We start from the raw sequence: 144,179 nt of genomic DNA on the forward strand, positions 1-144,179 counted from the left end.
CGAGTTTGAAAATTTTGTGAAAAATTTAAAAATTGCTGCTGAACTTTGAAGCCCTCTGGTGTCTTCCAAAAGTAAAAACTCATACATTTTATGATGCAAACATAAAGTAGACATATTGTATATGTGAACCCAAAAAAAATTATTTTGAATATCCATTTTCTTTACAAGCAGAGAGCTTCAAAGTTAGAAAAATGCAAAATTTTCATTTTTTTCATCAAATTTGGGGATTTTTCACCAAGAAAGGATGCAAGTTACCATAAAATTTTACCACTAAGTTAAAGTAGAATATGTCACGAAAAAACAATCTCGGAATCAGAATAACTAAAAGCATTCCAGAGTTATAAATGTTTAAAGTGACAGTGGTCAGAATTGCAAAAAACGCTCCGGTCCTTAAGGTGAAAAAGGGCTCGGTCCTTAAGGGGTTAAAAAAAAAATCTTATTCTTTCCAGTACTTATCAGTTGCTGTATTCTCCACAGGAAGTTCTTTTCTTTTTGAATTCCTGTTCTGTCTGACCACAGTGCTCTCTGCTGACACCTCTGTCCATTTTAGGAACTGTCTAGAGTAGGAGCAGAATCCCCATAGCAAACCTATCCTGCTCTGGACAGTTCCTGACATGGACAGAGATGTCAGTAGAGAGCACTGTGGCCAGACAGAAAGGACATTCAAAAAGAAAATAACTTCCTGTGGATCATACAGCAGCTGATAAGTACTGGAAGGATTAATATTTTTTAATAGAAGTAATTTACAAATCTGTTTAAAATGTTGTGGCAACAGTTGATTAAATTTTTTTTTTCCAGTGGAGTACCCCTTTAAGTGATATAAACAACTGTATAGGGCTCCCTTTGTCTTCCCACATGTAGGTTCCTGTCCGTTGTCTCATGCTGTCCTAACCACAGGTAGTATGAAGAAGGCATGGGCACCCTTTTTTATAATGCACTACGATACTCTAAAACACTGCAGCATTTCATAGCTTTACAGAGAATCTCTAGCCAATCCCCCAAAAATTAGATGTTTCAATGGTGAAATAGCTATGGGGTCCATAATGACACTACTTTTTACAGTTTCTTGATACACCCTCCCATTCCCAAGGTTTAAAGTTTGTCTAACAATGTATGAACTTAAAGGGAATCTGTCACCAGTGTCACCTGCACCAACCAGTCGGTACCGACAGATTGTGCAGGTGACACTGATGACAACGGTACTGACCTTGTCCCCTTCTGTGGTGGCCATCTTCCGTAATTTCCTCCATTAGCTCCAGTCCTGGCAGCCGACTTGGGGCACGGGTGGAGCTTACTGACGTCACCACTGCAGCGAGACCCTGCAGAGAGCTGCTCCCTGCTGGGTCCCGCTGTGAGAGAAAAGCAGCGATGACGTCAGTGAGCTCCGCCAGGTGCCCCAAGCCGGCTGCCCGGAGCGGAGCTAAGGGAGGAGATTACCGAAGATCCCCGCCACGGAACGGGACAAGGTAAGTATCGTTGTCTTCAGTATCGCCTGCACTCTGTCGGTACACTGGTGACAGATTTCCTTTAATATCATGCAATAGGGGTGATCATACAGTCAGGGGGTATATACTTGGCACACATGCCCCCTCAGTGTAAGACATTCGTGCCACTTGACTATATAATCCGGCCCAACCTGATATTCACTCACATTTTTTCAATTTAAATTCAAGCTCATCTTTCTCTGATTTATCAGATTAACTATACACCCTCATATCTCAGGAATGGGAGGATGAAGGTGTATAAAGGTGTGTTATCAGGGCACCCTAAACTATTTAAATAATAGTAACATCACTATTTTTGGGGTTAGCTACAGGTCTTCTCTAACAGTGTTGTGGAATATATAAAACTCAACTCTCCCAGATCCCCCAGTTCCCGGACACTACTTCCTTCTTTATGATGTTGTGCTGTTTTTGACAGAAGTTCCTGCTCAGCCAATCATTGGCTAAGATGACATACCGATGAGGCCAGTGATTGGCTGAGTGAGACAACATGTCATCAGGAAGTAGTGGTGTGGTGGTAAGGATCAGGCACTAGAAGCGCAGCAGCTGCAGGAGACAGGACAGATGAGCATTGGTGGTTTTTTTTTTTTTTTTTCATTTTTAGCCCACTTCCAGCCATATATACATTTTTTTAAATGTCTTTACAACTCCTTTAAAGATAAACCAGGAACAGGGTATACAGACAAGAAGGCTAGCTTCTTTCTGCTGTTCTGCACCCCACTGGGTTTGACTGGCAGGTTTCTCCCTATGTGTATCCATGCTTAAAGGAGACCTCTATTAATCCAAATGTTTAAAAATCAAGTTAGGATAGTGAGAATGTCATATCAGTCAGCAATGCACCCAAACATTTTTATCTTCTCCTTGAAGTACCCACTGAGTTCTCCTAGAGCAGTGGTCTTCAACCTGCGGACCTCCAGATGTTTCAAAACTACAACTCCCAGCATGCCCGGACAGCCGATGGCTGTCCGGGCATGCTGGGAGTTGTAGCTTTGCAACATCTGGAGGTCCGCAGGTTGAAGACCACTGTCCTAGAGGTTCCAGGTTATCATCTTAAATAGATAAATCACAGTTTTTTATCCCAAATGAGCTACAATAAATGTACTCCATTTAAAAAGTGTTTTTCAGGGTTAAATGGCACAAGAACATGTAATGTTCGAATTCTGCAATTTAAATTATACTCACCACATTTCTACAATGTATGTTTTTGCTGGCTATCCTTTTTCCATACATGGAACAATAGTAAAGAAGAGAATCCCATTTAAAGGGGTACTCCGGTGAAAACCTTTTTTCTTTTAAATCAACTGGTGCCAGAAAGTTTAAAAGATTTGTAAATGACTTCTATTAAAATCTTAATCCTTCCTGTACTTATTAGCTGCTGAATACTACAGAGGAAATTCTTTTCTTTTTGGAATTCTCTCTGATGACATTACGAGCACAGTGCTCTTTGCTGACATCATTATAATAATAATAACAATCTCTTTATTTATTGTTGTCCTTAGTGGGATTTGAACCCAAGGCCCCAGCACTGCAAGGCAGCAGTGCTAACCACTGAGCCACCATACTGCCCTTAGCATACAGCCGCTATTCACGGTTGCTAAAATGGACAGAGATGTCAGCAGAGAGCACTGTGCTCGTGATGTCATCAGTGTTCCAAAAAGAAAGGAATTTCCTCTGTAGCATTCAGCAGCTAATAAGTACTGGAAGGATTAAGATTTTTTAATAGAAGTAATTTACAAATATGTTTAACTTTCTGTCACCAGTTGATTTAAAAGAAAAAAGGTTTTCACCGGAGTACCCCTTTAACAAAGCTCTGTATAACAAAAGCTGCTCATACTCTGTCCCCAATGGTGCATCAGGTGTAAGATCCAGTCAGTATAAACAGCAATAGAAAGAAGAACAGATCAGTCACCACACAGGCTTGATTGTAGCAACTTTTATTTGATATCAAACAGTAACATGTAGCAGAAACATGTAGGTGTGAGAGCAGAGAGGCAGGAGCGCTTCACCGGGCAGGCGACAGCAGCCGTTTCACGCACAGCGGCGTATCATCAGGCCCATCCGTGACCACTGATGGTCACTGATGGACCTTCTTCTATCCTGTTACACTCGTTTAATATATGTTTGACAGAAGTATGAAAGAAGTGTAAAGATTGGCCAACATGTCAGATCTGCCTGGCATATACATCAGACTGAGGTTGTTAACATGCTTCTTTTTTAACATGGCCTTTTTAGAGAAACACTATTCATATTATTAGAAGCTTCAACTCAACCTTTATACTTTCAAATACTCTATGAAAATTGATACCCAAAGTGCCAATTCACACCTACATTCTTGGATATGCCAGTACTGATTTCAGGTCAGGAGTTATTGAGACACAATAGTGTAAAGGTGTGATGTAATCTCAGCAGATCTCTAAAGGCTGTTTGGGAACATATCTATAGAGCGTACAGTGGGGATCAAAAGTTTGGGCACCCCAGGTAAAAATGTGTATTAATGTGCATAAAGAAGCCAAGGAAAAATGGAAAAATCTCAAAAAGGCATCAAATTACAGATTAGACATTCTTATAATATGTCAACAAAAGTTAGATTTTATTTCCATCATTTACACTTTCAAAATAACAGAACACAAAAAAATGGCGTCTGCAAAAGTTTGGTCACCCTGCAGAATTTATAGCATGCATTGCCCCCTTTGCAAAGCTGAGACCTGCCAGTGTCATGGATTGTTCTCAATCATCATCTGAGAAGACCAGGTGATGTCAATCTCAAAGGTTTTAAATGCTCAGACTCATCCGACCTTGCCCAAACAATCAGCACCATGGGTTCTTCTAAGCAGTTGTCTAGAAATCTGAAACTGAAAATAGTTGACACTCACAAAGCTGGAGAAGGCTATAAGAAGATAGCAAAATGTTTTCAGATGTCAATATCCTCTGTTCGGAATGTAATTAAGAAATGGCAGTCATCAGGAACAGTGGAAGTTAAAGCAAGATCTGGAAGACCAAGAAAAATATCAGACAGAACAGCTCGCAGGATTGTGAGAAAAACAATTCAAACCCCACGTTTGACTGCACAATCCCTCCAGAAAGATATGGCAGACACTGGAGTTGTAGTACACTATTCCACTATAAAGAGATACTTGTACAAATATGGTCTTCATGGAAGAGTCATCAGAAGAAAACCTCTTCTACGTCCTCACCACAAAAATCAGCATTTGAACTTTGCAAATGAACATATAGACAAGCCTGATGCATTTTGGAAACAAGTTCTGTGAACCGATGAGGTTAAAATTGAACTTTTTGGCCGGAATGAGCAAAGGTACGTTTGGAGAAGAAGGGGAACAGAATTTAATGAAAAGAACCTCTGTCCAACTGTTAAGCATGGGGGTGGATCACTCAAGCTTTGGGGTTGCATTGCAGCCAGTGGCACAGGGAACATCTCACGAGTAGAAGGAAAAATTGATTCAATAAAATTTCAACAAATTTTGGATGCTAACTTGATGCCATCTGTGAAAAAGCTGAAGTTAAAGAGAGGATGGCTTCTACAAATGGATAATGATCCTAAACACACCTCGAAATCCACGGGAGATTACATCAAGAGGCCTTCACAATCTCCTGACCTCCACATAATTGAAAATTATGACAGACAGCCCAGAAATCTCAAAGAACTGGAAGACTTTTGTAAGGAAGAATGGGCAAAGATACCTCAAACAAGAATTAAAAGACTCTTGGCTGGCTACAAAAAGTGTTTACAAGCTGTGATACTTGCCAAAGGGGGCAGTACAAAAAGCAGGGTGCCCAAACTTTTGCAGACGCCATTTTTTTGTTTTCTGTTATTTTGAAAGTGTAAATGATGGAAATAAAATCTAACTTTTGTTGACATATTATAAGAATGTCTGATCTGTAATTTGATGCCTTTTGGAGATTTTTCCATCTTTCCTTGGCTTCTTTAGGCACATTAATACAAATTTTTACCTGGGGTGTCCAAACTTTTCATCCCCACTGTATATATGCCAGGATGGTACAATGGAGGATATTTATCAAAGCTGTCTATGTCCCGCATCAATATAGACCAAACTACAGATGGTTAGTCTGGATTATTGTGCGCCTAATTTATCAAAAGGCGCACGGCTCTTGATAAATTCTGTGCACAGACTTCGAGATCTACGGTTTAGACTGTATTTAAACCTGCTCCAGCATGGTCTGACATTTCGACATACTTTCAGCCGATGCGACTTGCTGCTGAAAAGTCGCTTTTGATATATTCCGCACCAATGCATTTTCCAGTGCATTTCCGTCTAAAATAGACTAGCATGCATCATGTTCTAAAAGTCCTCTAGAGCAAAAGTCGCAGAAAAGTTGCACATATTTAGACTGCGACTTTCTGTGCAACAAATTTAGACAGGAAAAACCAGTCTAAATCCTTTGATAAATATCCCCCAATGAGTTTTACTGTTTAAGACAGCAGTTTTTACTTGCATATATATATATATATATATATATATATATATATATATATATATAGCACACATGTCATTGTTCTTTTCAAATAAGATTATCACTGTTTCTGAAATATAAGAATGGTTTTTTAAGGCATTGCAGTCATTCCTATAAACTTTTGACATGTTGTCCACAAATGTCAAAAGTTTAGATTGAACCGGGTCTCAGGAATTATGCAATTATGAGTTACAGTATAACACGGTAGTGTGCTTTAACCTCCAGCTGGCCGATCTGACTGATGAACTCCATAGTCTATAACGGAGTGCATCAGTCTAATCAGATGGCTGCCCTGGTTATAACTCACAGCAGGTCCAGGACTGAGATCTAGTATGATCTAAATATGTCAAAAGTGTATCTAAATGACAGTAACGCTTTAAAGGCTTTGTTATATTTCAGAAACCTACTTTATAATATAGGCAGGGTTGGCAGAGTTACATGCATAGGAAATTGCCTGGCGATTTGGCAGGAAATCAATCTGTGTTAGACATTTGATAGGACTTAGATAATAAAATTCAGGGAGCGGCTTTCAGCAAGTAAAAGCAGACTTCATGTTACCCTGAGTATTTCTGTGCCATGGCCAAATTAAGATTTCTTACTTAACCAATTTCCAAATCCCTTTTTAGACTTTTTTTTTTCTTTGGGGCATTTTTAGCCCTTTTGCTACATTCCTTTTGTCCATGTTTTTGTCAACTTTGCAGCTATTTTTTAAACAACAGAAAAGTAATAACTTAAAGATAATCTTTTTTGATTTGGGACATTAATAAGTACTCCGGTGGAAATTTTTTTTTTCTTTTTTTTTTTTTTATGAACTGGTGCCAGAAGCAAACAGATTTGTAAATTACTTCTATTAAAAAATCTTTACCCTTTCAGTACTTATTAGCAGCTGTATGCTACAGAGGAAATTCTATTATTTTTTGTCTTGTCCACAGTGCTCTCTGCTGACACCTCTGTCCGTGTCATGAACTGTCCAGAGCAGCATAGGTTTGCTATGAGGATTTTCTCCTGCTCTGGACAGTTCCTGATACGGGCATCAGGTGTCAGCAGAGAGCAAAAAAAGAAATACAAAAATAATAGAATTTCCTCTGTAGCATATAGCAGCTAATAAGTACTGGAATGGTAAAGATTTTTTAATCAAAGTAATTTTCAAATCTGTTTAACTTTCTGGCACCAGTTGATTTAAAAAAGGGAGTACCCCTTTAATGTTAAAAGTTTTGATTGGTTGGGGTCAGTGCCCCACTGATCTCTAGATATAGCCAGGAGAAGTGCACAGCGATGCAGATAATGGGGAAATAAATATAAAGTTGTGCTCAATTGTTTGCATATCCTTAGAGAATTAGTTGTATATGAACAACTCAAAGAAAACATGAGTGAACAAGCAAAACACATTTATTTTACTTCTTATGGGATTTATACTCAACTGTAGGTTGAATCATAAACAATCATAAAACAAAACATGGCAAGAAATAAAAAAAATGTATTGCCCCAGTTCATAAGGCTGCATACCCTTAGTTCTTATTACTGTGTATTGCCTCTTTTAGCATCAATGACAGTGTGCAGTCTATTTTTGTAGTCATCTATAAAGCCCTGAATTCTTGCAGATAGTATAGCTACCCATCCGTCTTGGGAGAATGCCTCCAGATCATGCAAAGTCTTTGGTCATTTGGACTCACTGCGTCATTTTCGTGCTGGAAAGTCTTATAGGCAGCTTTTGTGCAGAAAAATGCAAACTGTCTGCCAGTGGTCTATGTTACATTTTCACAAGATTTCCTGGTCTCACACCTGGTCTCACACCTCTAAAAAACTCAGCTGTCCCCTCTAAAAAACATAGCGAATATGGTTGTGACCACGTCTAGTCGCTCTACACTTTACATTACAGCATGCCAGAAGCTATGAGGCATGTCAAGGTGTTGTCAGGAATACTGTAACTAGAATTTTTATGGCATTGGCAGCACCACGGCTTCTTTTTGAAAACTTGATGATACAGCTCATTATTGTTCAAGTATTATCGTATTGTCCTCAAAACATCCGCACCATCATTTTCCAGAGCAGACTTTATTTCTCCTGAGATTAGCAGTGGGTTTTTCTTCGTATCCCAAACAATTTTGGCAGTTTTGGCTGAAATATTTCTGGTCTACTTGCCCTTGTCTTGGTATCAAGACATTCTCGAATCTTCTATCTTTCCATTTCTAAATAAGTCAACAGTACTGACTGGCATTTTCAATGCTCAGAACATATTTTTATATCCTTTTCCATCTCTTTTGTGTTCCATTACCTTGTTACGCAGGTGTTTTGACAGTTCTTTTCTGCTTCCCATGGCTCAGTGTCCAGCCTGCTCATTGCATCCATATAAGAGCTAACAAATTAATTGGGGAAATTTTATCAAAACCTGTGCAGAGGAAAAGTTAATCAGTTGCTCATAGCAACCAATCCGATTGCATAGGAAGCAATCTGATTGGTTGCTATTGGAAACTGGTTAACTTTTACTCTGCACAGGTTTTGATAAATCCCCTTCCCATTGACTATGTATACACTTAAGATAATTGTCATTTAAAAAGCTGCGCATGTGGTAAATTAACTTTTAATTGCCATTGCAACGTGTATGTCACCTTTTGTGCCTATAGCAAGGCTTAACATTTGGATGATTTCTGTTATCACTATACTTAAAAAATTTAACCTTTAACCCCTTAAGGACCAAGCCCATTTTGACCTTAAGGACCAGGCCAATTTTCGTTTTTGCACTTTCGTTTTTTCCTCCTCCCCTTCTAAAATTCATAACACTTTCAATTGTGCACCAACAGACCCATATGAGGGCTTGTTTTTTGTGCCACCAATTATACTTTGTAATGACATCAATCATTTAATAACAAAATCTACTGCAAAACCAAAATATATATGTTTGTGTAGTGAAATAAAAGAAAAATACCATTTTGTAATTTTGTGGGCTTACCTTTCTACACTTTAAATTATGTTTAAAATTGTCATCTGCTGACCCCTATAACTTTTTTATTTTTCTGCTTACGGGGTTATATGAGGGCTCAATTTTTGCCCCGTAGTCTGTAGTTTTTATTGGTACCATTTTTGTTTTCATGGGACTTTTTGATTGCTTTTAATATTTTTGTGGTATATACTCGAGTATAAGCCGAGTTTTTCAGCATGATTTTTCATGCTGAAAACACCCCCCTCGGCTTATACTCGAGTGAACTCTCCGCCTGTGAATCCCTTCATCAGTGCTCTTCAACCTGCGGACCTCCAGATGTTGCAAAACTACAACACCCAGCATGGGTTGAAGACCACTGCGTCCTTCGTCATCATCTAGCCCCACTTTTGTTTTGTACTCCCCCCGGCGGGAAGTTAGGGTGAGCTGGTCCGGGCCATCTATGCTGCAGGGACCATTCGGTGGGGAGGATTAGTCGTTGCGGGCTGTCCATTTTCACAGGGGGGCCTCTTCTTCGGGCCCGGCCCTGGACTAGTGACGTTGCCTTGACGACGACGCACAGAGACGTTCATGCGCAAAGTCCCTGTGCATCGTCGTCAAGGCAACGTCACTAGTCCGGGGCTGAGCCCGAAGTGCAGAGAAGAGGCCCCCCGGTGAAAATGGACAGCCCGGAACGACTAATCCTCCCCACCGGATGGTCCATGCAGCATAGATGGCCCGGACCAGCTCACCCTAACTTACCTCCGAAGGGAGGTGAGTACAAAACAAAAGGGGGGGGGGGCTGGATGATGACGAAGGCTGCAGTGGTCTTCAACCTGCGGACCTCCAGAGGTTTCAAAATTACAACTCCCAGCATGCTTGGACAGCCGATGGCTGTCCGAGCATGCTGGGAGTTGTAGTTTTGCAACATCTGGAGGTCCGCAGGTTGAAGACCACTGTTGAAGGGAATGACAGGCGGTGATGATGAAGGGAGGAGGTGATGACTGGGGTCTGAATGATTACATGGGGGATGATGTATTTCCCACCCTAGGCTTATGGTCGAGTCAATAACTTTTCCTGGGTTTTTGGGGTAAAATTAGGGGCCTCGGCTTATATTCGGGTTGGCTTATACTGGAATATATACGGTAATTGACTTTGGTTTTGTTTTACGTGTACGCCATCGACCGTGTGGTTTAGCTACCCTTATACAGTATTTTAATAGTTCGGACATTTACGGACGCGGCAGTGATTTTTTTTAAATTACATTATTTTATTTAAAAAAATAGGAAAGGTACAATTTTTTATGGGACTTTTTGATTGCTTTTTATTAGTTTTTTATGGTATATGAAGTGACCAAAATGCACAATTTTGGACTTTGGTATTTTTTTACGTGTACGCCATCAACCATCTGGTTTAGCTAACCTAGTATTTTAATAGTTCGGACATTTACGCACGTGGTGATACCATATATGATTATTTTTATATTTTATTACATTATTTTATTTAAAAAAAAATGTGAAAAGCGGGTTGATTTAAACTTTTTAATAGGGAAGGGGTTCATTCACTTTTATTAACTTTTTTTAACACTTCATCAGTGATCAGTGTTCTCGGTGCTCTGCTGCTCTAGCCTGCTCAGCAGGCTTGGAGCAGCAGATCACCAAATGGACGACGAGGAGGCAGATGAGGACCCTCAAGTCGTCCAGTAAGCTGATCAGGACATTGCGATTTTGTCCCAATGGTCCCGATCAGCTCCACTGAGCTGCCGGGATTGTTTCACTTGGATCGTGGCGTCTGAAGGGTTAATGCCGGGCATTGGCGCGATCAGCGGTGCGCAGCATTAGCTGTGGGTTCTGGCTACCCGTAGCGTAGGGTTTAACCTGTTCTCTGATGGTGATAACGGTTTAAACCCTGAAAACGGACATCAGGGTGTACCTGTACGCCCTTGGTCCTGGATAGATTAATAAAAAACTGTTTTTTGCATGTTCAGTCATTATTTCAAATTCAATACCAAAATCTTACAATTTCTGCCAGGGTATGCAAACTTTTTAACACAACTATAGGCTTATGAGGTTAACTGCCGTTCCCTTCCCTCTCATGCTACTAAACATGAGTAGAACTGTGTGCTGCACTACTTCGAGTAAGTACAGGGGGGGTCGGCCAAGGTACGTGGCAGGCAGCGATCAGCAGTAGAAGGGTAATTGTGAGTACAGGTTGAGTAACGGGAATAAGTGGTATGGGGGAAGAGGCAGTTCAATTCAAAAGATAGTGGCCCAGAGTTACTAAAACTGTCTAAGCCAAAACTCTTATTTGCCTTTAGAACCAATCACAGCTCAGTTTTCATTATACCTGAATAATGTTAGAAATGAAAGCTGAGCTGTGATTGGTTGCTATGGGCAGTTTTTTCTGACAATTTTATATTGTATATGTGGGCCTATATTTATTCCCCCATTGTCCGCACAGCTGGAGTGGGCCATGTTCTATATGAAATATATAGGACACATGTACACTGGACAGTGAGTGTGTCTGTGCTGCATTCACACTAATAAGACAGCTCCCCGGCTCTATAGGGTTTCCCTGTTTAGTGCACAGAGGAGAAGATTCATCAAGACCTGTGCTGTGGAAAAGTTGACCAGTTGCAACAAATCAAATTGCTTCTATAAATTTTCAGAGGTCTTTTCAAAAATGAAAGAAGTGATTTGATTGGTTGCTATGGACAACTGTCCGACTTATTCTCTGCACAGGTTTTAATAAATCTCCCCAAACATATTTCAGAAGTATGAGGACACATTCACTTTAAAGAGTACCTGTCATAAGCTTGGTGAATTTTTTAATCCTCCCAGCTCACTCTGCCCATCATGATAAACACCCACCTGCCTTTATTTGTATTATTTGTTAGCTTTTCACCTTGATAGTGTGCTGTATCTTCTACTAAGTCTCACTAAGCCAAAAAGACTGGAAAAGGGCATTCCAGAGCAAGTAGGGCATCATCTAAAGCCCTGCTGGGGAGAACTTCCACCCTCACTCTGTTACACATACCCCAGAGCAGTTCAGTGTAGGATTGGCTGTGGATGTCTGAGACCGCGCACACTTCCTTTAAAGACATCCGCAGCCCTTTAACACGTATCCCCTATCCACAGGATAGGGGATAAGTGTTTGATCGCCGGGGGTCCGATCACTGGGATGCCCCGTGATCTCCTGCACGGGGCCGCGGCTCTCCCATGCAGGAGGTATATCGGCCACTGTTTGACGATTTGTCTCTGCCAGGCTGTTGCAGGAGACAATCTGCAAGCAGGAACCAGTAGGACCCCTGGTCATGGTGGTGGGGTCTTAACACATAGGGGTTAATTAAACACATAAAGTTACAAAATTGTATTAATTTAAATAGGCTAATCTATAACATTAATTTTTATTACTAATGAAGGTATCATTCACAGTAAGGTCAAAGCATTTCCCGCTAATATAGGCCACTGCCATTAGGGAATACTGTTGTAAAAAAGGAGTGGTTTTTTATCTGCAACAATGTTTAGGTACATGGCATGTGTCTAAGTAACATCCATATGAATAGCAGGAACTAAGGTTTCTGCACTTGACAGCTTGCTTTCTTACCATAATGCATCCTGATGCAAACTTTTCCCCATATAATACCTTGCTGTCCACACAATATAAGAAGCCAGGATTCAATCAGACATACTAGCCTTGTTTTCCCATGGGCACCAGTGAACTTGGAGCACCCCATGACGCTGTTGCTGGTTCAGTTGCCCTTGCTTTGTATGTACTAATGCCTGATATTTTAGAGATCATTTAGCATCACAATTTACCCTTGTTAGATTTATTTAGATCCTTACACTTGCCTGTTGTTCCTGCTTCCAACACATCAGCTTGAACAACTCAACGTTCACTTGCTGCCCAATATATCCCATCGCTTCACAGGTGCCAATGTCTTTTGATAACTAAATGTATTTGCTTTTTGCTATCAGTGATTTTATTGTTATAGTTGATCTTTGTATGCACCCAAAATGGTGCATTGGTCTTCAATGGGTAATAACATCATCAGAAGAAAATCTGTAGCAAAATACACCAATGTGAATGTATCCTAAGGGTTTAATCACACTTGCCCTCAGTATCAAGGTACACTCAACAGTATGCCTCTCATATGTCCTTTTTTGCAGAGCTTCTCAAGCTTCTGGCCCTCAGTCATCTTGGTACACCCACACTTTATGTCTAACATTACTTCCTGTACCTAGCCATGTGCTCTGGAGATCCTGCCTTGCTCCCTCCTTCTTACACAGGCTGGTCACATGACAATGACGTCACACATCTTGGAACTCAGTCCTGGCAGCGTCATAGAGGAGAATAGAGCAGCCCTAAGACAGAATGCTGGTAAGAACCAGGGTGATGCATGTATCTGTGTGATATGCGGAGTGTGATCAGATAAATATGTAGGACTGGCTACCTCACTATGTGGCTCTGAATGTATAGTAGGGTACAGTAGTAACACTGTGGTTATGTGTGTAACCTGCTGTATCATGACAGTAGATAGTTGTATTAGTGTTATATAAAGGCTCATTACATGTTGTACTTTTATTACTATGAAGATGTTCAGTAGAATATAAGAAAGGAGTTAAGTAGTAGAAGTGTAATCATACAGCCCAGTAATCACAGGTCATAAGACCGCCATGAACAAGTTACTATTAAAACAGATTGATGTGGTTTTGGGACCCTGACATATCTAAAGAATGAGGTGGCCCTAATTCTTGGAGGTAAAAATGTCCAGTCAAGTTACTTAAAGGATATAGGGATAGGCGGTTGTGGCAACAAACTGTGCAGCTACTTTCTGCTCTTAATAAGTATCCAGACACCAACATTCTCAGTATTATGTTTAAGCATATAGCAGTAAATCATATGCTGTCTAATGTTGTATATTATAATTTGACACTGATGACAACGGTACTCACCTTGTCCCGTTCAGTGGTGGGGATCTTCGGTAATCTCCATTAGCTCTGCTCCGGGCACCCGGCTTGGGGCACGGGCAGAGCTTAATGACGTCACCACTGCTGTTCTCGCACAGCAGGACCCAGGAGGGAGCAGCAGCGGTGACATCACTAAGCTCTGCCCAAGCCGCTGCTGTAAGCTCCGGCTGTCCCCCAAGCCGGGTGCCTGGAGCGGAGCTAACGGAGGAGATTACCAGAGGTCCCCATCACGGGACAAGGTGAGTACCGTTGTCATCAATGTCACTTGCACTATCTGTCGGTATCGACAGGTTAGTGCTGGTGACGGATTTCCTTTAACATTATATTTTAATAGTTCGGACACTGACCTATCAGTAACTGAAGTTTTGGCACTTTTAGATGCCACAATCAACATTCATTGTGGCGTCATTAGGGTAAATGCCAGAAATCTTCCTGATCGGGTTCCAGTTGTTGATAGCAGCAAGGACCGGTTATGAAGTGCGTTCAACTTCTGAGTGCACTACATAGGCTGGGAGTAGCCCTGTACTCCCTGCGCCCTCTAAGGGTTAAAATGCACTTTACCTGAAAAAGTCACTTCAGCCATTACTGGGAAATCTGAATGCTTCTTATTTTTTCCGCAATGGAGGCGGTTTCCAGTCTTATAAGCAATAATCTAGCATTGCTCAAATGTGAGCAAAAAATTGCACCCCTGAACTTACTCAAATCCTCTGTATCTGCATTTTCAGGTGCCCACCCTTTTAATAGGGTGGCCCCAACCATGGTGCTGATCCCTAAGCTACCAAGGTGCTTGGTGTAGCGAAGTCAAAGTAACAAACAGCACATTATAGACGTCAGGGAAAGGGTCAGGGCACAAAGAGTTAAACAACGGAAAAGCAATAGGAGCACTAACAGGAAATGCACAAACAAACATATAATCAGGGTCAAACAAGCCAAGTTGGTAACAGAGAAAGTGGTGCAGTATAGAATCATAATTCAATAAAGTAGTCAGGAAAACAGGCCAATAATATACACAAGATACATAGGAGAATAGCAAATCAGAGACAAGAGAAAGATCCTTTATCGTGGGCACAAACATGGGGACACAGTGCAGTATAAATAGGCCAACTCAGGAGATCTATATGCTAAAGCTTGACACAATTGGCCAGTCAACTAAGACGGGCAAATGTGCAGCTGTACAAGAGAGGCTGGAGCTGCTGACATAACCAGAAACATTACAAGTAGGTGACTGAGGAGAGCTTTTTTTTTAATGATTACTGTGGTCTCTCCTGAGCTGTATTGTATGTTTAAAGGGGTTATCCAGCATAAGGTGATTTTTAGTACGTACCTGGCAGACAGTAATGGACATGCTTAGGAAGGATCTGCACTTGTCTTGGGCTAAATGGCTATGCTGTTAGATTACCATAACACTGTGGCTAGCTTTCTGTGAACTTGTATTTCCTGTTTTCACTTTTCTTGTTTGCCTACAAATCCCATGATACCATTTTCCTCCCTCCCACACATCAGCCACCCCACCCATTGAAACATAAATGAGCTGCAGACCTGTGGTTTTCAATCAGGGTGCCTCCAGCTGTTGCATTACTTGCAGATTGATCTCTCCACCAATTGAAGCAGACAGGCTCCCTGTCATCAGCTGACTAGTGAATCAGGTCTCGAACGCATTGCAAGCTGGGGAAAATACGAGACAGCAGTCATTTTGTATGCTGTTAAAAATAAATATTGTGAGTAAACCATCACATACAGGTACAGACACTATATTATGAACTATACTAACTTTACAGCCCCTGTAGCATGGCCAAATAAAAAAAATTCCCGGAATACCCCTTTAAGTAAATACTTGTATTTTAAAAAAAAATCTTTATTTTTATATAGTGTTCTGCTATTCAGTTATTCTTATTAGAAAATAGAACTGCCTGACACTGCCAGCTTTTATTGGATAGCCTCAGTGTAGTCACCCCCCCCCCCCCCCTTTCAAGTGGTAACACCCAATCGGCTATTTAGTCATACATTTATAAAGTAAGAATAGCAAAGGAAAGGAACAACACTATCAGAAAAAAAGTCCCAAAATTGTAATCTAATTGGGAATATGTGTGTTCACTCAAAGAGATAGGTTGAGGCCTTGAGTTCTCCTTAACCCCTTAAGGGGACACATTAGCTGCTATAAAAGTAAAGAAAAGGTTATGGGAAGGTTTTCCTAGAACAGTTTATATAGATAACTGCAACATAGGACCCTGATCACACCAAAAACTGACTAAACCTGACCAAAAGGTGTGAGGTTTACTTAATATTCTCTTGAATAAGAAGCAAAAGAAAAAAGCCAGTTCGCCACTGCGATTTCAGAACTGCTGGAGGTACATAGAATAGGGTATATAGTTGGTTCTTGCATTAAAGGGGTACTCCCGTGGAAAACTTTTTTTTTTTTTTTAATCAAATCGTGCCAGAAAGTTAAACAGATTTGTAAATCCTTCCAGTACTTTTTAGGGTCTGTATACTAAAGAGAAATCCAAAAAAGAAATGCATTTCCTCTGATGTCATGACCACAGTGCTCTCTGCTGACACCTCTGTCCATTTTAGGAACTGTCCAGAGCAGGAGAAAATCTCCATAGCAAACATATGCTGCTCTGGACAGTTCCTAAAATGGACAGCAGAGGTCAGCAGAGAGCACTGTGGTCATGATATCAGAGGAAATGCATTTCTTTTTTGGATTTCTCTTTAGTATACAGACCCTAAAAAGTACTGGAAGGATTAAGATTTTTTAATAAAAGTGATTTATAAATCTGTTTAACTTTCTGGCACCAGTTGATTTAAAAAAAAAAAAGTTTTCCACGGGAGTACCCCTTTAACGTAAAAGGACGTATATTTATGTCCTCCGGCGGCTCCCGCGATATGCTGCGGGGTTCACGCAGTGACCCCGCATCATATCGAGTCGGTCCCGGCGGCCATCAATGGCCGGGACCCGCGGCCAATACAGGACATCACCGACCGCAGTGATGCCCTGTATTAACCCCTGATCGCCCGCATCTGAAACGAAAGTGAAAGTATCCCAGCTGCTCAGTCCCAGCTGCTTACAGGACACCGGGAGGGACCTTACCTGCCTCCTCGGTGTCCGATCGGCGAATGACTGCTCTGTGACTGAGATCCAGGCAGGAGCAGTCAAGCACCGATAACACTGATCACAGGCGTGTTAATACATGCCAGTTATCAGCATAGGAGATCAGTGTGTGCAGTGTTATAGGCCCCTATGGGACCTATAACACTGCAAAAAAAAAATTTAAAAAAAGTGTTAATAAAGATCATTTAACCCCTTCCCTAAAAGTTTGAATCCCCCCTTTTCCCATAAAAAAATTAAACAGTGTAAATAAAATTAAACATATGTGGTATCGCCGCGTGCGTAAATGTCCAAACTATAAAAATATATCATTAATTAAACCGCACGGTCACTGGCGTACACGTATAAAAATTCCAAAGTCCAAAAAAGCTTATTTTTGGTCACTTTTTATACCATTAAAAATTTAATAAAAAGTGATAAAAAAGTCCGATCAAAACAAAAATGGTACCGATAAAAACTTCAGATCACGGCGCAAAATATGAGCCTTCATACCGCCCTGTACGGGGAAAAATAAAAAAGTTATAGGGGTCATGTAGTTATGATTTTTTCCAGAAGTACGACAAAATGAAACCTATATAAGTAGGGTATCATTTTAACCGTATGGACCTACAGAATAATAAGGTGTCATTTTTACCAAAATATGCACTGCGTAGAAACGGAAGCCCCCAAATGTTCCAAAATGGCGTTTTTTCTTCGATTTTGTCGCACAATGATTTTTTTTTCATTTCGCTGTGGATTTTTGGGTAAAATGACTAATGTCACTGCAAAGTAGAATTGGTGACGCAAAAAAAAAGCCATAATATGGATTTTTAGGTGCAAAATTGAAAGGGTTATGATTTTTTAAAAGGTAAGGAGGAAAAAACGAAAGTGCAAAAACTGAAAAACCCTGAGTCCTTAAGGGGTTAAAATGTAGGTGGTGCTCAGGCTGCTTGTTGTATTCAATAGATGCAATATTCATGTAGAGAGAGAAAAATGAAAATCCGGCCACTCACCGATATGTTCCTTCTTCAAGCTTTTATTTCAGCAATAAAATACTCACATATGTACAGGGGGGGTGTACAAAAAGGAAGAGCAGGGGGGTACAGAGGCGACAAGCTCCGTTTCGCACACACTTTCGTATGCCTCTGTACCTCCCCTGCTCTTCCTTTTTGTACACCCCCCCCCGTACATATGTATTATATTGCTGAAATAAAAGCTTGAAGAAGTAACATATCGGTGAGTGGCCGGCTTTTCTTTTTTCTATCTCTACATGAATATTTCTTAATATTCTTAGATCTGAAAAGAAGTTGTATTAAAGAAGCCACTAAAGCAGCAGAACCTCATCGAACTCTATTTTTTATAAGACCGATTCATTGATATTCTGCCGGAGCAGCGCCAATCAGGCAATCATAGTTGTTTACAGAAGACTTGTGCATGTTACGTATTTCATCTAGTTTTGTCTGATTGTCATGTGTTCTTATGGGGAGCTATATTTAGCTTTTATGAGAACACCTTGTTTCACCTATATAAACTGATGCTCTCCATTGAATATTTTAAAAAAAGTTAGTAAAGTTTATACAGTATGTTCTGTTAGCAACCATTGACAGATTAATGCTAAGAGGTGACTTTAAGGTTTACTTTAATCATTTTATTAAGCCAATTTTTTTTTTCCTCGCTTTTTAAAAGTCATAACTCCACCTACCAGTCCATATGAGGGCTTGTTGTAAGCGGGACCAATCGCAATGACATTTAATGTACCAAAATCTACAACACAACAAAAAAAAAATAATATACATTTGTGGGGTGAAATTAAAAGAAAACCAAAACACAATTTTTCAACTATTGGGGGTTACGTTTCTACGTAGTACACGGAAAAAAATGACATTTCTTTATTCTGTAGGTTAGTACAATTACTACGATACAATTTATATACCGTAAGTATAGTCTTATTTTCTTATTTTACTTTTAAAACAATCAAAGCTTAAAAAAAAAAAAAAAAAAAAAACAAAGAAAAGAAAAAGAAAATATGCTTAAAATCAATCTTCTAAGGCTGCTTTCACACTATAAAAATTCATCCGTTACAAACGTACGTCAGAAAACCCATGTTAAACGGCCGTTAAACAATCCCATTCAAATCTATGGGATTTTTTTATTACCCGTTATGAACCGTTATAGTCCGTCATGAATAACGGCAGTTAGTTGTGACGGGAGAAATAACGGCACACGCACCAATTTTTCGCCCGTCACAAGTAAAGGGTAAATTAACGGCCGTTATTTTTAACATTAAAGTCGATGGCAAACGGATGAGCTTTTATGTCATCCGTTTGCACCTGGTTTATAATATCCGTTATTACTTCTGAGCATGCTCAGAAGAGAAGACATCAGCAGACTCCTGCAGTGCTGAGGGACTACTACTACTCCCATCATAGAACAGACTTCTTTCCATGAAGGGAGTAGTAATTCCCTGGCTGCGGGAGTCTGCAGAAAGCTAGGGAAGGCTACATTAGTGTTTGTACTACTACCCCCATCATGGAACAGAGTCTGTTCCATGATGGGGGTTGTAGTACAGGGGCTGAGGGATTGATCACACCGGGTTTCACTTCTGAGCTGTCACGCCCCCTCCCGTAGGCTTGCATTGAGGGGCGGAGGCGTGACGTCACACGCCGCCAGCCCGGTAGTCGCCCGTAATCAGACCCGGAGCCAACACAGTCCGGGGACTGATTACAAACGGGGTGCCGCGTGCAAGATCCCGGGCGTCCCCAGCGGCGGGACTTCCGCAATCAGGCATCTTATCCCCTTTAAGAACCCCTTTAAGCAGGGGAGCGGGCGGCATGGTCCGCAACCCTGCGACCATATGGTGTGTTTTAACTTTCATTTTTAAATTCCCCGTGGGGAGCCCTGAATGGCCGGTACTGAGGAGCCATTCAGGGCTCCTGCCGGGGTATTTAAAAATAAACATTGTGAGTAGCAGGGGGCCATATGTATATTAAAAGCACTTTGGGGGCAAGATATATAGCGCTGCGGGGGGGAGCCGGGGACATATAGCCAATATATCTATCCCCCCAGCGCATTTATAATATTCCCCCTGCTGCGCATGTATATACATATATTTACCCCCGTAGGCACATTAATAAATATAAACCCCCCCGCAGCACATGTATAATGTGCCTTTGCAGCGCAGCCATCTATATGTCACCGCTGCGCTCTGAATGAAAAGCATTCTAGCAGCAGCATTGGCCAGCCTGATACTGCTGATAGAAATACCTTTCATACATAGTGCAGCGCCGGCATATGTATATAGAAGCGCTGTGGGGTGCAGATAACGCTATAAGTCTGCACCCACCAGCGCTTCTATATACATATACCCCTGCAGCGATATGAATGAAATGTATTTCTATTAGCAGCGCACAGCCGTCTGCTGCCACTATGTGCTGCTAATAGAAATACTTTTCATTCATAGCCCTGCAGGGGTATATGTATATAGAAGCGCTGGGGGGTGCAGACTTATAGCGTTATCTGCACCCCACAGCACTTCTATATACTGTACATATGCCGGCGCTGCACTATGAATGAAAAGTATTTCTAAAAGCAGCATCAGGCTGCCGGCTGCTGCTAGAATGCTTTTCATTCATAACACAGCCCGGCATATGTATATAGATGGCTGCGCTGTGAGGGCACATTATACATGCGTTGCGGGGGGTATATTTTTATTAATGCGCCTGCAGGGGGTATACATTTATGAATGCGTTGGAGGGGGGTATTTATTAATGCATTGGCGGGGGTATACATTTATTAATGCGCCGGTATATATTTATTAATGCGCAGGTGGGGTGTGTGTATATATATATATATATATATATATATATATATACACACATACATACATACATATATATATATATATATATATAAAAATGTGCTGCGGGGGCATATTATAAATGCGCTGGGGGGCTAGATATATAGGTTATACGTCTGCCCCCCCCTCCCCGCTCTATATCTTGCCCCCCACAGTGCTTTTAATATACACATGGCCCCCGCTGCTACTCACAATGTTCATTTTTAAATCTCCCTCTGAGAGCCCCGATTGTCTCCTCAGTACCAGCCATTCAGGGCTCCCTGCGGGGGATTTAAAAATGAAAGTTAAAACACACTGATACATCGCAGGGTTGCGGAGCTTGCCGCCCGCTCCCCTGCTTAATATCTTCTGATCGCATCGGGTCTCAGAAGTGAAACCCAGTGCGATCAATCCCTCAGTCCCTGTACTACAACCCCCATCATGGAACAGACTCTGTTCCATGATGGGGGTTGTAGTACAAACACTAATGTAGCCTCTCCAGCTGTCTGCAGACTCCCGCAGCCAGGGAATTACTACTCCCATCATGGAAAGATGTTTGTTCCATGATGGGAGTAGTAGTAGTCCCGGCTGTGGGAGTCTGTAGGCCATACATGAGGGATGTTATAACGGGTCTTAAGAGATTAATATTTATTCAGCTGTTAGCACCCGTTATTTCATCCGTTATTATACATCCATTTTCACACAAAAAAACGGACGTTTAATAATGGATGAATGCTCATAGTGTGAAAGCAGCCTAATGCCTATAACTTTTCTATAGGGATCTTTGGTTTTTAGCAGTACTTTTTTTTTGTACAGATGGGTCTTTATCACCTTTTGTTATTTTTTTTCCTGCCGCAGGGATCCAATCATCCAACATGGCGGCCAGAGGTCCGAGCGAACTTACAGTAAATTCGATTCGTCACGAACTTCTCGGCTCGGCAGTTGATGACTTTTCCAGCATAAATTAGTTCAGCCTTCAGGTGCTCCGGTGGGCTGGAAAAGGTGGATACATTCCTAGGAAAGAGTCTCCTAGGACTGTATCCACCTTTTCCAGCCCACCGGAGCACCTGAAAGCTGAACTAATTTATGCAGGAAAAGTCATCAACTGCCGAGCCGAGAAGTTTGTGATGAATCGAATTTACTGTAAGTTCGCTCATCTCTACTCTGGGCGACATCCCAGGGTCTTCTCCTCTGGTCTGACATTGAAAGTGTAAGAAAAGAAAATAAAATAAGAAAAGAAAATAAGAAAAGAAAATAAGAAAAAAAATGAGGAAAAGCCCCTCCCCAAATGAAAATTTAAATGGCCCCTTTTTACCATTTTATCCCAAAAAGCATAAAAATAATAATTAACCCCTTAAGGACACATCCCATTGTGGCCTTAAAGGGGTACTCCACTGGAAAACATTTTTTTTTTTTTTTTTTTTAAATCTCCAGAGCAGAAGACCCCAGGAGGTGGACGGAGGCAGGTTAGGGGACCTCCTCCACCATTTTAGATGATCCGATCCCTGCAGCAGCAGCACCACAGGCGATCCAATCATCTAATTTAACGGCCGCATTGCTGTGATCAATACAGATCACGGCATCTGAGGGGTTAATGGTGGACATCAGCATGATCGCTGATGTCTGCCATTACAGGTGGGTCCCTGACTGTTGATAGCAGCCGGGACCTGCCGAGCATGATCTGAGCACCAGCCCGGTGCTCGTGTCATCTACAGGACATAAATGTACGTCCTGGTGCATTAAGTACCAGGGCACAAAGACGTACATTTATGTCCTGTGTCGTTAAGGGGTTAAAGGGGTAACCCAGTGGAATTTTTTATTTTATTTTTTATCAACTGGTGCAAGAAAATTAAACAGATGTGTAAACTACCTTCTAGTACTTATCAGCTGCTGTATAGTACAGAGGAAGTTCTTTGTTTTTTTGAATTTCTTTCCAGTCTGACCACAGTGCTCTCTGCTGACACCTCTGTCCATGTCAGGATAAGCTTGCTATGGGGATTTGCTCCTACTCTGGACAATTCCTGACATGGACAGAGGTGTCAGCAGAGAGCACTGTGGTCAGACAGAAAGGAAATTCAAAAATAAATGAACTTCCTGTGGAGCATACAGCAGATAAGTACTGGAAGGGTTAAGATTTTTTAATAGAAGTAATTTACAAATCTGTTTAACTTTCTGGCACCAGTTGATTTAAAAAAAAAAAAAAGTTTTATAGCGGAGTACCCCTTTAACCCCTTACCTCAAATGGAAGTTCATGAACGTCCATCTGTTGCTCACGAGGTATTACGCGCGCTCATACCCGCTGGGTCCTGGTTGCTATAAGCAACCAGGACCCACGGCTAATGCCGGACATCGCTGCATCTAAAATGAAAACATTGCCGGTTAGCTCAGTGGCGCTATTTGGGACCAGCGTAGTGAAATTGTGGCGTCCTGAACAGCTTGTAGGACGCAAGGAGGATCCCTACCTGCCTCCTCGCTATCCGATCAATGTAATGAATGTTATGGTCCCCTATGGGAGCTATAACATTGCAATAAAAAAAGTGAGAAAATAAAGTAAATAAAGATCATTTAATAAAAGTCCTCTAATAAAAGTTTCAATCACCCCCCTTTTCCCATTTTAAAAAGGAAAAAAAACGGTTTAAATGTGGTATCGCTGCATACGTAAACGTCCGAACTATAAAAATACATAGTTAATTAAACCACATGGTCAATGGCGAGTCCAAAGTCCAAAATAGCGTATTTTTTGGTCACTTTTTATATCATGAAAAAATGTATAAAAAGCGATCAAAAAGTCCAACTAATATACCGATAAAAACTTCAGATCACACCGCAATAAATGAGCCCTAATACATCCCCGTACGCAGAAATTTAAAAAAAAAAAAAAGTTATAGGGGTCAGACTATGGCAATTTTAAACATATACATTTTCCTGCATGTAGTTATGATTTTTTCCAGAAGTAAAACAAAAATCAAACCTATATAAGTAGGGGATCATTTTAATCATATGGACCTATAGAAGATAAGGTGTAATTTTACCCAAAAAAATTTACTGTAGAAACGGAAACCACCAAAAGTTACAAAATGGCATTTTTTCTTAAGTTTTGTCGCACAATGATTTTTTTTTCCCGTTTCGTTGTAGATTTTTGGGTAACATGACTGATGTCATTAAAAAGTAGAATTGCTCTCGCAAAAAACAAGCCTTCATATGGATTTTTAAGTGCAAAATTTAAAGTGTTATAATTTTTTTAAATATAAGGAGAAAAAGTGGAAAAACACTTGATCCTGAAGGGGATAAAGCCCTATTGATAACAATGGAAGTTCTTGTTGAGGATTAGTATTAGTGAGAAAATACTCCCATCTGACCCCAACCTAAGGGGTTATCCAGAAAACTGCCCCACTCCTGTCCTCAGGTTGGTTGTGGTATAACAACTTGGATATAGTAACTTCAGTGGAATTGAGCTGCAATACCATACACAACCTGAGGACAGCTGAGGTGCAGTTTTCTGTAGAATTCAGTTTTGTGTAATTCTGGGTAACACTCTGGCCCTCCTCTGTACACGAGGTAATGTGCTGGTACTCCGGCCTGCAGTACATACTACACTGGCCGCTATCAGGATTATTTGAGGCTAGCCATGTCAGCTTTCTGGAGCTTCTCCCTGAGGCGCTGCCCACACCAGAGTCGCCATTGTTTGGTACGCAGTTGGCCCCGCAGGCTGCTTACACAAACAGTGCGTGCCGTCTCCATAGTGTCTAGCCGTCTGGCATGTCTGATTGGCATTTGTATTTCCGCCTGGTCACGCCCCGTGCTGACGTAACTAGGATTTCCACATAAGCCCGCCCCCCGTTTTCCGGGTCGTGTGAGTGACGTTGTTCTCTATCATGATTGGTGCTCGGCACAGGAAAAGCGGCCGGTGAGGCCGGAAGTGTTATATTCTCTTTTGTGGGCAATGATTGGCTGGATGTAGAATAGGGAGGGACTTCCGGCTGACAGTCCGGGCTCTCCCAGGGGTTTCTCTGCGCCTGCCGCCGAAAGACAGGTGAGGGATGCGGTGAACATGGCGGCGTACGGGGGTTAGGGGTCGGGGGCGGGATTTAGTGTGTTTGTAGCGGATGTATGAGGTGTAAGGAGCCGGCCTTTCTCCTTCAGTGTCTTCGGTGTTACGATGTGTTCACTAGATGGTGATGTCACACGATCCATTCCATGGACTGCCCTAGGCTGTGGGCTTCATGGGGCTATTGTCCTGTAATACATCTCCTCTGGGTGTAAGAGCTATCACCTAGGGGTGACGCACTATGGATGACTGTAGGGACGATCATGACATCTGTATACTGCAGGGGGTCTGTCACTATATACTTGCTACCTAGGGACTGGATACTATGGATGGTTGTAGGGCTATCATTACATCTGTATACTGCAGGGGGTCTGTCACTATATGCCTGCTACCTAGGGGCTGGGACACTATGGATGGTTGTAGGGCTATCATTATATTTATATACTGCAGGGGGTCTGTCACTATATACCTGCTACCTAGGGGCTGGGACACTATGGATGGTTGTAGGGCTATCATTACATCTGTATACAGCAGGGGGTCTGTCACTATATACCTGCTACCTAGGGGCTGGGACACTGGATGGTTGTAGGGCTATCATATCTGTATACAGCAGGGGGGGTGTCACTATATACCTGCTACCTAGGGGCTGGGACACTATGGATGGTTGTAGGGCTATCATTATATCTGTATACAGCAGGGGGTCTGTCACTATATACCTGCTACCTAGGGGCTGGGACACTATGGATGACTGTAGGGACGATCATGACATCTGTATACAGCCGGGGGTCTGTCACTATATACCTGCTACCTAGGGGCTGGGACACTATGGATGGTTGTAGGGCTATCATTACATCTGTATACAGCAGGGGGATCTGTCACTATATACCTGCTACCTAGGGGCTGGACACTATGGATGGTTGTAGGGCTATCATTACATCTGTATACAGCAGGGGTCTGTCACTATATACCTGCTACCTAGGGCCTGGGACACTATGGATGGTTGTAGGGCTATCATTATATCTGTATACAGCAGGGGGTCTGTCACTATATACCTGCTACCTAGGGGCTGGGACACTATGGATGGTTGTAGGGCTATCATTACATCTGTATACAGCAGGGGGTCTGTCACTATATACCTGCTACCTAGGGGCTGGGACACTATGGATGGTTGTAGGGCTATCATTACATCTGTATACAGCAGGGGTTCTGTCACTATATGCCTGCTACCTAGGGGCTGGGACACTGGATGGGATGACTGTAGGGACGATCATGACATCTGTATACAGCAGGGTTCTTAAACTATATACCTGCTACCTAGGGGCTGGACACTATGGATGGTTATAGGGACGATCATTACATCTGTATGCAGCAGGGGTTCTGATACTATATACCTGCTACCTAGGGGCTGGACACTATGGATGACTATAGGGACGATCATTACATCTGTATACAGCAGGGGGTCTGTCACTATATACCTGCTACCTAGGGGCTGGACACTATGGATGGTTATAGGGACGATCATTACATCTGTATGCAGCAGGGGGTCTGTCACTATATACCTGCTACCTAGGGGCTGGGACACTATGGATGACTGTAGGGACGATCATTACATCTGTATACAGCAGGGGGTCTGTCACTATATACCTGCTACCTAGGGGCTGGGACACTATGGATGACTGTAGGGACGATCATTACATCTGTATACAGCAGGGGGTCTGTCACTATATACCTGCTACCTAGGGGCTGGACACTATGGATGGTTATAGGGACGATCATTACATCTGTATGCAGCAGGGGTCTGTCACTATATACCTGCTACCTAGGGGCTGGGACACTATGGATGACTGTAGGGACGATCATTACATCTGTATACAGCAGGGGTTCTGACACTATATACTTGCTACCTAGGGGCTGGGACACTATGGATGGTTGTAGGGCTATCATTACATCTGTATACAGCAGGGGGTCTGTCACTATATACCTGCTACCTAGGGGCTGGACACTATGGATGGCTGTAGGGCTATCATTATATTTATATACAGCAGGGGTTCTGACACTATATACTTGCTACCTAGGGGCTGTGACACTATGGATGGTTGTAGGGCTATCATTATATCTGTATACTGCAGGGGGTCTGTCACTATATACCTGCTACCTAGGGGCTGGGACACTGGATGGTTGTAGGGCTATCATATCTGTATACAGCAGGGGGGGTGTCACTATATACCTGCTACCTAGGGGCTGGGACACTATGGATGGTTGTAGGGCTATCATTATATCTGTATACAGCAGGGGGTCTGTCACTATATACCTGCTACCTAGGGGCTGGGACACTATGGATGACTGTAGGGACGATCATGACATCTGTATACAGCCGGGGGTCTGTCACTATATACCTGCTACCTAGGGGCTGGGACACTATGGATGGTTGTAGGGCCATCATTATATCTGTATACAGCCGGGGGTCTGTCACTATATACCTGCTACCTAGGGGCTGGGACACTATGGATGGTTGTAGGGCTATCATTACATCTGTATACAGCAGGGGGATCTGTCACTATACCTGCTACCTAGGGGCTGGACACTATGGATGGTTGTAGGGCTATCATTACATCTGTATACAGCAGGGGGTCTGTTACTATATACCTGCTATTTAGGTGTTGGACACTATAGATGGTTGTAAGGCTATCATTACATCTGTATACAGCAGGGGGTCTGTCACTATATTCATGCTTATTCATGCTACCTAGGGGCTGGACACTGGATGGTTGTAGGGCTATCATTACATCTGTATACTGCAGGGGTTCTGTCACTATATACCTGCTACCTAGGGACTGGACACTATGGATGGTTGTAGGGCTATAATTATATTTATATACTGCAGAGGGATCTGTCACTATATACCTGCTACCTAGGGGCTGGATACTATGGATGGTTGTAGGGCTATCATTACATCTGTATACTGCAGGGGTTCTGTCACTATATACCTGCTACCTAGGGACTGGACACTGGATGGTTGTAGGGCTATCATTATATTTATATACTACAGGGGGATCTGTTACTATATACCTGCTACCTAGGGGCTGGGACACTATGGATGGTTGTAAGGCTATCATTACATCTGTATACTGCAGGGGTTCTGTCACTATATACCTGTTACCTAGGGGCTGGGACGCTATGGATGGTTGTAGGGCTATCATTACATCTGTATACAGCAGGGGGTCTGTCACTATATACCTGCTACCTAGGGACTGGACACTATGGATGGCTGTAGGGCTATCATTATATTTATATACAGCAAGGGTTCTGACACTATATACCTGCTACCTAGGGGCTGGACACTATGGATGGTTGTAGGACTATCATTATATCTGTATACAGCAGGGGGTCTGTTACTATATACCTGCTATTTAGGTGTTGGACACTATATAGATGGTTGTAAGGCTATCATTACGTCTGTATACAGTAGGGGGTCTGTCACAATATACCTGCTACCCAGGGGCTGGGACACTATGGATGGTTGTAGGACTATCATTACATCTGTATACAGCAGGGGGTCTGACACTATATACCTGCTACCTTGGGGCTGGGACACTATGGTCGTAGGCAGGGCTGTGGAGTCGGTAGATAAATGTTCCGACTCCGAAGTTTTTTTTTTTTTTACCTCCGACTGTCTCCCCGAATCCTCTGTATTAATATGCAAATGTATTTATAAACACTTAAAGTTGAATCCAAGAAGCTGTTCCACCAAGTTCTTCTAAGCTCTTCTAGCAGAGAGAGGTAGTTGGTCAGAAGCTGCTGCCTTCTCCTTTTTGTGTGCTGATCTGCGGCTGAAGATAGGGCAGTGGGAGGATCCGGGAAGGGGCATATATTATAAAACATGATTTCCCTAGTAGAATCCCATAGTTATAGTTAAAGTTTAAGCTAACAATCGGAGTCTACAAGTTGTTATAGCCTTAGCTGAATGGCAGCAGTTTTTCCAATGGTTTATAGCTTCAGTCTTGAACTGTTGACCCTCCATTCCCTTCACTTATACAAGTGTCTCTAGTCCTACAAAAAACATATTTATTTAATCCCTTATCAGTGAGAGGCTAGGTTACCCATGGGTTCCCTGTAACAGCAGAACACAACACTATGGAAAGTATAAGTATTGCCGCTCCTAATTGTGCGTTGCGTGCCATATAGTGAAGCACATGAAAAGCATGCTTCTTCACGGTGATGTAACGTGTTCGTTTTGCGGTTACGTGAGGCACTGCATGCATTGGTCTTTATTCTTACAGTAGAGAAGTCATTAATTATAACTTTTTGAGAATTGTGACGTATGAAAACTTAATTTTTTTTAAATTCCAATCTAAATTTAGTAGGAGTCGGTGCATTGTACTCCAGGTACCCAAAATTTCGTCAGACTCCACAGCACTGGTTGTAGGGCTATCATTTGATCTGTATACAGCAGGGAGTCTGTCACATTGTGAATGGTTGGGGATCTTTGTGACATCTGTATATAGCAGGGGGTCTGTCACACTGTGGCTGCTACATAGGGGCTGGGGCACTATGGATTGTTGTGAGGCTTTCCTGACATATGGATTGTTGTGAGGCTTTCCTGGCATATGTATACAGCAGGGGGGCTGTAACTGTGTGCCTGGTATCTCCACACTTTCTGCTATCACATTGCTGTGTCATATCCCTGTGTCTGTTACATTAGATTTGTTTTCAGGGACTAAGATTTAGATTTTTAAATAGAAGTAATTTACAAATCTGTTTAACTTTCTGGCACCAGTTAAAAAAAAAAATGTTTTCCCTTGGAGTTAATTATGACATGAAAGCTGAGCTGTGATTGGTTGCTGTGGGTGACAGTTTTACAGTTAGGCTGGGTTCACACCACGTTTTGTTAAATACGGTTCCCGTATACGGTTGGGAGGAGGGGGCGGAGCTTAATCGCGGTGCCCGCACTCAGCCGCTTTCGGCCGTATGCGGTTTCCCGACCGCAGGAAAAACGTGGTCGACCACGTTTTTGCCTGGGGTCGGGAAACCGCATACGGCCGAAAACGATAGACATACATTAAATACAGTTCCCGAATACGACTGAGGGCGGGCGCCGCAATTAAGCCCCGCCCCTCCTCCCAACCGTATACGGGAGCCGTATTTAACAACGTGGTGTGAACACAGCCTTAGACAGTTATTGTATGTCATTGTACAGTTTTCTGAGCTCTGCATTGTGACTGCGCACCAGTGTGGTCAACACCTGATCAGGACAGAGGTGACAATGGAGATTTCTATTCAGTAACTGCAAGCTGTGATCTTAAAAATGAAGGATTTTATACAGAAAGCTTAAAGGACAACTGTAGTGGAACACTTTTATATATGCCCGGGCCTCAAAAATAAGCAAAATAAACTCATACATACCTTCCTACGAGCCCCCGTTGGTCCGGCACAGGCCTCACGGTCCGGCAGTGCTGACCTCATTCCACTTCCTGGGGACGGGGATGCCGCAGAGCCGTCGGCGTATCACCGGCCGCAGCGATGTCCTGCCCCGGCCTGTGATAGGCTGAGCCCACAGTCATGTAAGAAGCCGGCCAGAGATGTTAAGTGTCCGGCGCTCATTTGCGGTTTCTCCTTCGTGAGAGTAAGGTTAATCCCATCAGGTGTGTGGAAATTTTATAAAAAAACTACTTGTCCACGAGACTAAAATGGAGCAAAATCTACTTGTCCCTCATGACGATCCACTTGTCCGGCCAATTTTCGCTTTTACGCTCAAATTTTTTCCTCCTCGACCTATAACAGCCATAACTACCTACTATAATGATACCTTTTAATTTTTCAATAACCTATTCTCTGAACCAAAACAAAAAAAAAAAAAAAAATATATATATATATATATATAAATAAATAAATATAATTTTTTTTTTTTTTTTTAAGGGAAGTGAAATTGAAATAGTAAAAGATAATTTTGCGGATTTGGTGGTTTTCTTTTCTACGCCATTTACCTTGTGGTTGAGGTAACATGTTAGTTTTATACTTTAGGTCGCCTGATTACAGCGATACCAGATTTGTATCGTTTACGTCATGCTTTACTAATTCTGAACTTTTTCAAATTTTTTTAATTTCCATTTTTTAACCCCTGTAGCCTTATTTTTTTTCCACATACCAGGCTGTATGAGGGCTCATTTTTTGCGCCATAATCTGTTTTTTGTATCGGTACCATTTTGGTATTGACCTGACTTTTTAATCGCTTTTTAACTTTTTTTTTCTGGGATAATATACAAAATTGCAAATCTGTGGTTTGGTATATTTTTACATTTACCGTACGGGATACATAATATTATATTTTAATAGGTTGTACAATTACGCATGAAGCGATACCAAATATGTTTATTTTTATTATGTTTGTATGTTTTTATATAGGAAAAGGGGGTGATTTGAACTTAATATGGAAGGGGTTAATGCAGCGGTCTTCAAACTGTGGCCCTCCAGATGTTGCAGAACTACAACTCCCAGCATGCCCGGACAGCCAACGGCTGTCCTGGCATGCTGGGAATTGTAGTTTTGTAACATATGGAGGGGCACAGTTTGAAGGCCACTGGGTTAATGTGTGTCTTTCAAACTTTTATTAAAACTTTTTTTTTTTTTTTTTTACACTTTATTAGACTTATGAGGAATCATTAGATTCCTCAGACAGATGAATAGATTCTATTGAACTCTATTAATCTGTGTGCTCTGTGATCCATTGATAGAGCCTAGTCCAGCCAGGATCTATCAATGACAGAGCGGGACAGCAGGGAACAGAGGTAAGCACTCCTGCTACCTCCATAGTGGATCGCCCCCCTGCGATCGCGCTGCGGGGGGGCGATCCACCCCACTAGCCCACCAGGGAGCATTCACATGTCCCTTTAGACGCCGCTGTCAGCTTTGACAGCGGCAATCTAAAGGGTTAATAGTCAGCCGCATGCTGGCTATTAGCGGTGGCCCCCAGCTACTGAGAACAGCCGGGGGCTGCAGAGTATGGAGCGGGCAGGAATCCCGAGCCCACTCCATACTCCCCTGTGAGCGCCGCAAACATCTCCCCGTGCAGACTCTCCTCCTCCCCTCAGCTCTCCGAAGCTACAGCTGGGGGGAGTGAAGGCAGAGGACGCAGGTCTGCACTGGGAGAAATAAGCCACGCCCCTCATCTCCCCCCGCACGTCTGCAGAGCAGGGGAGAGAAGACAAATACTGTACACAGCTTCTCATCTCCCCTGCTCTGCTTCGGAGGACATAGGCTGCAGAGTATGGAGCGGGCAGGAGTCGGCAGCCCGCTCCATACAGACTGCAGATCGCCGCCGCACTTGTCAGGTCCGGCCCTGCTTGCCCGAAGCCGGGCTAAGGGCCGGACAAATTCACCTGCCCGGTGCCCAAAACTGCTAGTCCCGGGCATCGGGCGATAGGAATTCCACATCCCTGACTCTGGTATGCCCGTGGAAGGGGTGAAATAAGATCCGGAGACCGAATGGACAATCGCGCAGTACTGTGAGCACTTGATTGAATTTACGTTTTTGTATGATGATCTAACATATGACCTAATGGTTAATACTACTAAACACAAGTTTCTTAAATGCAAATCGTGTGCAGCGTTATTTTCCTATATGTCTGAATTTGGCTTAAGCTCCCATTTTTTAAGTCGCACGAAAAACCCAAAGTGTATGTATATGGTACTATCTTCTATTGTATAATATTAATTGCCTCGAGACCCCCAAGGGGAACCTTTTTATGAGTGATCTTCAGAATAGACCATCAACTGTTTAAACTCTGAAAACTCGCTCCATAGGTTGTTTTTTTTGTTTTTTTTCTAAACCCTTAGTAACCTTACTAATTTTAGCTTTGAGTAGGTGAAAAACTTTCCAGCAGTCAGAACTTGAATATCTCTTGGTCATTTTTTAGGTGAGAATGAATTAAAAAAAAATAAATAAATAAAAAAGTTTTTCCGAAATGTATATATTACAGCATTTCTCCACCATAAAATGTATTTTTTTTTTTTAACTTTTTTTTTTAAATGTTTTTCCAAAGAGCTATAACTTTTTTTCTCCCACGCCCATGACAGAACCACTGGAGAGAACTGAGAGAACACTGGAGTCTTCCTTGGCTGCAGGTCCCCCTAACTTGATATGGCAATGTGGGGCTCACTGAAGGCATACTCCTATTCTGAAGCAACCTTGGGAACAGATGGTATGATCCCCACCTCAGCATCTCCATCTGCCGCTGTCTTGATCCCTGGCCTTGTGTGGCCATAGGTAATGGCAGGTGGTATAGCCGCAATGGGGAGCTGTAGAGGAGTGTGCTGGCCATGTTCTATCCTCAGGCCTCAGAGCCCAGCATGTGCTAGTTTGTGAGAACCCTCTATTAAACGCCATTGCTGAGGAAGTCTTTGTCAGGTTACATCACTTCTGGCAGGCTTATGGAGAAAAAAAAGAAACTTCTTTGAATCCACCATTTTGTTAAATGGGCTAAATCGACTTCTTTGATCTGGAAGACGCTACCATGTCCTAATCCATGTCGGTTTACATTCATACTTACTGGATTTCAGGCCCTGAGTGTTTTCACGAAGACATAGGAAAATTGGCACCATTCATCAGAACAAAAGACATTCTATACTTCTGTATTTTCTCATTGTAGCTCATTCAATATCTTCCACGTCTATCTGCAAACATTTTGTACAATTCGCAAATTCCTTAGCTGGAATGTAAACCTAACAGTCAAATCTAATCCCCTCCAGACAGTACCTTTTTCTCTAGAGGCTCTTCAAGATTCTTCCCTCCAAATGTCCTCCTCTCAGTAAAGCAGGATCTAGTAAGAAAGCGTATTAGCACTTTTCCACAGAACGATTTCCCAGAGAGCCATTCTTTCTGTACCTCCTGATGTCTTTCATCATGGCAGTGAAATGGGCCCAGTTCAGGTCTTAAAGGGGTTATCCAGGAAAAACTTTTTTTTATATATCAACTGGCTCCAGAAAGTTAAACAGATTTGTAAATTACTTCTATTAAAAAATCTTAATCCTTTCAGTACTTATGAGCTTCTGAAGTTAAGGTTGTTCTTCTCTGTCTAAATGCTCTCTGTTGACACGTGTCTCGGGAACTGCCCAGTTTAGAAGCAAATCCCCATAGCAAACCTCTTCTAAACTGGACAGTTCCCGAGACACGTGTCATCAGAGAGAACTTAGACAGAAAAGAACAACCTTAACTTAAGAAGCTCATAAGTACTGAAAGGATTAAGATTTTTTTAATAGAAGTAATTTACAAATCTGTTTAACTTTCTGGAGCCAGTTGAGATAGAGATAGATAGATAGATATATATCTATCTATCTATCTATCTCTAAGTTTTTTCCTGGGTAACCCCTTTTAAGAGCTCCAGTCAGACATCCTACAAAAAAATGGCAGTTTTCTCTGGTGGTTAAACAGTGAAAAAAAGGGGTGTCCCATAATCCCCTATTCCCCAAGGTCAGTGATCACAACAGATGCCAGCCCATACTACAAAGCTGGTGTCCTTTGCACCCAAACCTATCTTCCTTCAATCACAGGAAACTGTTTAGTCTTTAGGTCACTACAAGGGTTAATTTAGTAAACTTTGGGGGAAGATGTGAACATATAGTCACACAACACTACTACAATAGTGTATGTGAACAAGCAGGGGAGCACAAGATCCAGAGCTCTCATGAAATTATCTTTCCAAATATTTCTTCTGGCAGAGACTTATCTATCCTCCCTGTTGGCGGTTCACCTAAAGGGCAAAATGGTCTTTGAACCAAGCAGCGTTCTTCATGATCATATAGAGGTTCGGAACACCGACATATTCACATCCAGGAAAAACAGAAATTATTCTCTTAATCCTGTAGAATCCCCCTCAGCTGTAGACTACTCCTCTAAATTCTGGGGAACCTAGAGAGGTTACACCTTTTCACCATTCTGCCTAGTACAAAGGGTCATCAAGAAGATCAAACTGGATCGACCATCTTTAATGTCTTAGGCAGGAGAACCATGAACTTCTGGGCCAGATTGGGCCTCGGTCAGTAAGTCCGCCTTTGATCCTTCCAGAGAGAGAGAGAATCTCTTGTCCCAGGGACTAACTTTCCATACTCGATCATCTCATCTGCATGCTCATCTGTATGCTGAAAGGATAATCCTTAGAAGACTGGGGTTGTCAAATGACATAATCGATACCATAATGGCCAGCAGGGAATGTCACTTCTTCCATATGTCTAAGGAGCTGGAAAGCCTCCTTAAGGTTTGCTGGTGTTGGGCAGGACTCTCCTTACATGCCTTATATTTCTCTAATCCTCAAGCAGGTTTCATCCTAAATTTTCATTTCATCATCATGACAGCACCACCATGAGATTGTCCCCTGTAGCGCTAATAGGAACAGGAAACACAAGTTAAATAGGACCCTCCCCATCCACGCGGTCACGATGCGTCTCCCTCCCCCTGTACTGCACCTCGGGTTGTGCCTCCTTAGGGTTGCTGCCTCCTGGTCCCTTCCTCCTAGGCTGATCTCGGATCTCCCTGGAGCTCCCTGGCTGTTCCGGGCTCCGTGCTGACGGGGCACACGTCTGACGTTGCGGCGTGTGTGACTGAGGCGAGCGTGCTCTGGCATTGGCTTGGGAGCTGGAAGTCCCTCCCCCCAAGATGGCGGCGCCCACCGGAACGCCAGGGAAGTGTGGAGGGGCGCCATATTTGAACAGAGGGGTATAAATTGCTAGTCTGTTCCATCATGCATCCCTCTGAACCATGGAGGAGTCTGCTGTCCCCCACTCTGCTCATCTGGAGCACTCGGCATCGGTATTAAAGGGGTTATCCAGGAAAAAAAACTTTTTTTTATATATATCAACTGGCTCCATAAAGTTAAACAGATTTGTAAATTATGTCTATTAAAAAAAAATCTTAATCCTTTCAGTACTTATGAGCTTCTGAATTTAAGGTTGTTCTTTTCTGTCTAAGTGCTCTCTGATGACACGTGTCTCGGGAACTGCCCAGTTTAGTAGCAAATCCCCATAGCAAACCTCTTCTACTCTGTGCAGTTCCCGAGACAAGCAGAGATGTCAGCAGAGAGCACTGTTGCCAGATAGAAAACAACTTCAACTTCAGCTGCTGATAATTATTGAAAGGATTAAGATTTTTTTAATAGAAGTAATTCACAAATCTGTCTAACTTTCTGGAGCCAGTTGATATAAAAAAAAAAGTTTTTCCTTGAATACCCCTTTAACTTTAAGTAGCAGGCCCTTAGGGAGGTTCACTTACTTTTATACTGCTTCTTGTACAGCAGTGGATTCTTTGGGATTACCACCCTATTGCTTGCAGTATGCTGCTTTTTCCCTATATTCTACTCTCTGAAGTAGCATATAGCTTTTGATTCTTATGGGAATTTTTTTCCCACTTAGGGAGACAAGGAGGCCCCAAAGAAATCAAAGAATCCTTTAAAGAAACTTCTAAGGAATCTAAGAATGTGGAATTTGTCCAGTTGTACTCCAGGACACCCAAGCCAGCACTGACAACATTGTTTTCCAAGAATCTCCGTCCTTTATGGATGAGCTTTGTTTACTATAAATAAAAAAGTACAGTCTGCCATAGCTACTGCACTGCCTAGTTCTTCAGCTCCCGTTACTTCTGATACACCTGTGGCTGAACCTCTTCCACCAAAAAGTCAAACTGCTATGGTTTTGGACTCAGACTCTGATTCTAATGAAGATTTCAATTCCTGTCTTACTCTGAAGAGGGTGAAATTCAAGACACTCCTCCTAAGAGGGATGATAAAAAATAAAACATTTCTTCTGAAGAAACAGATATTTTACTTACCACTGAAAGAAGTGCTATGAATATAATAGAGACTCCAGAACCTCTGTCTGTTCAGGACAGAATGTTTGCTGGTCTGAAACCTCAAAAAACAAGTTTCATGATGGCATTAAAACGCTTATTACAGATGAGTGGCAGGCTCCGGAGAGGCGTTTGCAGACTCCTAAACAATTTCGTAACCGTTTCCACTTTGACCCCAATGATGTAAATCTGTGGAATGAGCCTCCAAAAATGGATATGCAACTTTCTAATGTTGTTAAAAGTACTGCGCTTCCATTTGAGGATGTGGCTCAGCTTAAAGACACCTTAGACCGCAAAAGGGATTGTCTTTTAAAAGATCCTGGGAAGCCTCATCGGCTTTAACCCCTTGGGGACGGAGCCCATTATAACCCTAAGGACGGGAGCATTTTCGACATATTCTACTTTATGTCATTGGTAAATTTTTGTCGATACTTGCATAATTTCTTGGTGAAATTCCAAAATTTTATGAAAATTTAGAAAATTTAGCATTTTTCTAATTTGAAGCTCTCTTTGGATAGGGGAGAAGATGCCAGGGGCGGAGTACCCCTTTAATAGGAACAAAGAGTATAAAGGTAAAGGAGGTAGCTGGAGCTATCCCAAAGGAGGGAAAAGCAGAGACTTTATCCTCAATCCCAATTCCGAAAACAAAAAACAATGACAGTCTTGTGGGGGGGAAGGCTGTTTCTATTCAGTCACCAGTGGTCCCAGATCACAAAAACTCTCTTCATTCTAAATTCCTCATTTCATGGATACAGAATAGTTTATCAGCCTTCCTCCTCCAAGATTTTATTTTACAAATCTCGGATCAGACACCTTAAACGAACGTCTTTTTTTTCAGGCATAAAGGCTCTTTTGTCTCTAGGATCTGTCGTTCCGGTCCCCATCTTGGCACAAGGTCTGGGTCACTATTCCCATCTCTTTTTGGTGCCCAAGCAAAAACTTTCAGAACAATTATAAATCTAAAAAAATCTAAACAAGTTTTTCTTACAAAAGGTTCAAGATGGAGACCATGAAGACAGCCATACCTCTGATACAAAGAGACTCCTGGATGTGTACAATTGATCTAAAAGATGCCTACTTTCACCTACCAATTCATCCCTCTCACCAAAAATATCTCAGGTTTGCAATTCAACACAATCTCTCTACCATTCGTTTTCAATTTCAGGCCCTTCCTTTCGGAATATCCTCCGCCCAGGGGATATTTACGAAAGTAATGGTAGACCTGAGACAAAATAATTTTAATAATTCCTTACTTGGACGACTTACTGATTATTGAACAGTCAAAAGGAATGTTTCATCAGCACCTTCTAACTTTGTCCTGTCTTCAAAACCTCTGCTGGATCATAAACTAGCAGAAGTCAGACTTAATTCTAGCAAGGAAGTTGTTGTTTCTGGGCATGATCTTAGACTCAGAGAAACAAAAGACCTTTCTCCCAGAAGACAAGATTCTCTCCTTTCAGCTGAAAATAAGATATAATACAGAGAAAATATTGCCCATAAGAACAGCCATGTCAGTCTTGGGTTCAATGCATCCTGTATACCAGCCGTACCTTTGGCTCAAAGCCATTCGAGACCTCTTCAATCCCTAATCTTTAAAGTGAGGGACAGGTCCCAACTGTCCCTAGAGAAGAGATTACAGATACCACATCAGGTAAAAGCCTCATTAGCATGGTGGATGAAGAAAAATAATATCTCTATGGGAATTCATTGGATTCTCTCTCCTGCTGTTACGGAGACAACAGACGCGAGTCTTTGGGGTTGGAGTGCTCACGTCGAGCAACTTTATCTTCAAGGTTCCTGGTCCCAGAAAACCAGGGGGGACGAGACATTCTCCTCTAAGGGATCTCTCCTCAAAAATGTTCATATGGGCAGAGAAAATTGTTCTTTCCCTTACAGCCATACACCTGAGGGGTGTAGAAAATCAGGAAGCAGACTTTCTTAGCCAGAACCAAGTGGATCCAGGAGAATGGGAACTAAATTCTCAAGTTTTTCAGTCCCTGTTGAGAGTTTGGGGGAATCCGGAAATAGATCTATTTGCCAGCAAGTAAAATTGCAAAGTCCAGAACTACTTCTCTCGCAATCTGAGAGAGAAACCTCTTGCAGTAGATGCCCTTTAACATGTTTGACTTCTCTCTTGCTTATGCATTTCCTCCTCTGCCTCTCATCCTGAAAGCGCTCCAAAAGATTAAATTGGAGAAAGTTCGTGTCCTCTTCATAGCCCCTTGGTGGCCCAAGAGAGGTTGGTTCAGTCTCCTAAATATTCTCTCCATAACAGATCCGATCTGGCTTCCTCAGGTGAAGAATCTTCTGACACAGGGACCTCTATGTTATCAAGACCTAGAAACCCTTCAGTTAAGAGCATGGCTCCAGATCCTACTAAAGAAAGGACTTTCTAGTAAAGTGGTTAGTACTTTGTTAAAAAGTAAAAAAAAAGTCCCTGTCCCCCCTCGGACATTCTGAACCCAGACATCCCTAGAATGCTAGACTTTCTGCAAGAGGGGTTTGAAAAAGGTCTTTCTATCAGTACCCTAAAAGTTCAGATGGCAGCTTTAGGATGCTACTTTGATAAGGCTGGGTTTAAATCACGTTTTTGCCATACTGTTTTCAATCAGTTTTTCTAAAGAAAACCATATGGCAAAAAAATGGATGGAATTGTATGGGGAAAAAAACAGTGTGCGTTTTTAAACCGTATACGGTTTTTAAAAGTGCATATGGTTCTGTCTGTTTTTATAAAAAAAAAAAAAAGTTTTTGAAAATGTTTTAATGGGAGGGGTGTTGGGTGGGGACTTTAGGATGCAAATGCACATGTGCAAAGTAGAAACCGTATACGGTTTCCCGTATGGAACCATATACATGTGCACTTCACCGGAGTCAAAACCGTGGTTGACTCGCAGCTCGTACTTTAGTCTGCATAAATTTGTTCAGCTTTCCAAGGCAACTGCGGCCCTTGGAAAGCTGAACTAATTTATGCAGACTAAAGTAATCAATAGCCGAGCTGCGAGGTTCTCTACGAGACAATTTACTGTAACTCTCGCTCAACTCTAGCCTAGATTCACTTGGTAAAATAGCTTTAGCTTTGTGTATGTCCTGATATGGTCATTGGACAAGCAAACTTTTAGTTGTTTAGTTGTATTTCTCATTGCAAAAAGGCATAACCTGTTGTCTGTTTCTAAGTTTTGGGCAACTATATCTAAATGCAGAAAATACAAGAAATATTAATACAGATAGATGGTGCTAAGTCATAATGCATGGGAAATAAACATCTGTTGCAACATCTATCATCTGACTGGTGGTAGTTGACACTTGTGGGTGCTGTGCGATCGCTTTACTAGACACGTCTGAATTGTTTTTGGTAGATCACATCTCATGCAAAGCCTGTGTTCTGGAAACTTCTGCCTTTCACTTCAGATTGTGTCAGTGGTTTTCTTCTTTACTATACAGGACTGTGATTTGACTATCAGCAGGGATGTAGAAATCTACATGCCCGGGACATGTAGTTCTGGGCGCCAGGCAGGTGAATGTTTCATAAATTTAACCCTGTATCGGGCAAGCAGGGCCAGTCCGACTTTTTTTTTAAATACAATACCAGCAGGAGCAGATGCAGACTTGCTTGGGACGCAAGTCTGCACCTCACACTGGTGCTCAGGGTGTATAGAGCAGGCTCCTGACTCAAGCCCGCTCCATACCCGGCGGCCCCCGGCTGATTTGAGTAGCCGGGGGCCGCCACTAATAGCCCAGTATACGACGATTGCGCGGCTGGCTATTAACCCTTTAGATCACCGCTGTCAACGGCATTTAAAGGGATCTTATAACCATCCCTGGGGGTTTAAAAAAATCTGCATGCCATAGATCTGCATTTGATTGAGCAGGCTCAACCAAATGAACACAGATCAAGTTCAGTAGAACTGCATTGATCTGTATAATGGAATCAAATGATTCCTCCTAATAAAATGTATTTAAAAAAGTAAAAAAAAAACCATTAACCCATTCCATTAAAAGTTCATAAAACTATGTAAACATAATAAAAATAAACTTATTTTGTATTGGCGCATGCGTAATTGTCCGAACTAGAGATGAGCGAACTTACAGTAAATTCGATTCGTCACGAACTTCTTGGCTCGGCAGTTGATGACTTTAGTCTGCATAAATTAGTTAAGCTTTCAGGTGCTCCCGTGGACTGGAAAAGGTGGATACAATCCTAGGAGACTCTTTTCCAGCCCACCTGAGCACCTGGAAAGCTGAACTAGTTTAACCCCTTAAGGACTCAGCCCATTTTGGCCTTAAGGACACTATTTTTGTGGGGAAATTAAAACGAAAAACGCAATTTTGCTAATTTTGGAAGGTTTCGTTTTCACGCCGTACAATTTATGGTAAAAATTACATGTGTTCTTTATTCTGAGGGTCAATACGATTAAAATGATACCCATTATTACATACTTTTATATTATTGTTGCGCTTAAAAAAAATCACAAACTTTTTAACCAAATTAGTACTTTTATAATCCCTTTATTTTGATGACCTCTAACTTTTTTATTTTTCCGTATAAGCGGCGGTATTGGGGCTCATTTTTTGCGCCATGATCTGTACTTTTTTTTTATACCACATTTGCATATAAAGAACTTTTAATACATTTTAAATAATTTTTTTTTTAATAAAATGTATTAAAAAAGTAGGAATTTTGGACTTTTTTTTTTTTTCGTTCACGCCGTTCACCGTACGGGATCATTAACATTTTATTTTAATAGTTCGGACATTTACGCACGCGGCGATACCAAATATGTCTATAAAAAAAAATGTTTACGCTTTTTGGGGTAAAATAGGAAAAAACGGACGTTTTTACTTTTTTATTGGGGGAGGGGATTTTTTCACTTTTTTTTTTTTTACACTTGAATAGCTCCCTTAGGGGACTATTCATAGCAATACCATGATTGCTAATATTAATCTGTTCTATGTATAGGACATCAGTGTTTTCGGTGATCTTCTGCTCTGGTCTGCTCGATCACAGACCAGAGCAGGAGACGCCGGGAGCCGGACGGAGGAAGGAGAGGGGACCTCCGTGCGGCGTTATGAATGATCGAATCCCCGTACCAGCGCTGGGGGCGATCCGATCATTCATTCAAATCGCGCACTGCCGCAGATGCCGGGATCTGTATTGATCCCGACACCTGAGGGGTTAATGGCGGTCTTCGGCCATTGCCGGCGGGTCCCTGGCTGTGATCAGCAGCCGGGATCAGCCGCGCATGACACGGGCATCGCTCCGATGCCCGCGGTTATGCACAGGACGTAAATGTACGTCCTTGTCAAGAACCACCTCACCAGGACGTACATTTACGTCCTGCGTCCTTAAGGGGTTAAGCAGGATAAGTCATCAACTGCCGAGCCAAGAAGTTTGCGACGAATCGAATTTACTGTAAGTTCGCTCATCTCTAGTCCGAACTATTAAAAAAACAAAACATCATATATCCTGTACGGTAAATCGCCCGCTTTAAATCATTGATCTTCAACTGCTTCTGCCCTGCTGGGGGGAGGTTGAAATAGCCGTTAACTTATACCGGAATATCGGTATAAATTATCGGCTATCGGACGGAAAGGTGACAGATTATCGGTTATCGGCCCTAAAAAAAATTGATATCGGTCGATCCCTAATAAAAAAATATATGTCCTAAAGGACACATGACGTACCGGTACGTCATGAGTCCGCTCCCGATATATAACGCAGTTCCATGGCCGGGACCCGTGGCTAATAGCGCGCAGCATTGATCGCGGTGCCGTGCGCTATTAACCCTTTAGACGCGGCGTTCAAAGTTGGACGCCGCGTCTAAAGTGAAAGCATGCCGGTTAGCTCAGGGAGCTGTTTGGGATAGCCGCGGCAAAATCGCGGCATCCCGAACAGCTTACAGGAAAGCTGGAGGGTCCCTACCTGCCTCCTTGCTGTCCGATCGCCAAATGACTGCTCAGTGCCTGAGATCCAGGCATGAGCAGTCAAGCGGCAGAATCATCGATCACTGGTTTCCTATGAGAAACCAGTGATCAATGTAAAAGATCAGTGTGTGCAGTGTTATAGGTCCCTATGGGAGCTATAACACTGCAAAAAAAAAAGTAAATAAAGATCATTTAACCCCTTCCCTATTAAAAACATTTCTTTTCTTTTTCTTTTCAGAACATAGGTTATGGAAAAAATGAAAGGTGTCATTACAAAATACAATTGGTGCCACAAAAAACAAGCCTCATATGAGTCTGTAGATGGAAAAATAAGTGTTATGGCTATTATAGGGCGTGGAGGAAAAAACGAAAGCGCCGAAACTAATAAAGACCTTATTTATGTACTATTTTGGTTGAAATTATTTTATCTACCAGGCCAAGTAGATTGTGTTCAGCTTTAGTCACTTGTAGAAGTATTTTTTATTTATTTTTATTTTTTTCCCTCCACACCCCTGTGTCCATATTCCAATGCATTATACAATGGACAGGTAGGATTATGGAAGTTTATTTCCTTTACCTGCTGCACTATATACAGATTGTCCTAATTCACTGTCTGTCTAGAGCGCACAATGTAGTTTTTCTAAGTTGCCCTTGTTAAAGTGGAGGTAAAAGTATCAGACATACATTTACTCCTTTTTTCACGTACAAGCTGAACAGTGTGATTCCATGTCCCATAACATTTGTGATAGCAGCAAATAAAGCTGACACATTTTCTTTTATCTACTTTGGTTCTCCAAGAGCTGCAGACAATAATGGATGGCTGTTAGGATATAAAAGTAAACTGTACCTCTCCTGGGGCTGATGGTGATTGCCAAACTTAAAATCTTATTATTATTTTAAGTGTCAAGGAGGCAGGCTCATCCTCGCTCGCCTTCACCTCAGAGACCCTCCTTAACCATCGTACAGAGTTGTGTATATCAGTCAAAGAAAGGCTGGGAGTTGAGGGCATGCAAAGACTTGTGCCGAATTGTGGCATTTTAGTAAGATATATATATTTTTATATATTTTATTTATTCTGTATTGTGAAAATTAATAATTTGGGGTAAAAACGAAAAATTTTTAAACCGCACAATGCTAACAACATCTATAAAGTCTCATGTGGGGGGTCAATATATTTACTGTACCCGTAGATAAATTCCATGAAGGTTTTATTTTACAAAATGGTGTATTTTAGGGGGAGTGGGGTTATGTTTTGACACCCCAAGGCCTCTTCGCACTTGCAGCTGTGGCTAAAAAATTACATAATAAAAAGGAAGGCCCCAGTTGGTACTTCTTCATGTCTGAGGCCTGTGGTTGAGTCAAGTAGTGCACAAGTGCCATGCATGGGATGTTAACAAGTGGCATGTTTCTTAAAATTATTCAAATGAAGTATCTCCAAAGTTTTATTCCAATAAAACACTAAATGGGTTAACAAGCCTTTTAAATGTCATTTTGAATACATTTGAGTGGGTGAAGTTTTTAGATTTGGGGTGATTTGTGAGGCATTTCCATCCAATTCACTACTGAACTGGTGTTGCTAAAATGAAATATTCTTGAAAATTTAGAAAATTGCTTTCTAAAACATTTGAATGTCCTAAAAAGTAACTTTTGTATAGTATCACTATCTCTTATAAGCAGAGAAATCCAAATTTAAATCATGTTTTTCGCAAATAAATATGCAATATATTAACCAGAATTTACCATGAACGTAAAGTACAATGCATCGTGAAAAAACACTCTCAGAATCACTTGAATAAGTAAAAACATTTAATATATTACAACATCGACACGTATCAGATTTGAGAAATTAAGTCCAAAATTTACATAAGTCGTTAAAGTGTTAAAGCCACTGTGTCACCTTATTTTTCTGAAATTGTTTTGTTGCTCTGTTCTCGCTTTGGGTTATTGGATAGAGGTCTAATTTTTCATTCTCTTCTCCATCCAACGTGCATTTCAGCGCAACATATGAGTAAGTTTGTTTCAACATATGTAGAATTGGGCCATAGCTCAATCTTCTTGCAAATGTCCCCGATACCCATCCTGGTACCAGCATATTGCTGTCACTCTCTATAAAATAAATAAAAATCCCTAATCTTTTCTCTGATGCTGAGGCCTCTTTATCATTCAATTATTTGGAGTAATGCAGGACCTGCTGTGTAATGTCATTTCATCACGCAGCAGGTACTGCACCACTGAGTGGAGAATGCTGAGGCCTCAGCAAGGGATTGGAGGGAAGAGGATTGGGATTTTTATGTTCTTATGGAGGGGAAACTACTTAATGGGGCTACCTGTATGAGATTCCCTACCTAACTGCTGCCTAAAAGAGGAGGGTTACCTACCTCCTGGGGGCTCCAAACTAAAAGGATTCCCTCCCTAATGAGGGCTCCTACTTAATAGAGGCAATTCCCTACCTACTGGAGGCTTCTACCTAATGGGGTTTGGGGGGGTCCATATCTAGTTGTGAATTTACTCAATCATTTCGGAATAACGAGAACTGCACAATGCATGGTTGTAAGAAAAGACTAGATGATGACTTTTGCTGAAATCTTTTACTTTTCCCAAAGCTTTCCTTGGTTTCTTGAGCCAGATAAAAATTGAGAGGATGTATGGAAATATTAGCAGAGGGTTTTCTCCATTTCCTTGCACTGATGGTGGATGTGTTGCTTTTACACATTCAAAGAACTGTGACACGTTGTATGACGTTTCTTGTTTCTGCTTTCGTAAACTGCATTCCTCTTTGATGGTATGTGGAATAAACAAGTCTTTCAGGGTAGAGGTTGTACATGCTAGCTTCATGCCAAATTTTTATGGGGAGGTGTGACTAATCGGTTCCTTATGAGCTACGACGTCATGAACCTAATATCAAGGCATAGCAAGTGTATCGTTTATGAAGCGGAGCTCTAACCTTTTTTTTGGCAGTGTGTTTCTACCCTGTTCTCACTTTGCTGACCGTCCCACATGGCAAAATACATGAAAGCTTCCTGGAAGTTCATGGTTTTTGAAGTGTGAATTAGAGCAAGGCTTGACAAACCTCTTACGTATCTACAAGTCAGCAAAAAAAAAAAAATTAAATTATAAGCCAGGATGCCACACATCACTGCCCCCAAATCTCCCCTCGTGTGTAATCATCACTGCCCCCCCCCCCCCTCCACATTCTGCCTCCCTCTGATGTTCAGCATTTGATGTCTTCAGTCGGCGATCTGGAGTCACGTGAGCAGCAGATGTCACGTGGTTGCCACAGCGTATTGTCTCGGTGGCGACCGTCCAGGCTGCTGATTTTTTATTTAATTTTCTTTTTTTGAAAGATTTACAGTCCTTATTGGAAAGGGCTGACAAAAAGAGGCTATGTTATGTACACTTCAGGTCTTCTGTGGAGTTTGCCTTCTAACATACCTAGAAACAATATTATATGTATTGTGTAAAACTTTCATTTAGGATCTTTTTAGGCTGGGATCAAACACTAAACTTAAGTCAGTATTTTTTGAAAAAAAGCAGAAGTGGAAATAATGGGGAAAAAAAACTATAATGGAATGTTATGGGGTTTTTTTTTCCCCTTTTATTTTGGACCTACTTCTGGTTTTGGCTATGCATGCTGAGAAATACAACACTTTAATGCAGTCTTAAAGTGTCACCTATTGTCACCCCTGAATGTTATCCTGTCTGTGAGGAGGACACTGCTGGAAAGTGATCTGTAAAGAACGGAAAGTCTTAGCCTGCATTCACACCTCGTTTTTACGTTACGAGTGCCAGATCCAGCTGGAGCAGGGGCAAACCAGACTCTCCCGTACCCCAGCCGGACCAGCGCTGAAATCCATTTACTTTAATGAGTTGACCAGAGTCAAACTGTGACTCCGGTCGGCTCATTTTTTACCCTTATGCGGTTTTGTGACCAGACCTAAAACCGTAGTATACTACAATTTTAGGTCCGGTCAGGAAACCGCATACGGGTCAAAAATGAGCCGACCTTAGTCACCGTTTGACTCGGGTCGGCTCATTAAAGTAAACGGATTTCAGTGCTGGTCCGGCAGGGGTACGGGAGAGCCCGGTTTGCCCCTACCTCAGGCGGATCCGGCACCCGTAATGTATAAACGAGGTGTGAATGCAGCCTTAGTGGTCAGAATGAATTGTCAAACTTTTTTAAAATATAGATGTAAAAAGATATAACAGAAAAAAAATCATAAAGAAATTTATAATTCATTTTTTTTTCTTTTTTTTTTTTTAAAGGTCATTCAAACAATAGGTTACTTTCTGAGGTCACAAATCTTCTAAAGAGGTTCCAAGGCCTCAAAATTGTTCCCTGTTTTTTTTTTTTTCTCCCTCTTACTATGTGCCCTAACCCCCTACCTTTCCCTAGGCATTCACTGTTTGGTTTGGTTGACTGTATTTTATCTACTGAGTAGGATGAGAAATTTTTTGCAAAATGGAATGTACGTCCTCATTAAATGCAACTGTCACCTCTGTACTAGATGCAGAGATGTAAGCACCACCAGTTAGGGCATAGGGGGGTAAAACAGAATATACCTTTGTATCCTTTGGCCGCAGCTTGTAAAGTTATTCACAAACAATCTGAGGGATGGGGCGGGTCACAACCAATCCAAGGCTTGGGTATGAGCTGATGGTTGTGATCATGAAAGGCCACAAGCTTATTTTATATTTGTCTTTGATGTCTAAGGTGTCAACGTGCAGCTCATTGCTATCATGATGACTTCTCTGCTTTTATTAACAGACCAATGTATTAGTAATAGAATATTTATTCTTCAGAAATATTTAGTAAAAATTGTTGCATGCCCCGATAAAAAAAGCTAATATTTCTGTGTCTTTTTAAAGGTTTGGATGTTTTCATAGCGCATTGCGCAACAAATTCTGGTGCAGACAGAATCTGCAGTCATAGAAAAAAAGGACCAATCACTCTCTAATGTAGAAACCACACTGTGTAGCCATCTTAAAAAAAAAAAAAAAAATCTACACAAAATCCATTGATAAATTTCCCCCTTGGTGACTGACAGCATCGATGTTGGATTTGTCATGCTGATCTAACCATGTAACAGTCTAAACCAAAGACTCCCAATCTTTTTAGTAAGGACCCCCTACAGCTATCCAGTATCTACAGCTTAAGTGACAGTAGATTGTAGTGCTTTTCTTTTGAGTCTTTGGAATGGTTGACCAAAGTCACTTCACATCTAGTGCCTTCAAAATGATGTTTATATATTGTTCATCTTCAGCCAAGGTGTAAGGAAGTTTTCGTGCCTGATAGAAGTCTATTGATCAATCCACTTTAGCTTGGATCTAGTTAAAGAAGACTTTTTTTCTTTAGCTTTTATAACGAAGCATAGGTTATGACGTAAGAAAAACAGATGTTTTTTCTTGACATGGCATTCATGGGTTGTCTGCTGTCCTGTTTTCAATATCCCTTAATGGTGTACTAATGCAGCCTTCGTTTCCCATGATGCTTTTCTGACTTTGCAGAGGGGACACTTGCAGCAAGTGATCTATCAATGACATCATTTTTAGTCCCTTAACTCAAATGAGAGGCAGCTTCAGTCTTTCTCATTTAAAGCATACCTGTCAGATCCTGCAAAAAATGTTACACAGTAACTAATCCTGGCCATGTCACCTATATGTATTATAAAAATCCCTATTTTCATTACGTCAGTGTTAGGAATCCTCTGGGGAAGGGGGCGTGTCCCTCCCTTGTGGTGGTGGGAGGCGATTGGTGTGTCTGCTCACGCAGCCTTATCCATGAGTTATCTCTTGTCCATGACTCATGGACAAGCCTGATGCTGCTGCAGGACTGGTTAGTGTCCCAGTAGGTATGGGGACCTGTAATGGTGGGAGCCGTTTTTAATCAACCATATTACAAAAGGTCTGTAAATGTTTATCAGTAACAACATATAAAAAGTTTTGGGATCTGACTGTGCCCATTTAATACAAATGAGTGGAAAAATTTTATTTGAGTCTTATTGGTATTTGGAAAGGATATTTGGATCAATTTGTTTTGTGCTGTGACATACATAGACATATGGGGCTTCTGTACGAATAACCAAAACTCTTGCTGCCCTGATTGCAAACAACTTGGGGCTTTGTGTAGGTTATGCTGACCGACGGTTACTCACTGTATTTATCAATGGCGAAAAATATTTGACACTTTCCGTATTTTCTCTACTTTCTTGAATGTAAGGGTCAGTGTTGGATGATGTCAGAATACACAAATAAATGTATTACTTTTGTCAAGCATTTCTACCACTCCAATGGTCTAATCTTTCCATATTGTGTATTTTCAGGTTTTCTGACAGAGACCTTTGGTTACCCCAAGGAATCTAAGAGTTTGGAATGTGCCATCCTTTGCCATCTTATGGAGGATTAATTCATTAATTCACTTTAAGTTTTTGCACTGACAGACTGTAAACGGGGGACGACTGAGAAAAAAACAGAAACGGGGAAGATGTCATCCAACAGAAGTCAGAATCCTCATGGACTTAAACAGATTGGCTTGGACCAGATCTGGGATGACCTGCGGGCCGGCATCCAACAAGTTTACACTCGACAGAGTATGGCAAAATCTAGATACATGGAACTCTACACGTATCCTTAATTCATCTTATATTTAACCGTAATGTATTGTTTTTTATAAGAAGAGATCAACTGAGAGCCAAACATTCCAGCTCTATGGAGGCTTATCATTTATTATACTGGGGATATTTATTTTCAAAGAAGATATTGTTTAAAACATGGAAAGGTAACCTTGCTTGAAAAATCTTACTCCATCTTTACAACAAACCATAAGTTGGTACAATGTAAAGAAATGTCCAAGTACAATGTAAATATACATGTGAGCCCGATGTTAATATATAGATGCTATTTTTTTGCCTGGTGCTCGAAGCTTTCCCTAAAGTTTCAGTTAAACAGTTGTGTAGGCTGGGTATTGGCCTTGAGAAATAGATAGATATATAGATATAGATAGATAGATAGATAGATAGAGATATATATATATATAATTATTTTTTTTTGCTTATTTTCTTTTTTAGTTCAGCTTTTTTTTTTTTTCTATTTTAGAAAAACTTATTCTTGAAGTCTCATGCATGACTATTACAGAAAAACATAACCAAAACTATAAATTTTTGAGAGCTGTTCGGCAATCTTCGGCTCTCCCATAGAGATAAATGGTGGGGGCGTGCCGCCCCGCTCTGTACAGACTATCGCCGGGGGCCACAGCACTCGGACCCCCCGCAATCTAAAACGTATCCACTATCATGCGGGCAGGGGATAAGTTAATGTCGGGCATGAGACTTCTTCAAGTTATCATTGGAGAAGGAACGTGTTACATGTAGCATTTGAAATGATTCAGAAAGTTTTGTTAGTTTATGCCTATAAGCCTTGAACAACAAGCAATAGCATCTGTGCCCCAACAATAATCCAGTAACACAAAGAGCTCCACCCATGCTGGGGCAATGTTTATTTTTGCTATATAGTTCTACCCTTTTTTTTTTTTCCTCTCCTGCTGTTTAGCTTTTCTCCTTCTTTGTCCATGAAATATGCTCAAAATGTGGAGCATCATGTGACCTCTTCACCCAAAGCCCTGCACAGGCATGAGGGGGGGTCACATGATCTCTGTGCAGTGCTTCGATGTATCTCTTCATGTAGTCTCTATTGAGACTTAGGACTCTGATCATGAGGTGTCAGCATGTCATGTGATCACTCTATCTGCTCCTCTTCATGTTTTTATATAGAAATGTCTGACTTTGGGGGTCCTTTGGCACGGTTCGGCATGGTTATGGGCATGGCAACAATATGACCAACTGCCTATTGTTGCAGGTGACAGATTGTTCTGCTGAATATGAGCGTTATGCCTTGGTTTACATTACATGACATCAGGTAACTGCTGTTATGTAAATGACGGGCTATTGGACCACAAACAATATGTACATTCTGTGCCTTTAGAAGTGCATTGGACTTCAGAATATAAATTCCAATTCTTCTGATCAATCTATCAATTTCTATACTCATGTTATCTGATGGCAGTGGGTCTGATAATCCAGCATTTATATGAATGCAGATGCATCTTCTGTCATGTAATGACTTGGAGATTATTTAAAATGTCAAATAAAAAAACATTAGCTTGTCCTGTCAATGTAGAGGTCATTTTATTGGTGGAAAGATTATTTTAGTTCTTTCTATATGGGGTGAAGTTGGTAAAGGTCTTGTAAGGTAATCTTGGTGTATTTGCAGGAAAGAACAATCTTGTTCATAAAGTGATTACAAAGTCACCATTCTAGTTCAGTGCACCTTTCCAGTTCATTACACTTTCTCTGAGCTTTAAAAAGCATAAAATAGCTTTGCCACTTCACTCCTTAAGTTCGCAGTTCCCTTAAGATTATTGTTATCCTAATCTAACGTATGTTGGGGCCTCCTGACTGTTCTGCGACAAGTAGACATTCTGGGTAGAGAAGGATCAGGGAGTTGGATTTCAACATGACCCCCCTCCTTTTTTTTTTTCTGTATTGAGAGAAGAATGAGCATTCCGATAGGTGTCCGAGTCCCCTCCAGTCTGCCTTTCCTATGTCCATGGGGCTGCTATGAAGCATATCTCTAAAAAGCTGTACAGAAAACATAATACTGTCCAAAATAATAAAATTACAATCATGTAATAGAAACAGAGACAATAAATGTTTCAGTATCTGGCTCTAATTGGTTAAGAAAACTAGGTGACACATTCCCTTTGGGAGTGCAGTATTACACAAGGCTTCACGTGGACAGGACACAGATGGGTGTGTTTTTAGAGGGTGTGCAGCTGTTTGTCTTGCCGTTGACTTCCACATCATAGTTGTTAAAATGTTTACCCAAAGCTTTTGTTTGCCCAAGTTTGTCCTTACTCGGTATCACTTACTTCTGTCTTCTGTTATTTTGGTGTAAGAGAGAGGGCTGCAACTAATGATTATTTTCTTATTATTCGATTATTTGCATAAAAAAGAACAATAGTGGAAAAGGTAATTTGTCAGTTAGATTGGGGGAATTAATGAGGGATCTGTAGGAGGAAGTTAGTGATTGGAGAAGATCGGACCAGACAGGAGGTCTTCTATGTTTTAATATGGGTAGGGTCACCCGGGCAAAATATTTCACGCTGCAGATGTGCTGACAGCAGCTATAAGAGCGAGCTCTCTGCTGCAGCCGCACAGTTCTGTGTGTCCAATTGTAGCTGTGGAATCCGCAGCTACGAACAGAGACACAGTTACCTGGCTACAGTCTTATGACTACTATTGGCAAATCTGCAGCATGAAATATTCTGTGGATACTCGGGGTGACTCTACCCTAAGCTGTGTTTATATTTCCCACGTCTGGCTTTGAATCCACGTCCGGCTTTGGCTCAAAAACTGCAGTCAGTCTTACAAAGAAAAATTGCCAAATGGAAACGCAACCTGAGGGTTGCAACATATGTCTAGAGAGTGAGTTTGTGGGGTAGGCTACAGACTAGGTTTTGTGGAGGCTGAGACAAGTAGTTTTATTTATTTATTTTTACTTATTTTTATTTAATATTTTGTTTTTCCTTTTAAAAGTCGGCACATTCCCTGGTTGTCCAGTGGTATCCTACATGCCTCCAGCTGCTTGAGGGCTCGCCGCTCATGATCTTCCACTTCATGCGTCTCCTCTCTGCAACAATTGCGAGTCCAGCCTGTTGCATGGAGCCTGACAGCCAGGGAATTTATGATAGTTGCAGAAAGATGCTACAAGGATCGGAAGATTGTGTGCTGGACCCCCTCTTCGCTACACAGGCTGGGGGACCACAGTTGCATTTATACATAGTGAACTTTTGAATTGTCTGGCCAACTAATCAAACAGCCAACTACTCCATTATGAAGATGGCGGACATCTAGATTCATTATTGACTTGTTGGTGAGTTGTTTCCGCTCCAGCCTGAGAGCTTGTGCTAGCTGGGAGGGGATGTTCTTATAGGTATAGGAACAGCTTTTCATTTAATAGAAAATGCATATTAATATATTGTTTTTAAAATTGTACAGTTTCTTAGGAAGCCTCCACCTTTTTCCTCTGGGTCAAATATCTCAGTGGTTTCTACATGAGGCATTATGTGATACTTTAGGAGTTATTGTAAAGGTTTAGAGCCATTCATCCTTAGAAAAACTTCTACCCAAATCTTGTTCCCATCTCCTACAGCAATTCGGAAGTGTCTCATCCAACAAAAGGGAATGATAGGCCCTAGAAAGGCCCCCAGCCGATAAGTGGGGGTTACAGAAACATTTTTTGTATATAGATCTTGTTCTAAAAGTAGGCAGCTGAAGAGATGAGGTGAAATGTCTCAATTGTAAGTATTTATAAAATTCTGTGTTAGGGAACGAAAATGTCTGCGAATATAGAAGCCCTTTCTCGTCCGCTATATCGGAGTATGTTACAGCCTTGCCTTATCAAATTAGAAAAATTAGTATTAGGAATATGGGCCCGAAGAGCATCTAAAGACATATCCCCAACCCTAAGGTTACCAGGGAATTCCAAACTTTTGGGTGAAGCCAAATTTGAAAGGCAGCCTTCATTGTTGGACAAAGATTGGGTGGTATTTTGTTTGAGATACGTGCTTCCCAGAGTGCTGTAGGGAGGGATCCTAGGATTTTTTTTTTTTTTTTAATCAACTGGTGCCAGAAAGTCAGAAAACAGATTAGTAAATTACTTCTATCAAAAAAAATCTTAATTCTTCCAGTACTTATCAACTGCTGTATATTACAGAGGAAGTTCTTTTCTTTTTGAATTTCTTTTCTGTCTGACCACAGTGCGCTCTGCTGACACCTCTATTTTAGGAACTGTCCAGAGCAGGAGTAAATCCTCATAGCACATACCTCCTGCTCCGGAAAGTTCCTGACATGGACAGAGGTGTCAGCAGAGAGCACTGTGGTCAGACAGAAAAGAAATTCACAAAGAAAAGAACTTCCTTTGGAGTATACAGCATCTGAGCAGTACTGAAAGGATTAAGGTTTTTAAATAGAAGTAATTTACAAATATGTTTAACTTTCTGGCATCAGTTGATTTAAATAAAAATGTTTTCCAGCGGAGTACCCCTTTAATGACGTTAAGCTGCTTGTAGCCAGCTTGTCATTCTGGCTCATAGTGGGGTGCTAAGCAGAGGACTTCTCCCTTTATAACAGTCATATGTTTTAATTGGGCATAGAGCAACCCTTTGGAATGAGTGGAACAATAACAAAACACCACTGATCACATACAATTCAGAAACATCCATGCGGATCATACCATGAATATTTGGGTGGAGGATGCCCTTACAATATGACAAGATGCAACTTCTGTGGAGTTAATTTTTGTCAGGCGTTTTCCTAGAAAGGAAAAATGGTCGTTAATATTTCCCCTATAAAATAAATATAATGGGATACACAGGTTCTTCAGAGAATGCTAGGAATTTGAATTGGACCCCTTTAAACCCTATGTCCATTTAGGTTACAGTGCTGGTCTCCTAATTTTAATATAGTATCCACTGTTAAAATACAATACATTCACTACAGTGTAGTGTCATACTTCCCTTTTTTATGTCACGTTTTAACTGGAGACATTTACTGATAAAGTATTTTTGAATGTGTTTTTTTCTGCTAGTTTATTGTTGGTGGTTTGTTGATATTGAGGGGACCCACTTGGCGGCATTTCATGGCCTGGTGTGTTTAGGCGTTTCATATTCTGTCTTACATGTTATACTCAGGCTCTCTGAAGATCTGAAACAATAGAATTGTCAAATGATCATAATTTTTTATTTTATTGACATTGGGCCGCATTCCCCATCCTAAACTTGATACTTGTCTGTGCCACCTTCTAAGTCTTTCTCAAATACTTCAGATAACCTGTGCGTAAGGTGTAACTCCTGTGATGATCCAGCAGCAGGATATCTACTAAAATCTCCAAACAACTTTGTAGCCAGACACTTGCCGAGTCCAAAGCGATCAGAATAAGCATTTGCCAGAAGTCTCATGCAAGTCTTTGGGATATGGATTTGTCTTCTGACAAATCTATTTCCTATTCCGTTCAGTCGCTGGCTATGAAGTTGCTGGGAGTTTTAGGGTATGTTGACCTAAGGTGCCAGCAAGTTACAGATTTGTAAATTACTTCTATTTAAAAATCTTAAAGGGGTACTCTGGTGGAAAACCTTTTTTTTTTTTTTTTTTGGTGCCAGAAAGTTAAACAGATTTGTAAATTACTTCTATTAAAAAAAATCTTTATCCTTCCAGTACTTTTGTAACAGCTGTATGCTACAGAGGAAACTCTTTGCTTTTTTAATTTCTTTTTTTGTCGTCCACATTGCTCTCTGCTGACACTTCTGTCCTTGTCAGGAACTGTCCAGAGCAGCCTAGGTTTGCTATGGGGATTTTCTCCTGCTATGGACAGTTCCTAATATGGGCATCAGGTGTCAGCAGAGAGCACTGTGGACAAGACAGAATCAAAGAATTTCCTCTGTAGCACACAGCTGCTAAAAAGTATTGGAAGGATAAAGATTTTTTAATAGAAGTAATTTACAAATCTGTTTAACTTTCTGGCACCAGTTGATTTAAAAAATAAAATGTTTCCCACCAGAGTACCTCTTTAACCCCTTAAGGACCCTTGACGTACGCGTACGTCATGACACCCTGGTACTTAAGGACCCATGATGTAGACGTACATCATGGAGAATTCCGGTCCCCGCCGGGCGGGGATCGGACCGGGATGCCTGCTGAAATCATAGCAAATAGCAAGTGAATTGACACTTCCGGGTCATTACGGGTCTGTGGTGACCCGGAATATAAGGGGGATCGCGGTTGTCTAAGACACCCATGATCCCCCTGAAGGCATAGGAGTGAGGTGGTCTTGACGCGACCACCAATATCAGATCGCGGGCGGGGGTTAACTTTCGTTTTCCCCATCCTGCCCACCCTCAATAGGCGGGGCAGAACGGGGAACCGAAGGAAGATCCACTTACCGATTCGGGCGCGGGGTCAGAGGCAGCGGGCGACTGAGATTGGCGGGCGGCGATGACGTGCGGCTGGATCCGATGGAAGCCGGTAAGTTGCCTAGCAACATCTGGAGGGTACAGTTTGAGACCATTATAAAGTGGTCTCTAACTGTAGCCCTCCAGATGTTGCAAAACTACAACTACCAGGATGCCCTGACAGCTGTTTGGGCATGCTGGAATATGTAGTTTTGCAACAGCTGGAGGTCTACAGTTTGGGACCACTATACAGTGATCTCTAAACTGTATTCCTCCAGATATTGCAAAACTACAACTCCTAGCATGCCCCAACAGCTGTTTGCTGTCTGGGCATGCGGGGATTTGTAGTTTTGCAACAGCTGGAGGACCACAGTTTGGAGATCACTTTGCAGCCCTCCAGATGTTGCAAAACTGCAAATCCCAGCATGCCCAAACAGCTGTCTCGGCATGCTGGGAGTTGTAATTGCGTACCTCCCAGCATGCCCTTCGGCGATCAGTACATGCTGGGAGTTGTAGTTTTGCAACAGCTGGAGGCACACTGGTAGGAAAATACTGAGTTAGGTAACAGAACCTAACTGAAGGTTTTCCAACCAGTGTGCCTCCAGCGTGCCTCCAGCTGTTGCAAAAGTGCAATTCCCAGCATGCACGGTCTGTCAGTACATGCTGGGAGTTGTAGTTTTGAAACAGCTGGAGGTTTGCCCCCCCCCCCCCCCCCCCATGTGAGCGTACAGGGTACATTCACACGGGCAGGTTTACAGTAAGTTTCCTGCTTCAAGTTTGGGCTGCGGCAAATTTTTGCGGCAAACTCCTAGCGGGAAACTCGCTGTAACACGCCAGTGCGAATGTACCCTAAAAACACTACACTACACTACCACATAATAAAGGGTAAAACACAACATATACACCCCCTTATACTGTCGTTGTCCCCCCCCCCCCCCCCAATAAAAATAAAAAATGTATTGTATGCCAGTGTTTCCAAAATGGAGCCTCCAGCTGTTGCAAAACAACAACTCCCAGCATTTTCGGACAGCCACTGAGTGTCCAGGCATGCTGGGAATTTAGCTTGTTTGGGAATCACTGGCGTAGAATACCCCTATGTCCACCCCTATGCAATCCCTAATTTAGTCCTCAAATGTGCATGGCGCTCTCTCACTTCAGAGCCCTGTCGTATTTCAAGGAAACAGTTTAGGGCCACATATGGGGTATTTCCGTACTCGGAAGAAATTGCACTACAAATTTTGGGGGGGCTTTTTCTCCTTTTACCCCTTATGAAAAGGAAAAGTTGGGGGCTACACCAGCTTATCGTAATTTATTTTTTTTTACACTAACATGCTGGTGTTGTCCTTAACTTTTTTATTTTCACAAGTGGTAAAAGGAGAAAAAGACCCCCAAAATTTGTAACACAATTTCTCCTGAGTACGGAAATACCCCATATGTGGGCGTAAAATGCTCTGCGGGCGCACAACAAGGCTCAGGAGTGAGAGCGCACTATGTACATTTGAGGTCTAAATTGGTGATTTGCACAGGGGTGGCTGATTTTATAGCGGTTCTGACATAAACGCAAAAAAAAATACCCACATGTGACCCCATTTTGGAAACTACACCCCTCATGTAATGTAATAAGGGGTGCAGTGAGTATTTACACCCCACTGGCGTTTGACAGATTTTTGGAACAGTGGTCCGTGAAAATGAAAAATGTAATTTTTCATTTGCACATCCCACTGTTCCAAAGATCTGTCAAACGCCAGTGGGGTGTAAATACTCACTGCACCCCTTATTACATTACATGAGGGGTGTAGTTTCCAAAATGGGGTCACATGTGGGGGGGGGGGGGGGTCCACTGTTCTGGCACCACGGGGGGCTTTGTAAACGCACATGGCCCCCGACTTCCATTCCAAACAATTTTTTCCCCCAAAAGCTCAATGGTGCTCCTTCTCTTCTGAGCATTGTAGTGCATCCGCAGTGCACTTGATGTCCACACATGGGGTATTTCCATACTCAGGAGAGATGGGGTTTCAAATTTTGGTGGGCATTTTGTCCTATTACCCCTTGTAAAAAAAAATTTTTTGAGGGAAAACTAGCATTTTAGTGAAAAAAAAATCATTTACACACCCAACTTTAACGAAAAGTCGTCTAACACCTGTGGGGTGTTAAGGCTCACTGGACACCTTGTTACGTGCCTTGAGGGGTGTAGTTTCCAAAATAGTGTGCCATGTGTTTTTTTTTTTTTTTCTTTGCTGTCTTGGCACCAAAGGGGCTTCCTAAATGGGACATGCCCCCCAAAAACCATTTCAGCAAAACTCACTCTCCAAAATCTCCTTGTCGCTCCTTCGCTTCTGAGCCCTCTACTGCGCCCGCCGAACACTTGACATACACATATGAGGTATTTCCTTACTCAAGAGAAATTGGGTTACACATTTTAGGAAGATTTCTCTCCTTTTACCCCTTGTAAAAATTCAATAACTGGGTCTACAAGAACATGCGAGTGTAAAAAATGAAGATTTTGAATTTTCTCCTTCAATTTGCTGCTATTGCTGTGAAACACCTAAAGGGTTAACAAACCTTTTGAATGTCATTTTGAATACTTTGAGGGGTGCAGTTTTTATAATGGGGTCATTTGTGGGGTATTTCTAATATGAAGGCCCCTCAAATCCACTTCAAAACAGAACTGGTCCCTGAATTATTTAGATTTTGTAAAATTGCTGCTGAACTTTGAAGCCCTCTGATGTCTACTAAAAGTAAAAACATGTCAACGTTATGATGCAAATATACCGTATATACTCGAATATAAGCCGACCCGAGTATAAGCCGAGACCCCTAATTTCAACCCAAAATCCCAGGAAAAGTTATTGACTCGAGTATAAGCCTAGGGTGGGAAATACATCATCCCCCCCTGTCATCATCCAGACCCGTCATTAACATCCTCATCATCATCACCGCCTGTCATCATCCAGACCCTCATCATCATCACCTGTCATCATCCCCTTGTCATCATCCCACACATCCCCCCCTTCATCATCCCCTTGTCATCATCCCCACCCCCCTTCATCATCCCACACCCCCCCTTCATCATCCTCTTGTCGTCATCCCACACCCCCCCTTCATCATCCTCTTCTCATCATCCGCCCTCAGTGGTCTTCAACCTGCGGACCTCCAGAGGTTTCAAAACTACAACTCCCAGCAAGCCCGGGCTTGCTTGGAGTTGTAGTTTTGAAACCTCCTGAAGTCCGCAGGTTGAAGACCACTGCAGCCTACGACATCATCCAGCCCCCTCACCCCCCTTTAGTTCTGTACAGTACTCACCTCCGCTCGGCGCTGGTCCGGTGCTGCAGGACTGTCCGGTGCTGCAGGGCTGTCCGGAGAGGAGGTGGTCCGGTGGGATAGTGGTTCCGGGCTGCTATCTTCACCGGGGGCGCCTCTTCTCCGCGCTTCGGGCCCAGAATAGAGGCGTTGCCTTGACAATGACGCAGAAGTACGTTGGCAATGAACGTACCTCTGTGTCGTTGTCAAGCCAACGTGACTATTCTGGGGCCGGGCCCGAAGCGCTTAGAAGAGGCCTCCCCGGTGAAGATAGCAGCCCGGAACCACTATCCCACCGGACCACCTCCTCTCCGGACAGTCCTGCAGCACCGGACCAGCGCCGAGCGGAGGTGAGTACTGTACAGAACTAAAGGGGGTGAGAGGGGGCTGGATGATGTCGAAGGCCGCAGTGGTCTTCAACCTGCGGACCTCCGGAGGTTTCAAATATACAACTCCCAGCAAGCCCGGACAGCCGATGGCCGACTCCCTTGCTGGGAGTTGTAGTTTTGAAACCTCTGGAGGTCCGCAGGTTGAAGACCACTGCGGGTGTAGAGTTCACTCGAATATAAGCCGAGGGGGGTGTTTTCAGCACGAAAAATTGTGCTGAAAAACTCAGCTTATACTCGAGTATATACGGTAGACATATTGTATATGTGAATCAATATATAATTTATTTGGAATATTCATTTTCCTTGTAAGCAGAGAGCTTAAAAGTAAAAAAAAAATGCAAAATTTTCAATTTTTTCATCAAATTTTGGAGTTTTTCACCAAGAAATGATGAAAGTATCGACAAAATTTTACCACTAACCTAAAGTAGAATATGTCACGAAAACAGTCTCTGAATCAGAATGATAGGTAAAAGCATCTCAGAGTTATTAATGCTCATAGTGAAAGTGGTCAGATGTGCAAAAAATGGCTGTGTCCTACAGTGGTTGGCTGGGTCCTAAAGGGGTTAATCCTTTCAGTACTTATTAGTGGCTGTATACTACAGATGAAATTCTTTTCTTTCGGGATTTCTTTTGTCAGGACCACAGTGCTCTCTGCTGACACCTCAATTTTAGGAACTGTCCAGAGCAGCATATGTTTGCTATGGGGATTTCATCCTGCTCTGAACAGTTCCTCACATGGACAGTTGTCAGCAGAGAGCACTGTGGTCAGACAGAAAAGAAATCCAAAAAGAAAAGTGTTTCTTCTATAGTATAAACCGCTAATAAGTACAGGGAGGATTAAGATTTTTTAATAGAAGTAATTTACAAATCTGTATCGAAGGGAGCTCGGCACCACTCTCTGTATATGAAAGGGACGGGAAAGGCTAGGACCCTTGATTGCTTCTCCCCTTGCAACTGCTGGAGGGACATACAGGTGCTGCTACGCTGATAGACAATGTGGAATTCCAGTAAAAAGAAGCGGAGCACTCACAAGACCTTGAATGCAGATGGATTTTATTGACCGGTTCAATCAAGGGCACATCAGGGGGGGAAGGTGGTACAGACAGGGGAGTGTGACTTAGAGACGCGGGGGTATCCTCTCGGTGACGGACCGTTGCGCGCCGAATCGCTTCTCCAGACCGGGAATGGAGAAGCACTTTGGCGCGCAACGGTCCGTCACCGAGAGGATACCCCCGCGTCTCTGTCACACTCCCCTGTCCCACCTTCCTCCCCTGTCTGTACCACCTTCTCCCCTGATGTGCCCTTGATCGAACCGGTCAATAAAATCCATCTGCATTCAAGGTCTGGTGAGTGCTCCGCTTCTTCTTTTTACTGTAATTTACAAATCTGTTTAACTTTCTGGCATCAGTTGATTTAAAAAAAGTTTTCCACCTGAGTACACCTTTAACCCCTTAACGACCAAGGACGTATATTTGTCCTTGGCCGGCTCGCACGATATAATGCGTGGACACGCAGTGATCCTGTGTCATATCAGGCCGGTCCCAGCATGTATCTGGAGCTGGGACCCGGAGCTAATAGCGCGCGCCAGCAATCGCGGTGCCGCGCGCTGTTAACCCTTTAGACGCGGCGTTCAAAGTTGAATGCCGCGTCTAAAACGAAAGTAAGAGCTTCCCGATTGCTCAGTGGGGCTGATCGGGACCACCGCAGTGAAAATACCGTGTCCCGATCAGCTGGGACACGAGCAGAGGTACTCTTACCTTCATCCGGCGCGTCCCTTCGGCGGTTTGATTGCTCCAAGCCTGAGATGCAGGCTTGAGCAATCAATTGCCGATAACACTGATCAATGCAAAGCTATGGCTTTGCAGTGAACAGTGTAAAAGATCAGTGTGTGCAGTGTTATAGCCACCTACGGGAGCTATAACACTGCAAAATAGAAAGTGTAAAAAAAAAAGTTAATAAATGTCATTTAACCCTTTCCCTAATAAAAGTCCAAATCACCCCCATTTTCCCATAAAAATGTAAAAAAAAAATATATATATATATATATATAAACATATGTGGTATTGCCGCGTGCGTAATTGTCCAAACTATAAAAATGTATAATTAATTAAACCGCACAGTCAATGGCGTACGTGCAAAAAAAATCCAAAGTCCAAAATTAAACATTTTTGGTCACTTTTTATATCATGAAAAAAGAAATTAAAAAGTCCAATCAATACAAAATGGTACCGCTAAAAACTTTAGATAACTGCGCAAAAATTTTGCCCTCATACCGCCCCATACATGGTAAAATAAAAATTATAGGGGTCAGAAGATGACAATTTGAAACATTTAAATTTTCCTGCATGTTATGATTTTTTTCCAGAAGTACGACAAAATCAAACCTATATAAGTAGGGTATCATTTTAACCGTATGGACCTACAGAATAAAGAGAAGGTGTCATTGTTACCGAAAAATTGGCGTTTTTTCTTAAATTTCGTCGCACAATGATTGTTTTCCTTCCGTTTCACCGTAGATTTTTGGGTAAAATGACTGATGTCACTGCAAAGTAGAATTGGTGGCGCAAAAAATAAGCCATCATATGGATTTTTAGGTGCAAAATTGAAAGGGTTATGATTTTTAAAAGTTGAGAAGGAAAAAGCGAAAGTGCCAAGACTGAAAAGCCCATGGTCCTTAAGGGGTTTAGGGCTAAGCCCATTTTGCACAACCAGTTGTCATTTGTAATGACATCACTCATTTTACCATAAAATCTATGGCACAACCAAAAAAATACTATTTGTGTGGGGAAATTGATAAGAAAACCACAATTTTGGAAGGTTCTGTTTTTATGCTGTACATTTCACGGTAAATAGACATGTTTTCTTTATTCTGTTGGCCAATACAATTAAAATGATCCCCATGAGTACATACTTTTCTATTATTGGACCGCTTTAAAAAAAAAAAAATCTAACTTTTTAACCAAATTAGCGCGTTTAAAATCCCTCTATTTTTCTGACCTATAACTTTTTCATTTTTCCATATAAGCTGTGTATGAGGGATAATTTTTTTGCGACATGATCTGTACTTTTTTTAATACCACATTTGCTTATATAAAACTTTTAACCTCCTAAGCGGTAATCCAGAGCGTGAATCGGGGTTAATTTTCCCTGCCAGGTTCAGTAACCCCAAGTCACGCACGGGGTAGAATTGCAGAGTTGCCGGCCGGGCTGCACGATATATCGCAAAAGCAATGCGATATAGCGATGCGGCCCCCGGGAAAACATGCGATTATCTGCTCGGGTCGGCTCCCGTTGCGGGGGCCGTCCAGAGCAGGTAAAGAAAAATACTAAAAGTCAGTGTTTGCCTACCAGGGGGCCTCCAGCTGTTGCAAAACTACAACTCTCAGCATGCCTGACCAGCCGAAGGCTGTCCGGGCATGCTGGGATTAGTAGTTTAACAACAGCTGGAGGCACCCTGTTAGAAAAACACTGACTTTTAGTAAAAGGAAAAAGTAGTAAAATAAAAAAAACTTTTGCTCACCTAGTTCCGGTCCCTGCAGCTGTCGTTCCCCTCCGTGCGGTCCGGGGTGTCCTCTCTTCACTATTCATCTTCTAGGACCTTTCCCTTTTCAGCCAATCACAGGCCGCAGTGGTGTAAAGCCAGTGATTGGCTGAAGGGGAAAGGACTTGTTCTGCAGCAAATACACTAGGTTTGAAATTTGCCCGGCAAACCTAGTGTATCCTGCTGCAGAACAAGACAAGGTGAGAAGGTGGGGGGGGGGGGGGGAAATGGGAGAGGGGGGGGGGAATGTGACGGGGGAGATGTGAAATTCAATGCAAAAAAATTGTACCGCTTTTGGTACAAATTTTCAGACTGAATCATACCGCCGGGGAGGTTAATATATTTATAATTTTTTTTATGAATAAAATGTTATAAAAAAAAAAGCAGCAAATTTGAATTGTTTTTTTATTTTACGTTCACGCCGTTCACCGTACGGGATAACTAACATTATATTTTAATAGTTTTGATATTTACGCAGGCGCCGATAACAAATATGTTTATAAAAAAAAAAATTTTACACTTTTTGGGGATAAAATGGGGAAAAGGGGACATACTACATTTTTATTGGGGGAGGAGATTTTTCACTTTTTTTTTACTTTTTTAGTTTTTACTTTTAGTTTTACACTTTAATAGTCCCCATAGGAGACTATTTATAGCAATCATTTGATTCCAAAACTGTTCAGTGCTATGCATAGGACATAGAACTGATCAGTGTTATCGGCTATCTTCTGCTTTGGTCTGCGCGATTTCAGAGCAGAGCAGAAGACGCTGGGAGACGGACGGAGGCAGGTGAGGGGACCTCCGTCCGCCATTACCGATGATTCGCCACGGCAGCGATGACGTCGATCTGATCATGCTTTTTCTGACCGCATTCCCGCAGAGGCATCTGAGAGGTTAATGGCGGCCATTACTGATGGGTCCCTGGCTGCTATCAGCTGCCGGAGAACTGACACACATGATCAGAGCATCACTCTGATGCTCGCAGTCATGTACAGGACATAAATGTACGTCCTGGTGCGTTAAGTACCACCGCACCAGGACATACATTAATGTCCTGCGTCGTTAACGGGTTAACTTCAATGTGTAGCAAAATCTACAAAAAACATGCAACAGATCCTGTACGTTCATGTGTATTGCCAAAATCAGTGGACTCAAAAGTAGCAGAAATGTGTAAACCAAATGGTGCAAAAAAGGCGCCTTTTTTGCGCCTTTTCTAGACAAAAAAAAGTCTAAAGACTATGATAAAGGTCAGCCTTAAAGGGGTATTCCAGGCAAAACCTTTTTTTATATATACCGTATATATCAACTGGCTCCGGAAAGTTAAAAAGATTTGTAAATTACTTCTATTAAAAAATCTTAATCCTTCCAATAGTTATTAGACAGAAAACTTCAGAAGCTAATTGCTCAATGATGATGTCACGTCCCGGGAGCTGTGCATGATGGGAGAATATCCATAGGACCTAGACAGCTCCCGGGACGTGAGTCATCAGAGAGCAGTTAGACAGAAAACAACAACTCCACTTCAGAAGCTAATAACTATTGGAAGGATTAAGATTTTTTAATAGAAGTAATTTACAAATATGTTTAACTTTCCGGAGCCAGTTGATATATATATATAAAAAAAAAAGTTTTGGCCTGGAATACCCCTTTAATGTACCCTCAAATAGATCCATCCACTGTTCCATCCTTTGAGTTGCCAAACACTTGGATTTTTCCTAATATGTTGTTTAATGTTGTTTGATGTTGAAATATGACCGACTTAGAAAGTCAATATTGATGATATGGTCATATACGCTCTGCTTCATTGTGAATTTGCCAACCACAACCAATAATCCAGCTAGAGCCTATGTCCTTGGATACTGTATCCCTTCAATGATACAAGTGAGGCATCTAATATACCCTATACATTTATTGCAATATTACCTCATTAGGTAGCTTTCTGTTTTGTGGTTGTTTTTTTGTTTTTGTTTTACCTTATCTGTTCCTTAACCTCTGCCGTCAGTCATGTTTATAACTACTGTACCAGTGTACACCAGTCTAACCAGGCACGAGGTGCTGGAGTACCACCATCAAAATCCAAAAAAGGCCAGACCCCTGGAGGAGCCCAGTTTGTGGGACTTGAACTGTACAAAAGGCTAAAAGAGTTTTTGAAAAGTTATTTGACAAACCTCCTAAAGGTAAGTCTTTTCATGTAATGTCCAAGTTACTCTGTAATATTCCTGAGCTTAAAAAAGTAATTAGGCCAAGATTTATCAAACTGTGTGAGAGAAAAAGTGGAGGGATTTTCCCACAGCAACCAATCACAGCTCAGATAACAGGCTGTGGAAAAGTGAAAGCTGAGCTGTGATTGGTTGTTGTGGGAAAATCCCTCCACTTTTTCTCTCACACAGTTTGATAAATCTGGGCCATATTATGATAATGTTTTGACAAGTTAGAAAATGTTAATCAAAAAAATTTAGTTTGAATAATTATTTTTTTTTTTATAAATCCCAATGTGGTCACCTGTACATACCTGCATTCCCTCCTAGGACGGTGAAGATTTAATGGATGAGAGTGTACTTAAGTTTTACACACAGCAGTGGGAAGATTATCGGTTTTCTAGCAAAGTTTTGAATGGGATCTGTGCATATCTCAACCGGCATTGGGTGCGACGTGAATGTGATGAGGGGCGTAAAGGAATATATGAAATTTACTCTGTAAGTGAATTGCTTTCATAAAACAGTATATTCTGATCTCAGTTCTTGTTTGTCTGTGTAGCATGGGCTGCTTGTTGTTACTTTGTAGTAATAAGATTCGCTTTCTTGTACTTCCAGCTTGCCTTAGTCACCTGGAGGGATTGCCTTTTCCGTCCTTTGAACAAACAGGTAATAAGGCTTGGTTATCTTAGCTTTTTCCAAAAGAGTCTCTGTTGTTTGTATCATTTAGCATCAGCATAGTTTGATGCCTATAATTCGCAGCCCTATTGAAGTAAACGGTGTGGAGCTGCTAAAGTAGACACACAGACAAGTGTGGTGCTGTTTTTGGGAAGGATTTAGGTTTTTCCAATTGTGTATTACACCTTTTTTCCTGAAAACCTTAAAGGGGTACTCCGGCCCTAGACTTCTTATACCCTATCCAAAGGATAGGGGATAAGATGTCAGATCGCTGCGGTCCCGCTGCTGAGGACCCACTGGATCTCCGCTGCGGCACTGCGCTATCATTACAGCACAGAGCGAGTTCGCTATGCACGTAATGACAAGCAATACAGGGTCCGGAGCATCGTTACGTCACGGCTCCGCCCCTTGTGACATCACGGCCCGCCCCTTTCAATACAAGTTTATGGGAGGGGGTGTGGCGGTCGTCACGCTCCCTGCCATAGACTTGCATTAAGGGGACGGGCCGTGATGTCACGAGGGGCGGAGCCATGACGTCACACTGCTCCGTCCCCTGTATCGCCCGTCATTATGCACAGAGCAAACTCGCTCTGTGCAGTAATGATACCGGGGATCCCCAGCAGCGGGACCGCGGCGATTTGACATCTTCTCCCCTATCCTTTTGGATAGGGGATAAGATGTCTAGGGGCAGAGTACCCCTTTAAAATCTAACTCCACTTTCTGGCTAAAATATCATCAATCTAAAATTTTAAGTGAGTTTTTTTTTTTTTTTACGTTAAACTTTTTTGGGCACAAAATAAAAATCACTTTAAATTTTCAATTGATCACACCATGCTTTTTCAGACAAAAATAAATGAATGTCATACAATCTACAAAAAAAAGTGTGGGTGATAACCCCCCTCCCTGCTCCTTCGCCCGTGTTAGTGTACAGCGCATGCGCCGCTTTCTGTGTACTCCCGGAAGTGCCGTTTCCTTGGCTTCTTACTTCAAAGATGGCTGGAAACGCCACTTCCGGGAGTACACATTATGCTGCGCATGCGCAGTACACGGACGAAGGAGGGGGGGGGGGGGTGTTGAATATTGATGAGCCCGGCGGAGCGGCCGCCCAGCAAAGATGACATCAGCGTGCCCCAAGCTGGGGTAGGAGCTCCGGCCGAGCCCCAAGCCCTTATTAGCATACATGGAAAAACTCTGTGCAGCGGAACGGCTGTGTGAATCTGGACAATGTGAGTACTGTTTTAATCAGCATCACCTGCACTATAAGCCTCTGTGGGTGATACTACTGACAGATTTCCTTTTAAGTACTATTATTCACTAGAAAAAGGTCGGAGAGCAAATAGCAACATGTCAAAAAATATCATTCCTGTGCAACAACATTAACATTATAACATATAAAATATCAGAGCAAAATATATTAAACAAGACTAAAGGCATCACAAAATCAGAGGAAGACAAACTCTATAAACATTCAGAAGGATTTTCAGAATAAATGGTGGGAACTAGTTTCAGGGCTTTAGCTGCACATATTATGAATACCTGAGGATATACATGAGATTAGAACCACCCCTATTCTTTACAATAGTCAGCTGTTAAGAGTATAAACTAGTTAATCTATAACCGAGGATTTACAAAATCTTGTTGCATCCAATCTCTCCTACTACCATTCTGTGCCCCTAATATAAATAATCATTTTAATATTCTGTGCCCATAATATTTTAACCTTTTTACCCTTATTCCTCTGATACAGAGACCAACCAGACCACAGTCTCCAGAGCGGTCACATAAAATGACACAAACCAATAGTACATATCAGTGTAAGGCCGGGGTTCACACTATGGAATTTCCAAGCAGAAATTCCGGTGCAGCAGTGTCCCATTGCTGGCAATGGGATTCCACTGCACAGGGCACACTTTAGAGTTTTCAAGGTGGATTTTCCACCTGGAAAATCCCATTGAAAAATTCCGTCAGAACATCAAACGTGTTCAATGTTCTGGCGAATCTCCGCTCCGCAGACATTGCTATCTATTGGGACGGCAATGTCTGCACAGTCCTAGCGCTGACTGATTTAGTTGGCACTGCCAGCACTCTGAATCTCTGGCTGGAGATTATGCAGTGTGAAATCGGCCTAAGGGTCCATTCACAGGAGCTGATTTCTTGTAGCAAATACGCTGCAGAAAATCCGCACTTAATTTTACTACCATTGATTTTAATGGGTCAGAGTGAAAAATCAGTGTCAGGTTAGTGGATTTTCTGTGTACCCATTGAAGTCAATGGCAGCAAACCTGCATAAAATCTACCCCCCCCCCCCCCCCCCCCCCCCCGTGTGAATGAACTCTAATGCTGAAATATATGGGATCAGGGCGAAAGTGGACTCTTCCTCGTTTTCATGCAGCCAAAACCCAAAATATCCAGATTGTAGATAATTGTAACTGTGCTACATTAAAGTCACAACTGCAGCTGCATAAGGAGTGATCTGTAAGTGCGGCCTTGTATCTGGCTGAAGCTGTTGTAGGGTAATAGAACATGGATCTGTAATTATATAGTGCCGTCTTCTGTGATTCAGCAACTTCACGTTAAAACCCTGTGCAAAGCCAGCAATTAGGTAATCAGATCAGTCCATTCCCGCAGTGTGTAACCAGGATACAAGGATCTGAAGCACTGCTGGTGAATGTGAATCTTCATGTTAGTGCCATTAGTCAGAGGACATATCTGCTTTTGTCACATCTCCACTTTTCTTATTGTAACTTATGATCAGATCTGTGTCCTGATAGTAACATTCTGTTTGCGTCTGACTATTTAGGTGACAAATGCAGTGCTGAAACTAATTGAGAAGGAGCGGAATGGAGAAACGATCAACACCAGGCTCATAAGTGGAGTTGTCCAGTCTTATGGTAAGCACATCTGTGTGCTCTTAGGGGATATGCAATTGCTGCGGATTTGTTTCTTGGTCTAAAAATCTGTTTTTAGTAATCTGAATAGGGATAATTTGGCAGCATGCAGCTGAACATTGAGGATTCAAGCAGGGTCACACTTTGTCAAGGCACCCTTCGAAGAGTATGGCCACACGCTGCATAAATTATGTTGATTTTCTGCAGCAGGAAATGTGCTTTTGTGAGACCAACCTAGATTCCAAAGGAAATATGCAATAAAAAGGGGAACACTTTCCTCAAATCTGGTCTTTCATAAGCTCACTAATAGGCGCATACAGCAATATTAAGATAATAATGCACACAGTCGGATATGCAAAAAATGTAACCCCTTCCCGCTATTGGACGTATGCATACGTCCAGGCGAACTACACGTTCGCGCAAATGGACGTATGCATACGTCCAAGCGATCTCCTGCTCTGCCGCGGGCAGCGCAGGAGATCGCCAGCGGGACTCAGCTGTCAATCACAGCCGGAGTCCCACCGCAGCTGCTGGGGCCGCGATCGCGCTGGTCCCGGCAGCATTAACCCCATAGATGATCAGTTCTGATCACGGCATCTATGGTGTTTGCAGGGGGAGCGCTGTCCCCCTGCCCACCAACGGCATCGCCGCGATAAAATATGGGGGATCGGGGTGTCCAAAACACCCTCGATCCCCCTGAAGAGATAGGAGTGAGGTGGCAGGGGTGCCACCCCCTCCTATTCCTGCTATTGATCGGCGGAGCGACCGACCAATAGTAGATTGGTGGCAGGGGGGCTTAAAGTTCGGTTCCCCCCCCTATGCCCACCCATCGGTGTCCGGGCACAGTGGGGGGAACCGTGTAGTAGCGGCGGCTGCGGTCACTTACCCGGCGGCGGAGCTCCAGATGACGGCGGCGGCTGTGATCATGGCGGCGGTGGAGGTGAGTATGGCGGCGGCGTGTCCGGGAGTCTGTTGCCTAGCAACATCTGCAGGGCGACAGTTTGGAGAGTGGTCTCTAAACTGTGGCCCTCCAGCTGTTGCAAAACTACAACTCCCAGCATGCACGTTCTGTCAGAGTTCCCCGCTTCAAGTTTGAGCTGCGGCAAATTTTCCGCCGCAGCTCAAACTCCTAGTGGGAGACTCGGTGTAATCTGCCGTCAGTGTGAATGTAGCCTAAAAACACTACACTACACTACACTAACATAAAATAAAGAGTAAAACACTACATATACACACATACACTGACCCCCCCCCCAATAAAAATGAAAAACGTATCCTACGGCATTGTTTCCAAAACTGAGCCTCCAGCTGTTGCAAAACAAATACTCCCAGCATTTCCGGACAGCCATTGACTGTCCAAGCATGCTGGGAGTTTTGCAACAGCTGGAGGCACCCTGTTTGGGAATCACTGGCTTAGAATACCCCTATGTCCACCCCTATGCAAATCCCTAATTTAGGCCTCAAATGCGTATGACGCTCACTTTGGAGCCCTGTCGTATTTCAAGGCAACAGTTTAGGTCCACATATGGGGTATCGCCGTACTCGGGAGAAATTGCCTTACAAATTTTGGGGGGCTTTTTCTCCTTTTACCCCTTATGAAAAGGTAAAGTTGGGGTCTACACCAGCATGTCACGGAATGTAACAAGGGGTATAGTGAGCATTTACACGCCACAGGTGTCTGACAGATCTTTGAAAGAGGGGTCTGTGAAAATGAAAAATTTACATTTTTAATTTGCACAGCCCACTGTTCCAAAGATCCGTCAAATGCCAGTGGGGTGTAAATTCTCACTGCACCCCTTATTACATTCCGTGAGGGGTGTAGTTTTAAAAATGGGGTCACATGTGGGGGGGGTCCACTGTTCTGGCACCACGGGGGGCTTTGGAAATGCACATGGCCAAATTCTCTCTCCAAAAGCTCAATGATGCTCCTTCTCTTCTGAGCATTGTAGTTCGCTCCCAGTGCACTTCACGTCCACTTATGGAGTATTTCCATACTCAGAAGAGATGGGGTTACAAATTTTGGGGGGTATTTTCTGCTATTATCCCTTGTAAAAATGTCAAATTTGGGGTAAAACAAGCATTTTAGTGTTATATATATATATATATATAAAATATTATATATATATATATATATATATATATATATATATATATATATAAAATATTATATATATATATATATATATAAAATATTATGTATTATAAAATATTATGTATTATAAAATATTATGTATTATAAAATATTATATAATATAAAACATTTTTTTTTTTTATTTTTTTTTTTTTTTTACATATGCAAGTCCTGAAACACCTGTGGTGTATTAAGGTTCACTTTAACCCTTGTTACGTTTCCCAAGGGGTCTAGTTTCCAAAATTGTATGCCCGGTGTTTTTTTTTTTTTTTTTTTTTTTTTTTTGCTGTTCTGGCACCATAGGGGCTTCCTAAATGCGGCATGCCCCCAGAGCAAAATTTGCTTCCAAAAAGCCAAATGTGACTTCTCTTCTGAGACCTGTAGTGCGCCAGCAGAGCACTTTTCATCCCCATATGGGGTGTTTTCTGAATCGGGAGAAATTGGGCTTCAAATTTTTGGAGGTATTTTCTGCTATTACCTTTTTTAAAAATGTAAAATGTTTGCTAAACCAAGCATTTTTGGTTAAAAAAAAATATATTTTTTTTATACATGCAAAAGTCGTGAAACACCTGTGGGGTATTAAGGTTCACTTTATCCCTTGTTACGTTCCTCAAGGGGTCTAGTTTCCAAAATGGTATGCCATGTGTATTTTTTTTTATTTTTTTTTCTGTCCTGGCACCATAGGGGCTTACGTAATGCGACAAAAATTGGGTCTACAAGAACATGCAAGTGTAAAAAATGAAGATTTTGAATTTTCTCCTTCACTTTGCTGCTTTTCCTGTGAAACACCTAAAGGGTTAAAACACTTACTGAATGTCATTTTGAAAACTTTGGGGGGTGCAGTTTTTTTAATGGGGGTCATTTATGGTGTTTTTCTAATATGAAGACCCTTCAAATCCACTTCAAACCTGAACTGGTCCATCAAAAATAGCGAGTTTGAAAATTTTGTGAAAAATTGTAAAATTGCTGCTGAACTCTGTTAGCCCTCTGGTGTCTTCCAAAAGTAAAAACACATCAATTTTATGATGCAAACATAAAGTAGACATATTGAATATGTGAATAAAAAAAAATTATTTGGAATATCCATTTTCCTTACAAGCTTCAAAGTTAAAAAAAAAATGCAAAATTTTCAAATTTTTCATCAAATTTGGGGATTTTTCACAAAGAAAGGATGCAAGTTACCACAAAATGTTACCACTATGTTAAAGTAGAATATGTCACGAAAAAACAATCTCGGAATCAGAATGATAAGTAAAAGCATTCCAGAGTTATTAATGTTTAAAGTGACAGTGGTCAGATGTGCAAAAAAGGGCTGCGTCCTTAAAGATGCAATATACATAAGAGAAAGGTATTATTTATAAATTATAAAATATATATGGCATTATCTGCAGGGCAGATGTAATGTATATTACTATAGATTGCGCAATATAGACTTTTACCTAAGTTTTATTCATTGGATTTTATCCTCCTTTATGATACCTGCATATCTGCAAGGGCCCTGCAGATAGTGCCATATATATTTTATATTAATAAATAATACCCTTTTCTTATCTCTATTGCATATTTAAATTTTTTTGATATCAGACTGTGTACACTATTATCTTAATATTGCTGTATGCTCCTATTAGTGAGCTTATGAAAGACCAGATTTGAGGAAAGTGTTCCCCTTCTTTTGCACAACTTTATACACTAGTACTTATCTGGCATTCTAACATCACCTTTTTCTTCTGTTTGAGCTACCTTCCTTCCATATTTCTCTTCGATTCAAAAGGAATCTGACATATGAAGGATGGTGTAAGGGCTGGTTCACACAAGGGGATTTCTTTTCAAACTCGCAGCGGATCTCCTGCTGCGTGTTTGAAAAAGGGCGGGTTCTCCACGCGCTACCCACCACAGATTTTCGCCAGCGGAATCTCCTATTGAAGTCAATAGGGTCTGCGGCGGATTTTCAAGTAGTCCGCTCATGTGAACAAACCCTTAAGCACATTTTCTGCTGCGTGTGGTGGAATCCTAGGGGCCCATGCACATTGAGGAAATTCGGGACCTCAAATTGTAGACTAAAACTTAGCATTTAATTAGTACCACTAAAAATGTCTTCACAAAACTGGACACAAGCCATAATACAGCAACAGCAAAAGAAAAATTAACAAAATACTATACACCAATGCAATGTAGATAAGGGACAAGATGTTGCCCACTAAATAGTGGCAACACCCAGATAATAGTCACTGACAAACAACAAAAATAAGCATCAGCCTGGCTCTCTCTTCCCCTAACCCAGTAACATAGGGGGGTGAAGGGGACTCGTGGTGAGACAACAGGGGGGATTGATGATAAATGTGCATATAGAATTAGGTGTTACACACACAGCTTCTGCAGAGAGATTTTACAGTAGGGCACATTCAGTTTTTGAGATCACAGTTTTGGTTTCTATACAGGTTAGCTGCTATGTATACTTGATCATATCCCACATAGATATATCCTATATGGGCCCATATCATATAATGAGCTACCACTCTGGATACCATATATTAAAAAATAAACAAGGTACAGACATAACCATTAATATAGTCTCCTCAATGTCCTTCTGAAATCTCAGTGTGACAAATATGCAAACATATATATGCAGTGATATAGTAACTGTACAGTATGTAACCTTGTTATACCTCAATGTGATTCATTTTTAAATACAGTCAGAGATATACTGAGATGCTAAAAGCGGCTGATACTTAATTTCCGATGGTGTGATGTTTGCAATCTCTACTAGTTTCCTGTAACCTCATCGTCAGGAGATATATATGGTATTCAGTAATGAGCGCTCCATCCTGGGTCTCGTGTTGTGACCGATGTACAGTAAGTCCTCAGTGGCTACTGATGACGGCATGTGGCCTCATTTTGTGCCGCCTGGTACACAAACGCCACCCACTGAATGTCCACTGCGGAACGCATCCCTTCTCAGCAGAGCCGCCCATTTCCGGATGTGACATTGCGCAACTAGAGCACTGCCTTTAAGCCGCATACCTGTCTCCAAGTTTAGCCGGCCTTACTGGAGGGGGGCATTGTTGCACGATTGTCCACCATTCTGTATGTGACAGTGGGCGGGTAAGTATCAAGAGAATACACTCGTGGGACCAGAATGAATGTCTAAAACGTTTGTAAGAAATGAATAGATGATAGATATCTATTACAAATAAAGTCCTCGGATAATAATAATTATAATACACTGGCACATGATTTTATTGTAAACAAAATGCTCATGACAATCAGTGCCATGTGTAGCAGTTCAAAATAATATTACCCCGATACCGGACATAATGGGCGACACTAATAAAAGGAATGTCCAAGTACTACAAATGCAAGTAATTATTCATAGTATATAGAGAAGGTACCTATGTGCTTGGGACTGACTGTAGAGTTACCGAGGATGAAAAAAATCTGAGGTACTATTACATACCAGACAAACAGGATTCTCATCTTATATCATCCACTGACATGACTCATGTTTAGTAGGTACCTGTCTCAGGCAAGGCTATAGAAGGGGAGACCACTTAGGCAGATCAGAGGGTCAGAAAGAGTGTATATATATATATATATATATATATATATATATATATATATATATGTATATATATATATATATATATCTATATCTATCCATAGGGGGAGGGATTTAGGGGTTGGGTGACGTGATTTTACAGGAAGCACCCAAAAGAGCATGCCTCATTTAGGCCTCATGGTGCGAAGGAGCGTAGCCTGTAAATCTATTTAAAGTTCTTTCTGTTATAGTGTTTTATTATAATCCCCCCCCCCCCCCCCCCCTTCTTGGCGATGGACGGACAGTCTCAATGACCATAAATTGTAATACTTCTACCTTCCCTTCATGTCTTTCATGTACATGTTTAGAAATGGCAGTGTTGAGATTATTCCTGACATCCCCCATGTGCTACCTTTTCTCTTTCGTATTTCCCTAAATGTCATAAATATATCAGGCCCTTGGTCTTGCGGTGAGATCCCTACTCCAAAAACCTTTCCCTTGGTGGATCTTTGTAACCATGTGTCTTTTGTAAAAGTCGATCATTTAGGCTTCTACCCTGTCTATAAGAAATCAGGGGGCGCTCAGAGAGGACGTCTTTGATGTGGGGATCTGCCTGAAGAATGTTCCAATCTTTTGACATAATGTTACAGACCATATGTGACTTGTCATCTGTACATGCCCACAATTCTCATCTTCTCATCTGTTTGTTTAATCTCAGAGGGGTTTAAAGGGGTACTCCACTGGAAAAAAAAAATTGAAATCAACTGGTGCCAGAAAGTGAAACAGATTTGTAAATTACTTCTATTTAAATATCTTTATCCTTCCAGTACTTATCAGCTGCTGTTATGGTCCACAGGAAATTCTTTTCTTTTTTAATTTATTTTCTACCTGACCACAGTGCTCTTTGCTGACATCTCTGTCCATTTTAGTAACTGTCCAGAGCAGGATAGGTTTTCTATGGAGATTTGCTCCTACTCTGGACAGTTCCTTAAATGGACAGATGTCGGCAGAGAGCACTGTGGTCAGGCAGAAGAGAAATTCAAAAAATAGAACTTCCTGTGGATCAGAACAGCAGCTGATAAGTACTGAAATGACTCGCATGATTAAAGGCAGAGTGGAGACAGTCCTTGGGGTAGCCCTTTGCTTTAAAACGTATGTAGGATTCTTGCTTGTCCATAGAACTCCTGGTTAGACAAGCAATTTCTGTGGACTCTGATGTATTGTCCCTTGGGGATACCCCTCTTTTGGGATGTTGGATGGTGACTCGTCCAATGTAATAGGGAATTGGTGGTGGTTGATTTCCTAAATAGTCATAGAAAGGCGTTCCTGGTCATCCTTCATCACCTTTACATCCAAGAAGGATAGCTCTTTCTTGGATCTCATAGGTAAAGAACAACCCAATATCATTCTGGTTTGAGGTATTAAGAAAATTCATGAATTTGTCACTGGTTCCACCCCATAGAACAAAGACCTAGTCTATGTATCTGATCCATAGACGGATCTTTGATGACCATACGGTTTTATCTGGAGGAAACACTATAGTGTCCTCCCACCAGCCCAAGAGGAGGTTTGCGTATGTGGGAGCACATTGCGGTTCCCATTCCGGTTCCCTTGAGCTGGTGATAGACATTGATCGAACAGGAAAAAATTATCAGTAAGAACAAACCGGAGAACCAACAGTACAAAATTATGTGCAGCATATTGATTCCTCCTCATACTCAAGAAATACTGTACGGCTTGAATGCATTTTTCATGAGGGATGGAGCTATATAAAGACTCCATATCGATACTGGCTAGGAATGTGGGGCTTTCTAGCGTTACTTTCTCTATCCTGCGTAAAAAATCAATCGTATCCCTCACATACGACAGGCGGGATGTAACAAAGTCATGCATTATCTGGTCGATGTAAAGGCTAATGCCCTGTGTAAGGGAGTTAATCCCTGACACTATAGGTCTGCCTTTCAAAGGATTTGTGCCTTTTGTGTATTTTAGGCAGACCATAAAATGTCGCTGTCATGGGATTTTAAGGGTATAGGACCATGAATTCTTGGTTACTAATTAGTCCATTCTCCTTAGCCTCTGATAATCAAAAAGGTGCCTCTGAAAGGTAGTGGTAGGATCACGCTCAAAGATCTTACAAAATGAAGCCAGTTACAAGATGTCATAACTCATCCAGCGATACGGGGTATGATCCATTACCACCAGATTACCGCCTTTATCTGATGGTTTAATCACTGTGCTGTCATCCTTCTCCAGTTTCCAAAGGGCCTCCATTTCTTAGGGGTGTAAGTTACCATGGACTGGACTCTCCGAGGCTAGTGCCTCAATATGCCTGACTGCTAGCTCCAGGAAGATATCAATACTTGTCACGTCAGAGACTGGTGGAATATTAGTACTTTTAGGTTTGTTTGGAAAAAGGTCCAGAACAAAGTGGCCTCTCACTTTTCTCCATCAGGTCCCTCAATACTTTGACAGTCCCCAGGTCCTCTTCAGGGATCCACATTTCCTGGCATTGTCGTTTGTTGTGTAACTTGAAGAACCGATGCCATTTGAGTTTTTGAAATAAAAAAATTAAGGTCCTTGACCCACTCAGATGCTTCGAATTGTGTTACTAGTACAAAAGACAGGCCTTTATTCAGAAGGGTCAATTTCCGTTCAGTAAGGGTTCTGGAGGATAAGTTGATCACCTCCAACCCTCTTAGTGTTATTTGCATGATTTCCTCTGGCCTCATCCACGTCCCAGATACCGTGTCTGGTATTAGGGTACTGACTGATCCCTAAAAGAGGAACAGATGATGAAGGCTGCCCAGAATATAAAAATGTGATATTTATTCCATCTACATTTGATGTACTCCCGTCCCTTTGTTGGGGGGGCACATGTTTGTTGTCCAGCCACACGTAGCCATCCTCTGCCTCGATTACCCCTACCTCTTCCAGATTCACGAGAGGTGTAGGTAGTCCGTTCGGTATCAGAGGTCTCTTATTAGGATGAAGATATATCAGTACTGGAGGCAACAAGGTTTTGGTGTTTATTGAAATGATATGCCAGTTTTGCTTGAACTCAGTAAAATCTCTTAGGAATTTTGTGCTTCCGGTCTCTTAGGGAATGTTGGCACTTCGCAACTGATGATGTCTGTAAGATAGATTCCTGTCTGTTGTAATCAGGATCACTTTTAAAGGTTTGGTCTATGTTAATCATGTCATCAAGGGCTTTTGTAGTGGTGTTCAAGGTGTTCAATTCTTCTTCCAAGAGGATTCTCATAAATTCCGAGGAGCTCTCTGTAGCTTTTTACTCCAACCGTAACAATAGCGTGGGAGTCCTGGATCTTGCTGCGGGCAAGATATTGATACGAAGCCCTGCTGGTACAATTTTTTTTTTTTTCGATGTAATTTTCCAGGGAGCGCACTTCCCACCAAGATTTAACTTTGGATTTATACGCCCGTTCTAAATCTTTAAATATGGATTTGAGTGAAGGTGTCAGAGTAAAGGTAGTCAAGTTTTCCCTTTCTGAAAAAACCTCCTTAGCCAGAACTGTCCAAGAGTCAGTGTCAATTTTATCAAGAAATCCTGCCATAGTATGACAAAACAGTTCAGAAATAGACTTTCTACTGACAATAATGGACCTCAAATTGAAGAATAAAACTTAGCATTTAATTAGTAGCACTAAAAAAATGTCCTCCCAAAACTGGACACAAACTAGAATACAAGAAGTAAGTTTGATATTGCATTTTACAGTTGTGTTAGCAACTTATGAATTGTTAAGTAGCATTAAACAAATATCACAGAAACTGAATAATCCTTGTAAAAGCTGATCACAACTACACGTTTTGGAACAACTTCCAACATGTCCTAGCGACATGTCAACATTTTTGATCGGAAAGGGCCGGAGTGTTTACACTTGCTGCTGCGCACTCCTGTCCCTGCTCTGTTACGTAATGAAGAGACTCTCATAGATTTACTTTGCCTCAATCACGTGACATGGAGACGAGAGAGAATGAGCTGTTGCCAGTTCCTATTCATTGTCTGTAAGCAGAGCTCTTAAATATTAATGCACAGTGGCCTAGTTTACTTTCTGTAACTTTTCTTTGCCCTAAGAATAACTTATTTGTTGAGGCCATAATGCCCCTTTGACTTTCAGGTGGCAGATATCATCCCTGATATCTGTATGTGGGTTCTTAATGATTTCTTAAAGGGGTACTCTGTTGGAAAATATATATATACTTTTTTTAATCAACTGGTGCCAGAAAGTTAGATTTGTTATTTACTTCTATTTAAAAATCTTAACCCTTCCAGTACATATCAGCTGCTGTATGCTCCACAGGAAGTTCTTTTCAGTCTGACCACAGTGTTCTCTGCTGACACCTCTGTCCATGTCAGGAACTGTCCAGAGTAGGATAGGTTTGCTATGGGGATTTGCTCCTACTCTGGACAGTTTCTGACATGGACAGAGGTGTCAGCAGAGAGCACTGTGGTCAGACAGACAGGAAGTTCTTTTCTTTTTGAATTTATTTTCTATTATACAGCAGCTGATAAGTACTGGAAGTAAAGGATTATGATTTTTTAATAGAAGTAATTTACAAATCTGTTCAACTTTCTGTCACCAGTTGATTAAACAAATAGTCTTCCACCGGAGTACCCTTTTAAGGTTTAGGAAAGCTTTAGTCTTTTTAGTGGTAGAAGTGTCTGATGTAATCTGCCTGGTATCAGTAGTTTACATTGCTAGTCTCAGTAGCACTAGTTTTAAAAAAATCTCCCTTAGGGTACGTTCACACGCTAGTAGCTAGCAGCGAGATTCCCGCTGCGGGAAACCCGCTGCGAGTTACGCTACCATTGATTTTAACCCCTTAAGGACGCAGCCCATTTTCACCTTTAGGACGAAGCCCTTTTTTGCAAATCTGACCACTGTCACTTTAAACATTAATAACTCTGGAATGCTTTTACTTATCATTCTGATTCCGAGATTGTTTTTTCGTGACATATTCTACTTTAACATAGTGGTCAATTTTGGTGGTAACTTGCATAATTTCTTGGTGAAAAATCCCAAAATTTGATGAAAAAATTGAAAATTTTGCATTTTTCTAACTTTGAAGCTCTCTGCTTGTAAGGAAAATGGATATTCAAAATAAAAAAAAATTCTGGTTCACATATACAATATGTCTACTTTATGTTTGCATCATAAAGTTGACGTGTTTTTACTTTTGGAAAACATCAGAGGGCTTCAAAGTTCAGCAGCAATTTTAAAATTTTTCACAAAATTTTCAAACTCGCTATTTTTCAGGGACCAGTTCAAGTTTGAAGTGGATTTGAAGGGTCTTCATATTAGAAATACCCCATAAATTACCCCATTATGAAAACTGCACCCCCCAAAGTATTCAAAATGACATTCAGTCAACGTTTTAACCCTTTAGGTGTTTCACAGGAATAGCAGCAAATTGAAGGAGAAAATTCAAAATCTTAATTTTTTTACACTCGCATGTTCTTGTAGGCCCAATTTTTGAGTTTTGAAAGCGGTAAAAGGATAAAATTTTTACTTGTATTTGTAACCCAATTTGTCTTGAGTAAGCACATACCTCATATGTCTATGTAGATTGTTCGGCGGGCGCAGTAGAGGGCTCAGAAGCGAAGGAGCGACAAGGAGGTTTTGGAGAGAACATTTTTCTGAAATGGTTTTTGGGGGGCATGTCACATTTAGGAAGCCCCTATGGTGCCAGGACAGCAAAAAACCCCACATGGCATACCATTTTGGAAACTAGACCCCTTGGGGAACGTAACGAGGGGTAAAGTGAACCTTAATACCCCACAGGGGTTTCACGACTTTTGCATATGTAAAAAAAATAATAATAATTTTACCTAAAATGCTTGGGTTCCCAAAAATTTAACATTTTTACAAAGGGTTAAAGCAGAAAATACCCCCCAAAATTTGAAGCCCAATTTCTCCCGATTCAGAAAACACCCCATATGGGGGTGAAAAGTGCTCTGCTGGCGCACTACAGGTCTCAGAAGAGAAGGAGTCACATTTTGCTTTTTGAGAGCAAATTTTGCTCTGGGGGCATGCCGCATTTAGGAAGCCCCTATGGTGCCAGGACAGCAAAAAAAAAACACATGGCATACCATTTTGGAAACTAGACCCCTCAGGGAACATAACAAGGGGTAAAGTGAACCTTAATACCCTACAGGGGTTTCACGACTTTTGCATATGTAAAAAAAATAATAATAATTTTACCTAAAATGCTTGGGTTCCCAAAAATTTGTAATTTTTACAAAGGGTTGAAGCAGAAAATACCCCCCAAAATTTGAAGCCCAATTTCTCCCGATTCAGAAAACACCCCATATGGGGGTGAAAAGTGCTCTGCTGGCGCACTACAGGTCTCAGAAGAGAAGGAGTCACATTTGGCTTTTTGAGAGCAAATTTTGCTCTGTGGGCATGCCGCATTTAGGAAGCCCCTATGGTGCCAGGACAGCAAAAAAACCCACATTGCATACCATTTTGGAAACTAGACCCCTTGGGGAACGTAACGAGGGGTAAAGTGAACCTTAATACCCCACAGGGGTTTCACGACTTTTGCATATGTAAAAAAAATTATAATAATTTTACCTAAAATGCTTGGGTTCCCAAAAATTTTACATTTTTACAAAGGGTTAAAGCAGAAAATACCCCCCAAAATTTGAAGCCCAATTTCTTCCGATTCAGAAAACACCCCATATGGGGGTGAAAAGTGCTCTGCTGGCGCACTACAGGTCTCAGGAGAGAAGGAGTAAAATTTCAGCAAAATTCTTGCTCCTTTCCTTCTGAGACATGTAGTGCGCCAGTAGAGCACTTATCATCCCCATATGGGGTGTTTTCTGAATCGGGAGAAATTGGGCTTTACATTTTGGGGTCTATTTCCTCCAATTACCCCATGTGAAAAATAAAAATTTGGGGTAACAGCACCATTTTAGTGTTAAAAATCCAATTTTCCTTTTTCACATCCCCCTTCAACGGAAAGTCGTCAAACACCTGTGAGGAGTTAGGGTTCACTATTCCCCTTGTTACGTTCCTTGAGGGGTGTAGTTTACAAAATGGGGTCACATGTGGGTGGTTTTTGTTTTAGGTTTATGTCTTAAATGCTGCAACTATTGGCCACCCCTGTGCAAATCACCAATTTAGGCCTCAGGTGCTCTCTAACTCCTGAGCCATGATGTGCACCCGCAGAACACTTTATGGCCACACATGGGGTATTTCTGTATTCAAGAGAAAATGCTTTACAAATTTTGAGGGTCTTTTTCTCCTTTTATCTCTTGTGAAACTTAAAAGTATGGGGGTACACCAACATGTTAGTGTAGAAAATTTCTTTTTTTTTACACTAACATGCATATGTAGCCCACATTCTTTTTTTTTTTTTAGAGGTAAAAGGAGAAAAAGCCCCCCAAAATTGTGAAGCAATTTCTCCCGAGTAGAGAAATACCCCTTATGTGGCCCTAAACTTTTGCCAGGCAAATGCAACAGGGCTCAGGAGTGAGAGAGCGCTATGCACATTTGAGGCCTAAATTAGTGATTTGCATATGGGTGGCTGATAGTTGCAGAGTTTTACTTACATGCGGTGTACCAAAACACTGCAGTTAGTAAACCTTCCCCTATTGAAGTGTTTCCCAACCTGGGTTCCTCCAGCTGTTGCCAAACTGTGACTGCCAGCATGTTGGTATTTGTAGTTTTGCAACAGCTGGAGGCAGCATGGTTGGGTAACACTGCCCTACTGTGTTGATCCAGAGGAAGGCAAAAAAAAACTTGAGGCGGATGCCAATTTGCCCCAGGGGGAAAAACTCCTTCCCGACTCCAAATATGGCAATCAGAATTAATCCCTGGATCAACGTTCTTGAGACTTTTTGGGGATTATTACAACCAGGGACTGAAAAGTCCCTGTGTTGCCAATGCATCGGAAAAGCGCTGTACATAGCCGTGGTCCCAGGCTCCTGTACAACGTCACCAATGCATTGGAAAAGAAAAAAAGCGCTGTACAATGCCGCATGGCTCATGTACAAAGCGCAGATAATTTCGGGAAAGATAAAAATGGGGAAAATTTTAAATTTAGTACTCCATAGACGTGTGATACGCCTTGAAGCATTCCTTGATGCAGAGGCCTGGTTTTTCAGGACAGGTGTCACACTGGAAAGTGGTGTCCTTTCTTCTCCCTTTTTTAGAACAGACTCGGCATCTTTTCTGGGACCGTGACGATTTTCCAGTTTGTGGGACCTGTCCTGGAAAATGTTGCCCTGGTACAATACGGGCGCCTTCAGTTCCAGAGGTACTTGGACCCGCTCTGTCCTGGTCGCCAAAGATCAGGGCCTTGATCACTACCTCCTGAAAATGAAGGAATGTTCCCCTATTGCCTGCGCTCCGGAATAGTACAAAAGCGTTGTACAATGCCGTCTGGACCATGTACACCGCTACTTTTTTGTACCACTTTTTGGTTTTGCGCATGGCGCTATATGGTTTGAGGACTTGATCTGAGAGATCAACTCCTCCCATATACTGATTGTACCCCAGGACACAATCCGGTTTGAGGACCGGTGTTGCGGTACCTCGAACAGTGACAGGGGTGCTGCCATTACTGTGAATGGTGGTCAGCATAAGGACATCCCTCTTGTCCTTATATCTGACCAGCAATATATTGTCACTAGTAAGGGCCCTACTTTCACCCCTAGGGATTGGCGTTTTTATAGGATGTTTTGGAAGGCCTCTCTGATTTTTCCGCACAGTGCCACAAGCAACAGTGGCTCTGGCGGAAAGAGACTTGAAGAGGGGGATGCTTGTATAAAAGTTATCCACGTATAAGTGGTAACCTTTATCAAGCAGTGGGTACATCAGTTCCCACACAATTTTCCCGCTAACTCCCAGGATGGGGGGGCATTCTGGGGGTTCAATGCGGGAATCCTTCCCTTCGTATACCCTAAATCTGTAAGTGTACCCTGAGGTACTCTCACAGAGCTTGTATAATTTCACGCCATACCTTGCCCTTTTACTGGGAATGTACTGGCGGAAATGGAGCCTACCATTCAAACTAATAAGGGACTGATCAATGGTGATATATTTTTGGGGGACACAGGCCTCTGCAAATTTAGTGGTAAAATGATCTATGACCGGCCGTATTTTGAACAGGCGGTCATAGGTGGGATCATCTCTAGGCGGACATGTTGCATTATCTGCATAATGCAAACATTTCTGGATAGCTTCAAAGCGATCCCTTTTCATGGCCATACCGTACAGTGGGGTGTTGTAAAGAACATCCCTACTCCAGTATTGGCGAATGCTAGGTTTTTTCACTAGGCCCATATGCAGAACAAGGCCCCAAAATGTCCGCATCTCATCTGCATTGACAGGGGTCCCTCTGTCTGGCCTAGCCAAAAAACTGTTAGGGTTCTGGGTCAAATATTGTTGGGCGTAAAGATTAGTTTGCGCCACCATCAAATTGACAAAGTCCTCACTGAAAAAGAACGTAAAAAGGTCTATTTCAGTGAGGCCTGTTGTGTCAAATTGGATTCCTGGGTCTCCCACAAACCCAGGAATCCGTGGCTCATAATTGTCCGGAACTGGGGTCCAGACGGGGTCATCTATAAGGGGGACAGGGTCAATAGTATGGGGGACATGGGAACTAGCACTAGGAAGAGGGACGCTAGTTTGGGTGGCTACTGGCATTGCCCTGCGTCGCTGCCTTCTAGGGGGCTCATCATCACTGGATGATGAGGGGGAAGACGAAGAAATAAGGAAAGAGGGGTCTTCGTCTTCTCCATCACTCGAGGATTCGGTGTCGGAGGCAACAATGGCGTATGCCTCCTCCACAGAATATACCCTCCTAGCCATGGGGGGACGGGCGGGGGTGTTAGGGGCGGTTGGGGGGGGGATATGTATAAGGGTGTGTGTGTTTTTTACTTTAACTTTATTTCAAAGTGTAGTGTAGTGTTGTGTTTTTTTACAGTAACAGTAAAAAACGCAAAAAAAAAAAAAAAAGCTGATTGCTGATCAGTAAAGTGCTTCACTGATCAATGCCGGCAAGATGCCGGAATAAAAAAATCCAAAAAAACGCTGAATAAAAAAAAAAAAAATACAAAAAAAGCTGATCAGTGAAAGATTACTGATGAGCAATCACGGTCGGCTGTGCAGCACCAAACAGTTGCTGGTGGCACGGACCACAAAAAAAAAAAACGCTAAAGAAAAAAATGGGGGAAAAAATAAATAAATAAAAAAGGGAAATAAGAAAAAAAAAGGGGGAAAAAATTGGGAAAAAAACCTACACCCCCAAAAAACAGGGGTGAGGCAGCAGCACCCTAAAGTACTGTCTGGGTCGGGCAGATGACCCAGACAGTACAGGGGGTGAAGCTGTTTTCCCTCCCTAAGCTCTCCCTGCCTCCTGCTGCAACCTGTCCCTCACCACTCACCAACGATCGCGGCGCACTGCAAGTCCCAGCAAGCCCGCAGCAGGTCGGGGTCCCGTCGCTCCGCTCAGCTCACTGACCCGAACTGAAGTGAGTGGGCAGAGCGGAGGGACAGAAATTCATATTCCCCCCCCGCTGCAGTGATTGGACGGCAGATCGCGCCGTCCAATCACATCGATCGGGAGGTGGCACCCATGCCACCTCCCTCCTTGACCGCAAGGGTGATTGGCGCTGTGTCATACAGCGTCATTCACCCTTATCTTCCGGGTCACCGGGTCTCCAGAGACCCGAATGGCCGGAAGATCGGTGATTCGCTGGTAAGAATTTACCAGCCAATCACGGCGATCGCCGATATGGGGTGGTCTTAGGACCCCCCTGGGCGATATGCCGGGATGGCTGCTGTTAGATAACAGCAGCCATCCCGGCCCGATCACCGCTACCGGTGACGCGGCGCTCCCGGAACCCCGCGACGTACATGTACGTCGCCGCGCGCCAAGTGACACTTCGCTGCGCCGTACATGTACGTCGCTCGTCGTGAAGGGGTTAAATACCGTATTTATCGGCGTATAACACGCACCTTTAAGCTAAAATTTTTAGCCTTTAGTGTTATACGCCGATAAGCCGCTGCAGTTCAATGATTTAAAGCGGGCGCTTTAAATCAATGAACTGCAGCGGCTTTGCAGGTGCAGAGACCGCCAGCGCTGCCGGCTTCTCTGCCCCTGCCTGTCCTGGGGTCTAGAGCCCTGCTGCCGGCCCTTCTCTCCCCCTGACTATCGGTGCCGGTGCCCCATTGCCGGCGCCGATAGCTAGGGGAATAGAAGCGGCGCCGACAGACAGGGGGAGAGAAGGGGCAGCGGCACCCATTGCCGGCGCCGCTGCCCTGTTGCCTCCCCCATCCTCGGTTGCATAATTACCTGTTGCCGGGGTCGGGTCCGCACTGCTTCAGGCCTCCGGTGTGCGCCCACTGCGTCGTTGCTATGCGCTGCACGGCGTGGCGCAATGACGTCACTCGTCATTGCGCCGTGCATAGCAACGACGCATGGGACGCACACTGGAGGCCTGAAGCAGCGCGGACCCCGGCAACAGGTAATTATACAAACGGGGATGGGGGAGGCAATGGGGCAGCAGCGCCGGCAATGGGTGCTGCTGCCCCTTCTCTCCCTCTGGCTGTCGGTGCCGCTGCCCCATTGCCGATAGCGAGGGGGAGAGAAGCGGCGGCAGCAGGGCTCTAGACCCCTGGAAAGGCAGGGGGAGAGAAGCGGGCAGCGACGGCCCCTCTCCCCCTGCCTTTCCTGGGGGTGTATCGGGGTATACGCATGCACAAACACGCACCCTCATTTTATCAAGGATATTTGGGTAAAACTATCCTTGGTAAAATGAGGGTGCGTGTTATAGGCCGGTGCGTGGTATACCCCGATAAATACGGTAGGTCCGCGGACAGTCCGCAAATCTGACACTAATGCAGACTGTCTGTGGACCCGTTCAAATCAATGGTAGTGTAACTCGCAGCAGGTTTCCTGCAGCATGAAACCCGCTGCTAGTAGTAGTGTGTGAACGCACCCTTATGCATTGAAATACTTGGATAGTGGTTTTGTTGTAAGGAACACTGGTGCTCCATGGACTCTGAGATTTAAATGTGGTTTGTGTACATAAAGTTTTACTTGTATAGAAGGTGATATAAAGAAAGTGTATGTGTACTCTGTAACTACTGGTGAATGTGGACATTGTGTTAACTTAGCACAAAGCTTACTTGGAACTATGGACTGACACTGTCCTTTTATATTTTCAGTTGAGCTGGGTTTGAATGAAGATGATGCGTTTGCCAAAGGCCCAACGTTGACTGTGTACAAAGAATCTTTTGAGTCTCAGTTTTTGGCCGACACTGAGAGGTTCTACACAAGAGAGAGCACAGAATTTTTACAGCAGAACCCAGTCACAGAATACATGAAGAAGGTGAGTTCAGTACTGGCAGTGTTTGGATGGCTGCTTTTCTCATCTGTTTAGTGTAGAGCTTTCTCAAGCAGACAGCTTCCATAACCCTCTTTACAGACCACTAGGAATTCTAAAGTGGTATTGCCTACTTTGCCCTTTCTTCCCTTCCTTAAATGTGTTGCTATACATAGTAGGCATTTTTTTGCAATTAATATTAAAGATTGTTGCTGCTGAAACTAAAGCCATATTAAAGTAGTAGTATTTTTTTTAATTATTTTTTTGCAGAATAGATTAAGAATAATGTAGAGACTCTAGTTTATGCTTTTTGCATACTTATTGTAGTTAATGTGCTATCTTGATTCATTCTTCCTCTCTTATATGGCTGTGCTATTGCACTTTACCTTTTTCCACAATGCACAATTACCACAGAGCTGACGGATTCTCATCACTCTTTGCTATGTTCTGTCTGAATGCAGCAGGAGATAGATCAGGGACATATCTACTATATCATTATAGTAATTATATAGTTCATATGAGTGTTGATAACGCAATCAATTTGCAATAATGGAATGTATGGACACAGCTGAGCTGGGAAGAAACAAATACTGCAGGAATAGTGGCGGTGAGCTACCAATATATGAGCAAAACAAAGTTCTGTTTAGTTCAAGTGCATTTTAAACTTGACTAAATGAAAGCTAATCTGTTGCAAAGTATCAGTACCACATAGATTTCTGAAATGAACAGTCAGCTTAAGAGGAATTTAGGGCTCAGTTTATTAATTTCATTGTTGAAGGGTCCCAGCACCTAGGCCCCCATTGGTAAGAAAACTGACCAGCCATGTCAGAACAGAATTATATATTTTTAAACGCTTTGTTCCTTTTAATCTAATAACCTGAATATGGCTGCTAGAATGATGGTTTTATTTACAATCTCATTTTTTCCCAACTCATAGGCAGAAGCCCGGCTTCTTGAGGAGCAGAGACGAGTACAGGTGTACCTCCATGAGAGCACACAGGATGAACTAGCACGAAAGTGTGAACAAGTTCTAATTGAAAAACACTTGGAAATTTTTCACACAGAGTTCCAGAATTTGTTAGATGCAGATAAAAATGAAGGTAATTGTCAGTTAATGGATTATAAAGTCATGTTGTGTATGATCAGACTTGTGGTTTTATTTTTTATTTTTTTTTATGAACTAAACTCCCCAGTAAAACTGCTCATGAATTTTATAGCGCACGTGGTGTTTCAGTGTAAGATTTGGTACTTTCTGTAAGTAGATACTTTAAGTTACAGTAACAAAAGAAAGCCTTTTGGAAGAGTAGAGCTGTGGGTTTGACTCTTAGTGCCAGTTTCTGTAGAAAGATACTTCCTTGTGCCATACAGCCTTCTCATCCCTCTCTGCCTGCAAGTCAATGTTGCTTCTATAGTCTCTCTCCTGAATGTTCAGTTCCTCCTTGAATTGGAACACAAGAGACTCTCCATTTCTTACCTAGGACACTTTGTCACTAGCTTTATCCTTGCCCTATCTGAAGGCACTATAACCTTGTGACACTCTTGTAATGCAGACATTCTGATGTACTCGTTGATATCAAGGACACTGAGCACTTGGTTAAATTCCTTCTCATTGTGTGTGTGCACTTTGTAGTCCTCAATATGAGGATCCACTCCTTACAGCCGCTGATACACAGCTTTCTGCATATACCGCTGTATTATAAAATGTACATCAGGTGAAATATGTGTTGAACACATCACAATTTTTCTCACTAAACACGGTTTTTCAACAAGTGGTCCTTGGATCTAGGACAGCTCCTCTGGTTATTCTGTTCAATCCCATCAGAGATCTTGTAAGGAGCACCTGTTCGGGGAAAATTCATGGTGAAATGGTTGTCCTTCCAATTCCTTATTCATTGGTCCAACTGTGCTCACCGAAACATTCAGAAGCTTAGAAATGGGCCTGTGACTAACACAATTATGTTTTGTCACAATTAGGAAGGTCTTATAGGGGTACTTTGCACCTAGACATCTCATCCCCTATCCAAAGAATAGGGCATAAGATGTCTGATCGCGGGCGTCCTGTCGCTGGGAACCCTCGTGATCTCTCCTGCAACACCCCTGCCATCTGGTGCATGAAGCAAGCTTCGCTCCGTGCCTGACTGGCTATGCAGGGGCTGGAGGATCGTGACGTCACGGCCCCGCCCCCTCGTGATGTCATAGCCCGCCACCTCAATGCAAGTCTATGGGAGGGGGCGTGACGGCCGCCACGAACCCTTCCATAGACTTGCATTGAGGGGGTGGAGCGTGACATCACGAGGGGTATAGCACTGATCAGGGTTATTGGCGATCTTCTGCTCTGGTCTGCTCGATCTTAGACCAGAGCAGAAGACACCGGGAGACAGACGGAGGCAGGTGAGGGGACCTCCGGCCACCATGCTCGATGATTAGATGCCCGCGGCAGCAGCCCGATTATCCATATAAACACGCGCATTGCTGCCGATGCTGTGATCTGTATTGATCACGGCATCTGAGGGGTTAATGGCCGATATCAGCGCGATCACCATTACCGGCGGGTCATCTAGTGAAAATTTCATGTAAATATCCCCTTTGGAAATATATTTTGTGCAAAAAAATGGTCATGTGTTCAATCCTTATTTTTAAATCAGCAACAATGTCCTTGCTCCTGTTAGTAATCCTCTGCAGGCAACAATACACCTCGTACTGGGAGTTCCATTACTCCCTGTTAGAACTCATGTATCACATGCAACACAAGGGAAGATCCGGGGAACTAGTTACGCGACCCCCGGATCTTCCCTTGTATTGCATGTGATAAATTAGTTCAATACTTATTTTGCCCTCTGTAAGTAATGCATTATTGTAATCAAATAGGGCAGCATAAACCTAGTGATAGACTCCATTTGATAGTCCACATTAAAGGGGTATTCCAAATGCTAGATATATGAAATTCCAGAGGATAAGTTATAAATGTCTGATGGATGCAGGTCTCTGGGACTAGCACCTATGCCAACATCTAGGGCACCCTGGTCAAATCTGGCCTCCTTGTGGCAACTGGAAATGGTTGGGAAGAAAAAAAAAAAAGCAGTTAAGCAGGTTGTTTTTACTCATTTTAGGCACATCCCATAGACTTTTAAGGGCGTTGCATAAATGGCATAGCACTGCAAGAAACCCTTTTTATGTAACTCCCGTTATTCAATTAGAAGGTAACTAATTGCATAAAACATCCAGATCGGGGGTGTTCGGCTTTCTGGCTTTCCTCGGAGGTAGGCAGGGGAGGTCCTTAGATCTCAGAAAAGGTGGGACCTGCATCTTTAACCCCTTAAATGTAAATGTACGTCCTGGTGAGCTGGTACTTAACACACCAGGACGCGGCAGGGCCCGGCTGCTGATAGCAGTCAGGGACCCACCGGTAATGGCGGACATCCGCGATCAGCATCGCGGTCACTAAAATGGATGATCTGATCACCGGCAGCACTGCCGCGATGATCCGATCATCCAGAACGGCAGACTGAGGTTCCCTCACCTGCCTGCGCTGCCTTCCAGGGGTCTTCTGCTCTGGTCTGCGATCGAGCAGACCAGAGCAGAAGATGACCGATTAACACTGATCAGTGCTATGCCCTATGCATAGCACTGAACAGTATTAGCAATTAAATGATTGCTATAAATAGTCCCCTATGGGGACTATTAAAGTGTAAAAAAGGTTAAAAAAAAAAAAAAAAAAAAAAAGAATGTGAAAACCCCCTCCCCCAATAAAAATGTAAATTGTCCCTATTTCACCCCCAAAAAGTGTGTAAAAAAAAAAAATATATATAATATATATATATATATTTTATATAAATATTTTGGTATCGCCGCGTGCGTAAATATCCGAATTATTAGAATAAAATGTTATTGATACTGTATGGTGAACGTTAAAAAAAAAAAAAAAAAAAAAAGTCCAAACTAGCTGCTTTTTTTATAACATTTTATTCCCAAAAAAATGTATCAAGTTTTATATAAACAAATATGGTATCAATAAAAAGTACAGATCACGGTGCAAAAAATGAGCCCTCATACCGCTGCTTATGCAAAATAGGGGGATTTTAAACGTACTAATTTGGTTAAAGTTTGCAAATTTTTTTTTTTTTTTTTGAGCAACAGTAATAGAAAAAGTATGTTATCATTTTAATCATATTGACCCAAAGAATAAGAAGAAACCTTCCAAAATGTGCAAAATTGTGGTTTTCTTTTTAATTTCCCCACACAAATAGTATTTTTTTGGTTGCGCCATACATTTTATGGTAAAGTGAGTGATGACATTACAAAGGACAACTGGTCACACATAAAACAAGCCCTCATACTAGTCTGTGGCTGAAAATATAAGAGTTATGATTTTTTTTGAAGGGGAGGAGGAAAAAACGAAAACATAAAAATAAAATTGTCTGAGTCCTTAAAGCGCAACTGTCATGAAAGTTTAGTGTAATAACCTGCACACAGCCTTTGTACTGTGTGCAGGTGTTGTGTACAGCAATTATTTTGCCTCATATTTGCAGGCTTTCGTGATGCTAAAAAGTGCTTTTAATCAAAGTCACTGACAGTCGGATAGGCATGGTGCGAGGTACACGATGCCCCGCCGCCGCCACGCCCACTTTGTATCTCCGTGCTGGGACCGCTGTGTGATTGACACACAGGTCCCAGTGCATGCGCCCTTCAACTAATGTAACGTGCGCTCTGCTGCATGTCATCCAGCAAGGGCTCTCTCCTCCAGCGAGCGCTTGCTCCCGCACTCTCTGCACTTAGCCCTGCGCAGGTGCACTGAGTAGGACGACGGCGGCGGGAGCGAGCGCTTGCTGGATGACACGCAGCAGAGCGCACGTTATTTTAGTTGAAGGGTCCCAGCACTGAGATACAAAGTGGGCTTGTGGGTGGGCAGGGCGGCGGGGCATCGCGTACCTCGCACCACGCCTATCCGACCGTCAGTGGCTTTGATTAAAAGCACTTTTTAGCGTCGCGAAAGCCTGCAAATATGAGGTAAAATAATTGCTGTACACAACACCTGCACACAGTACTAAGGCTGTGTGCAGGTTATTACCCTAACATTTCATGACAGTTGCGCTTTAAGGCCCAATTTTTTTTTTTAAATCAACTCATGCCAGAAAGTTATACAGATTTGTAAATTACCTCTATTAATAAATCTTAATCCTTCCAGTACTTATTAGCGGCTGTATACTACAGAGGAAATTTTCTTTTTGGATTTCTTCTGTCAACGACCACAGTGCTCTCTACTGACACCTCTGTCCATGTCAGGAACTGTCCAGAGCAGGATAAAATCCCCATAGCAAACATATGCTGCTCTGGACAGTTCCTAAAATGGACAGAGGTGTCAGCAGAGAGCACTGTGGTCATGACAGAAAAGAAATCCAAAAAGAAAAGAATTTCCTCTGTAGTATATAGCTGCTAACAAGTACTGGAAGGAATAAGAATTTTTTATAAAAGTAATATACAAATCTGTTTAACTTTCTGGCACCAGATGATTTAAAAAAAAAAAATTTTTTCCACAGGAGTACCTCTTTAAGACCTGTTAGAGGATATCCCTTTTAATAACCACCGTTTCCTGCAGTTATGCACCTCTTTTTAAAGGTTGCAATCCATATCAACACAGGGAAAAACCTTTTTAAACCTCTTAGATTTATTTATTTATTTCGATTTTATAAAGGTAAACCATTCTGATGATACAATAAAGTTTTCTTTGTTTACATCATGGTGTAAGGACCTGTATTAAATATTCGCAGTAGCAGATTACATACTTTAATGCTGTAGATCAGGGTTTCTGAACGTTCCTAAGCAAAGTACCCTCTACATTAAAGTACCTTCAAAGCTATACTGCTACACTGTACTGCCTGTTAAAAGCACACCATCAGTATAGGGTTAGTACTCCTTTAAAAGATAAGGTATCTACCCCTGGGATACACGTACCACACATTGAGTACCTAGGCCAGTGTTTCCCAACCAGGGCGCCTCCAGCTGTTGCAAAACTACAACTCCCAGCTTACCCGGACAGCCTTTGGCTGTCCGGGTATGCTGGGAGTTGTCGTTTTGCAACAGCTGGAGGCGCCCTGGTTGGGAAACACTGACCTAGGCTGTAGGCTTTTTACTTCTGAAGTGTAGTGCTATTGAAATTACTAATATTACTGAACAAAGCATTAAAGTACTTTTGAACTGTAAAGTGGAAATGTTGATATGATTTTCCTTTATGTGATTTTCTTCAAAAGTCTCTTTATGGGCAGTTATTGACGGTGACTTTACGCGTTGAAGATTTTTCCATGTAAACCATTGTACGGTAATGAAAGTGAAGCGCAGATGGTTTTCTCTATTGTTACATCCTATTATGTGTTTGAAAAGATACAGAGCTGCTAAATGTATACCTATTATCTGGTTCTGTTTCTAGTGGGGATAGATAGATATTTATTGATGAAGCTTCTATATTCCAGATTTGGGGAGAATGTACAATCTTGTATCAAGAATTCAAGATGGCTTGGGAGAACTGAAAAAGCTTTTAGAAACACATATCCACAATCAGGGACTTGCTGCTATAGAGAAGTGTGGCGAAGCAGCGCAAAATGTAAGTATTGTACCCCTTTAGTTATCATTTTATTGTAGTCTAATAAAAGCATGCTATGGAATCAGAATAGTCAACATGACCTAGTGTAGTGGTGGACAACTTCAGCAAGAAATGCCTGAGGAGGCCACTGAAGTCTGTACGCTGGGTTGTTGATGGGCACCATGTATATCTGAATATCCGAAGTTTCTTTTTCTTCCTTCATTTTCTGTTTGCATTTTTATTTAATTTTTTCATTTTTTATTTTTATTTTTTCTTCTTTTTCTCACCCCCTTGCATATTAGCTATACCTTTTTGTCTGCTTTTCTCATCTTATTTCCTTTTTAATCAAATGAAATATGGATAACATGCAATCTGCTTACACACTATAAAGAAGGCCCTGCCTTTATTCTTAATTTGTTTTTGGTCCTGTACAATATCTCAATGCCGCTGTCATTTCTATCATTTATACCTGGGGCATACAACCTTTTTCTAGATTAGAGTATCTCTTCCTGGTCAGTTATGGCAGATCGACCATATATACATTAACTTGACAACTACCGGATCCACTTTTGGGACTTCAACCTATCAGGACAAGGATACTGCTTAGTTTTATATATTTCCCTTAGACTTAAAGGGGTACTCCACTGGCCAGCGTTCGGAAGTAAATGTTCCGAACGCTGTTTTCGCGCTGCGGCAGTCAACCACTCCCCTCGTGACATCACGGCCATCCCCCCTCAATAGAAGTCTATGGGAGGGGCTGTGGCGGCCTTCATGCCCCCTCCCATAACCTTGCATTGAGAGGGTGTGGTTGCGATGTCACAAGGGGCGTGGCAGACCCCCCAGCGTGAAAACAGCGTTCGGAACATTTACTTCCGAATGCTGGCCGGTGGAGTACCCCTTTAAGTGGTTAGAACACTGTAAGAAATGTGAACAATCATTGTAAAACAGTTACTGTGTTAAAGTACGTGCTAAGGCCATGCTGTCTTGATGGTTAAGGGCCTAACGCTGTGTACTGTGCAACCAACATAAACTTATTTTTATTTCACTTTATTCAGGATCCCAAAATGTATGTACAGACAGTTTTGGATGTCCATAAGAAATATAATGCACTAGTTATGTCTGCTTTTAACAATGATGCTGGATTTGTGGCTGCACTAGATAAGGTAAGGATGTGTACACTAGATATGTCTTTATGATTTAAACTGGTGTGGAATTTCAGTTGTTACTAATGCAGTGGATTTATATTTCATTCAGGCTTGTGGTCGATTCATAAATAACAACGCTGTGACAAAAATGGCCCAGTCTTCTAGCAAATCACCAGAGCTGCTTGCACGTTACTGTGATTCACTACTGAAGAAGAGGTAAGGATAGGTGCCAGAATGTTGTGATCTCTTCCAAGCTTACTAAGCATAGTCTTACGATACTCCTTTCTTTTGTTATAGCTCCAAGAACCCAGAAGAGGCAGAATTGGAAGACACTCTCAATCAAGTTGTAAGAGTCCCTGACTTATGTTTACTCTGTATATGTATATACAGTATATGTGTGTATATTTTATATAATATACATAAGGGAAAAGGGAGAAATTGCGTTACAAATTTTGGGGGGCTTTTTCTCCTGAGTACGGAAATACCCCATATGTGGCCCTAAACTGTTTCCTTGAAATACGACAGGGCTCCAAAATGAGAGCGCGCCATGCGCATTTGAGGACTAAATTAGGGATTGCATAGGGGTGGACATAGGGGTATTCTACGGCAGTGATTCCCAAACAGGGTCCCTCCAGCAGTTGCTAAACTCCCAGCATGCCTGGACAGTCAGTGGCTTTCCGGAAATGCTGGGAGTTGTTGTTTTGCAACAGCTGGAGGCTCCGTTTTGGAAACACTGCCATACAATACATTTTTAATTTTTATTGGGGGGGGGGGGGGGACAGTGTAAGGGGGTGTATATGTTGTGTTTTACCCTTTATTTTGTTAGTGTAGTGTTTTTAGGGTACATTCACACTGGCGACGGTTTACAGTGAGCTTACCGCTAGGAATATGCACTGCGTGGAAAAATTTGCCGCAGCTCATACTTGAAGCAGGAAACTTACTGCAAACCTGCCTGTGTGAATGTACCCTGTACATTCACATGGGGGCAAACCTCCAGCTGTTTCAAAACTACAACTCCCAGCATGCACTGACAGTGCATGCTGGGAGTTGTACTTTTGCAACAGCTGCAGGCACATTGGTTGGAAAATCTTCAGTTAGGTTCTGTTACCTAACTCAGTATTTACCAACCAGTGTGCCTCCAGCTGTTGCAAAACTACAACTCCCAGCATGTACTGATCATTAAAGGGCATGCTGGGAGATTAGTTATGCAACAGCTGGAGGTACGCAACTACAACTCCCAGCATGCCGAGACAGCTGTTTGCTGTTAGGGCATGCAGGGATTTGCAGTTTTGCAACATCTGGAGGGCTACAATTTAGAGATCTCCAAACTGTGGACCTCCATCTGTTGCAAAACTACAAATCACGGCATGCCGTGACAGCAAACTGCTGTTTGGGCATGCTAGGAGTTGCAGTTTTGCAACATCTGGAGGGCCACAGTTAGAGATCACTGCCAGTGATCTCCAAACTGGGGCCCTCCAGCTGTTGCAAACCTACAAATCCCTGCATGCCCTAACAGCTGTCTGGGCATGCTGGAAGTTGTAGTTTTGCAACATCTGGAGGGTTACAGTTTAGAGACCACTGTATAGTAGTCTCAAACTGTACCCTCCAGATGTTTCTAGGCAACTTACCGGCTTCCGTCGGATCCAGGGAGCCAGCCGCACGACATCGCCGGACTCCGATCTCCTCCACCGATGGTCGCCCGCAGCCTCGCCCGCGGGGTAAGTGGACATCGGCGCTGGTCCTCTGTCGGTTCCCCGTTCTGCCCAGCCTATTGTGGGTGGGCAGAACGGGGGAAACCGAAAGTAAAGCCCTCTGCCCCCGATCTGCTATTGGTGGTCGCGACTAGACCAACAATAGCAGGGATAGGAGGGGTGGCACCACTGCCACCTCACTCCTATGCCTTCAGGGGGATCTTGGGTGTCTTGGACAACCGCGATCCCCGTTATATTCCGGGTCACCATAGACCCGTATGACCCGGAATAGCCGCAAATCTCAAGTGTGAATTCATTACCAGGGAGCAAAGGCGTACCTGTATGCCCTTGGTCCTTAAGGGGTTAAGGGGTTATTTGCCCTTTAAGTATTTTTGCCATTTTGAATCTAGAGTTGCATGGAAATTGAAAGTGTTTTCCTTCTGCAGATGGTTGTTTTTAAATATATTGAAGATAAGGATGTGTTTCAAAAATTCTATGCAAAAATGCTTGCAAAACGATTGGTTCATCAGAACAGCGCGAGCGATGATGCAGAAGCGAGCATGATCTCCAAACTTAAGGTAAGAGACAAGGTTGAGTTTTTAGCCTAGTGGCTCCATGACACTATCGATGTGATTTTGTCAGAAATGTGTGGTGCTATAAATCACGTTGACTTGGATAGTGTGACATATTATTTTGGGAGAAAAGAGTCCATTATTTGCATTAATGTTATAGTAAATAATTTATAAAACCTCACTAATTTGATGCATAAAAACAAACATTGAATCACATTTTTATAGTAGTCTTTACATTACAACTTGCCCCAAACAAGAGAGAGAGAAAGTGACTGTGTTGCAGTAACAGCACAGCTCCCGATGCTAAACATTGCCCCAGATAGGTATATCCCCAAAGGAAAAGTTACTGTAAAAGTTTTTTTTTTTTTTTCGTTCTGCTCAATACATCTCAACACTTGCAAAGTGCATAGGAATAGAGAAGTGGTTAATAAATTTAGCACATTTTATGATTTTTCTTCAAGAGGTTTCCTACAGGCATCCCTTGCCTCATCGATCCCCTTTTGCTGCTGTATGCTGATCCAATGCTTCCCGGATCCCCAGTGGTCTTCACTTTTTAAGTACCTGGTCTTGGCACACAGGAACCCATTAGCCACAGCAGTGACCCACCTGCTGTGTCGAGATCAGGTGCCAGAAGGTGGTGGGTAGCAGGGGCAGCAGCAAGGTTTGGCGGATGTGAGATGCTTTTTTTCATAATTTTACTGTATGTATGTAGTAAATCTCTCCTAATGATTAGTTTTTATTATTAAGAACCTTTTTAAAGAATCTGGATGTTTTCTTGTAGGAGCAGACTAAGGGCACTCCTGTTAAATGGCCTGATGCGCATTGTAATCCCGGTGCCAATGTTGTAAATTAAAGAGCCTATTATAATGGCTACTGTGCGAGGAGGGTGATTTAAAAAAAATTTTGGGATTTTTAGGCGGCCTTTTGCTTAATTCGTTTGACGCATATTTCTTTTCTCCTAAAGCGATCAGCCGATGATTGAACATTTGCTTGTTTGTCCTCAGATCTCTTCCACCAAGTACACAGAGTGTCATCTGCCTGTTCGTCCGATAATTGCTTTGTCTAATAGGAATTTAGAAATAACAAATCTGTAATTGTTTGTTCGGTTTTACTTAACATCATAGCCTAGTTTTCAGATCCCTTTTTTGTTGTCTCTACAGCAAGCATGTGGTTTTGAATATACCTCGAAACTGCAAAGAATGTTTCAAGACATCGGAGTCAGCAAAGACCTGAATGAGCAGTTTAAAAAGCACCTAACTAATTCCGAACCATTGGATTGTAAGTTCACCCTGCGTCCTCATCTATGTGGTAGCTTCTATTCCCTTCCTTGGTTACAGTATTCCTTGTAAAATTGTTGCTAGCAGTTCTTCTGTATAGCAATATATTTTTTTCTTTTTATACTTCTATCTATTAACCCATTAACGACAATTGACGTAAATGTATGTCATGGTGCGGTGATACTTAGTGCACCATGACGTACATTTTCTTCATGTAAATAACGCGAGCATCGGACTGGATGTCAGCAGCCAGGCAGCCACTGGTAATGGCGGACATCAGCGATCGCGCTGTCTGCCCTTAACCCCTCAGATGCCGTGATAAATTAACACCTCAGATGCTGTGATCAATGCAGATCTCAGCATCTGCAGCACTTAAAATTGATGATCTGATCGCTCGAAGCGCTGCCGCAGAAATCCGATCATCCAGCATGGTGGCCGGAGGTCCCCTCACCTGCCTCCGGCCATCTTCTGAGGGCTTCTGCTCTGGTCTGAGATCGAGCAGACCAGAGCAGAAGATTTCCAATAATACTGATCAGTGCTATGCCCTATACATGGCACTGAACAGTATTAGCAATCAAATTATTGCTATAAATAGTCCCCTATGGGGACATAAAAATAAAAAAAATTTAAAAAAAATTGTGAAAAATCCCCTTCCCCCCCCAATAAAAATTTAAATTGTCCCTTTTTCCCATTTTACTCCCAAACAGCATTAAGAAAGAATTAATAAACATATTTGCTATTACCGCGTGCATAAATGTCCGAACTATAGAAATATAATTATAATTTTACTGTATGGTGAACGGCATAAACATTTGAAAAAAATAAAAAAAATTGCTGCTTTTTTGTCACATTTTATTCCCCAAAAAATTAAAAAGTGATTTAAAAAGTAAAATGTATGCAAAAGTGGTACTGATAAAAACTACAGATCTCGGCGCAAAAAAATTGAGCCCCATACCGCCCCGTATATGGAAAAATGAGTTATAGGTGGCCAAAATAGGGCAATTTCAAACAGACTAATTTTGTTAAAACAGTTTGAGATTTTTTTTTTTTTAAGACTGTACAATTATAATCGAGCATAACATGGGTATCATTTTAATCGTACTGATCCACAGAATAAAGAAAACATGTCCTTTTCTACCATAAAGTGTATGCCGTGAAGACAAAACCTTCCAAAATTTCATAAATTGTGGTTTTCTTTTCAATTTCCCCACATAAATATATTTTTTGTTACACCATACATTTTATGGTAAAATAAGTGACCTCATTACAAAGTAAAACTGATGATGCAAAAAACAAGCCCCATATGGGTCTGTGGTCGGAAATATAAAAGAGTTATGATGGGGCCACGGCAGTCTGCAGGAAGTGTAGTTTTGTACACACACACACACAGTAAAGTCTAACTTGTTCATAATGTATGAAAATTCCCACACACTCATAGGTGTTTTGTAAACCTATGACAGTCTATGGAATTTACTGTGTAGGGCTGCCCTTGCAGATAAGAACAGGCACATCCAGTTCCATTACTATGATGTTGGAAGTTCTGTGAGAGGAGGCTGATCCCACCACTTCGTCTGACAGAAGCCTATAATGGATGCTATTAAGAAGCGTCCGTCACCCATATTGTCCCAATCATAAACAAATGTATGCTATGTGGTGGCCCCCTGTATATACAAGCACTTTCTAATACTGCTGGAAATATGGTATGCCATTGCCTCCAGCAGGTGAATGGAGGTCTATCAAAAAGTTTCATATATATATATATATATATATATATATATATGCGCTGAGAAGAGAGAAAAGGAGAAGGCACTCTCATGTGCAGGACTCCAGTAAACCCGCAGAGGGGGAGGGGAGGACAAAGACAGACGCTTACCTTTACATTGTTGTGTATGTTACACAACCAACTTATGAGTGTGTGTCAAATAAGTTTCATCTGCAGCCGTCCTGTAGAAGAATATATATAACAAGGAGGACTTTGAAGTTATACAGGATCACCTGGTGCTGATCGGAACAAGGGGAGCAGGACAATGGAGCCTTCAGGTTAGTAACGCGTTGCATGCTGGACCAATAAAGCTACTCACCTGAAAGCTCCTGCTCCCCTCGTTCCAATCAGCACTGGGTGATCCCGTATATATGCTGGGAATTTCTTATTATTGAAGAACTTGTAGATGTCTGTGTTCTCAATAAAGCATCTGCCTATATATAATAATTTGTCATCCAATGCATAACACCTCTGAAAGAAGCAATGAACCAGGTATAATATATGTTGCTGTTTTCTCTTCCTTCACAGTGGATTTCAGTATACAGGTTCTCAGCTCTGGATCGTGGCCTTTTCAGCAATTCTGCACGTTTGCTTTGCCTTCTGAGGTATGGTACTTCTCTAAGCAGTCTGCTTCATCATATGTGACTGGTAATATGATTTTCTACTGGGTCTGTTCAAGCCATGCTGTTTATTTTAACATGAAGGAACCTGTGAATTTGTGGCCAGTGATAACGTCCAGTCATTTCAGGTCAAAATTGGCACAGAATATTTGTATTCCTGCATAATTTACAAGGTTCTTTGTTTCATAGTAAGCTAAAAGCTTTTCTGAATATTTTATGGCTTAAGTCTCTTCACTTACTCAGCCCTGTGAAAATGTTTGCCATTTTTAAAACTGTTTAGTGTGAAGATTTGTTTGGTAATAGCCTTTACAGTTTCCTTACAGTGGTAACATGAATTGGTTAACTTTTTTTCTGTGAAATAATGCAATTTTTTTACATTTTACAGTTGGAAAGAAGTTATCAGAGGTTTACAGCTTTTTATGCAAGTCGGCACAGTGGAAGAAAACTGACTTGGTTATATCAGTTGTCCAAAGGAGAGTTGGTTACCAACTGTTTTAAAAATAGATATACCTTACAGGTAGGTATACACTGCATGAGACATTCTAAGTTCTGCAGTGGTTTACAGTACATGTAAAGTGAAAAAAAAAAAAACTCCACACGTACCTTAAAGACAGCATGACAAATAAGCTTACTGCAGAGCTTCCCTTTTTGGATTTTGTCCATTAAATGGGCACTGTCATTCATATGTAGATAGATATAAAAAATGTTGTACATCTTGGCAAAATAGTTTTTCTAATATACTTCTTTATACATTTTTCACATTTTATGAAAGAAAACTGCCTTTGAAAATACCACCACTAGGGGTCCCCATACCTCCTGGGACACTGAGTCCCACAGCAGCATGAGTGTGTCCAAGAGTCATGGACATGAGATGGCTGATTGACAAGGCTGCAGGAGGAACACAGCGTGCAGCATCACTGCTGTAACACAGAGTTTTACCAATCATGTGCCTCCAGCTTTTGCAAAACTACAACTCCAAGCATGCCTGGACAGTCAAAGGATGTCTGGGCATGCTGGTAGTTTTAGTTTTGCAAAAGCTGTAGGCACACTGCCTACCAACTATACCAAAACTACAAGTCCCAGCATTACACGACTGCCTAAGGATGACACAGGACTGCCTAAGCATGAATGACATAAGACGATGTAAGTTATTCACCTACCATATTGTCTTTGGTAGAGTACAGGCAATCCCCAATAATCATTGTGTGTGTACAGCATAAATCCAGAGAGGAAAGGGTTACAGAACAGGGCTGCCAGGCTCCCTATAGAACAATCAAACGAGCAGAGTGAGGGAGGGGGAGGAGTCATCACAGTGCAGGCAAGAGAAGGACACGCCCCCTCCCTTTGATGAGATGGAAAAGACAGTAGGCAGCTGTAATATGCTATTTTTTAGTGAAATATGGGTGACTGAGACATACAAATTATGTGTACAGTTTTTTTTTCTTCGGTGGAATCTGACCGGTATGCTATAAATGTATACTATGAAATCTGCATGTGACACATATACCTTGGATTTTTTTTATTTATTTTTTTTTTAACAAAATGTGGACTCTGCCTTTTGTGTTTTAGTGTCTGTTCTGTGTGATTTGTTAAAGTTTTACATCTTTTTGGGTTTTAGGCCTCCACGTTCCAGATGGCCATTCTCCTTCAGTATAATACAGAAGATGCCTACACAGTACAGCAGCTGACAGACAGCACACAGATTAAAATGGTAGACTTCACTTTAACTCTATAATTTTTAGGGTATATAGAAGGGTACATTTAAACTCATAACCCCTTTATCCCATGCAGGAAAGCTTTAAAAGCTACCTTGTTTTGTTCTGATGGGTGTTTCTTTGCTAGTGACCCTAAAGGATTACAGTCATTAGGCTTGTTGCCCACCCATGTCTAAAGTTTTGATTGCACTAGGTCTCACTCTTGAGACCCTGCTAGATTGCTAGTTAGAAGCCAGGGACATGTGTGGCAGCAAGCTGCTGGCTCCACGACTGTCGGTCAAATCCAACTTTTTCTCTGTCTAAGCAGACTTGTACGGAAAAAGGTGCGATCTACCAGCCAGCTGGGGAGTTGAGAACGCTGGCCCTATATGCAGTGCCTCACACAGAATATATCCCATCAGATCACCTCTTCTCCCTATTGGAGCTTCTAATAGATTTCCCTATCTTGAGCAGCAAGCATAGGGAGACCATGAATAAAGTTCTGCTGTACTTCAATACTTATTCATATTATTATCCATATTGGATAATAATATGAATAAGTAACACAGAGATACCTGCACATGGTGCGTCTTCACAACGTTCCAGTGAAGCTCTTGGCAGATAGTACATCATAAGATGATAAAAAGGTTCTCTGGTGTAAAACCTGAGGCAGCACTACTGATACATCTTGTTCGGATTTCTGGCAGAATTAGTGTTGTCATGGGGTCAAGGTTTCCCGGAGCTACAGACATTCTTCACTCTTCTTATTTGTCTCTTACAGCTTATGTACTACTGAAACTCTTGATAGTATTCTGCTGTATGTGTTGAATAAACAAATAGTGCTTTAAGTGTCTAGTCAGATGTCAGCAATCATGTTCTTTGGGTTTTTAGTTGCTAAAAGGCACATTTTCTATGTACTAGTCTGGCAGTATGTCCAAAATTCTGTGCTGAATAATTTCTTAATATATCTATATAGTGGTCAAAACCTCATATTTCTAATAGAGCGCTCCAAACACCCATATGTGCATAGATTTTATAGGTTAGCCTGCAGAAGATATGGTTTCTCATTGAACCCGGTAATTGAACAGTTATAGCTCCCACTAGTGGGGACTGTAGGCAACTAGCATATTTGCTCAGATTTATGAAACTGGAGCAATTGTCCCACACCAACCAATCACTGCTTAGCTTTCAAAATTTATCAAACTCTGGTAAAGTGAAAGCTTTGCTGTGATTGGTTGTTGGGGTCCAAGGGGGAGATTTATCCAAACCTGTTCAGATGAGAAGTTGCTGAGTTGCCCATAGCAACCAATCAGTTAGAGTCTTTCATTTTTGAAAAGCCTTGTTAAAAATGAAAGAAGCGATCTGATTAGTCACTATGGGCAACTCAGCAACTTTTCCTCTGGACAGGTTTGGATGAATCTCCCCCACAATCTCTCCAGTTTTTCTCATTTTGATTAAACCAGGGCCTATATCTTCCATATACAGGATATTGGAGCTCTGCAGCGGACTCATAGAGCATTGTTAATGTAAGAAATAAGTCTACACAGATTAGACAACCACAAATGTCATTTGGCTCGATTGACAGGTTTACTAGTTATATAACAATGAATGTTACTTTTACAGGACATTTTGGTGCAAGTTCTACAGATATTATTGAAGTCAAAGTTATTGGTGAGTCTTTATGTCAAATTAACATTATACAGTAAAGTGAATTAGGGATTAAAAGGGAATCCCCATCTCAACACTTTTGGCATATCTACAGATCATGCCATAAATGACTGACAGATCCAGTTCTGTAACTCTGTAGTCATGGAAACAGTATAGCTTTCAGTGCTATGTTGTTTAGCAACTCAAATTAACCTTTGTAGATGTTACGTAAAATATGTAAAATATCCTACTCGTTTTTAGCTTGCATCCAGCATCTTGGTCAGGGCCAGGAGGCCCTCTATCTCATTATAGGTGCAGGTCCCAGAGGTGGGACACACATCCAATATTTGTCATACCTGTGGATGTGTCATAAATGCTGAGATGAGGGTACCCTTTTTAACAGATTTAAAGAGCACACACTAAGTATTTAAAGGGGTTACCGTGGCAAAAACTACGTTTTCTTGTGGGCTGGGTGTTGTGTAAAAATTATAAACATACTATACACACCTTCTGCGGTTCCCCCGTAGCTTTTGTGCAGACGCTTCTGGTCCTCTGTGGGTCTCTGCATCTTTTGAGTTTTGTGCCATCCTGAACCCACAGCACCTGCCCACTAAACCAATCAGATTAGCTGAGCAGGGAGGCCCTGTGGCAGCAGTACAGAACATGGGAGGACTGGAAGCGCCAGCATAGCCACTGCATTGGATTGGTGTTGGTGAGTGTAGTGGGGGGTATCACACATGCCGGTCTTCAGATATAATCTGCTGGCATTATGTTCATCATTGCATTTATTTAGAGGTGTGCACCTCCTTAATAAGTCTGCCACTTTTAGCCATCAGCTAGTATAGTTTCAGCTACAACTTACACTAGATCACTAGAACTGCCCACTTGCACAAAAAAGGGGTACTCGGCCCCCTAGATATCTTATCCCCTAGCCAAAGGATAGGGGATAAGATATCTGATCGCAGTAGTTCAGCCACTGGGGCCCCCCGCGATCTCCCTGCTGCACCCGGCATTCGTTTAGCATGTCGGGTGCAGTGCCGGAGGCTTGTGAAGTCACAGCCACGCCCCCTCAATGCAAGTCTATGGGAGTTGGCGTGACGGCCGTAACGCCCCCTCCCTTAGACTTGCTTTTGAGAGGGGATGGCCGTGACGTCACTAGCCTCCGCATCGCCAGTCATCTGGCACGGAGCGAACTTCGCTCTGTGCACCTGATGTCTGTGGTGCTGCAGCCGACATCAGACCTCTTATTCCCTATCCTTATTCCCTATCCCCTTTAAAAGTGATGAGGGCAGCGTAGAGTGTCAAAAAGTCACAATTGTTTGCCCGAAATGTTTACCTTTTCAAGCCTGAAGGCAGATATACTGGCTCCATAAATTCCTCCCAATATGTTTCATGTTTTTATACCACCCCAGCCAGGGAGCATATTTTACTTTTGCCTCGACAGGCTGTATATACACATTTGTGAATATATCTTGATTATTTTTATTATTTTCATATAATTTTTATATATATATATATATATATATATATATATATATATATATATATATATATATATATATATATATAAATATAAATAAATACTTTTTTGTTTTGTTTAATTGGATCCTCCAATGCTGCTTTTTCATGGATGTACTTCACACTGAAAACTATGGGAAAATAGGGAACAAGTTAATGAAGATAAATTACGGTATAAAAACTAGATTTTACATTTGCTGACTATATATAGGTAACAACGTTGGAGCTTTTTACCCACAATGGATCAGCCTCCATGTTGGCATTCAGCATTTACGTTTACAAAGAGACAGCATATGTATTTTGTATCATCTTCGATATGTTTATTGTATGTTTTTGCCCTTTTCAGAAAATGTGATGAATTTTTGCATTAAACTATAGGTGTTAGAAGATGAAAACGCAAATGTGGATGAAGTGGAATTGAGGCCGGACATATTAATAAAGCTGTACCTGGGCTATAAAAAGTATGTTCCTAGACGTAACCACAATAACATTTTGGGAGGCTCCTGAATTCCTGGCAGGATTAAGTTACTGTTTACCATCCTATTACAAGTATATAGTTAGGACACATGTAGAATTGTTTGATGCAGATTTATTGTGCTTTTGTAAAAAAAAAACGTTTTACTTTATATCCAAGTGGGGTTCCTATCTGATGTATTTTCATTTAAAAAAAATTTTTTTTATGTGTCTCTGCAGTAAAAAGCTTCGAGTGAATATTAATGTCCCAATGAAGACAGAGCAAAAACAGGAGCAGGAAACAACGCACAAAAACATTGAGGAAGATCGCAAACTGCTCATCCAGGTAATGTCCTATTCTCCCAGGGACTGGTAAAGTCCAGTCTAGGTATTGATCCAGTTTCACCAGCCTGTATTTATGGATAAATAGATTTTTGACTGGGCACAAACTAGGACATTATAAGAGATGCTTTAACTCTCTAAAGATAATCTGCATCACTTTCACTAAGCTATTGGTACAGGCTTGTAGTGCATGGTTATTCTCGTTTTGTGATTATTCAGATTTAGTGCACTCAAGGCCTGAGTGCACCGTGACTTAACCGGCATGGATATTTAGAATATACACCCTCCTTATGTATGCTGATAGATTTCATGTGACGGGGTGGGCGATAATGTGACAGGGATAATGAAAGGGGGCGGGGATGATGTGATGGTGGGGGGGGGGGGGATGTGGCAGGGGAGGGGAGAATGTGGCAGGGGAGGGGCAATGTGTAATAGGGGGAAAATGTGATGGGAGAAGAGGGGAGAATGTGACGGGGGAGATGTGAAATGGGCGGTGGGCATAAAATGGGTGAATAGTTGTAAAATGGAGGAGATTGGACATGAAATGGCGGGATTTCAGCATTTATTATATCGCATTGCATATCGAAATCGCAAAATTTAGGCCCATAACCGCAATCGCACATTTTCCCAATATTGTGCAGCCCTAGTTGTTGATATGTTGGAATACTGCCCTGCAGCCCAGTCTCTTTGAGGGAAACCTGAATGCCAACATGTATTGTGACATGCTAAAGCACAACATAATCCCCTAAATAACTGCAGCTCCCCGAGCCAGCAGCACTCATGTAGACCCAGACCATGCTACTCCCACCACCATACTTGACTGTGGACAAGACACACCTTTTTTTTTTTTTTTGGTACTCACTTAATTGCTACCCAACATGCTTGACTTAATCTGAGACAAATAAGTTTATCTTGGTCTCATTAGACTACAGAACATGGTTCCAGTAACCCATGTCTTAGTCTGCTTGTTTTCAGCAAACTGTTTGCATGTTTTCTTGTGCCTCATCTTTAGAAGAGGCCTCCTTTTTGGATATATGGAGGAGAGAAAAAAGCTCATAACACTTAAAATTTTGCACCTAAAAATCTGTATTATGGCTTATCTTTTGCGCCACTAATTCTACTTTGTAATGATATCAGTCATTTTACCCAAAAATCTACGGCGAAACGGGAAAAAAAATCATTGTGCGACAAAATTGAAAAAATACAGCCATTTTGTAACTTTTGGGGGCTTCCGTTGCTATGTAGTAATTTTTTCGGTAAAAATGATACCTTATTTTTATTCTCTAGGTCCATAAGGTTAAAATGATCCCCTACTTATATAGGTTTGATTTTGTATTGCTTCAGAAAAAAATCATAACTACTTGCAGGAAAATGTATACGTTTAAAATTGTCATCTTCTGACCCCTATAACTTTTTTTTTTTTCCCCATGTTCAGGGCGCTATGAGGGTTCATTTTTTTGCGCCGTGATCTGAAGTTTTTGTCGGTACCATTTTTGCATTGATCTGACTTTTTGATCGCTTTTTATAAATTTTTTCATGATATAAAAAGTGACCAAAAATACGCTATTTTGTACTTTGGAATTTTTTGCGCGTACGCCATTGACCATGCGGTTTAATTAGCGGTATATTTTTTTCAATATTGGACATTTCCACACACGGCGATACCACATATGTTTATTTTTGTTTTTATTTACACCGTTTTTTATTTTTTATTATTGGAAATGCCGGGTGATTCAAACTTTTATTAGGGGAAGGGATAATTCAAAGGGTTAATGATTTTTTTACACTTTACTTTTGCAATATTATAGCCCCCATAGGGGGCTGTAATATTGCATTTACTGATCTTTAACAGTGTTCAATGCATCTCCATAGGGAAGCATTGATCAGCGATCGGACTGCAGGATGTAAGGTAAGAGACCTTCCTCCTGTAGTACAGCTGTTCGGGATGCCGCGATTTCACCGCGGCGATCCCAAACAGCTCCCTGAGCTAGCCGGGCACTTTTACTTTCACTTTTAGCCGCGTGGCTCAGCTTTGAGTGCGCGGCTAAAGGGTTAATAGCACACGGCACCGCAATCAGTGCCGCGCGCAATTAGAGGCAGGTCCCGGCTTCACTATGACTCTGAGCCCGCCGTGATATGATGCGGGGTCACCGTGGGACCAAGGACTTACTCATACGTCCTTGGTCCTTAAGAGGTTAAGCAATGGTGCAGGAACTTGCAGAATAGGTGAGGATGAGGGTTTCCTGGCAGGGATGCCCTTGTCTGTAAAAATCAGACTTCTGGCTTGAAGCGCTAACCCAGAGATGACATGACACAAGCTTTCTTTTTGAGTGGTCTTTATTTCACAAAAACGAAAAGACAATTGGCTGCAGTGAACAACGCGTTTCAAAGGGAACCCCCTTCTTCATCAGGTCAATCCTTTTTGGTTGACAGCCATGTAGACCAGTTTGATGCCTTATGCGGCGTATGATCTAAACACTGACAGGCTGACCCACCCCCACCCCTTTAACTTATGCAGCAATGCTGGCAGCACTCGTATGTCTATTTCCTAAAGGCAACCTATGGATATGACACTGAGAACGTGCACTCAACTTCTTTGGTCGACCATGGCGAGGCCTGTTCTGGGTGAAACCTGTCCTGTAAACCTCTGTATGGTCTTAAAGGGGTACTCCGCCCCTAGACATCTTATTACCTATCCAAAGGATAGGGGATAAGATGTCTGATTGTGGGGGTCCTGCCGCTGGGAACACCCACGATCTCCCTGCGGCACCCAGCGTTCATTTAGAACATTTGGTGCTGCGCTGGAGGCTCATGATGTCACGGCCATGCCCCCTCATGACCTCACGCCACTCCCCCCTCAATGCAAGTCTTTGGGCGGGGTCGTGGCGGATAGGGGATAAGATGTCTAGGGGCGGAATACCCCTTTAAGGGTCTTGACAGTCTTATAGTTTAGGCCATCTTTATGTACAGCAACTATTTTTATATTTTTTTTTCTGATCTGAGTCCTTTGCTTGAGGTACCATCATGGTACCACCATGGTACTACCATGTTAAACTTCCAGTGACTATTATTATAGAGTGTGGGAGCGATAACATTAAATTTAGGACACCTGCTCCCCATTCACAGCGGAGAACTTATAATGCTAACGAATCGCATGACATGAAGGCGTAAAAATGGCTAATTGAGCCCAGTTTCGACATTGCCACTTAGGGGGTGTACCTTTTTTTTTTGCCAAGGATTAGAAATTAAAGGGGTTATCCAGGAAAAAAAAAAAATTTTATATATCAACTGGCTCCAGAAAGTTAAACAGATTTGTAAATTACTTCTATTAAAAAATGTTAATCCTTTCAGTAATTATGAGCTTCTGAAGTTAAGGTTGTTCTTTTCTGTCTAAGTCCTCTCTGATGACACCTGTCTTGTGAAACGCCCAGTTTAGAAGCAAATCCCCATAGCAAACCTCTTCTAAACTGGGCATTTCACGAGACAGGTGTCATCAGAAAGGACTTAGACAGAAAAGAACAACCTTAACTTCAGAAGCTCATAAGTACTGAAAGGATTAAGATTTTTTTAATAGAAGTAATTTACAAATCTTTTTAACTTTCTGGAGCCAGTTGATAGATATAAAAAAGTTTTTTCCTGGAATACCCCTTTTAAGGCTGACATTTATCATAGTCTTTAGACTGTTTTTTTGTCTAGAAAAGGCGCCTTTTTTCCACCATTTGGTTTACACATTTCTGCTACTTTTGAGTTGCTATCCACTGATTTTGGCAATACACATGATATGGAAGGATTTTATGAACTGCGCCTTTTTGTGAAATGGGCGCAAAGCCACTGAAAAGTCTCAAACTACACCAACCCAGACAGAGAGAAATTTCAGAAAATGTGACCTGCACAAAATTTATCATATGCTCTGACCATTTAATAAATGTGGTGCTCCTACACATTACCAGCACACAAAAAGTGTAGAAAAATGCTGCACTTACACCTACAATGATAAATGCCGGCCTGTGAGTGTGTTCACTCGTACAGCATTTGAAGCGGTGTTCAGTCAATAAGTTAACATTGAAATCTACAGCACAAAACCTGCAGCTCCTAAGGGGTACTCCAGCGCTTAGACATCTTATCCCCTATCCAAAGGATAGGGGATAAGATGCCTGATCGCAGGGGACCCCCGTGATCTTGCACGCCGCACCCCGTTAAAAACAGTCCCCGGAGTGTGTTCGCTCTGGGCCTGATTACTGTCGATCCGCCCCCTCAATGCAAGCCTATGGGAGGGGGTGTGACCCGTGGACTGATTTTAACGGGGTGCGGCGTGCAAGATCACAGGGGTCCCCAGCTGCGGGGCAGGACCCCCGCAATCAGGCATCTTATCCCCTATCCTTAGGATCAGATAAATTCTGAGCAGAATACTGTACATGTGAAGGGGTTATCCTGGATTAGAAAAACAATGCTAATTTCTTGAAAAAAGAACAGCACCACACCTGTTCTCAGGTTGTTCGTGGTATTGCAATTCAGTTCCATTGAAGTGAATGGAGCAAAGCTGTAAAACCACACACAACCTGAGGACAGGGACAGTGCTGTTTTTTGAAGAGATTAGCTTTATCGTATTACTGGATAACCCCTTTGATGCAATGTAAAGTAGTGAGAGTACAGCCATTAGAGGGTCATTTTTTCAGTGTTGTCACATAAAAATAATATAAAAATATTTACAACTGTGGTGTCGGCGAGATACTGTACAAGCAGTAGTAAAGCATTCTAAATTGAACTATATTAAAAATGTTAGTGTTGTGTTTTTGTTTAAATTTGCCTTAAATGACTCTTGTTTTGACACAGGCTGCCATTGTAAGAATCATGAAGATGAGGAAGGTCTTAAAACACCAGCAGCTTCTTGGAGAAGTTCTGACCCAGCTGTCTTCAAGGTTCAAACCACGTGTTCCAGTTATCAAAGTGAGTGTGGTCGAATGACCAGTTTTTCCTGGGAAGGGTCCTTCTCGTATGACATACAAGGGGTGGGGACTAGAGGACTAGATCTTAATCTAGCAAACCACTTTACTGTACTGTCTTCCTGTTCCTTCAGCTGTCAGTATTCTTAAGCTATCTGGCAGAAAAAGTTTCAGAAATGCATAGTGTTTATTACGTCAGTCTGTACATGTATAAAACAGCGTCCACCAAATGTACTATACACATTCTATAGAAGTGCTTCAGCTAACTCAACAGCCTCCCACTGTGCTTGTATATCTGTTAAAGGGGTACTCTGCTGCTCAGCGTTTGGGACAAACTGTACCGAACGCTGGAGCCGGCGTCAGGAATTTGTGACATCATAGCTCCGCCCCATGGATTATTGATCAAAAATATAAAGTTCTGGCAGTTCTGCAGATAATACTAACCTCTGATTTGGCCCTTTAACTTTGTCCAAACTGAGCTCTGAGTTATTGTAAGACATACCTACTGGCAGAATAGTCAGGAACAAAAGAACATTTTAATTTGTTTGAATGCGCAGAAGTATCTATTAAAGGGGTACTCCGGCCCTAAGACAATTTATCCCCTATCCAAAGGATAGGGCATAAGATGTCTGACCACGGGGGCCCCCGCAATTGCATCGGCACCCACCTCTTTGAGCTACACAACGTGCTGCTGGGTAACGACCACGGGGCCGGAGTATCGTGACGTCACAACGTCACACCCCTCCAATAGACTTGCATATCGGGGGTGGGGTGTGACGTCACACGGGGGCGGGGGCGTGACATCACGATACTCAGGCCCTGTGGTCGACACCCAGCAGTTTGTGAACTGGCAGCACTGAGTGCAGTTCAAAGAGGTGGGTGCCGAATGCAAGATTGCGGGGGGTCCCCGGCGGCCAGACATCTTATCCCCTGTCCTTTGGATAGGGGATAAGATGTCTTAGGGCTGGTGCCACCTTGTGGAAATTCAGCTACACTGCATTGTTTCTCTCCTGACAAATAGACAGGATAATGTACTTTTCATCTGTAACTTTCAGTCTCACTGTTTTTGTTCTTTCCCTCCTAGAAATGTATTGACATCCTAATAGAAAAAGAGTATCTAGAGCGTGTGGATGGAGAAAAGGACACATACAGTTATCTGGCTTGAATGAAAAGAAAATTTTATACATATATTTAGAAATTGCCTGGTTAAATGTCATTGTGTGACACTCTGCAGATAGTTGTGTGATGGAAAGTATGGTGACACAGGAACTTCATAGGAGCGGAATTGCTGCCACCTGGTCCATCACTTTTTAATCACACAGGAAAAAAAAAAGGATGCCCAAATGCCAGCCTCGGGACTGACACAGTTTCAAGCATGTAAATATGAATTATATGGACACCAGTGCGCTTTAATTTAAGAACTGAGGGTAGCCTGTACCCAAACAGAACAGATGTTTGCATGCTACCACCTCCTTCCTTTTAAATCAGTACATTTTGGCTGTACGGGCAACAATGTCAATGGAGCTAGTCCCTGGTTATATTGGCAGCACAATGAGTATGAATGGACCTAATGTAATCTGCTATGAAATACCATTTGTATAGTGTGTTTAATTTTTTTTATGTGTGTATGAATAAAACAGATAAAATACACAAACCCCTTATGTGGTCATTCTTTCTCCCTCTAAAATTATAAATGTGTAAATTCATTTATGGTCTTATGTATGTTTTGGTTGGAAATCCTTTTCATGTCACTGTTTTAATCATGGAAGATTGTCTACAGAAAAAGTCCTTCTGATTCTTCTAGTCTGCTCTATATGCCCTGCACCCAGTCCCGTTCTATAACGTGGGGTAATAGCGGATCGGTCCTGGAGGCTAATGAAAGCGTTTAACACTTTATAAATTCGGGTAGAAAACAGACATGGTGCACATCTACAATCTTGTATAATGATCTGATTGCTTCTCAGCATAATATCAAAAACGAACAGGTTGTTAGTATACATTTTTGATCAAAAAGTACAAGCCCACTCGCCACGTCAAGGCCACCTATTTAGAGTGGGTCCCTAACGTCCCTAGCATAAAATGGCGTAGCACTGGGCGGCGACCACCACCTCTCTAGACGCGGCCTTCAAAGTTGATTGTCTAAAGTAACAAAAATCTTTTGTTTTCTATTCACCGGGCCGTCCATCTTCGGCCATCTATGCTGCAGGGACCGTCCGGTGGGGAGGGTTAGTCGTTCCGGGCTGTCCATCTTCACCGGGAGGCCCTCTTCTCAGCTCCGGGCCAGCCACGGACTAGTGACCTTGCGTTGACGACGACGTGCAGGGACGTCTGTGCAGAGCAGACATCCGTGAACATCCCTGCGCATGATTGTCCCTGCGCGGTGGCGTCAATGCAGTGTCACTAGTTCAGGGCCGGCCCAGAGCGGAGAAGAGGGCCTCCCGGTGAAGATGGACAGCCCGGAACGACTAACCCTCCCCACCGGACGGTCCCTGCAGCATAGATGGCCGAAGATGGACGGCCCGGACCATCCCCTCACAGCTATGTTTTTGTTAACTCAAGTATAAGTCGAGCAGGGTGTTTTCGGCACAAAAAATCATGCTGAAAAACTCTGCTTATACTCAAGTATATACAGTATGTTGCTGCCTTGTGTTAAAATAGATAAATTTTGTTTTCCTCATCAATCTGCTCTCGGATTTGAGAACAGAATGTAAGAAATCTTTGCCAATTTATTAAAAAGAAAAAACCTAAAATTTTGCTTGAACATAAGTATTCAGACCCGTTGCTACAACACTAGCTCTTTGACCTCCCTTTTTTCTTGATGACCTCTCAGATGTTTTTACACCTTAATTGGAGTCACCTGTGGTAAAGTCAGATGATTGGACAGGATTTGGAAAGACACAGCCCGGTCTATATAAGGTCTTACAGCTAACAATGCATGTCAGAGCAAAAACCAAGCTAGGAGAGAAAAGAACTGCCTATAGAGCTTGGAGACAGAATTGTGAGGAGGCATAAATCTGGAGAAGGGTACAAAAAAAAATTCTGAAAAAAATCGAAAAGAGAACCCCATAAAACATAACCGTTACTAATACTTGTTTTAAATAAAAAAAAATCTAAAGTGAATCTGATATGTCAGAAAGGTGTCACAAGGTGTCACCCCTGACTGACTGTGATATGACCAGGCGGAGAAAACCTGGTCATATCAGTCAGGGGGGATTGCATTTTTAATTTTCTTTTAACCCCATAAGGACCAAGCCCATTATGACCTTAAGGACCAGAGCATTTTTTGCACATCTGACCACTGTCATTTTAAGCATTAATAACTCTAGGATGCTTTTACTTATGAATTTGATTCTGAGAGTTTTTTCGTGACATATTCTGATGCATTCATCACTTCTTGGTGAAAAATGACATACCACTAAATTATATATTAATTCACATATACAATGGCCCTCATTTACTATTGCAAACCTGACATGTTTTGTCAGATTGCGTACCAGATTATGGCGCATTGTGCCAGAATTGAGAAAAACCAAACTAACTCTCCATTGTACTGAGAGAACCCGTAAAAGGGGTGTGGTCTTCAGGGGAAAAAACACCAGATCAGAGCATGTGTAAAAAAAAAAAAAAAAAGAAAAATGTAGGGAAACCTTAGTAAATACCGTGGACATTTTTTTTTTTTTTTTAGGAACTTAAAACCCACAGACACATACACTCCACTCTTAGTAAATCTGGGCCAATATGTCTACATTACGCTTGCGTCATAAAGTTGACTTATTTTAACTTTTAACACATCAGAAAGCTTCAAAGTTTTGCAGCAATTTTCCTAATTTTTCAGGGACCGGTTCAGTTTGAAGTGGATTTGAGGGGCCTTCATATTAGAAATACCCCATAAATTACCCAATTATAGAAACTGCACCCCTCAAAGTATTCAAAATGACCTTCAGAAAGTTTAACCCTTTAGGGGTTTCACAGAAATAGCAGCAAAGTGCTAGAAAATTCAAAAATCTTCATTTCCCCCCCATGCCTCCACGACAGCACCCATGAGATTATCTCCTCCTCCTGATTGGGACAGGAAAAAACAGAGGTTAAATTCCCCACCCCTTCCTGTCCACACCAGCAGTTCAGTTAATAAAGGAGGGGGCAGTGATGGCGACTATCAATCTTCGTGATACATATTACCACATTCCCATCCATTCAAATTCCCATAAATATTTGAGATTTGCCATCCAGTGGGGGTCCGGGGTGCGCCACTTTCAGTTTGTCTGTCTCCCATTCGGCCTGTCATCTGCGCCTCGAATTTTCACCAAAGTTTTAGCAGAGGTTGCCCTTCTCAGGAACGAGTCTATTCTAATTATCCCTTATCTGGACGACATACTGAAAGTGGCGGACTCAGTTCCTCAACTGGAACTTCATTTACAGAGAGCTATACTTGTTCTCCAGAAGTTGGGTTGGATCCTAAATCTAGACAAATCAGATCTTATTCCCAGTCAGAGGAAAATTTTCCTAGGTACCCTTTTGGATTCAAGGATCCAGACCTCCTTTCTTCCGGATTCCAAAAGGGTATTACTGCAGGCATTAGTCTCCAGGTTTCTAAGCCTCCATTCCTGTACAATCAGGACAGCAATGTCCACTCTGGGTCATATGACATCATGCATCCAATCAGTAGCTTGGGCTCAGTTTCACTCCAGCCCTCTACAAAAGTGGATCCTAACCATTTTGGAAAAGTCTCCGAAAGCTTTAGACAGAAGAGTGATAATTCCCACTCAAGTAAAAACCCATCTAAGATGGTGGACGTTCAAGAAAAATTTAAAGAAGGGAGTAAGTTGGTTTCAGTCAAACCAGTTACTCATAACAACGGATGCCAGTGCAGGAGGATGGGGTGCTCACTCAGATCCCAGAAATGGGATCCTCAGACAGCAAGAAAATCGTCCAACTTGAGAGATTTACTGACAATATGGATGACACTCAAAGAGTTAGAGATCTGCAAAAATCGCCATATCCTCATTTACTTGGACAACATGACTGCAGTAGCCTTTATAAGGCGTCAGGGAGGTCCAAGGTACACAGCTCTCCAGTCAATTGCGCATCAAATATTTTCTTGGGCAGAAAACAAGGTCCTTTCTATCTCAGCAGTCCATCTCAAAGGGGTCTGGAACTTGGAGGCGGACTTCCTTAGCAGACACATATTAGACCCAGGGCTCCGTCGGCATTTAGGATGATTACGGAGACATGGGGGGGTCCCTCAAATAGATCTGTTTGCAACCAAGAGAAATCACAAGGGGGATCTTTTCTATTCCCTAAATCCAAGGGACTCTCTGCTAGCAGTAGATGCATTAGCTCAGAATTGGACATTCAGTCTGGGATACGCATTTCCTCCCCTGCCGCTAATATCTCGGGTCCTTCAGAAGCTAATGAACTATCATTGTATTCTAATCCTAGTAGCTCCATACTGGCCAAAGAGGAGCTGGTTCTCTCTATTAAAGACTCTGGCAGTAGGGGATCCCATCTGCCTTCCTCCTCAAAAGGATCTGCTGTCCCAGGGACAATCCTTTCATCATCAGATCAAAAACCTCAGCTTGACAGAATGGAAATTGAAAAGTCCATTCTGCTGAAGGAAGGTTTCTCTAAAAAGGCAGTAAATACCCTTCTATCTAGCCGTAAATATTCTACCTCTAGAATCTATACTAAAACCTGGAAGAAATGTATCTCTTGGTGTGGGGATTCTTTTTCTATCAACACTCCGGTGATTCCTAAAATTCTAGACTTCCTTCAGCAGGGATTTGATTTAGGTCTTTCCCCTAGTACCCCCACTGCTCTCAGTGCTCTCTATCATGTAAAATTGGCTGATAACATGTGGATTTCAATGGATTTCAACCAGCAGACTCAGACCTAAGACTTTAAATATCTGTCCTCAGTGGAATTTAAATACAGTTCTAGCGGCTATTCCTTTGGATCCCTTTTGAGCCTCTGGATTCTATTTCTGAAAAATGTTTGACTCTCAAAACTATATTTTTAATCGCCATCACTACAGCTAGGAGAGTAGGTGAAATTCAGGCTCTTTCTATCCGAGAGCCTTATATCAGAATTTTGGATGACAAAATAATTTTTAAGCTTGATCCTAACTTCCTCCCTAAAGTTGTCTCTACCTTTCATAGATCACAGGATATTGTGGTTCCATCCTTCTGTTCAGATCCAAAAAATGACTTCTAAAAATCATATAGTCTTTTGGATGTTCGAAGAGCTGTCCTCATCTACATTGAAAGAACTAGTCAGTGGAGGAAGGATGACAATCTGTTTATTCAGTTTGCTGGCCCTAATAGAGGCAAGAAAGCCTCTAGGAGTTCTATAGCCAGATGGATTAAGACCGCAATTTCAGAGGCTTATGTGGCCAGAGGAAAAGCCCCTCCTAGACAATTGAAGGCCCATTCTACTAGAGCAATTTCCTCATCATGGACAGAGAGAGCTGGAGCTTCTGTAGAACAGATTTGCAAAGCTGCCACTTGGAAAAACCTTCATACCTTTTCTAGACATTATAGAGTTCACATTTTGTCTTCTGAGGATATGGCCTTTGGACGTAAAGTTCTCAGTGCTGTAGTCCCTCCCTAAGTAAATTCTTTGGTATTTCTCATGGGTGCTGTCGTGGAGACGTGGGGGGAAATGGTGAATTCTAGTCACCGATAATTCCTTTTGTGGAAGTCTCCACGACAGCACCCATACATCCCACCCTTTGGTTTTTTATTATAGTGTTTTTTGCGTCCACTTTTTTACTTTCCTTCGGTGTTCTTTATAAATACACTGGTGTGGACAGGAAGGGGTGGGGAATTTAACCTCTCAGTGTTTTTTCCTGTCCCAATCAGGAGGAAGAGATAATCTTATGGGTGCTATCGTGGAGACTTCCAGAAAAGGAATTATCGGTGAGTATAATTCACCATTTTTGACACTGGCATGTTCTTCTAGACCCATTTATTTTTTTATTTTTACAAGGGATAAAAGGAGAAAAAGCCCCCCAAAATTTGTAACCCAATTTCTCTTGTGTAAGGAAATCCCTCATATGTGGATATAAAGTGATCTACGTGTGCACTACAAGCCTTAGAAGGGAAGGAGCGATGATGGGATTTTGGAGAGTGAATTTTGCTGAAAAGGTTTTTGGGGGGCATGTCTTGTTTAGGAAGCCCCTATGGTGCCAGAACAGCAAAAAAGAAAAATGGCATGCTATTTTGGAAACGACACCACTCAAGGGGTCCAGTGAACCTTTACACCGCACAGGTGTTTGACAACATTTCATTAAAGTCAGATGTGTAAATTAAAAATGTTTCCCCCCCACAAAAATGCATTCCCCCCCCCCCCCAAATTTACCATTTTTACAAGAGGTAATAGGAGAAAATGCCGCCAAAATTTGTAAACCCATTTCTTCGGAGTATGGAAATACCCCATGTGTGGACGTTAAGTGCTCTGCGGGCGCACTACAATGCTCAGAAGAGAAGGAGCTACATTTGGCTTTTTGAAAGCAAATTTTGCTGAAATGGTTTTTGAGGGGCATGTCACATTTAGGAACCCCCTATGGTGCCAGAACAGCAAAAAACAAACAAACACATGGCATACTATTTTGTTAACTACAACCCTTTAAGGCACGTAACAAAGGGTACCCACAGGTGTTTGATACATTTCCACTAAAATTAAACGTGAAAATGTAGGGGTGTATATATGTAGTGTTTCACTCTTTATTTTGTGTTGTGTAGTGTTTTTAGGGTACAATCATACTCACGGGGGTTCACGACGAGTTTCCCGCTGGGAGTTTGAGCTGCAGTGGGAAATTTGCTGCATCTCAAACTTGCAGTGAGAAACTCACTGTAAACCCCCTCCCATGTGAATGTACACTGTACATTCACATAAGGGAGGGGGCAAACCTCCAGCTGTTGCAAAAATACAACTCCCAGCATGCCCTTTGGCTGTCCGTGCATGCCAGGAGTTGTAGTTTGCAACAGCTGGAGGCACACTGGTTGCGAAACACTGAGTTAGGTAACAAACTCTGTGTTTCGCAACCAGTGTGCCTTCAGCTGTTGCAAAACTGCAACTCAGCATGTACTGACAGCCGAAGGGAATTATGCAACAGTTTGGGGCACACTACTACAACTCCTAGCATGCCCTTTGGTTGTCCGTGCATGATGGAGGTTGTAGTTATGCAACAGCTGAAGGCACACTTTTTCATAGAAAAAATGCGCCTCCAGCTGTTGCTTAACTACAACCCCGAGCTACCAAAGAACATGCTGGGAGTTGTAGTTGTGCTTTCTGCTGTTGCATAACAACAACTCTCAGCATGTCCTTTTGTGCATGCTGGTAGTTGTTGCTAAGCAACAGGAGGTAGCCTTACTTCCTGCTGCTGCACTGGGATCCTCTTCATCACCACCACTGGTCCTGGTGCCCCGATCCCACCGGGTATTGGGGGCCCCAGGTGCCGATGTCCACTCCCGACACCTGCTCTCCGGAATATGGGAAGAGCGGGTGCCATTAGTGACACCCCCAGCAGGAGTCATGATTCATCGGCCGTTACTGGCCGCCGATTTAGGACGATCGTGAGGTGGCACCAGTGCCACCTCACTCCTGCTGGTAAAGGATGATAGGTGCTGTCTTGGACCCTTTTTTTTTTCCGGGTCACCGGGAATCGCCGCAATTGGCCAATCTGAATTGATCGCCGACATGGGGGCGGGGGGGGGGTTGCACGGGGTGCCTGCAGAATGAGTTCAGCAGGCATCCCATTCATTTCATCACTATGTTACCGGCAGTGAACGGAAACTTCCAGGGCATACAGGTACGCCCGAGGTCCTTAAGTCCCAGGACGCCAGGGTTAAAGGCTGGATGCTATCTTCTAGATGAAGTCTGTTACTGAGCCTGCGCTTAGCCAAAAAAAACAGCTAGGGCTAACCACCACATATTACCCTGGTACCCACTGCCTGAATGAAAATATGGGGAACACCCACTTTAAAATTTTTGTATTATATGCAAAAAACTTGGATGTTCCCCCCCCCCCCATATTTCAATTCTTAACTAGATACCAACAAGCAGCAACAGCCTGACTTTACCAAGGTGGGCGAGGACCATTGTTATTGGCCATTCGCAGCCTAAATAACACCAGTCTGTGATGCTCTGGGCCTGTTGGTACCGGGGTAAAAATTGGCGGTTAGCACTAGCTGTTTTTGTGGCTAACGCTAAGCCCCGGCTTAGTAATTGACTCAGTCTATAGAACAGCTTCCTCTAGTAAGTCTGTAAAGTAAATAAAATAATAAAATTCTAAAAAACATTCCCTCACAAGTCCTTGTTAACCATTTTATTTAAATTAAAAAAAAAGCTGGTCATAAAAAATTCTCCCTAACCTTTCCATAACCCTAAGTACACAGCAAAGACAACACAGAAGTGTAACATACAAAACAATCATAAGGTTGAAAAAAAAAAAAATACTTCCATTAACGCCTTAAGGACCCTTGACGTACGCGTACGTCATGACACCCTGGTACTTAAGGACCCATGATGTACGCGTACGTCATGGAGAATTCCGTCCCCTGCCGCGTGCCGGGCAGGTATCGGACCGGGATGCCTGCTGAAATCGTTCAGCAGGATTCGCGTGCAAATGCCCAGGGGGGTCATCAGAACCCCCCCCCCCCATGTTGGCGATCGCGGCAAATCACAAGTGAATTCACACTTGTGATTTGCGCGATTTCGGGTCATTACGGGTCTATGGTGACCCGTGACCCGGAATATAAGGGGGATCGCGGTTGTCTAAGACACCTACAATCCCGCTGAAGGGATAGGAGTGAGGTGGCAGGGGTGACACCCCTCCTATCCCTGTTATTGGTGGTCTAGACGTGACCACCAATAGCAGATCGGGGGCGGGGTTGGGGTTAACTTTTGTTTTCCCCGTTCTGCCCACCCACAATAGGTGGGGCGGGGAAACGACGGGGACGGGCGCCGAAGATCCACTTACCCATCCGGGCGGGCGACGGAGATCGGCGGGCGGCGATGTCGTGCGGCTGGATCGTACGGAAGCCGGTGAGTTGCCTAGCAACATCTGGAGGGTACAGTTTGAGACCACTATAGAGTGGTCTCTAACTGTAGCCCTAACGATGTTGCAAAACTACAACTCCCAGCATGCCCAGACAGCTGTTTGGGTATGCTGGAATGTGTAGTTTTGCAACAGCTGGAGGGCTACAGTTTGAGACCACTATATAGTGGTCCCTAAACTGTAGCCCTCCAGATCTTACAAAACTACAACTCCTAGCATGCCCAAACAGCTGTTTGCTGTCTGGGCATGCTGGGATTTGTAGTTTTGCAACAGCTGGAGGACCACAGTTTGGAGATCACTTTGCAGTGTTCTCTAAAACTGTAGCCCTCCAGATGTTGCAAAACTGCAAATCCCAGCATGCCCAAACAGCTGTCTCGGCATGCTGAGAGTTGTAGTTGCGTACCTCCAGCTATTGCATAACTACATTTCCCAGCATGCCCTTCGGCGATTAGTACATGCTGGGAGTTGTAGTTTTGAAACAGCTGGAGGCACACTGGTTAGATAATACTGAGTTAGGTAACAGAACCTAACTGAAGGTTTTCCAACCAGTGTGTCTCCAGCTGTTGCAAAAGTACAACTCCAAGCATGCACGGTCTGTCAGTACAGGGTACATTCACACAGGCAGGTTTACAGTAAGTTTCCTGCTTCAAGTTTGGGCTGCGGCAAATTTTTCACCGCAGCGCAAACTCCTAGCGGGAAACTCACCGTAACACGCCAGTGTGAATGTACCCTAAAAACACTACACTACACTAACACATAATAAAGGGTAAACACTACATATACACCCCCTTACACTGTCCCCCCCAATAAAATTAAAAACGTATTGTATGGCAGTGTTTCCAAAACGGAGCCTCCAGCTGTTGCAAAGCAACAACTACCAGCATTTCCGGACAGCCACTGACTGTCCAGGCATGCTGGGAATTTAGCAACAGCTGGAGGCACCCTGTTTTGGAATCACTGGCGTAGAATACCCCTATGTCCACCCCTATGCGATCCCTAATTTAGTCCTCAAATGCGCATGGCGCTCTCTCTTTTCGGAGCCCTGTCGTATTTCAAGGAAATAGTTTAGGGCCACATATGGGGTATCTCCGTACTCGGGAGAAATTGCACTACAAATTTTGGGGGGCTTTTTCTCATTTTACCCGTTATGAAAAGGAAAAGTTGGGGGCTACACCAGCTTGTTAGTGTAAAAAAATTTAAATTTTTACACTAACATGCTGGTGTTGTCCCATACTTTTTATTTTCACAAGCGTTAAAAGGTAAAAAAGATCCCCAAAATTTGTAACGCAATTTCTCCACAGAAATAACCCATATATGTACGTAAAATGCTCTGTGGGCGCACAACAAGGCTCAGGAGTGAGAGTGCACCATGTACATTTGAGACCTAAATTGGTGATTTGCACAGGGGTGGCCGATTTTACAGCGGTTCTGACATAAACGCAAAAAAATAAATACCCATATGTGATCCCATTTTGGAAACTACACCCCTCACGGAACGTAGCAAGGGGTATAGTGAGCTTTAACACCCCACAGGTGTTTAATGAAAATTCTTCAAAGTTGGATGGAAAAATGAAAAAAAAAATTTAAAAAAATGTCACTAAAATGCTGGTGTTACCCTAAATTTTTCATTTTCACAAGGGAAAATAGGAAAAAAGCCCCCCCCCCAAATTTGAAACCCCATTTTTTCTGAGTAAGAACATACCCCATATGTGGATGTAAAGTGCTCTGCTGCGCACTACAATGCTCAGAAGAGAAGGAGCGCCATTGGGATTTTGAAGAGAAAATTTGTCCGGAATTGAAGGCCATGTGTGTTTACAAAGCTCCCATAGTGCCAGAACAATGGACCCCCCCCCCATGTGACTCCATTTTGGAAACTACACCCCTTCATGTAATTTAATAAGGGGTACAGTGAGCATTTACGCCCCACAGGTGTCTGACAGATTTTTGGAACAGTGGTTCGTGAAAATGAAAAATGTAATTTTTTATTTGCACAGCCCACTGTTCCAAAGATCTGTCAAACGCCAGTGGAGTTTAAATACTTACTGCACCCCTTATTAAATTCTGTGAGGGTGTAGTTTCCAAAATAGGGTCACATGTGGGGGGTCCACTGTTCTGGCACCACAGGGGGCTTTGTAAACGCACATGGCCCCTGACTTCCATTCCAAACAATTTTTTTCCCAAAAGCTCAATGCCGCTCCTTCTCTTCCCAGCATTGTAGTGCGCCAGCAGAGCACTTGACGTCCACAGATGGGGTATTTCCATACTCAGAAGAGATGGGGTACTAAATTTTGGGGGGCATTTTGTCCTATCACCCCTTGTAAAAATTTTACATTTGAGGGAAAACTAGCATTTTAGTGGGAAAAAAAAATCATTTATACATCCAACTTTCACGAAAAGTCGTCAAACACCTGTGGGGGGTGTTAAGGCTCACTGGACCTCTTATGTGCCTTGATGGGTGTAGTTTCCAAAATAGTATGCCACGTGGGTTTTTTTTTTTTTTTTTTTTGCTGTCCTGGCACCATAGTGGCTTCCTAATTGGGACATGCCCCCAAAAAACCATTTTAGCAAATTTTGCTTTTCAAAAGCTAAATGTGACTCTTTCTCTTCTGAGCATTGTAGTTTGCCCGCAAAGCATTTTACGTTCTAACATGGGGTATTTCCATACTCAGAAGAGATGGGGTTACAAATTTTGTCCTATTATCCCTTGTAAAAATAAAAAATTTGAGGGAAAACTAGCATTTTAGAGAAAAAAAAAATAATTTTCACATCCAACTTTAATGAAAAGTCATCAAACACCTGTGGGGGGTGTTAAGGTTCACTGGACCCCTTGTTACGTGCCTTGAGGGGTGGAGTTTCCCAAATAGTATGCCATGTGTTTTTTTTGCTGTTCTGGCACCATAGGGGCTTCCTAAATGTGACATGCCCCCCAAAAACCATTTCAGAAAAACTCACTCTCCAAAATCCCCTTGTCGCTCCTTCCCTTCTGAGCCCTCTAGTGCACCCGTGGAACACTTTACATACACATATGAGGTATTTTCTTACTCGAGAGAAATTGGGTTACACATTTTAGGAAGATTTCTCAACTTTTACCCCTTGTAGGATCCCGGGAGCCGTGCTCTTCAGACGCACGTCACGCCGCCCGCCGTTCACCGTCGCCGCAGCCTCCGGATCGGTAAGTGGACGTCGGCGCCCGGTCCCCTTCGATTCCCCATTCTGTCCTGCCTATTGTGGGTGGGCAGGACATGGAAAATGAAAGTTAACCCCCCACCCCCGATCTGCTATTGGTCGTTGCCTCTGACGATCAATAGCAGACCAATAGCAGGGATAGGAGGGGTGGTCTCTGCCACCTCACTCCTATGCCTACAGGGGGATCGTGGGTGTCTTAGACAACCACGATCCCCCTTATATTCCAGGTCACCGGGTCACTATAGACCCGTATGACCCGGAATCGGCGCAAATCGCAAGTGTGAATTCACTTGCAATTTGCGCCGATCGCCGACGGGGGGGGGGTCTGATGACCCCTGGGCATTTGCGCGGGGTGCCTGCTGATTGATATCAGCAGTCACCCCAGTCCGGTCCCCGCCCCGCACGCGGCGGGGACCGAAATTCCCAAATACCGAAATTCCGAAATACGCCTTGACGTCCTTAAGTACCAGGACGTCAAGGCGTATCCATACGCCCTAGGTCCTTAAGTGGTTAAGGACTCTGAAATGAAGACACATGAGAACGTCATGAGTCCTTAAGGGGTTAAGGACTGAGCCCTTTTTCCCAATTCTGACCACCGTCACTTTACGCATTAATAACTCTAAAACGCTTTTACCGAATATTCTGATTCTGAGACTGTTTTTTCGTGACATATTGTACTTTATTTTTTGGAAAATTTTCGGCGTTACTTGCATCCTTCTTTGGTGAAAAATCCCCAAATTTCATGAAAATTTTGAAAATTTTGCATTTTTCTAACTTTGAAGCACTCTGCTTGTAAGGAAAATGGATATTCCAAATACATTTTATTTTTCTTCACAGATACAATATGTCCGCTTTATGTTGGCATCATAAAATAAACATATTTTTACTTTTTGAAAAAATGAGAGGGCTTCAAAGTAGAGCAGCAATTTTCAAAAATTCCATGAAAATTGCAAAACCTGAAGGGACAGATGTTACAGAACTACAACTCCCAGCATGCCTGGGCAGTCTAGGTATGCTGAGAGTTGTAGTTTGGCAACATCTGGAGGGCTACCGTTTGGACACCACTGTAACAGTGGTCTCCAAACTGTGACCCTCCAGATGTTGCAAAACTACAACTCCCAGCATGCCCAGACAGACTTTGGCTGTCTGGGCATGCTGGGAGTTGCAGTTCGGCCTTCCTAGGGGTTGCCACAGCAAAGATCGCTTTACTTTGACTTTCATTCCCCTCCCCCACCATCGTTCCCCTACCTGAGCCGGGATCTCTGCAGTCTCCACGATGATCTTCGGTCCCCACGCCATCTTCAGGTAAGGTACTGGTCTACATCTTCTCCCCCCGTTCTGCCCGACATCCAGGGGTGGGCAGAACGGGGGGTTTCCATGGCAACCCCCTGTCCTGCGCTGCCATTGTCAGAACTCAGTTCTGACTAATGGCAGGGGATAGGAGGAGATCGCAGCACTGCGACCTCACTCCTATCCTGCAGGATGATCGGGGGTGTCACTGACAACTCCGATCATCCCTATTTTCCGGGTGATCGGGTCACCAGAGACCCGATCAGCCTGGAATAGCAGAAAATCGCATGTCTGAATTGACATGCAATTTTCTGCGATCGCCGACATGGGGGGTCTCAGGACCCCCCTCGGCGATGTGCCGGGATGCCTGCTGAATGATTCCAGCAGGCATTACAGTCCGGTCCCATCCCCAACCGGCTAACGGCGGGGATGGTAATTCCCACTTGCGTATGCATACGCCCTACGTCCTTAAGGACTCGGGATGCAGAGCGTATGCATACGCCCCACGTCATGGACAGGTTAAAAAATCTTAATCCTTACAATAATTATCAGTTGCTGAAGTTGAGTTGTTCTTTTCTGTCTGGCAACAGTGCTCTCTGCTGACATCTCTGCTTGTCTTGGGAACTGCACAGAGTAGAAGAGGTTTGCTATGGTGATTTGCTTCTACTCTGGACAGTTCCGAGACAGGTGTCATCAGAGAGCACTTAGACAGAAAAGAACAACTCAACTTAAGCAGCTCATAAGTATGAAAAGGATTAAGATTTTTTTAGAAGTAATTTACAAATCTGTTTAACTTTCTGGAGCCAGTTGATATATATATGATAAAAGGTTTTTTCCTGGATAACCCCTTTAAAACTAACCAACAGAGCTGACAGAGTAACTAATGTGCAAGTAGGACACCTAGGAAATAGTGATCATAATATAATACATAAGGGAATCTCTCGAGGGGCCACAAAAACAATGAACTTTAGGAAGGGAAAGTTTGATCAACTCAAAGAAGCCCTTAATGATATAAAATGGAATAGTGTCCTCAAAAACAAGAATACTGACACTATATGGGAGACTTTTAAGAATATTTTAAATTCTCACTGTAAGATATATATACCTTATGAGAATAAAAGAGTCAGGAATAAAAGAAAACCAATGTGGATGAATAAAAATGTTAAGGGGGCAATAAATGACAAAAATAAAGCATTTAAACTACTAATGCAGTAAAGAAGCATTAAAAAGCAATAAAGAAAATTTTTTAAAAGGTTAAAAACAAAAGTGTGGGCCCTTTAAAAAATGATGAGGAAGAAATTATAAACGGGGATCAGGAAAAAGCAAATATATTAAACAAATTCTCCTCCACTGTATTCACCGAGGAAAATTAAATGCCAGGTGAAATACAGCGATATAGCAAAGGTAAACTCCCCAGTACAGGTCACCTGTCTAACCCAAGAAGAAGTAGAGTGCCCCCTACAAATAAAATCAAAATAGACAAATCGCCATGCCCAGATGGCATTCACCCCCGTGTTTTAAAGGAATTGAGTAATGTAATAGACAGGCCTCTATTTTTTTTATATTCAGGGACTTTATAGTAACAGGGACTGTTCCCAAGGACTGTGGTGCCAGTATTTAAAAAGGGGTCAAACGGTGACCGCGGGAATTATAGGCCTGTTAGTTTAACCTCCATTGTATGTAAATTGTTTGAGGGTTTTCTAAGAGATGCTATTTTGGAGTATCTTGATAAAAATAAATGTATGACCCCATATTAGCATGGGTTTATGAGGGATCGGTCCTGTCAAACTAACCTGATCAGCTTTTATGAGAAGGTGAGCTCCAAACTGGACCAGGAGGAATCGCTGGATGTCGTATATCTGGATTTTTCCAAAGCATTTGATACGGTTCCACATAAAAGGTTGGTGTATAAAATGTGAATGCTTAGACTGGGGGAAAATGTGTGTAAGTAACTGGCTCAGTGATAGGAAACAGAGGGTGGTTATTAATGGTACTTATTCTGATTGGGTGACTGTTACTAGTGGGGTACCACAAGGGTTCGTCTTGGGTCCTGTCCTATTTAATATATTCATTATTGACCTTGTAGAGGAGTTGAATAGTAAAGTAGCAATCTTTGCAGATGATACTAAACTCTGTAAAGCGGTAAACACTATAGAGGACAGTGCACTATTACAAATGGATCTTGATAGGTTGGGGGTTTGGGCTGGGAAGTGGCAGATGAGGTTCAACACTGATAAATATAAGGTAATGCACATGGGGAAGAAAAATCCGGGCTGGGGTTATGTATTAAATGGGAGCATGCTTTGGAGTCTTAGTTAATAGTAAATTTAGCTGTAGTGACCAGTGTCGGGCAGCTGTTGCCAAGGCAAATAAAATCATGGGGTGCATCAATAGGGGCATAGATGCCCACGACAAGGAAATAATTCTACCGCTGTACAAATCACTAGTCAGACCACACATGGAATACTGTGTACAGTACTGGGCGCCAGTGTACAAGAAAGATATAGTGGAGCTGGAGAGGGTTCAAAGACGGGCAACCAGGATAATACGGGGAATGGGAGGACTACGGTACCCAGAAAGATTATCAGAATTAGGGTGATTTGGTTTAGAAAAAGGAAGGCTTAGGGGAGACCTAATAACTATGTATAAATATATCAGGGGACCTTACAGAGATCTCTCCCATGATCTATTTATACATAGGACTGTATCTATAACAAGGGGGCATCCTCTACGTCATGAGGAAAGAAGGTTTCTACACCAGCACAGACGGCGGTCTTTACTGTAAGAGCAGTGAGACTGTGGAACACTCTCGTCATGGTGAGCTCAGTAAGAGTTCAAAAAGGTTATGGATACTAGATTTATAGGGACAGAAGGTTGATCCAGGGATTTATTCTGATTGCCATATTTGGAATCGGGAAGGAATTGTTTTTAGGTTCCTCTTGATCAACTCAGTAGGGACTCATTAGGGATACAGGTTGAACTTGGTGGACTCTGGTCTTTTTTCAACCTTATGAACTATGTTACAATGTTCCCAAGCAAAGAGAAAAATAAAAACTGCGGCAGCTCACCAAATGTTCTTCCTGAGTCTTGTCGATACCATCTCTCGCCAAAAGTAAACGCATTGTGTGACGATATGAACTCTAGCGATTCGCAAATGAAGTTTACAAAATCTTCCTCCTGATTGAGGTCCACTAGAAAGCCCATAACTACCCAGGCCCCCACTTGTTGTGGGATGCGGGTATAGAGACTCTCTACATCTATAGAGGCTAGATTTAATCCTGGCTGCCATGGGACAGAATTCAAAGTTTTCAAAAAAATGCCCTATATCCTTAAGATAAGTAGGGAGTCCCTGCAGCAAGGGTCTAAGGATCCAGTCGATGTATTTGGATAGACCTTCAGTCACTGAGACAATCTTGAGACGATTGGTCGTCTCAGAGGTTGGCTCAGCGACTTGTGTATTTTGATTAAATAATACCAGTAGGGTCTCTTCGGGTACTTGGGCAACAATTTGGTGGCAGTGGTGCTTGAGATAATAACACCTCTTTCCACATATCTCCTCAGAGATGGAAGCCGTGGAGATGCAGTGGCTTACTCACCTGCGGGTGCTCTGTGCCATCCTGAGCATAGGTGGATGGCGACACGTCATTTATTTGTGCCTCTGCTCTGGCACACGTCACTGCACCCACCTGTATAAAACCTAGGGAGTTCACAGGCATCTTTAGTCGAGCCAGAAGAAGTGTGAAACGGATGTTGCTCGTTTTCTGTGAATTGCACCTGTATGTTAACCCGCTTTCATTAAAGTCTGAAGATCATTTGGTGAGCTGCCGCAGTTTTCATTTTCTCTTTGCTTGAAGACGAACCAATGTTTGGAATTTGCTGCTTAGCACCACTATATAGAGGCACAATAGAGTGGCTGTACTGGAGTTCATTGGACAGGGGAATTGCATTATTCCCTGAAAATCTACAGTAGTGCCAGTTGGACATCTGTCTTTATGTTTATTTTAAGCGTAATGGACATGATACAGGCTCATTTACCTTTCCCATTCCCAGGCAGCAAAATGCTGTTAGTCAGATCCCAGTTTCTTGATACATGGTGAATTGCACATGATATAGGCTCAGTCACTTTACCTGTTTGCAGGCGGTGCAATTGTGTTACTCAGAGTACTCTGGTCCAATCAACCTAATAGACTCATATTTTCCTTTCGTGGGAGGTGTAATTTTGTTACTCTGTTCCCAGTACCCTTCTACATGGCGTCTCTAAAGCAAACAAAGCAAGTCATATTCTCCTTTCTCATAAGTTGTAATACGTTTCATAAATCCCATTGCCCCCTGCTGCAGTGTGTAACTGTTCCACCATGATACAGAACCAGTCATATTACCTATCCCCAGATGAGGTAGTTCTGTTATTCAAGCCCTGTCCCTCTGCCACATGGTGTAACGGACATGGAAGAAAAACTGCCCTGTTACCCACCTTCTGGTTGTGTTATTTTACTCATATCCTAGATTTTAGTTTGAGTCAGTCTTATATTGTCCCAGGTGGTATATTGGTGTTGCTTCTAGGTACCATTGACCTGATGTAGAACCAGTCACATTACGGGCTCAAAGGTGGGACAATTGGGTCACTTACATCCTAGTACTTTACTTCATGGCATACATGAGGCCTGTCACGATCACACCCTATTGGTCCAGCCAAGACATTAGAGAGAGAGAGTGATGGTGCAAGGGTTAAAGCCGCCAGACCTCTGGGTATCCACTACTAGTCCCAGCAAGTCACCAAATTAACCCTTCGATAAACGTGTTTTACCAGAGCCTCCTTCAGAAAGGTGAGCTCATATATTTAGAGATCAAAGACCAGAGCTGATTAATTAAACATTTAATCTGATAAAAGGTATCACAGTGCTATGAATAAAAATACAGGAACAAATGACATACAGGTATAACAATATATAAAAGAGTTTTGCAAGGCAAGTTCAGAAAACAAAAGATGAAGTTCTTACAGCATGATGATATAGCAGTCCTTCAGTGAGTGCTGTTCTTAGGATGGTCTTGTCAGCTTGTTGCACAGCCTTGAACACCCAACTTTTAGTCTAGCATTGTCTAAATATCATATCTGCTTTCTTTGTAGGGAAACTCCATTCCCCCCTCCCCTCTGATCCCCACCTTCTCTCTTCCTGGCCCCTTATCTGTTTGATTATATGATGGGACCAGAGTGCAGGACTTCAAAAAAGCCTTTGACTTCAAAGGAGATGTAAACAAACAGCCAGACCCCCCCAATAAAATGCAATACACAAAACACAGTCTTAATGACCTCTCACCCATGTCTTGGATAAGACATTACACAGTTACAATTATAATACACATATAGGATTTTAATAATCAGGCTTTGGGCCTGACACCTCCCCCTTAAGATGGGGACAGAGAGATCTTGCCTGCCAGGCTGATAGATCTGTCTCCATTAACCATCTATTTCTTTTCTTGACACCACAGGCCCTGCATTCCCAGGCAAAGATGGCACTGAATGGGCCTATTTCCTCATTTAGCTGCCTTTTCTTTGCAGCTAAGAGCTGTGAATTAATCTCCACATCCTGAAGGGATCCCTGGGTCTTAGCTTCCTCCACTAGGTCTAGTAGGAGATCACTACCCAGCCCTTCCTCTGGTGCACTACATACACTGAGTACCACCTTCTCAGGGTCATAGTATGCCATATTAATGGGGTACTGTCTCTGCCTCTGACCTTTCTCATCAAGGGCAACTACATATGTGGTGGGTTCTAGTTGCTGCAGAATGGGGAAGGGACCCTCCCAGGCAGCCTGCAACTTATTGTGCCTGATGGGGTTCAGAACCATTCCCTTCTGTCCCACTTCATAGACCCGGTCCCTTGCATTGTGATCATACCAGTACTTCTGCCTGGACTGTGCTGCTATGAGGTTGTCCTGTACCAGCCCAGTCAATGCCTGCATCCTGTCCCTGAATCTCAGAACATACTCCACCACAGAAGTCTCAGGGGCATGTAGCCCCCCTTCCCATTCTCCCCTAACTAAATCTAGGGGTCCCCGCACTTTGTGACCACATAACAATTCAAAGGGGGAGAAACCTGTAGATTCTTGGGGTACCTTCCTGTAAGCAAATAACAGATGGGGTAAATACTTTCCCAAGTCTCTGCCCTCCGATTCTACAAATGTTTTTAGCATTTGTTTCAAGGTGCCATTGTTACCGGACACTCTGTCCAACCAATGTAGAGGGTTGTGATCAGTTATGACAGTAAAATCCCTGCCATACAGGTATGGCTGTAATTTTTGCAAAGCCCAGACCACAGCTAGACATTCCTTCTCTATGACCGCATAGGCCACTCCCAAATGTCATGCCAGGGGGGTCTCATGGGCCAACCTCAGCAGCTCTTTCCTGTACTGCCTAGGAACCACTAACTGCCTTTCTCTCTCCTGGGCCCCTAGCATGCCTTTGGAAAGGGACTCCCAGTACAAGATATCATTTTCCCAATATACCCGATGCCCATCTGTGTCAACACCTGTATGCTCAGCACGTTGTCTCAGCCCTTCAAGGGAAGGGTCACTGCGCAGAGCTTCCCGGAAATGCTCATTTCCCTCCCCCCATCTCATGGTATCAGGGAGCACATTTCCCCCAGGTGAACTAGCATCTCCACCTTCCTCTCCCTCAGTTCCAGACATAACAATGTTACAGGCATCATACACAGTGCTATCACTCCTTCCCTCCTCCTTAGGCTCACAGGATTGGGACATATCACTCACTGCTGGTCCCTCATCCTTAAATGTCACCAGGGGCACACCAACCCCTCCCCCTAGCCCGTCTCCACTAGGTGTTGGCATTGGCAATGCATTGTTACCACATGTCACAATACACCCAATTTCACTTTTGGAAAACATTACTGGTTCAGTCACAGATAAACATTTATCAATCCCCTGCACCCCCTCCCAGTTACCACGTTTCACAATGTCTCCCAAAGTCTCACACAGTAACTCAGAATGAACAGTTCTCTCTCCAAGCCCATCCGGTGTGCAGGTAGTGACCTCTGGAGCATAATGACAGAGCATCCGACCCAAATCATTCCCCAGCAGAACATTAACAGGGATGTCCTCAGAGACCCCCAATTCCCACAAACCTTTGCCTGTACCCCAATCCAGGTACACACGGGCCATGGGCACAGCAGGCCGCACACCTCCAATTCCTTTTAAAGCCATGGTTCTTCCAGGGATGATGTCCTCTGAATCCACCACTTCAGGCTGCACCAAGGTAAAGGAGGCTCCAGAATCACGCAAACCCACTGTCACCCAGTCACACACAGTTACACTCTGCAGGTTATTCGCTCTTTTCTCCACCGCTCCGGACACCAGAAGAACGTCTGTGTGTCCTCCAGCTACTGGTGGAGAATTCTTTTTGTTGGGGCAAGTGGCACTCAGGTGCCCAATATTGTTGCATCTGTAACATCGGCGGGTGTCCCCCTGACCCATTGTGGCTCCTGTTGCTTTTGGGAATGATGGCAAGAATTTCCCGGCTGACCTGGTGGTGCTTTGTGGTTGTGTGGCTCCCCTCCAGGTACTTGCTCCAGCTTGTGCAGATCCACGCTTTGCTGCTGGCGCCCGATTGTTGGCAAAGTCATCTCCTAGTTCTGCTGCGTCCATGGCTGTCTTGGGCTTGCGGTCCAAAATCCACTCTCTGGCTTCAAAGCTCCGTGTTTGGAGAAACTGATCCAGGACCATCAAGTCCTCCAGGGCCTCATAGGTAGTGACTTGTAGGCCCCCAGTCCATTGCCTGAATGCAGTCCTTAGCTGACCTGCATGTTCAGTGCAGCTTTCTGTGGCGCTTTGTTGCAAAGTCTGAAACTTTTTCCGATAAGTCTCTGGAGTCAGATTAAAACTTTTTAGCAGGGCAGATTTTATTACCTCATAGTCCTGGTCACTCTCAGAGGGAAGCGAAGCAAACACATCCAGAGCTTTTCCTCGCAGCCATGGGGTTAGATATCGTCCCCATTGTTCCTTAGGTAGATGGAACTGCCGGCAAACCTTTTCAAATCCCCTCAGGAACACATCCAGATCACCATCTTTCTCCAACATGGGGAAATGTTTCAAGCGGGGTTTGTGGTCTCCTTGATCCTGCACATCACTGCGTGCAGATAAAGCATCTCCAGTTCATGCCTTCGCTGGGCCTCTCTTTCTGCGGCTTGTGCCTGGGCCTCTCTTTCTGCGGCTCATGCCTGAGCTTCTCTCTCAGCAGTTTGGTACTGGAGAAGCAGTTGGTGTTTCATATTTGCATCCACATTCCCAAGGTGTTGTATGCAGTCCGCATATAAGAGTCCAAGGCCTCATGTGGAGTACTGTCCTGATGGGGAGTAATGTTATATTCCCCAGGAGATATCAGTCCTTGGATGGCAGTTCCAGCTGTAGGACTTATGTCACTCAGCTCTTCTGCACGGGCATCATACTCCACAAGATCAGCAATAAGTTGTTCCTTGTTCTTTCCTGCAGTAGGGATGTCCTTTTCTTGGCACATTAGCTCCAGTACAGGCTTGGACTGCTTGCGATATGCCTCCATATTTCCAAGATGAGACAGAGGAGGTAAAACAGGAGATGGGGAGGACAGAACTGTCTTGCACTCTTTTTGTATGTCTTTTAAACCAGCACTGAGCTCTGTCTTTGGAATTTACACACAAGAAGATGTATGCAATTTCTTTTTTAGTGCTAAGATTTCCTTACAGGTAAAAACCAGCAAGCACTAAAAATCTCTAAATATATCCCGACGCTGCCACCAGTTGTCATGATCACACCCTATCGGTCCAGCCAATACATTAGAGAGAGAGAGAGTGATGGTGCAAGGGTTAAAGTCGCCAGACCTCTGGGTATCCACTACTAGTCCCAGCAAGTCACCAAATTAACCCTTCGATAAACATGTTTTACCAGAGCCTCCTTCAGAAATGTGAGCTCATATATTTAGAGATCAAAGACCAGAGCTGATTAATTAAACATTTAATCTGATAAAAGGTATCACAGTGCTATGAATAAAAATACAGGAACAAATGACATACAGGTATAACAATATATAAGAGTTTTGCAAGGCAAGTTCAGAAAACAAAAGATGAAGTTCTTACAGCATGATGATATAGCAGTCCTTCAGTGAGTGCTGTTCTTAGGATGGTCTTGTCAGCTTGTTGCACAGCCTTGAACACCCAACTTTTAGTCTAGCATTGTTTAAATATCATATCTGCTTTCTTTGGAGGGAAACTCCATTCCCCCCTCCCTACTGATCCCCACTAAGGGGTCTTCTCTCATCCTGGCCCCTTATCTGTTTGATTATATGATGGGACCAGAGTGCAGGACTTCAAAAAAAGCCTTTGACTTCAAAGGAGATGTAAACAAACAGCCAGACCCCCCTAGGCAGGGCAGTGTGTTATTCAGGTCCTGGCTCTCTTCTGTCATGCAACTGACATGACCCATTCATGTCACTCTACCTAGTATCCTAGCTCCTGGGTGTAGTGTTTGCTTAACATTGTCTCTCTTATGATGCTTGAGGTATCTTCCAGATCACTACTTCAGTCTCACCACCCTCCCTATTTATGCAGAATATTTGCATTGCATAGGCACTTTCTTCTACTAGAGGCAGTAACAATGGCTAGGTTGCTTTATTCTTTAGGCTGTGATAGTTCTATGGAAATGTGTCACTCTCTTTTTTTCCTCCAGCAGGTAGGAAATAGGTGACATTGCTTCTGCTTTCTGCTGATTATGGGCCAGATGCATTCACTCTCTGCTGTTTGGAGTATCTCTCCTTTATTACAACATGATTTTCACTATTTTCTGCAGCCAGTCGGACACGTTTAACCATCTTCTAGGAGTAATTGGCTCTAAACCCTCTTGTGTTGATGAGTGCTCTTTCCTTTCAGCGTTTGGCCTTAAAGCAGCCTTTTTTCCCTCCTCCAGGGTAGCAATTTCTTTCCCTCACTTCCTTCCTGTCTGGATGAATTCACCAGCGATCTGTCAGAAGTCATGCAGCCATATTTTCTCGGTCGCTCTTCATTGGGGGACACAGAGACCATGGGTACATGCTCTTGCCACTAGGACGCGGTGACACTAGGGAAAAAAGTTGGCTCCTTCCTGGCAGGATATACCCGCCCACTGGAAGTTAGGTAGTCAGTGTTAGCTAGCGTCAGTAGGAGGCAAGACACAGGTCTGGGAGATCCCCAGACCAGGTCTATTATTTTATTATTTTCTAGTTAAGTACATCTAGTTAAGTTCTTTTTTCCTTTGTTATTTTTCTAGGTTGGGCGACAGGAGCATGGCGCTACCTGATCTCCCACATGCGATAAAGGGGCACAGAACATAAGAGTATGGGCCATCAACCCCTTATCGCCAACGGTCAGTGCCTGAAGGTTGTAACCTGGGTCTGGGACCCCCACTGCCCCTGCTCACCTTGCTATGGCAGCCTGGCCTAATGCTGGTGAAGACATCAAGGGGTGAGTATGTAGGACAACTGAGGTGAGTATGCCCCCCTTTCAATCCCCCCCCCCCCCGATGAACAAGCGGTTTTAGTATCGCCTGCTTCTGGAGGTGCTGTTTATGAGGTCCAGGCGGTGAGGGGTTAACCCTCGCTATTTTGTTCATGCAACTTCTGTTTCTAGGGTACATTCACACTGGCGGGGGTTTACGATGAGTTTCCCGCAGCTCAAACTTGAAGCAGGAAACTCACTGTAAACCTGCCGTGCCGTGTACGTGACAGACCATGCATGCTGGGAGTTGTACTTTTCCAACAGCTGGAGGCACACTGGTTGGAAAACCTTCAGTTAGGTTCTGTTATCTAACTCAGTATTTTCAAAATAGTAGTTATACAACAGATGTAGTTATATAACAGCTGGAGGTATGCAACTACAACTCCCAGCATGTACTGATCACCGAAGGGCATGCTGGGAGATGTAGTTATACAACAGCTGGAGGTACGCAACTACAACTCCCAGCATGGTGAGACAGCCTTTTGCTGTTCGTGCATGTTGGGAGTTGTAGTTTTGCAAGATTTAGAGGGCCACAGTTTAGAAACCACAGCACAGTGAGCTCCAAACTGTAGCCCTCCAGATGTTGCTAGGTAACTACTCACCGGCTACCGTAGGCTGCACCAGGGAGCCGCACGTCATCGCCGCCCGCCAGTAAGGGACCTCCACCGCCGCTGCCAGTCACAGGACAGTTCCCCCGTTCTGCTCGGATTACCGTGGGTGGGCAGAACAGGGGAGCCGAACTTTAACCCCTCGCCCCCGATCTGCTATTGGTCGGTCAATCTGACCGACCAATAGCAGGGATAGCACCCCTGCCACCTCACTCTGATCCCTTCAGGGGGACCGGGGGTGTCTTGAACCGGAGACCCGTATGACCCCGAATTGCTGCAGATCGCCGGTCTTAATTGATAGTCGATTTGCGGCGATCGCAGTCATGGGAGATGTGCCAGGATGCCTGCTGAATGATTTCAGCAGGCATCCCGGTCCGGTCCCCAACCGGCTAGCGGTGGGGACCGGAATTCCCATGGGCATACCTGTACACCCTACGTACTTAAGGACTCAGGATGCAGGGCGTATGCATAAGCCCTGCGTCCTGAAGAGGTTAAACTCACCTGGGGCAAGTAACAGGTGTGGGCAATATAAAAATCACACCTGAAAGCAGATAAAAAGGAGAGAAGTTCACTTAGTTTTTGCATTGTGTGTCTGTGTGTGTGTCACACTAAGCATGTACAACAGAAAGAGGAGAAGAAGAGAACTGTCTGAGGACTTGAGAACAAAAAAATATTAACAATCTCAAGGTTACAAGTCCATCTCCAGAGATCTAGATTTGCCTTTGTCCACAGTGCGCAACATTATCAAGAAGTTTACAACCCATGGCACTGTGACTAATCTCCCGGGGCACGGATGCAAGAGAAAAATTGATGAAAGGTGTCTACACAGGATATTCCGGATGGTGGATAAGCAGCCCCAAACAAGTTCCAAAGATATTCAAGCTGTCCTGTAGGCTCAGGGAGCATCAGTGTCGGCGCGAGCAATCCATCGACATTTAAATGAAATGAAACGCTATGGCAGGAGACTCAGGAGGACCCCACTGCTGACACAGAGACATAAAAAAGCAAGACTACATTTTGCCAAAATGAACTTGAGTAAGCCAAAATCCTTCTGGGAAAATGTCTTGTGGACAGATGAGACCAAAACAGGGCTTTTTGGTAAAGCACATCATTCTACTGTTTACCGAAATCAGAAAGAAAAAGTACCTACAGTGAAATATGGTGGAGGTTCAATGATGTTTTGGGGTAGTTTTGCTGCCTCTGGCACTGGTTGCCTTGAATGTGTGCAAGGCATCATGAAATCTTAGGATTACCAACAGATTTTGGGTCACACTGTACAGCCCAGTTTCAGAAAGCTGGGTTTGCATCCGAGATCTTGGGTCTTCCAGCAGGACAATGACCCCAAACATACGACAAAAAGCACCCAGAAATGGATGGCAACAAAGCGCTGGAGAGTTCTGAAGTGGCCAGCAATGAGTCCAGATCTAAATCCCATTGAACACCTGTGGAGAGATCTTAAAATTGCTGTTGGGAAAAGGCGCCCTTCCAATAAGAGAGACCTGGAGCAGTTTGCAAAGGAAGAACTGTCCAACATCCGGCTGAGAGGTGTAAGAAGCTTATTGATGGTTATAGGAAGCGACTGATTTCAGTTATTTTTTCCACAGGGTGTGCAACCAAATATTAAGTTAAGGGGGCCAATAATTTTGTCCAGACCATTTTTGGAGTTTGGTGTGACACTATGTCCAATTTGCTTTTTTCCCCTCCCCTTTTTGGTTTAGTTCCAATCAGTGCTGTGGAGTCGGAGGAAATTTTGGGAACCTGAAGTCGGAGTCGGCAAACAATGCACCGACTCCGACTAAATTTTGATTGGAATTTAAAAAAGCAAGTTTAAATGTCCCAATTCACAAAAAGTTATAATTAATGACTTTTCTACTGTAAGAATAAAGACCAATGCATGCAGTGCCTCACGTAACCGCAAAACGAACATGTTAAGTGACCATGAAGAAGCATACTTTTCATGTGCTTCACTATATGGCACACAACGCACAATTAGGAGCGGCAATGCTTATACTTTCCATAGTGTTGTGTTTTGCTGTTACAGGGAACCCATGGGTAACCTAGCCTCTCACTGATAAGGATTAAGTAAATATGTTTTTTGCAGGACTAGAGACACTTGAATAAGTGAAGGGAATGGAGGGTCAATAGTTCAAGACTGAAGCTGTAAACCATTGGAAAAACTGCTGTCATTCAGCAAAAGGCTATATAAACTTGTAAACTCCGATTGTTAGCTTAAACTTTAAACATGACTATGGGATTCTACTAGGGAAATCATGTTTTATAATAAAGGCCCCTTTCTGGATCCTCCCACTGCCCTATCTTCAGCAGAAGATCAGCAGCTTCTGCCCAACTACCTCTCTCTGCTAGAAGAGCTTAGAAGAACTTGGTGGAACAGCTTCTTGGATTCAACTGTATGTGTTTAGATTTATTTTAAAACCTGCATGCCTGTGTAATGAAGAATTGTGTGTCTTGAAGGGTTCTGTGTCCTGATCAGCTGATGAAAGTGCTGAGTCAGCAGAGCTGCCAGCACAGACACTGTGATTGGTTGATGGGAGGGTGTGTGCCGTCTCACTCTGCTCCCTGAACAGATCAATTCTTAATTACACCTGCTTGTCTGTATGAGGGAAGACTTGTTTCTTGAAGAAACTGCATAGCTGTCCCTGCTGGTATGTATGAGGGAAGACGTGTACATGTTTCTGGAAGAAACTGTCTATCCTAGGTTTGTAAGTGTGGTGCAGGGATGTATGAATGTTTATATATAGTGCAGATTGTTTTGATGCTCTGAGTTGTGTGTGTTCAGTACATGTCTGTGCATGTTTTTCTGTATAGGACAAATCATGTCTAGGTTTAGTGCTGGCATATATAGCTTATTTGTTTGTATAAAGCCATGTATGTACAACTTACAAGACTGTATGTTGATATTAAAAATCTAATTAGTATAACATATTTTATATTTTAGGGAAAGAGGCATCCTAAACAATGGCAAAAAGACTTCTGACAACAAACACGACAAAGTCTACAGTTTATGAGCACTTTGCATTACCAAGTGATGGAAAACATAACGTGTGCCAATGTATTAGAAAAGATGATGATGGTGAAAAACAATGTTATGCAAAAATTAGCAGTTTCAGTGGGCCTGATAAAAATGCACCTACAAGAGCATCAAATTTGAAAAGACACTTACAGCGTTTTCATCCCAAAGTATTAGAAGCCGTGAATGAGAAAGACAGCAATGAAAACATTGCATCTACTTCTGTGACAAAAAACGTTCAGCAATCTACTGGAGAACAATCACAAATAAGAAAATTCTTTATATCTGACAAAGTTACCATAAGGATGACACCAGAAAAATTCAAACACCACATTATTGAAATGGTGGTAAAGAATAGTGTACCACTATCCTTCTTTACACGGACAGCCTTTTTAGGCCTAAATGGAGAAATGGCAAAAAAACTTGGTGTTTCTCTGGAAAGAGAAAGTATAAGGAAACTTATAAATGAGGAGGCCAAATGTAAAAAAGAAGAACTACAGAAAGTTCTGAAAGGACATTTTGTCTTCCTTAAAATGGATGCATACACACGTCACAGGGTCAATTATTTCGCTATTAATGTTAGATTTGTGGATGAAAATAACAATACAATAACACGGACCCTCGGATTAAAGGACACACAGGCACATCACACCAGTGATTACCTTCAGAAGTTAGTGGAGGGTGTTCTAAAAGATTTTGAAATTGAAAAGGAACAGATTTTATGTGTTGTGACAGATAACGCTTCTAACATGTTGAGCACAATTGAGATGAATGCAGATGAAGGTAACAAACAGATATTAGAGTTAGAGGAAGAAAGCTCTGCAAGTATTGGAGAAAGTTTAGAAACTGAAGAGAATGCTGATGTTTTTTAAGACAACTTTGTTGAAGAAGCATTGAAGCTTGCTACTATTCATCATATGCGATGTGCTGTTCATACACTGCAACTTGCCATAAGAGATGGATTAAAAGATCGCCATGCAGCTACACTAATTGGCAAATTACGGCAAGTAACTGTTGCAGCCAGGGCCCTGAAAACACATGCAATTTTGAAAAGACATGCAGGAAAAGGAGCCATTTTGGATCAAACAACTCGCTGGGGAAGCACTTATTTAATGGTGAAGCGTTTGCTTGAACTTAAAGACTTCATAGAAGAAATGGACAATGAAAATATTGCATTAACTGAAAGCCAGTGGACACAAACAAAAGAGCTGGAGAACCTTCTTTCTCACCCCTTCACTGTCACCAAGAGGTTGCAGTGTGACGATCTAACCCCGGGTAAATTCCTCTTGGAATGGAAGAGCCTGTTATATCGTTTGAACAAAAATGGAGGGTTAATAGCTGAGGGCATTGCATCTTCAATGATGAAAAGAGAGAGTCTTTTGCTGGAAAATGAAATCCTGTTAGCGGCTATTTATGTCGACCCAATGAGCCGACTTTTGTTGAACAGTGAACAGACTGCTACTGGGAAAAAGGCCCTCTATGATGTAGCAGTTCGCATCAAGGGATTACAACCTGAAATACCTCCACAGGAGGATGAAGTTCTTTTAATCAATAGTGGTAACTCAGGATCATCTTCTTCAAACTAAGAATTAGACTTTGATTCCTTCTTAGACAAAATGGAAGTTGCTAAAGGAAAGCGACGTCGCATAAGCGTTACAGAACCAGTAAATGTCCAAATAAAAAAAATTCCAACAGGAGTTTTATAAAGCACTAAAAGAAGTTGAAAAGTATGATCACTCATCAAAACTTACTGTTGAAGAAGCCATCCTTGTTTATCCAGAGATCGTTTGTGATGTGGCCAGAATAGTTACTGCAATGCCACCCACCCAAGTCAGTGTCGAAAGATTATTTTCAGCCCTAAAAATAATAAAGTCTGACTTAAGAGCCTCTATGAAAGAGGACCTGGCAGAGGCAATTCTCTTCCTTACAACTCTACATTAAATTGATTTGCATTTGTTAAGCCTATAACTACATTTCAAGATTAATATACACCATTTCTAGGTTTTACAGATTTTGTTTTTGGTTCATATAGATAACCTTTTTGTTTTTGTTCTAAAACAACCAAATAATGTGGTTTGTATTTTTGAACTGGTAAAGTTCCTGTTACTGATGTTTATGCCTGCTGCTACTATCCAGCCACTTGATTAATAATATTAATTTAAAAAAATTAATTAAAAAACTGTTTTCATTGTGTTTGTCTTTTGCTTAAACTGTTCAATACAGTAGACTGTTGGCTTCCCAGCCAGTAGTCCTGTGGTAATGACATGTATGTTGCCTTTCTTTCCTACAGAGGAGTCTGAGTCGGGGAGTCGGAAGTACAAAAAACTGAGGAGTCAGAGTCGGAACATTTATCTACCGACTCCACAGCCCTGGTTCCAATACAGACAAAGGGAATACATGTGTATAGAAAAACATGTGTTACAGCAATCCTTTTCTGTGAGAAATACTTAATTTTCTTGAAAAATTTCAGGGGTGCCAACATTTATGGCCATGACTGTATGCTAGGCCACACTGCACAAATAGAGCCCACCTTCTCTTCTTTTCAGTGGGGTGTGTCTTGGGCCTTCCTGTGATCTTGTTTCCACAGGTCTACTGTGGTTGAGCACCTCTGTTCCGGCCTGATGGGGCAACGCCGTCAGTTAGATCAGCCCCCCCCCCCCCCCTGCCTCCAGGTATCTGTCCTGGGTTCCTGTGCAGGGTGGTTCAGGCGCTGGCTGTTGCCTTAGACAATGACCAGGATGGCTCCATTGTTGCCCATCTGGTCAAGGATTACACCACTTTGGGGTGTTCTCTTAACATTTTGGTTGCTGTGGGGGGGGGGGGGGGGGGTGCTTCTTACTTGCAGTCGTAGTCACGTCTTTTTTATCTTTTGCCCAGTACCAGTGTCCAGAATTCCGATCTCTCCAGGGACACAAACTCGCTCCTCTATACCTTGATATGTTGTTGCAGGGTTTCTGGGGGCTATGTCTCGTAGTACTTTGTCCCCTTGCCTAGGGCGGCATTTCCCTGCTCCTACAGTGCCTGGCGCACTTTGACAATCCCCCTTCCACAGGGGGTATGGGGATCAGGGAGCTTGGCATGGTCAGTGCCTGAATTTCATTGCATGGACCACTGGGGTCCATGTACGGTTAGTCTCCTTATCTTGGACACTATCCTAGTAAGCTGTGGCGTGCCTTCTTTTCCAGGTCGGCCCTCCTTGTTCTTTGGGCCTTGGTGATAGTTGAGGTCTTGGGCAGGGTAGCTCTCCTGCCCAGACCTCTCCGCGATCACTTTTGTGGAGCGGTCTTTCTGTACCACACTTCTTGTCTCAACATACAAGTTGGTCACCCGGAGCATTTCGCAGATGTTGTGTTTACTTACTGTTCAGGTGTCAGTCTTTTAGGCGACTCGGGAACCTCCAATTCCCATGTCAGCTGCTCCTGGATGCTCCTTTTGGCCGTTTCTTCTGTGTACATCTTGCAGGTGGCCCGGTACTAGGAAAGGGGGCAAAAGAGTGAAGATCCATGCGTCCAATTGCCCCCCCGAAACAATGCCAGAACATGTCAGTAGCACAGAGGTTAAGAAATGACAAGCTCAGAGTCCTGTCTACAAATGCCAGCAAATTAGGTAGTAAAATCAATGAACTTGGGTCTATAATGGCATCTGAGAATGTAGATTTAGTGGCTGTTACTGGGACATATCCATACCAGGATACTCTTTATACAGAAGAGACAGAGAAGGCAAGAAAGGAGGAGGAGTGGCCCTATATGCAAAAGATTACCCAAACTGACTATGTTTGCCTCACTAACTTGTATTAGGTTAGATTTTATGCTATGTTGCAGTTTGTTACTCAGACAGTAACTCATGTAGGTGTGATATATAGACCACCTGGCCAAGTTAAAGAATTAGATGATCTACTAGTTGAAGAAATAGCTAAAATGACAATGAAAGGAGAAGTTATTATTATGGGAGACTTCAATCTTCTGGATATAAACTGGAAAACCAAAATAGCTAGTCCTGCCAGGAGTACAGATATTCTAAATTCCCTACTGGGATTATCTCTACAACAAGTGGTTGAGGAGCCAACCCGGAGAGAGGCCATTTTGGATTTGGTATTCACAAATGGGGATTTGGTATATGATGTTATTGTAGGCGAAAGCTTAGGATCTAGTGATCACCAGTCAGTGTGGTTTAATATAAGAACAGTGAAGGAGTCACACCACACAAAAGTTTTAGATTTTAGAAAAACAGACTTTTAAAAAAATGAGATTAGTCATAAATGAGTCCCTATCAGACTGGAACGGATTACATGGAGTCCAGGAGAAATGGGACTACTTAAAAGACGCATTATTGGAGGCAACAGAAAACTGCATTAGACTTGTCAGTAAAAGCAGCAAAAAGAAGAGGCCACTGTGGTACTCAGCAGAAGTGGCCAAAATCATAAAAAACTAAAAGCTAGCATTTAGTAATTATAAAACAACCCAGAGCAATGAAGATCGGGAAATCTACAAGACTAGGCAAAAAGAGGCCAAGCAAGTTATAAGAACTTCTAAAGCACAGGCAGAAGAAAAACAAGCTCAGTCTTTCAAAAGGGGATAAGACACTCTTCAGATATATCAATGATAAAGGAAATTAAAACAAGGAATAACTAAATTA

The 144,179-nt window shown here is 42.5% G+C and overlaps 1 protein-coding gene across 2 annotated transcripts; it reads left to right on the forward strand.

Annotated features, from left to right (window-relative positions):
• The first annotated feature begins 13,180 nt into the window (after positions 1-13,180).
• Positions 13,181-112,516, forward strand: CUL1 (cullin 1). 2 transcript variants are annotated; one of them, XM_056520558.1, is made up of 22 exons: positions 13,181-13,290; positions 48,924-49,224; positions 64,839-65,013; positions 65,365-65,532; positions 65,650-65,700; positions 68,510-68,600; positions 86,464-86,627; positions 87,559-87,721; positions 93,089-93,219; positions 94,254-94,361; positions 94,453-94,559; positions 94,641-94,689; positions 96,481-96,612; positions 97,767-97,884; positions 100,174-100,250; positions 100,651-100,782; positions 101,884-101,976; positions 103,583-103,630; positions 105,503-105,585; positions 105,818-105,923; positions 110,753-110,866; positions 111,947-112,516. In XM_056520558.1, exons 2-22 carry the CDS (start codon positions 49,085-49,087, stop codon positions 112,025-112,027), a joined length of 2,331 nt encoding a protein of 776 aa, XP_056376533.1. In that variant the 5' UTR covers positions 13,181-13,290; positions 48,924-49,084; the 3' UTR covers positions 112,028-112,516. The 2 variants fall into 2 exon arrangements, with proteins under 2 accessions (XP_056376533.1, XP_056376532.1); XM_056520557.1 differs by lacking the exon at positions 13,181-13,290 and adding an exon at positions 24,680-24,833.
• Positions 112,517-144,179: the final 31,663 nt, after the last annotated feature.

The sequence above is a fragment of the Hyla sarda genome, chromosome 5 (genome assembly GCF_029499605.1).
Source record: "Hyla sarda isolate aHylSar1 chromosome 5, aHylSar1.hap1, whole genome shotgun sequence".
Lineage (NCBI taxonomy): Eukaryota > Metazoa > Chordata > Amphibia > Anura > Hylidae > Hyla > Hyla sarda.

Bases quoted from the DNA above. Each gene is read 5' to 3' on its own strand.
- CUL1 (XM_056520558.1), top strand. From the start codon at position 49,085: ATGTCATCCAACAGAAGTCAGAATCCTCATGGACTTAAACAGATTGGC. The intron at 101,977-103,582 runs GTAGACTTCACT...TTACTTTTACAG, and splicing joins ACAGCACACAGATTAAAATG to GACATTTTGGTGCAAGTTCT. The intron at 105,924-110,752 runs GTAATGTCCTAT...GTTTTGACACAG, and splicing joins ATCGCAAACTGCTCATCCAG to GCTGCCATTGTAAGAATCAT.